The sequence below is a fragment of the Lemur catta genome, chromosome 18, assembly GCF_020740605.2.
Source record: "Lemur catta isolate mLemCat1 chromosome 18, mLemCat1.pri, whole genome shotgun sequence".
In the NCBI taxonomy this organism is placed as follows: Eukaryota; Metazoa; Chordata; class Mammalia; order Primates; family Lemuridae; genus Lemur; species Lemur catta.
The window spans coordinates 6,042,304-6,176,831 of NC_059145.1; the positions used below are offsets into that span (position 1 = coordinate 6,042,304).

Consider the following 134,528-nt stretch of genomic DNA (forward strand, 5'->3'; position numbering starts at 1 on the left):
GCTGCAGAGTTTGTAGGTGGCTGGTGGGGAGGCAGGAGTTTGAGGAAGGGTCCACTTAGGGCTTCTGTTTTGGGGATCTGAGATTGAGTGTGCAGGAGCCTGGCGGGGGAGTGGGAGCTGTGAGCTAGGACAAGTCAAAGGAAGCAGGAAGAGGCTGAGGCCAGAGATGCAGATGCCCAGCCATCTGCCCACCCCTCCCCAGAATCCTCGAGGCTACAGGATCTCCTCCCTCCCCAGAATCCTACTCTTCCTGCCCAATGGTGGGGGATGGCTGAAGCTCTGTCCTCCCCACGGCGCCTCACCCCTCCACTTCCCTACCCTGTGTCATCCACTCACTTAGGGATCCCCACTGCATCCCAACTGCACCTAATGGCCAGTTGGTCTAGGGCACAGAGCCTGAGTTGACCTTGCCTGGGCCTCACTCTAGTGGGGGCCATGGGCAGAGTGGGCACCAAGAGTTCTTGAGACGGAGCCTATGGGATGTTTTGAGTTTTAAATGGGTTCTCCACCACTGCTGGACATAGGCGCACACTGCCCTCCCTCTCCTGGGATGCCAACTCAGAACTAGGAGGCCCAAGCCAGGGCATGGTGGCTCAAGCCTGTAAATCCTAGCACTCTGGGAGGCTGAGGCAGGAGTTTGAGACCAGCCTGAGCAAAAGTGAGAACCCATCTCTACTAAAAATATAAAAACTAGCTGGGCGGGCATGGTGGTGGCGCCTGTAGTCCCAGCTGCTCAGGAGGCTGAGGCAGGAGGATCGCTTGAGCCCAGGAGTTGGAGGCTGCAGTGAGCTGTGATGATGTCACGGCACTCTAACTGGGGCAACAGTGCAAGACTCTGGAAAAAAAAAAAAAAAGAACTAGGAGGCCCAGCTGGAACCACCTTCTCCTCTACCCCAGATTGGATCAGGTGAAGTGTGCTCAGGTTCTGTCCCCTCCCCTGGGAAGATGGGGTTGGGAGGCTTTGTAGTGGTGCAAAAGGCTTCTGAGAGCTGTGGAGGGTTTCAGGGTCCCACCCCAGCAAGGAATGGAGAAGTTCCAGGAGGCCCTGGCGTCGTGTCCACTCCTCTGCCGCCCCAGGCCTTTCTGTGCTCAGAGTCTTAGGAAATAAAGGTGCCTGGAGGTTCTGCCCCGAGAGTCCTTCGAGGAACCCTGCCCTGGGCATCTGGGGTTCGATGCTGCTTCCGGGAGAGTGAGGCTTGGGAGAGAGGGCAAGGGATTTCCTAGGTGGTCGTCTGAGAGGGCACAGGCTGGGTGGGAAGAGAGGCTGGCAGTGGTGAAGGGGCTGGGACTGGCCTGAGATGACAAGGCCATGGAGCACGGATAGAGGAGTGTGGTTAGCAACTGGATCAGGCCAGGCCTAGGACAGGAGGAGGGTGCAGCCAGGGATGGGGTGGTGAATGGGGGAGAGCACGTGCTAAGCATGGAGTTGGGAGTGGGGCTGAAGCTGGGACGGGAAAGGAACTGGGATGGATTTGGGGTTGGGACTCAGATGGCAGTGGACAGTGATGGGCGGGACCAGGAACGGACTTCTCTTTCAGGGAGAGAGGTGGGCTGCAGACGGGCCAGGAGTGGGCTGGCACGTGAACTGGGTTGGGGTTAGGGGTCAGGATGGACCAGGGATGGTGGTGAAGTCGGGGTGGAGGTGAATGAAGCAATGGGTGAGGCTGGACCAGATTGGGGCTGCCTTTGGGGCTGGGAAGAGGGTGAGCCTAGGTTGCAGTCAGGGACGGGCCAGGGCAGGGGAGGGTTTGGGACTTGCGGGCCACGGGCCTGGGCAGCGAGGGGCAGCTCGGCCGGGCGCCGCGTGCAGGGCGCGTGGGCCAGGGGCCTGGGGGCACCCGGGGCAGGCCGGGAAGGGGGGGCGGGCCTCCCCCTGGGCCGGCCGGGGCGGCGCTAGGACCGAGCGGGGAGGGAGCGAGCCGGGCGGAGCCAGCGCCCCCCGCCCCCCGCCGGCCGGCTCCCCTCCCCCGGCCCTGGCTCGCGCGGCTCGCAGCGCTGCAGAGGCTCAGAGGCGGCGGCGGCGGCTCCCTCTTTCCCTCCCTCCCTCTCGGTCCGTCCGTCCGTCCGTGCGTCCGTCCGTTCAGCCTCGGTCCGGCCCGAAGCATGGCCGGCGTCAGCTTCAGCGGCCACCGCCTGGAGCTGCTGGCGGCGTACGAAGAGGTGATTCGGGAGGAGAGCGCGGCCGACTGGTGAGCCCCCCCGCCCCCGCCCCCGGCCCCTTTGTCCCCGCCGCCGCCGCCGCCGCCGCGCCTTTGTTTCCATCCGGCCCCGCCGCCGAGAGGGGGGAGGAGACCCCGAAATGGTGCAGCGGCCGGGAGCGCCGGGGAGGGGCTGCCTTTGTGCGCGCCGGGGGAGGGGCCGGCCGGCCGGGCGGGGCACTGCCGGGCCCCTGGCGCCCCGAGGTGCCCCGGGCGCGCGGTGGGAGCGGGCGGCCGGACGCGGGCCAGATAGACGCGGGGTCCAGATGTGTGGCCCGGGGCCGCGTGGCCCTGCGGGAGCCCATCCCCCACTCCCACCGCCTCCCTCCTCCCCCGGGCCCAGGGGACAGGTGTGCACGGGGCGGCCAAGGGCACCTTCTCCACCTTCCAGCGTGTGAGGACCCGGCGGGGACCGGGCGGGGACGGGGCGGGGACCGAGCTAGCGAAGCCGACGCAGCCTGCCTGGCTTGGCTGGGCCGGGCCGCAGCACAAAGGAAAGCTAGGGCGGGGGAGGAGCGGAGCGGGCTGGGGGCCGGGGCGCCCCGCCCACCGGGGACCTCTCGGAGTTGGCCTTCTTCCCCCCCAACCTGGACTGGACTGTGATGGAAGGCTGCTCACTGCCACATGGCGACTGCAAAGTGACTCCCATACCTCTCCCGGGTTGCTGAGGAGGCAGGGATGAGCCCTCCTCTCCCCGACCTGAAGGGAATGGCAGGGACAGGGCAGCTGGGCTGGGGGCTACCGAGGGGACCGAGCTGCTTGTCTAGGGGGCCAGCCAAAGTCCCTGGGAGAAAGCCTTATGGAGAACAAGAGGAGGGAGCCCCCAAAGAGGGATGAGTGGAATGAGTAGATCCCTCGGGTTCCCAGCAAGGGTTACTGGGTCCCTGATGGGGGCGGAGCTGGACTGCCCCTCTCCGCCCCCCCCAGCTGTCGTCTCCCCCTGAGCGGGGTAGGATGTGGACCACCTGCTCTGGGGCTGGAGGCCCTGGTGTGGCAGGAAAAGAAAACCAAGGGGTTCCACAGTGCCCCATCCTGGAATCATCATCCCCCCAAAATACTTTTCTTACGGAGCAGGTGTCCATTCTGTTCCAAGGCCTCTCCTCCCCCAGCAGACAGGAAATAGGCTCTTCTTCTGGAGGAAACCGAGGCACAGAGCAAGGGTAGGTCTGAGGGACCCCACTTGCACTGGCCTCACCCTCACACTGGGAGGGCAGCCAGGTAGGGACACTGACCTGGGGGCTGGAGAAGGGGACAAGATGGCCAGGCCTCCATGCCATGGTACTGCAGCACTGGCGGGCAGCCAGCCTGGAAGGATGGACGCGGGAGACGAGCTCTCCTGTCCTGCAGGTCAGTCACAGGAGAGGCCGGCACAGGCTAAGCAGGCAGGCCGCCCGCCCGTTGTCCCAGCCCTGTCCCTGGGGTGCTGAGATCATGGGAGGAGCTCTGGGCAAGTGGCCGGCTTGGCCCGATGGAAGAGCTGGCCCTGGGATAAGGCCCTGCCTGGGAAGAGGCACAACCCACCCCAGAACACCTCCCTCAACCTCTACTTTGAGGGGTATTGTCTGCCACCACCCCATTTTCTCCTAACCCCCCAAAGGAGAGCTCTAGCAGCCTAGTGCCAGGGCCACACAGCACTGCTGCCCCACATCCTGTTCAGCAGAGGCCTGGGCTCCCACTGCCCAGCATCATCCATGTGGCCAAAGCAAGTTATTCATCACTGGCATGCGTCACCCCCCCATCTGGGTTGTGTGTGGGACACACGCAGACGCATGCACGCACCCTGCATATGCACAGTTGCTCACTCCCAAAGGCCCAGATTGCATTTTGAAAGAAGGCCGTGAGGACCACATCCTGCAGAAGGGGCCTGAGTGCCCCCAGTGCCCAGCGTAGAACCAGGGGTGTGGTGAGGTCTTGAGGCTCAAGGGTAGACCTTGCACTTAGGGTCTGCCCAGAGGGAGGGGTATCTTGGGTACAATTGCTGGCTGCCCTCCCTTTCCTTGCCTTTAATAAGGGAGGGAGTGATTGGGGGGAGCTCACTCCTAGATGCCAGGGTCTCTGAAATGAACCATTGCCCTGGCACTGGGAACAGGGAACCCAGGAAGTCAGGTTGTGCAGTGAAAAAGGGCACTGTTGCCCTCATTGTGATATTATTCACTGTGTGACCACAAACAAGTCTCTGGTCCTCTTGGAAAGAAGAAGAGGAGATTGGGCTCAACCATATCTAGCACACCCACGGCCTTCCCAGCTCTAACATCCTGTGGGTGGGATTGTCCTGAGGGGTCTACCTGCCTTCAGCCCCCACCCCCAGCTGACCCCAGGATCTCCCTGGAACTGCCACAGGCCAGCTCCCACCTCACCCTAGTCCAGTTTCTCTGGCCTAGATGGTTTCTAAGAGTTTGTGTCAGTATCACAGACACCTACTGGCGCTGCTCTGTGCTGGGCCCTGGGACCCAGAGAACAGTGTGTGTTCATTGACTGAGTCAGTGCTTGCCTTCACAAAGCTTCCAGTCTGGGGCGGTATCTGTCCTCAGGGGATGGAGCTGGAGAGATGTGTAGATTCCTCCCTACCCCCCGGATGCCCAGCGGATGCCCAGTAGATTCACCGCCAGGCCCAGGGTGCCTCTGGTGTGTTTGCGAAGTACTGGTCTCACGGCCCTGCTGGGTGTGGTGGGTGCCCTGGGGAGGTGCAGCTTGGGGGAGACTGCCTGGGGAGCTGGCACTGGGCCCTGCAGGATGGAAGGATCCAGTTGGGGGCAGGCGTGGGGCAGAGAAGCAGACCTGGCCTTCCGGGTGAAAGAACCACAGGCAAAGGGTCCTGAGTGGGACCTCTCTAGCACCAGGCTTGGAATGGGGAGCCGTCCAGGGTGACCCAAGTGTGTTCTGATGGAAAGGCAGGCCGGGGTGGAGCTGAGGGAGGTGGGCTGCTGAAGGGTTTGAACCGAGGTGTGGTTTCTGTTGGGGACGGGCTGTGGCCAGAGCAGGAAGAGGTGGCAAGAGATGGGCCGGCAGGGACTGAGGATGGAAGGGGCTTGTAGAGCCTGGGCAAGGCAAAGACAAGTCATCCCAAATTGGGGTAATGTCTAGAGCAGTTCCTGGGAACCAGGATCCCTGGGCTCTGCCTCAGTTTCCCATCTGTGAAAGGAGAGGGGCAGACCCTGCTTCTCTGAGGGCCCTTTGTTCCCAGGGCTGGGTTAGGGCAGCCAGACAGGTGGTGGGACAGCTGTGCTGGGAGGCAGCTGTCAGGGCCGGGCTGGGGCAGGGGCAACAGTTGGATCAGGAGCTCCCAGCCCCACAGCGCACCTGTGTCCTTTTCTAGAGGTGGGGTGGGGGATTGGGACAGGGTGTGGCTGGGGGCCATTTGGCCCTGGCAGTAACCTCCTGGGGCTGGGGCCAGACTTCCTCCTCCTCCCGTCCCTCACCCCCTCCTTCATTTCCTCTTCCTCCCTTCTCTTCTCTCCTTTCTTTTGTCTTCCTCTCTGCCTCCTCTCCCTGCTTCTCTTCTCATTGCCCTTCTCTGCTGCCCCCGCTCCTCACAGCCTCCTGCCTTGGCACTGGGGAATAGTTTGGAGAAGGGTCTGAGCCCTTCTGAACCTCAGGGACAAGGCCCTTCCCAGGTGCCAGGGCCCTTCCTCCCTCCCAGCTGGTCCTCAGCCCTGCCTAGGTCCGGGTGGGAGGTGTCTCTGCACTCCCCTCACTGCGGGCCTGACGAAGCCAAGGAGGAGGAGGGAGGAAGGCTGCTAGGTCAGCTTTCTGGCCAAGCTAAGGCAGAAGGAAAGGGGCAGTCCCAGGAGACCTCTGCTGGGTGGAGGCAGCCTAGGGGCTGGAAGGCCAGGAGAGCACAGCTGCCCTGGGGCTAGAGTCTGGGCAGAGTGACTGCAGTGACCTCATCCCCATTTCAGAGAGGCGGAGATTGAGGCTGAGGGCGGGTCTCCAGGGTCCTTTGTGTTCCAGGAGAATGCAGCTGGGGTGGGCCAGTCGTGTGCCAGTTGCCAGGTTGCCATGGTTACTGGGGGATGCCCAGAGTTGTGGGTGCACCAGGTTCTGTCTCCTCCCCTTTCCTCCCGTGGTGGGGAGGGGCAGTGGGTACCAAGGCACGTGCCAGGTAGGTTCCTGGCACCGGCCAATGGGGGATGAGGATCGTGGTAGCCAGGGAACGGTAACCAAGGAACCGTCGCCTTGGAATCTCCATTGCACACCCGCTCCACTGGGTTGTAGGCTGCCAGGGCCAGGGCCAGGACGCACTGAGCTCGACCAGGCAGCAATTTCTCCTCTCATTGCCTGCTCCCCACCTGCCCCAGGCCCCCACAGGGCTACCAGTATGCACCCTGCTGGCGCTTACATGAAATGGTGCCTGGCCCTGTTGTCACGGCAATAGCAGGAGCCCTGCCCCTTCTGTTCTGTCCCCTCTGTGTCCCTCCTCCTCCCCAGGGCCATCCCCACCCAAAACTGGTGGCCTGGGCCCTGATAGTTTGATGAGACACCCCCACCCCCCCTTCCCAGGGCTCTGTACACATATGAGGATGGATCAGATGACCTCAAGCTTGCAGCCTCAGGAGGTAAGAATTCCAGCCTTTCCCTCACCTTCCTCTCTGTCCCTCCTCTGGTGGTTTTCTTCCCCACCCGCCTGACTGGGCCCCCAGCCACCTTCCCACCTGCAGCCAGCAGACCCACGCTGGTCTGGCGGGTGTCCTTCCTCCTTCCTTGCATCATCCCTGTGGTCCCAAGTGGGAAGGGAGGGAGCCTCATCTAACATTTGACTTCTGAGAAGACTGAGCTTCAGAGAGGGAAAGTGACTTGCCCAGAGTCACATGGCTGAGAGGGAAGGGGCCTGACAGGGCCGGCCTGGATTGACACCACCTTCTCCAGAGGAGGGAGGCTTTATTTTACCCCGCTGGGCACTAGCACCTGGTGAGATGTGATGATGTGCGACGAGGAGACATGAGGATGTGTGAGGAACAAGCACTTCCCCAGTCCTGCCCCAGATCAGGCCCTGGAGGGATCTGAGGCAAAGCTAGACACTGTCTGCCCCTTACCGCCACTCTATACCAGCACAGAGCTCTGCAACCTCCAGACCTCAGAGGCCAGAAGACCCCTCGGGGGCCTGCAGAGCCCATGAGGAGTCTTTGGGTTCCAGGCACCTTTTGGGGTAAGGGTGTAGGAGATGGAGAGTCCTGACCCTCTCTTGACTCTCCCAGAAGGGGGCTTGCAGGAGCTTTCGGGCCACTTCGAGAACCAGAAGGTGATGTACGGCTTCTGCAGCGTCAAGGACTCCCAGGCTGCGCTACCAAAATACGTGCTCATCAACTGGGTATGTAGCTTCGGGCTGGGGAAGGGAGCTGAAGGCCCAGAGCTGTCACCCTCCACCCGCCGCTGCCCTTTGACACCGGTGGAGAGAGAGAACCCCGCTAGCCCCGGGGAAGGAAGTCGGGGGCCTGGCACCTCATCATGCAGGGCCCTTTCCTAACCCCCTCTTTGCTGGGTACTTTGCAGGTGGGTGAAGACGTGCCTGATGCCCGTAAGTGCGCTTGTGCCAGCCATGTGGCAAAGGTGGCTGAGTTCTTCCAGGTGTGTATGGGGCCAGGGCTTGTAGGGTTGGGGACAGCCACCCAGGGCCTGGTGTGTGTGTGAAGGGCAGTAATGGTAAAGAGCTGGGATGCGGCCTGAACACTGCCTTCTTGTGGAAGGGTGTCGATGTGATCGTGAATGCCAGCAGCGTGGAAGACATCGACGCAGGCGCCATTGGGCAGCGGCTCTCCAATGGGCTGGCGCGGCTCTCCAGCCCTGTGCTGCACCGGCTGCGGCTGCGAGAGGATGAGAACGCCGAGCCCGTGGTCAGTGTGTGCCTGGGGCTGCCCGGCCCTGCCCGCACGTCCTGACGCCCGAGTCTGGCCTGCCAGGACCTTCCTAGTGCCTACCCTTTGCATGTGGGGGCTCCCAAGGCATTCAGCCTGCTCTCTCTGCTCATGCCCGCTCATTTGACTCTGCAGGGCACCACCTACCAGAAGACGGACGCGGCTGTAGAGATGAAGCGGATTAACCGTGAGCAGTTCTGGGAGCAGGCCAAGGTATGGGAGCCTTCGCCTGGCCTTCAGGCTGAGCTGCCCTTCCCGGGCCGCGTGGGGAAGCCCTGAGCCCCTCACTTGGGACAGCGTGAAAGAGCAAGCCTTCTTGGCCTTGTGCCCACCGCTCTCCCTGACCCCTCAAACAACTGGCTCCCCAGCCCTGGGCTAGGGAGGGCCCGAGGGCAGGCCAGGCCCCCAGGCTCAGGGGCTGCCATGCTCTGTGGCCTGCAGAAGGAGGAAGAGCTGAGGAAGGAGGAGGAGCGGAAGAAGGCCCTGGATGAGAGGCTGAGGTTTGAGCAGGAGCGGATGGAGCAGGAGCGGCAGGAGCAGGAGGAGCGGGAGCGGCGCTACCGGGAGCGGGAACAGCAGATCGAGGAGCACAGGTGAACCCGCCCACGTGGCTGCTGGGGTCCCCAGGCCGCCCTGCAGGGGTGCTGGCTGCTTATATTTATTGTTCCAGGAGGAAACAGCAGACTTTAGAAGCTGAAGAGGCCAAGAGGAGGTTGAAAGAGCAGTCTATCTTTGTAAGTTCTTTGCCAGGGCTCCTGTCTCCTGGTCCAGAAAGTGAGGATGGTCACTTTGTTCCTGGGTCTCGGGAGTGGCTTGGGGACAGCACCGGTGTTCTGAGGACCTGCATGGGCATGGGGGGCCATGGAACATCCAGGCTGGCGCCCCATCATGTCAGGCTCTGGCCTCTGGCTGTGGAGAAAGCTACCCTGGAGAAGCTCATACTCTAGATTCAAAGAGAAAATCCACCTTGACCCAGACCCCCACTGACCAGCCTCCCCGTCCCCTCCCCAGTGGGGCCTGGGGGGCCCAGGGTGGATTAGACACAGTTCCTACATGTAGGCTCGAGGCCTGGTCCCGCCATGCGAGTGCTGCGGAGCTGCGTGGACGCGCCCGGGCTGGTGCTCTGAGCAGCTGTGCTCAGCGTGCAGCGTCTCCTCTGGAGCAGCCGCTTCTTCCAGGGGTGCTGTCCAAATCTTCCAGGGGTGCAGCCGCTTCTTCCAGGGGTGCATTCCAAACTCTGGGAATGGCTCGTGGGTCCTGTGGATTGGTCCCTGAAAATCACAGTGCAGTCAGATATTCATGCTTTGAACTGAATTTAGTATTTCAGAAATAGCTAATAGTTGAGGACTAAATGTGGTTCAGTTCAGGAGCGGAGACAGGGTGAGACTCACCTGGATTGGGACTGCGAAGGGCAGGTCTTGGGCCATTGGGACTCAGACAAGCGTCATGGTCATACTCACAGGAGGCTGAGAAGGAGGAGGCAAGACAGTCTTGTAGGCATCAGCACTAAGTGGCCATCGTAGGTCACTCCGATCACATCAGCCCGAGGATGGGTGGAGATGATGCGAGGTTGGTACACGGCAGCCGCGGTCCTCCACTCAGCAAACACTGGCCCCCTGCACGTGCCAGGCATTAGAAATGAGGTGGAGAGCAAGATGGGCAAGATATTTTTTTTTAATGAGTTGATTCATTTCTCCGTTTTTAATTGTAAAACATGCATAACATAAAAGATGCCATTTCGACCATTTTGAAGTGTGCAGTTCGGTGGCATTAAGCACATTCACAGTGTTGTGCAGCCACCGCCACCTCCAGAACTTTTCCCTCTTGCAAAACTCTGTCCCCACTGAACGATAACTCCCCAGTCCCCTACCCCCTAGCCCCTGGCAGCCACCATTCTACTTTCTGTCTCTGAATTTGATTACTCTGGGTACCTCATATAGGGTCTCCCTTTGTGACTGGCTTATTTCACTTAGCATGTTTTCTCAAGGTCCGTCCATGTTGTAGCACGTGTCAGAATTTCCTTCTTTTTAAAGGCTGAACAATATTCCATTGTGTGTATATATCACACATTTTGTTTATCCATTTCAAGGTTTTTCTTTTTTTTAGACAGCGTCTCACTCTGTCACCCGGGCTAGAGTGCCGTGGCATCAGCCTAGCGCACAGCAACCTCAAACTCCTGGGCTCAAGCGATCCTCCTGCCTCAGCCTCCCGAGTAGCTGGGACTACAGGCATGCACCACCATGCCCAGCTAATTTTTTTGTTTCTATTTTTAGTTGGCTGGCTAATTTTTTCTATTTTTAGTAGAGATAGGGTCTCACTCTTGCTCAGGCTGGTCACTAACTCCTGACCTTAAGCTATCCTCCCACCTCGGCCTGCCAGAGTTCTAGGATTACAGGTGTGAGCCACCATGCCTGGCCCATTTTAAGGTTTTTTTGAAAAAGCTTATGCTAAAATTTCAAACACACACACACACATACACATACAGTTAGAATAGTATAGTGAACCACTGAGCTAATTGCTCATTTCCACCAATTATCAACATTTCAGGCAAAGTTTGAGGGGCTCATACCATTATGTTATATATAGTCCCAACTGGCCCATCAATGTGGGATCCCAGTTTCTCTTATGTGACAGTGACAGTGGACATTCCAGGTCAGTGTGGTGGCCTTGTAACTTCAAGTCCTTTAAGGAAGTTCCCATGTGAGAGACTTTGAGATTTAGCACCATAAAATGCTTTCTCGTGGTTTAAGGAGCTGTTCTGCTTTCTCTCCCGTTAATAAGAATTGTGTTCCTTGTCTGGGTCATCTTTTTGCCTGGGCTGCCAGGGAGCTCCCATGTATATGAAAATGCTTAGGCACAGCAGTGCTCTTGACCCTTATGGTTAGTGTATTGATCTCTCTTAGCCATAGCCCTTGTTTCAGTGTTGTTTGAATGGATGATAGTAAAGCCTTTGTGGTAAGCTGCCTCTGGTCCTTTTTTTGTTTTTTTTTTTGAGATGGTCTTAAACTCCTGCGGGTGATCCTCCTGCCTTGGTCTCTCAGAGTGCTGGGATTACAAGTGTGAGCCACTGGGTCCAGCCTGGTCCTTTTTTTGAACAAGGCAGAGGAGCCTAGTGAGGTTACACTAGGCGGGGGCAGAGTACCAAAGGCTGGTCAGATGCACGTGTGTTTATGGGAAGGCAAGGAGCCCGGCCAGACTGGAGCCCAGCGGGCTGAGGAGGGCATTTGGTAGGGAAGGGAGGGCAAGGTCAGAGGGGGAGTTGACACTTCATCCTGGAAGACACAAAGTTATTGTTGAAGTGACAGCCCTCTTGAGGGGGCCCTATTATATGAAGGGCCCTTCTGGTGCACTCTGATGACAAGTTTAAGTTCTAGGTTACGTGCTCAGAAACAAAGAAGCCCTGTTCCGTCACCTCCTCACCTGTGGCTTCTCCTTGCTCAGCAGTCCCACCTGCCTCATCTGCCACGTGAGCAGCAGGGGCTGCTGAGTAAGGGGTCTTTGGTGCAGTGAGTTAGTTGAACAAACATGTACCAACCTTGGGTGCTGGCCGCTCACACAGACCCAGGTCCTCATCCTGTGTCACTCACAGAGGGTGGGGGAAACAGGAAATTGTGATGTGATGGAATCTGTGCTGAATGCCAGGAACACCCAGGAGGCAGTGCCCAGGCTGAGGCTGGAACCAGAGGGCAGGACGTGGGGTGGGAGTTGGTTGAGCGGAGAGAGAGGTCTGCCATGCCAAGGCAGAGGTGGGCAAGGGCACGCCTGTTCCAGGAGCCGTGACTGCACGGAGCTGGAGCTGAGGACTTGACGTCTCCCTCAGAGCGGGCGAGTGGGGGCGGCTGGGGGCGTGTGGAGGGGTGAGGGCTAGGTCAGGTGGGGGAGGGCACGTGCGCCTGGCCGGGGCCTGCCTACCTGCACCGGCCTGCCTACCTCACAGCGAGAAGCAGCCAGGTGAAGCCCAGTGGGGCGTGGTGGGGGCTGCGGTGAGCAGCTACAGCGCCACCCTGGCCCACAGCTGCTTTTGGGGCATGCGGGTAGTGTTGCCAGGGCCTGTGGCATTTTAAGAGAAACTGGGATCCCAATTTCAGTATGAGAGTTCCTGATTTTTAAGTAGTGGCAACTAATTAACATAGTTTAAAAATAACCATAGCAGCAAAACAAAAGCCATCTGTGGGTCATACTCAGCCAGTGCTGGCTGTGGCTTTAAGCTCGGGAAAAGCATGGTCTGATCTGGATTTGGGGAAGGTCCTTTCAGGGTCTATAGAGGGGAGCTCAGTGGGGAGAGCAGGGAGGCTGGGACCAGTGAGGAGCCTGGGCCATGATCCCAGGGTCCAGGAGGCACCGACAGGAGTGTGGTGACCCTGGTACAGGGCTAGGAGGTCCAAGAGAAGTTAGCTGCAAAGCAAGGTGTACTCCTCGGTGGCACTGGGCACCTGCTTAGATGTAGGGGGAGCAAGCAGGTGCGTGAGCCGGGTGTCCAGGCACCTGGCCTGGGTGTCCAGGCACCCTGGCCAAGCACCTGGAGGGTGGGGAGAGGTGCTGTGTGTGTGGGTGGTGGTGGAGCAGGGGTGCTGCCTCTGAGACCCTTTCTGCAAGATCATGGAAGAAACATACAGGCTGTAAGAAGGCCAAGAGTCCCTGCGGGGGTGGGTGCCCAGGACACTGTCCCTTTGGTTTCCAGGGTGACCAGCGGGATGAGGAAGAAGAAACCCAGATGAAGAAGTCGGAATCAGAGGTAGAGGTGAGAGGTGGGGGCACAGTACGGGTGAGGTGGGCAGGGGCTGCCTCAGCTGGGCCCAGCCCAGCCCAGTGCCAACCCTTGTGCCCTCAGGAGGCAGCAGCCATTATTGCCCAGCGGCCTGACAACCCCCGGGAGTTCTTCAAGCAGCAGGAACGAGTGGCATCGGCCTCTACGGGCAGCTGTGATGTGCCCTTGCCCTTCAACCACCGGCCAGGTAGTCCCAGGCCTCACCCCCACCTGACTCCTACTCCTCAGGTCCTGGCCCTGAGCCTCTCTGGGACTCTTGGACTCTTTCTTGGAAGGGAGGCCTTGCCCAAGGACTCCTTGGAGAAGGCGAGACCCTTCATCCAACGTGCTTCCACCCACCGCTTCCCAGGTGGCAGGACCCTGAGAAGGGCCGGGGGCAGTGCTGATGTTGGGCCTTGGCTGAGCAATGGGCAGTGCCAGGGCCAACTGGGAAGCTCGGGCATGGGCTGAGGCACACCACCAGCTGCAGGGAGCAGCCCTGCTGGGGTGAACTAGGTCTGGCCTGAAGGGTTGGGGGTGCATGTGGGGTGGGTTCTCTCCCTGGCTGAGTTTGAGCAGCCTGGCTCCTGCACCTGGGCTCCGTGTTTGGCCCCTCTGTGTGCTCCGCGCCAGCACTCTGGCACTGTCACACCCCATCTGCCGGTCTAGTGTGCTTGGCCCTGAGTGTGCGGGCTGTCCTGGTTGCACTCTGCTTAGAGGCTGGCTGTGTGTAGCAGGCTCCTTGCTGTGTGTTTGCTGCTGGGCTTGGCTGAGTGTGCACCCTGGCTGGAGGTGGCTTGGACATCCAGGGCCGGCCTTGGGGGTGGGTGAGGCCTCGGGCAGGGGTGGGGGAGACTGACCCTCTCTTGTCCTCTGTCTCTCTCTCTGTCTGTCTCTCTCGGCAGGTCGTCCGTACTGCCCTTTCATAAAGGCATCGGACAGTGGGCCTTCCTCCTCCTCCTCTTCCTCCTCCTCCCCTCCACGGACTCCCTTTCCCTATATCACCTGTCACCGCACCCCAAACCTCTCTTCCTCCCTCCCATGTAGGTAGCAGCCCCAGGCCTCGGCGGGGGGTAAGGAGGGCCCCGCTTCCCAGCAGCCCCCCGCCCTCGCTCCCCTAGCCCGACCGCTGATCTCTGGTGTTTGTCCCCCAGAGCAGGTACTGCCTGCCTCTTGCCCCTGGCCCTATGGGGCACTGGCCCCCAGGGGCCTGCCTTATAGGGTCTGGAGCCGTAGTCTGGCCCCTGGGGGCCTGGGGAGCTCCCAGCCCCCACCCAGACTCCAGAGAGGAGGTGCTGGCCAGGTCCCCGGTGGACAGTCTTGGTCCTACCTGGCTCCTCCACCCCACTGACCAACCTGGGGGTTTTCCCGCAGGCAGCCACCTGGACAGCCACCGGAGGATGGCGCCTACCCCCATCCCCACCCGGAGCCCATCCGACTCGAGCACAGCCTCCACTCCTGTCACTGAGCAGGTCGAACGGGCCCTGGATGAGGTCACGTCCTCACAGCCTCCGCCACTGCCGCCGCCGCCCCTGCCAGCCCAAGGTGAGAGAGGGACCCAACCTGCACCAGGCCTCCCGTCATCCCCTGGGCTGGGAACCCCAAGTTGCCATGGTAACAGCTCCCCAGGGATCTGGGCCACCTATTACCATGCCTGTACTGCCCTGGGAGTGCCTGTGGCAGGGAGCAGCCCCGGTTTGCAGTCAGACCTGCACTCTCTAAACCTCAGTGCCTGCCTCCTGGGGCTGCTGAGCGGTTTAAAGACACTAGGTAAAGGGATACTGGGGTGCAAGCTGGTGCTGAGAGGAACCCTGCGTAGAAGTCCCTAACTCCCTCTCTCCTCAGTGGGTGGACAGGGTATTGTAGGTGGCCGCCCAGGGTCTCCATCCTTCCCCAAAGGAGCTGATTGGCATCTGTCTCCTCCATCTGTGCTGTGACAGAGACCCAGGAGCCTTGCCCCAGCCTGGACAGTGAAGAGACCAGAGCAGCAGCCCCTCAGGCCTGGGCTGGCCCCGTGGAGGAGGCCCCTCAGGCACAGGCGCCCCCCCGGGAGCAAGACAGGCCTGAGGAGGACTTGACATTCTTGGAGGAGTCTCCAGAGCAGGCTGTTGCGGCTGCCCCCGTGGAGCCTGCCGCAGCCGACACCACTGTGGCCGACACCTCGGTGGCTGATGCCAATGCAGCTGACACCATTGAATCTGCTGCTGCCACTGCTGACACCACTATTGCCAACAATGTCCCCCCCACCACTGCCAGCCTCATCAACCTATGGCCTGGTGACGGGGAAGGGGCCTCTGCACTCCAGGCTGAGCCCCTGGCCCCCACGCCATCCTCGGGTACTGAGGTCACCCTGGCAGAGGTGCCCCTGCTGGACGAGGTGGCTCAGGAGCCCCTGCTGCCAGTAGGCGGAGGTTGTACCAACCTTCTCAATTTTGATGAGCTGCCTGAGCCGCCAGCTACCTTCTGTGACCCAGAGGAGGAAGCAGAAGGGGAGCCCCTGGCTGCCCCCCAGGCCCAAGCTCTGCCCTCAGCTTTCGGGGAGCTGGAGCAGGAGCCAGAGCCGGAACCCCACCTGCTGACCAATGGCGAGACCACCCAGAAGGAGGGGACCCAGGTGGGGCAGGGGCAGCCTGGGGGAGGGCTGGTAGTCAGGGCTAAACAGGGGGCTGGCTCGGCATTCCTCAAGCCTGCAGCAGTACCCATCTCTGTGACCCACATTATTTGGGGGGATGCTCATTCCACTCCCCCTCCCTGGACCACCTCTGCTTTTGTTCCCAAGGCAGGCTTCTGTGTTTCCCTGGCAACCACTGATGGAATCATTGGTTGCTGAGGAAACGGGCTCAGGCCTGATAGGTCAGCCCTAGTCCTGCTGGGTGGGGCCCAGTGACCTGGTGCTTTCTTTCCCCTGCAGGCCAGTGAGGGGTACTTCAGTCAGTCACAGGAGGAGGAGTTTGCCCAATCGGAAGAGCTGTGTGCAAAGGCTCCGCCTCCTGTGTTCTACAACAAGCCTCCAGGTAGTACTGGGGTGGATGGGGGGGAATTCTGCTGGTGGTCTGGGTTTGAGTGTGGGCAGGCAGCCCCATATACACACACTACTGGCACAGCTCCCAGAGGTTAGGGACAAAATCATGGATGTGCTGGGCCATCTCCTTAAGTCCTCTCTTCTCCCAACACCACAGAAATCGACATCACCTGCTGGGATGCAGACCCAGTACCGGAAGAGGAGGAGGGCTTCGAGGGTGGCGATTAGCAGTGGTGCCAGTCCTAGGTGCCCTCGCCAAGGCCGCCCACCCGTGCCGCCTCTGGCCAGACGGCCCGCCACGCCTGCATTCGCAGCAGTTCCGCCTGGCACCTACTCCGGATTCCGGCCATGGCCCAGGACTTGGCCGCTTCCCTACCCACAGGGCCTGACTTTTACAGCTTTTCTCTCTTTTTTTTTTTTTAAAGTTGATAGGAGACTTGTACAGTTGACTGGTTTTCCTCCCGTTGGTAGTTGAGCCGCTGTTGCAAATTCCACCCTTCCTGCCGGGTCCAGACTGTAGCTCTTAGTCCTTCCTGCTCAGCTGGCCGGGGCAGAGGCCTCACCCTGCTTGGGGCCTGGTGTGGGGGGAGCTCTGGTGGGAAAATGTCCCCCCACCTCTTTTCCTAGTTTTATGTTTCTTGGAAAAATATCACTTTGTATTCTGTGTCCAGGGCTTCAGATATTTTGCACGAATTTTAAAACATGGCAATAAATGGCTCATGGGCTCTGGCTCCCTGGGACCCACTCCCTGCCTGGCCCAAAGGAAGTAGCAGGCCCAGCTGGGGCCCCTCGGCTACCCCGCCCTCTCCTGCCGGGCAGGTCCCAGGCTGGAGGCCCTAGGCGAGATTCAGGTCGGGTCTGTGGATGGGGCTCTTCCCCAACTCCTTCCTCTTTGCTTGGGTTCCTTTTTCACATTCAGTAACTGTTTTTTTTTTTTGGAAAGCACAAACTTCTGTAACGGGTCGTGCTCATGTCTGTTAATAAAGAAGTCCAGATCCCTTTGGGCCTGCTGCTCTGGGCCTCCAGGGACTGATCTGGTGTGGGCCACGCCCCGGCCCCAGTCCCAAGTCCTCTCACCTCCATGGCCGCAGAGGGAGCGGCACCTCTGCCACCAGGGGGCGCCCTAGCCGCGATCGCACAGGCAGGTCAGGCGGTGGTCCGGGCTCCCTGGACTACCGGCCCCGGGCCCGGAAGGCGACTGTCCCTTCAGGCTAGCTTGTAGTGGAAACGCACTCGGGTTCCTTCCCGCCAAGGCCCCAGCGTGTCTGGTCACCAGAACCCTGGGCGCAAGCAGTGGGTGCCCCCTCCGCTTGTACCAAACCAGATCACACACCTTTATTATCCTCAAAATGTAACAAACGGGATAAGAAATCCCTCCCTCCCCCCGCCCCTCCCCGCAGTCCAAGGGAAGCATTTAAAAAGCCCCGCAGTCAGGCCAGGAGTGCGCCGGTGGGGCCCAGACGCCGGGCGCCCCTCTATACGGCTGTAGTCCTCCCAAACAAGGGGATGGAGACCGGCAGGCGCCAAGCTCCGTGCTCCAGGGGCTCGCGGCTGCTGAGCTCTGAGTCAGTCCAGCTGGGGAAGACCCGGCGGCCGCGCTCGGCCTGCAGACACAGGGCGGGGCAGGGCGGCGCGGGCCGCGGGGCGCTGGGCAGGTGCAGCGCCGAGGTGTAGCCCCGGTCCAGGAAGAGCGGTTTGTAGCTGGGCGGCGGCTGTTCCTGTTTCTCCGCGCTGTCACGGCGGCTCAGAAACGGCGTGACGATCTTGCGGTAGAGGCCGCGCGTGTCCGTGAGCACCTCGCTGTAGGGCGGCGGCGGCTCGGCCATCAGCACCGCCTCCTCGTAACACGGTGGCTTGGACATGTCCGATTCCGCTGTGGAATGGGAAGCGGCCCGAGAGGTGAGGCCACCGGCCCCCGCCTCCCGCGAAGGCCCCGGCCTCCTCCTCGGCTTGCGGGAGGCGAGCAGCGAGCCCGCCCCCGCCGAGGCCCCACCGCCCCGGCAACCCGCCCGCCTCTAGCCAGGCCCGTACTCACTTTGGCGCGGGTAGCTCCAGGGCCGCGGCGGCACGGAGAGGTGCGGCGGCGGCGGCGGCGGGTGCGGGAGCGCGTGGTGGTGCGCGTGCGCGTGCGGCTGCGCGGGCCCGTGGTGCAGCAGCGGGTGCACGTGCACGTGCGGATGCGCGTGCGCCGGCGCCTCCAGGCGGCTGCGGTGCGGCGGCGGTGGCGGCGGCGGCGGCGCCAGGCCAGGGGGGCTCCCGGCCAGGCTGCCCTCCAGGTCGAGGGGCTCCAGCTCCAGGGCGCGCAGGTTCTGCTCGCGCAGGCGTTCCTCCTGACGCCGTTTGAGGCGGCGGCGCAGGAAGCTGCAGAAGCAGCAGAGCAGAACGATGAGACCCCAGATGAGCCAGAAGCCGGCGAAGCACGTGAGGAACGTGTAGGTGCCCTGGGACATCACCATGGCGGCGGCGCGGCGGCGGGTCCTCGGCTGCTTCACTGGACACTGGGCTCCTCTGCGTGGCCCCGGGCCCGCGCCACGCTCCCAGGTGCCGCCAGCGTCACTCGGGGACCTGCGGCCGGGGGCTGCCCGTGGCTGGGTTCACGTCGTGCGCGCGCCGGCGGGGGACAGCAGCGGCACCCGCTCCTTCCCATGGCGCCGGCGGGCGCGCGGGCGTGCCTCACCCGGGGCCGCGCGGGACCTGTGGGGCAGACAATGCGCAGTGAAGGCGCGCCGCGGCCCGAGACGACTTCCCGGCCGGCGCCAGAGCCCTGCGCAGGCCCGGGGAAGCCTCCTCTGTGGGAACCCCCGCACTCCCCGGGAGGCATGGTGACGTCACCGAGGAGGATGACGTCACGCCGCGAGGTTTCCCCGATAGGGTTTTCCCGGATCTGAGACCTGGCGGCCGCTGCTGAGTCCTGGTGCCGCGGGGACCCAAGGCAGGCCAGCAGAGGGCGCGCGAAGGCCGGGCTCGGGCTCTGAGTCCGCACGACAGATTCGCCACCTGCAACCCCCGGGCACGAGGTACCCCAGGTCCCAAAAGATTTCATGTAGGCACCAGGGCGCTGAAGAGGAGTCTCGGAGCGGTTGCTTGGTGGGGGAAAAGGGTGGTGCACCTCCTGGAGGCCCGCAAGCTGCCCACCCGGCGCCCCGTGCACACGCCTGGCAGTCCCTGCTGCCCAGAGCATGGAACATCCAGGCCGGCGCCGCACCGCGCTTTCCGTCGCTCTCCCAAGGGGCTCGGGCCGATGGCTCCGACTGCTGCTGCGTGCCACGCGGGCCACGGGCCCTGCCTTTGTCTGAGCTTGGCGCGCCGGGCATGGGCCTGCTGCAACTCCGCTTCCCTGCCTCCTACCCGCTTGGCTCTGCCGCTCTAGCTCCAGGCCCGGCTTCCTTTCCCTCTCTGCAGCGGGGAGGAAATCTAGATGAGACTCGGAAGCCTGGTCCTGCACTCACTCCAGATGGGCAGCTCTAGTTCCTCCTCCTCTCCACAGCTGGGCTGAGAGGGGAAGCTGGCGCCCTAAGAGGTATGTAGGAGGGTGCCCTGGCTCAGGAGTGAAGGGCAGCAGGCAACTGCTCACCACCCCCACAGAACAGAAATGAGCCCTTCCTGCATGCCTTATACCCAGGGACTTGAACACACAACCCTTTGGGGTAACTGTAATGATTCCTATTTTCCAGATGAGGAACGAGGGAGCAATTGGCTATGTAGATGGCAAGTGGCAGAGCCATAATTTGAACCCAGGCCTGGCCACAAAACCCTAGCCTGAGTGGGGTGGCGGCGTGCAGCTGCCTGGGCTACTTTGTGGGCCTGTTCCAGGAGCCACATGGACCCTCCTACCCAAGGTATACCCAAGGCACACACACTGCTTTGGGGGCCACAGTGAGCCTCTGCCCCAAGTTGGGGGGAAGCCAGGCCATGGGCCACCCCACACTTCTCCCCAGATGGCTCCTGTCTGACTCTACAGCTGCCTTCAGCCATGTGCCACTTGGTGCCTGTGCCAGTCCCTTTCTCCTGGGCCTGCCGTTCCAGAACAGACAATGGCAGGAACAATAGCTCTAACGCCCCCTCCACAACCCTGCCATGAGGCTGCCATGGTGACGCAGCCCAGATAAAAACACGATGCTGCCAGTCACTGAGAGTTAATTAAATCTGTTATTCTCCTTTTCCTGAGCCATCAGGAATGCTCTGAGGAAACTGGCACTAACTAGAGGTCCCCCTGGTCTGCAGAGTGGGAAGAGCTCTGGGTCAGAAATGGCACTTCTGGGGCCAAAGGTGATGGAGTTTACCTGAGTTAGAAATATCTGCCTTGTTGTAGTCCCTTTCTGTGCAGAATCCCATCATCAACACCATCTTGTCACTGATGGTTGTGCCCATTTGATAAATGAGACAGGCTCAGAGGAAATGACTTATCCCAAGTCATACAGCTAATCAAAACAGCTGTGTCAAAACACTTTCCCCCCATATGACAAATGAGATGTAACTGAAAAGCCTGGTGCTCGTGAGCATTCAGTACCTAAGGACTTGGCGGCCGTCAGAGGCACTGGGTAGAATGGCCGGCTAGTAGCTGACATGTGCGTTCCTGTTCCAGCCAGGCCCTGGCATGCCTGACCACCAGGCCTTGGTGAAACAGTTCAAGGGTGGGACAGGGCTATGGGATGAAGGGGAGATGGAATGGCAGCTCCAGGTGAGACAAAGGACAGGGATCTGTATACCCTGAGGGTACCCAGCTCAGGCTGGGCACTAGGCCAGACCAGGGCAGGCCACACCCAAGATCCACTGGGTGCCACTGTCACCCCTAAGCCAGGAGGCAGGAATCATTGCTGCATTCTACGGACCAGGCAACTTTGGGCCAGAGAGAGGAAGTCTCTTGCTTAAGGTCTCACAGCTGAGCTGGACCTCTGACCGCCCCCTTCCAATCTGGCTCCAGTGCTCAGCTGGAGTGGGTGGAGGTTGATGGGAAACACTGTCCTCTGTGGCACTACAGCAGGCCCAGGGCTGCAGTCGTGTCTGAATCCTCCCTCCTGGTTGCTCAGTACAGCCTCATCGAAAACACCGTAAGTGCTCAATACGTGAACATTGAGAGATTCACTCAGACTTTTCAAAATGCTCCACCTGACCAGGCCAAACTTCTCAAAGCAGCCCGACAGAGCTGGGCCGTCTTCCTGCTCCATGAGCTCCTGCCCTTGCTGGAGCCTTCAGACTCAGGCCCTGGCTGCGGCCACCAGCCTCAGCCACTGGCCTTGGCCACCCCTCTCCAGAGTCAACAGCAAACCCCTGCCTCTTGGCCGCTCTGCTTGTGTGCTACAGCTTGCCCTTCAAATGGGCTTAAATCTGCCATTTTATTACCCATTTTCTGTTTCCTCCATTTCTCTTACTTTCTTGCAGGTTATTTGAGCATTTTTTTAGGATTCCATCTTGATTTATTTGTAGCGTTTTTGAAGCGTATTGCTCTGTATGGTTTTCTTAGGCCACAAACTAACTGGGAACACAACAGAGGGACAAAAGCAAGTCCCTGAGTGAGTTCCTTAACCTCTGTGTTGCCTCAACTTCCTCAGCAGTAAGGATTGAGCTGATCCATGCCAAAGGCTTAGAGATGCCCAAGAAACACTAGCTCTGATGACGGTGGCTTCTGAGTGGGGGTGCGGAGATGTGTGTTCCCAAGCGCTCCCTGCCTGGAGGCTGGACACTACCGAGTTCTCACAGTCATCTTAGGAAGCAGGTTGGCATTCCTTTCATTTGACAGATGAGAACACTTGGCTCAAAGAGATTAAAGGACACCCAAGGGCACACAGATCTCTTATTCTAGGGCTTGGCTGCATTGCTGTGGACACCTACCGCATTGGCCTTCTGCACAAAGAACCCCAGCACCTCAAGCTTAGACCCCTAAGATCTGCTACTGGGTCCTATATCTCAGTCAAGGGCCTGCCATTCACCCCATCCACCAAATTCTGCTGTTCCTGCCCTCGGTGATGTCTCATCTGTCCACTTCCTTTAGTCCTCCTACCACTCCTCTTGGCCAGGCCACCATCACTATGCTTGCCACTGTAATGTGCCCGTACCCAGCTCAGCCACCCTCCACATCAGCCACTTCCCCCAGGCCTCCTGCCTGAGCCTTCCAGTACCATGCCACTGCCTCAGTCCAGCCCTGTAACACAGTTTAGACTAAGGCCCCCAAATTTGCCCTTGTTAGAACACAGAGTGCTGGGCTCCACTCCTAGCATTAGATTCAGTAGGTGTGGGGTGGGAGCCCAAGAGTTTGCTTTTGTCAAGTTCCTAGCAGATGCTGCTGGTGCTGGCCCAGGGAGCACACCATGGGGACCACCGAGCTCGAGCAGGGTGTCCAGGATGAGCTCCTTCCTGCCAAGGCCTCTTGGCCTCACCCAGCACTTCCCTGGACAGGCCAGCCCTGAGCCACCTCACCCCCAGGGGGGATGAGAAGCCCAAAGATACCAGAATGGTCTGGGGTGGCCTGTGTCTGGCACCAGAGGCTGCATCTCTCTTATCAGCTGGCACACAGTACCTCAAGAACCACTTGTTGGAGTGACTGGAGGTTTCCAGTTACCTGCTTGGTCTTTTAGCTGTAGGATAGGGAGTACCTCAAGAGCTGGGTCTGTGTCCAATTCATTCCTGAGGAATGCCAGCCATTCACGAGAGTGTCACTGAGAGAGAAGTCACCACCCAACCCTCTGTCCTGGCAGGGTGGCTTATAAGCAAGCTAACCCCCCATAGGTCTAGGTGGAAAGAAGACTGCACAGAGGCATGCACTGGGGCGCTGGGACGGGGAGAGGAAATCCCAACCAGCACAGCCCCTGGGTCCAGCAGCGAAGCCCTGGACGTGAGACTGTCCTCAGGTGAAGGGACAGAGACTCAGAACAGGAGGAGAGTGTGGTGTGGTGTGTGCTGAGCAGGGGTGGGGTGGAGGAGAAGGAGGGTGACTGTCAACCTGTCCTGCATACTTTCCATGTGCCAGGCCTGCCACTAGCCTCTACCTTTGTTATCTCAGCGACACCCGCAGGGCATGGCTGTTGCCATCCCATTCTACAGACAAGGATGTAGGCTTAACAAGGGGTAGGGCCAGCTCAGCTCCACGTAGCCAGGTGGCTGTGAAGCCCAGGCAACTGCAAAGCCTAATGTCCTGGCAGGAAGGGAGGGCATTTCAGGGAGGCACTGGTGATATTTCTACACCCCACCCACACCAAGACAGATGTCAGAGAGCAGACAGACAGGCGTAGAGCTGGCCAGAACCTCATCTCCACCTGGGCCAGGATACTGAGTGGTACCCTTGCTTTCAGGCAGCATCTGTGACCCAGCCCCGACACCAAGCCAGCAACCTAGGGCTGGGGAAACTGCAAACAGTTGAAGAGACTGGGGCCCCTGTGGGCTTGTGGGTAGACAGGCCTTACTTAGGCCAGCATCTACTACACTCACTCCGGCCCTCTTGAGGGGGGCTGTGGGACAGGATGTTCAGAGACCATGCTCCCCACTGAAACCTCAGCCTGCGGCTCTCTGCCTCTATCCCCGCATCCGGCGTGGGAATAACTCTCTGGCCCTGCAAGAGAGTTGGCCACATAGGGGGAGCTGATGACACCCTCTTGTGGGGGACAGCCCCAGTTCAGATTCACCTTCTGCCCTAACAGAGCCATGTGAGCCCATCCTGGGCATTCCCACACCTGACCGAAAGTTTCTTCACTTGTAGGACAGGGATGACAAGACCTGCCTGGCAGTGCCAAGAGGAGAGCAGAACTGATGAGGGATGTGAATGAGGGTCACATCTGCAAGTGACCAATCAAACACCAGTACCTGGCATCCTCAAGAGGCTCAAATGTGGAAACCAGCCCATGGTGCTGCCTTGTAAATCTGCTGTCACTTTACTATGAACCAGAGGTCTCAGATTCATGACCCTCAAGTTGGACACAGTTCATGGACATGCTTTGTTGGCTCACAATCCATTTTTTAAAATATTCTGATTAGTTGCCAACGTTTAAAATACAGATTTAAGGTCTGGATTTCTGGCTGATCTTGAAAATGACAATCTGGTCACAGCAAGTCCATATTTCACATGGTGACAAGAGATTGGAGCCAAGCATCTCTCTGGCCCAGCTCAGTCATTCTATTGGCCCCTGGCCCCTGGAAGCATTTGGGTTTCAGTCTCTGAGCTAGATTGAACGCCTACAGGGTCCAGCACTGCATGGGCCCGTTTTTGCTAAATTCTCTCTCCTGAGGCCAGGACAGCAAGCTGATCAGGCCACAGAGCCCATGAACCGAGGACTAGGGGGGCCTGGGGACTTCCCAGGGTCTGAGACAGCCCTCATCGCTTGATCTCACCCAGAGAGAGAAAATGGAGGGAGGGAGAGAGGAGAGGAGGGAGGAAGCCAGCCCAGTCTATAAAGCATCTGGGGAACAAGAAAGAATCTGGCTGACTTTGCAGGAAGGAAAAGTGTACCAAGGCCTGAAAGACACAGGGAATTTCCTCACTGGACAGATGTGAAGGAAGGTTAAGCATGCTCCTCTAGAAGGCTCTGTGGTTCTTTCCTGCTTGGGTTACAAGAGATGTCATATAGCAAGCAGGCAGAGAGGGGCTTTGCCAGCAGAGAAATCTGCACAGGAAACTCAGCTCTACCACTTACTGGCTGTGTGACCTTGGGCAAGTCACTTTACTTCCCTAAACCTAAGAGCCTTCATCTCTACAATGGGGATAATAAACTTACCTTGCACAACTGTTGCAAAAGTTAGGAGATAATGGATGCAGAGTGCTCAATACAGGTCTCACACGGAGCAGGAACAGAACAAAAGGAGCTTGCGAATAACTCCAGAGGCACCCCTGCCTGTGGGAGACTCAGGCCTGATTTCCAGGGCACCACCTATCTAAGAGCATTTCATGCCAAGGCCTCAAATGCCCCAAGTACTGGTCACCTCTGGTGCCCAAGATATCTCCTTGGATGAGAAAGGAAATCCAGGGGTGGTTGTGGTCTCTGGGATGCTGGGTCTGAAGCCTGCGAGAGGGGCTGGCATCTGCTGAGTCAGGGCTGGGAGAGCTGGCAAGAGGGCCATTTCTCTCTCCAGCACGCTGCCTGCCGAGGGGAGGCTGGGAGGAAGCCAGAGGTCATTTCCTCTGAGTCAGAGGCCGTTCTCCTCCCAGGGGAGCTCCCCTGAAGGACCGAGTACCTCCATGTGGTGCTGGCCTCCCTGCCGGCCAACCTGCATGTCACCCAGCACAGCTGAGGCATTGTGCTCAGACAAGAAAGGGGCACTTGTGATCCAAACGATGGGCTGGGTCGCTCCCATTTGGCCTGGGTTTCAGCTTCCCTGGGTCAGCAATGTCCTTTCCTCTGCTCCTGCCCACTCTGCTTCCACCCCTCCCTGGAGAATGGTGGCCAGGAACGCCGAGCAGAGACTCACCGCCGGCCCATGCCTGGCCACGAGGAGGGATGCGAGCTTCTTGCCTCTCCCTGGTAAGGAACATCGCCTCTGGGGAACCCAGCTTGGGTCATGCCATGTCCAGGGTGGGCGGGAGGAGGCCCTGGGTGGTGCTAGAGGTGGGATTGCCGGCAGAGACCCCAGACCAAATCTCCAAGCCTCCACCTCCCGCGGCGGGCCCAGGGGCTGGGCCGCCCCCACTTTTGCAGCCACCCCAGGAGCCCTGCTGCGACGGCTGCAGCCACGTGGGAGCCAGCCCGTGCCCACGGGCCGCTCGCCCCCGCCCCCACCTTCGACGTGCTGTGGAGGTAGGCACACCCAGACGGGCCAGAGAGGCGACGCTCCCCCGACCGCGCACCCCTCTCCCCCTGCGCCCCCGAGCTGCGGCCCCTTGTGGGGGGAGGGAGGGGGAGGGGGCGTCGCCGCCTCGCAGTCGTGTTGCCGGGGAGCGCAACCCCGTTGCTGTGGCAACCGTTTCCAAGCGAACTGGTGGCGGCTCGCGCCCGGCTCTGGCTCCCTCGCTCTCCCTCCCTCCGGTGTGGGCTGGGGGAGGGGCTGCCCGCGGCCCGGGCGGGGGTCCGGGTCGGCGACCCCGGGCCAAGGCACAGAGCCGCCCTCAGCAAAGGGTTCAGTCCTGGGACCATCTTCCGCCCGCGCTCTGTGCCCGCCCGGCCCGCAGCCGCCGAGGTACTCACGGGCCCAGGCATCCTCCTCGAGCTCGTCCTCCCGGCTCGGGCGAGCGGCACGAGCCCAGCGGACAGAGCCCCGGGCCTGGGGGAGGCGGCGGCGGCGGCCCCGGGGAGCAGTCAGCGGCAGCGAGAGCGGCTCCGAGCGCTGGGCTGGAGGCGCGGGGCGCGCGCACGGGCGCGTCCACGGCGCGGGGCGAGTCCGGCGTGCGCGCGCGCGGCTGCCAGCAGAGGGCCCCCCACCCCCAGCCACAAGCCGCCGAGGAGGCTGCCCCACGAGGGAAGGAGGGGAACGTGGGGCGCGCACCTGCCGCAGGGAGACCGGGCACTGAAGGGCGCCGGGCTCACACCCGAGGGCACCTGTACAGGGAATGCACGCCAGGCCACACAGCTTTCAGCGACAGGCCGCCTGGCCGGGCACACTTTAGCAGCCCTGGTGCACACATCAGCCAAACAGCTGAAGTCTAGAATCCCGACGTGCACACAGCTCAGCCTGGATAGCACACACACGTCCAGGCCCCAGCCACATCCCGACAGGCACTGCACGCACGCAGTGGGCAGGGGCTGGAGCAGGGAGCAGGCGAGCACCCCCATGTGGCTCCCTCCTGAATCACGGCCTCTCCCACTGTGTCCCCAGCAAACATACATCACATGTCTACTAGGAAGAAGCACAGGAAGGACCCCCGGCTCTGGCCTCCATGGGAATGCTCTCCCGAGGGAACAGAGGTGACCCCTAGAGAGGACCCTGCTCTCTACCCTTAGGTCCAGGCTTACAGGGGCCACTCTGAACCGGGCTGTCCATCAGCCTCTTAGCCAGGTTCTCTGTTTCTAGTCCAATTTGTGTACTGCACTTAAGGTGATTTTCCAAAAACACCCTTCACCACATCAGCTGGGACATTGGGGTTGCAAGTGTCAGAGCCCCAAAACAAATAGGTTTGAGCTCAAGGGGGATTGTTCATGTTAACTGGCAAGTCTGGGGTAGATTCTATCTTTGGTCACAGTTGGTTCCAGGTGTTCTAGCAACAGCATCAAGCATGTATTTGCTTCTCTCCACTTTGCTTGTGTGTGCGCAAGTTCTCCCCATGTGGTGCCATGGATGACCCCTACAGCTCTAGGTTCATATCCTGCTATCCATCCCCAGAGGAAAGAGAAGCCCAGTTCTTTCCCAATAGTTTGAGCAAAAAACCAACAAAACAAAAACCCTATAAATGACTCTTCTTGGACTCATTTTTGGCCTAGTGTCCATCGGTGAACCAATCCAAGTGGCCATGCTTAGGGGAGGAGATATATGTCCCATATGGCCAAAGGGAATGGCTACCCAGTTTCTAGTCTCTTTTGTTTGGGTATGAGCACCCAGATTTCATCTGGGAAATTACTGCCCTCATGGTGGACTGGTGAACCCAAGTGCCTTTCTCCCTCAGGCACAGGGAGCAGTCCCCAGCCTGGCCATTCCTGCTCCCTGGATTTGGAGTCACATTCAAAGATGCAAAAACACAAATGGCTGTAGCATCTTGCTTCTTGTGGTCACGACCCAATGAGAATAGGATCTGCATCTAAGACCTTAGAGCTGCCCCACATCCTTTTAATACTTTCTAAGTTAGCTGGAGGACAGTTCTGTCACTTGCAATATCCCCACCAGGCTCGCATGCTGTAGGTGTGGCCTGGGCAACATCGTTGAGACCCCATCTCAACTAAAAAAAGAAAGAAAGCTGGCTGTGTCTCACTGACCTCAGCTCCAGCCACTCCTTTCTTCTACTGGCCCCCCATGCTCAGCCACTTCAGACCACTAGAGGCCATCCAGATGTGGTCCTCTCCCTAGGAACATCTGGTCCTGTGTCCTGGAGGGCACCAACTCTTAACACCTTTGTGGTCAAAGGGCTTACCCTGCTTGGTGTTGCCCCCACCCCCAGAGTCACCTCTCCCACAGTGCCAATCACACTGGGCCCCCTGTTCCCACACCTGTCTCCCTGCCAGACTGAGCTCCAAGCTGGCAGGAGACTTGTCTCCATCTGGGCCCCCAGCTCCCACCACAGAGCTGGGCTGGGAGCAGGTGAGCTTAGGGAAGGCTTGTTGAACAATGAATTCTGGGAGTTTTCTCTGCCAAGGATCCACTGTGGTAAGAGCTGTAAGGTGAGTTTAACCCTAGCCAAGAAGTTCTCCGATGCCTCCCTAGCCAAGGACCAGCTTGGCCAGTAGGTTTGAATCCACTGTAGGCAGAGTGCCTGAGGGTCCTGCATGTCCACCTGGCACCCATTCACCTTTGCACACCTGCCCTGATAACTACTTAACAGGCGCCACCCTCAGCCCCCCAACACAGCCTGGGGTAAACATATCTCAGGCTCCAACCTCAAGACACATGGGCAGTATCCAGCTTTTCCATTTTCTCCTGGCTTCCTCCCCAGTTTGGCACTCCTCCCGCACTTGACAGTCCTATGGTGACTTGGGGGTTCCAGGGGGCCAAATGGCTGCTTCAGTGGATTCTCATAGCTGCCCTGGAAGGTGATGGACACCCATCTTTCCAGACAAGGGCCTATGCAAAACCAACTTGAAGTGTCCAGGCTGGGACTTGAACCCAGAACTGTCAACTCCAAAGCGCATGTAGCTTCTACAGCACCGGGTGCCCAGCCCAGAGGCAAGGAACAAAACCTTATGGCAGTTACAGGGCATTCTTGGAGGGGCTGGGGACACTGGGAGGCTACAGAGCAGTGATGGGTTTATGAAACCTGGGACAGATTTGTGGTCAGCAAGCTCTCACCCCCAAGTGTATGTGTAGGAGGGTCCCCTAGAAGGCTCTCCCCAGTCCCTTCCCCCCCAGGTGAAGGCCTCCTTCAAGGCCTGGCTCAACCACTAATCTTGAGATCCCTCCCTGATGCCCCCACAGCCTTCTTCCCAGTATCACCAGCATCTAGGTCTTTGCCCACCCACATTTCATGCTTCAAGGGCAAAACAAGGGATGGATCCGATGCTTGTGCCCCAGCCCAGGGCCAGGTGTATGGCTGGTGTCTAGGTGGGACAGACCTGGGGCAGATATCCCCAACCCAGCTTCCAACTCACTCCCCAGGCTGCTCCTAGTCCACACCTGGCAGCCTGGCCACCTTGGCTGGGCCTGCCTCTGCAACACAGAGACAGATGGGACCCGGTGGGCACCCGAGGCCTCTTTCCTCAGGCCCCATCCCATCTAGAAAGTTGAGAAACCCACTGGGTGAGCCCAAAGGCCAACAAGGCCTGGATGCCTGGAGAGGCTACCTCAAGGTCAGCCCTGGGGACTCCTGGGCTTCAGAAGGGTAGTACCCTGCCTCCCACTAGGTCAGGTTTGGATTTGGAGTCCTGTTCCCACTTCCAGCTGGGCCAGGGAAGCAGGAAGAACTCGGGAGCACCAGAAGCAAGAAAGAGGCAGGCAGGGCTGCTGGCCAGGCTTGTGCTCGGACTGTATTCACACAGACACGTGGCAGCTTACACTGGACAAAATGAGTAAGAAAAATTGGCTTTAAATATGGAAAAACCAGGGCCCTGTAATCCCACGCTACCCTAACTGGGACCAGGACGGACATCACAGTCTGGGAAGGGCCAGGCTGGGGCCTGGGGCGCAGGCACCACCTCACCCTACCCCCTTCACACACTCACAGACACACACACACACACACACACACACACACACTCTCACGCACACACCCCCCACACGCACAACAGGGAGGAGCAGATTATTGCTGGGCACGTGTGTCTGTTGTTATGAGGGGGGTCCGGAATGTGTAAGGGTTGGCCGGGGACACCCCCTACCCATGGCCTAGGCTAGGGCATTTCTGAAAGAGGCATCTTCAGGACAAGGCCCAGCATCAGGGACAACGTGCCTGGGAGCTGGAAGGCAGAAGCAGACCCACCTGGGACAGGGGCTGGTAGGCCTCAAGCCAGCCAATCTCTGTGCACACTTTGGCATAGCCCTAGGGGACACAGAAGCCTCAGATCCAGCTCTGGCAAGCGCTGAGAAGGGACAGCACTGGGTCCCAGAATGTGGCAGCCTGAGCCCATGGTGGCAGGGGCAGGTGTCTTACTCAGAGGCTGGTGGTGGCCAGCACAGTGCTGGGGATTGGGGGTCTAGTCCAGTCTTGGCCAGTCCAAGCTGGGCCTGAGGAGCCTTGAGTTTGGCAGTGGCTCCTCCGCCAGCTCCCGCTGTCCCAGCCAGGACCCACTGCCCTGGGAAGCTGGGGCAGAGGTGCCAGGTCTAGGGTGGGTTGCTATGTACATTCATACAAATACATAAATACAGAAAGCCCAGAGCTCTATGGAGAAGAGCTGAAGGGACGCACCTTTGTCCCAGCGAGGGCCCAGGCCATGCCAAACTCAGCCAGGCCAGAGGCTGAGGGGCAGAGGACACAGGGGACAGCTCCGGCTGTTCCCCAGGCCACGACTCGAATGGACAATGGGGAAGACCACTGTGCAAAACTGTAAACAGCGCCCGGAGTAGCTGCTACCGCCAACTGCCGGTGGGGGCCTCAGGCTCGGGGGGGCTAGAGGCGGGTGGGGAGCTCGAGGCGGGTAGGGAGCTCGTCCTCACTGTCGCTGCAGTTCCCACAGCAATCCTGGAGGGACGGGGAAGACACGGAAGGAGAGAGGCAGAGTGGGTGCCATTAGCCACCAGGGATGTCACACAGGGCCAGCCCTGCTAGGGCAGGCCAGGAGCTGCCCAAGGTCGTGCTCTGGGGAGGGGGGTCCCCAGGAGGGGCCTGGAGCAGCAGCTCAGGCCACGCAAGGGTGGGCGTCAGTGCAGAGGCTGCTGGCAACAGACTGAAGGAGGTCTGGGTGGATCCCAGGGTCTGCCATGGCCAGGCCTCCGCCCAGCCCTCTCCCTGGGGCTGGTGGAGGCAGAGCGTGGGGATCAGACTAAGCAAGGCTGGCAGCTCAAAGGGGCCAGGGTACAGGGAACCGAAGCAGTGTGCGGGGGAGGGGGCGGGCACCAGACTTCTTTCTCCCACATCTCGCCTCTGCCATGGAAGGGCTGCCTGTGGCTCCCCGAGGCCAGGCAGCAAAGCCAACCCACGGGGAGCCCACACTGCTCACCTCTGGAAAGAGAAAACAGGCCGTGAGCCCAGCCAGGGGTGGGGGACAGGTGGGAATGAGGCCAGAGACACTGGGCACCGCGGACGGGGCTGGAGGATGCGCATGCGGGCACCAGCTCTGCCTCCCACCCACCGTCCCCTGGAGCCAGCTGGGGGCCCAGGCAGCACAGCACTGGGGCTCACCTGGCGGCTGAAGAGTCTCTGCAGCAGCCCCTTCTTGGGGGGTGCAGGCGGCTGGCCCTTCCAGTCCAGGTCTGGGGGAACTGAGCCATCCAGCCCGAAGACATTGAGCTCCTGGAAGCACTCCGTCTCCACCATCTGCCAAGGAACAGGCAGCTGTGAAGGCTGCCCCAAGGGCTGCCCCTCAGAGCCCACCCCACCAGCAGGGTGGGCCCCCACCTCATTCTGCCAGGGAATGGGCACACTGCCTGTGGCAAACTTCTGGTAGAAGTCCTGGTCAGTGGGCTCCAGCTCCACGCCCTTGACTGTGGAGAACTGTTCGATGTCCAGAACATCCTTGCAGTAAATGGCCTGGGGCTGGGGGTTGAGCCGGAGAGGCAGTGGTCAGATAGGAAGCACGCACAGAGGAAGGCAAACCCGAGTCTCACTGTGGCCTTGGCCTGGTGCTGCCTTGACACCAGCAGCTCTCTGGTTTGGAGTCAGAAACCAGGAGCCACATACACTTCCTAAGCATGGCAGCCCTTCTCTCCAAAGCCCAGTCTCCCCGTCTGTAGACCAGGACTGTTACCGCCCCTCACTGCTCAGTGACTGGGTGAGACAGTGTGAAGGCCAGTGCCGGACGCCCCTCCTCATGCACCTGGCTCTCTGGGTGTGCAGCTGGAGCGGGGAGAACAGGCTGAGTCTCGCTCAGCTGGGCCTTGGCTAGGCACTGCCATGGAGGGGTGCCCTGGGATGTCTGGGGCTTGCTCTGTCCGCTCTCCCAGCCAACCAGACAACTGGCAGTCTCCCACTGCTCCAACCCCAGGCCCCTGCTGAGCACACCTCAGCTCCAGGAGGCCCCTTTCTTTTTCCTCTTGACATTGTTTCCCAAATCCCTCTATTAAAGATGTCAATTAAAATATCATCATCACGGGCTGGGCACAGTGGCTCACGCCTGGAATCCCAGCACTTTGGGAGGCCGAGGCAGGAGGATCACTTGAGGCCAGGAGTTCAAGATCAGCCTAGCAACATAGCAAGACCCCACCTCTACAAAAAATAGAAAAATTAGCCTGGTGTGGTGGTGTGCACCTATAGCCACAGCTATTTTGGAGGCTGAGGTGGGAGGATCGCCTGAGTCTGGGAGTTGGAGGTTGCAGTGAGCTATGATGATGCCACTGCACTCTAGCCTGGGTGACAAAGCAAGACCCTGTCTCTAAAAAAAATTTTTTTGAAAATATCATCATCATATAAAATGATACAGCCGTTTTAGAAAACAGTCTGGCAGTTCCCCAAAAGTTTAAACATAGTTACCATATGACCTAGTAATTCTACTCCTAATGTCTATCATGCTTATGAATAAATAAGCAAAATGTGGTATTATCTATATAACGGAATATTATTCAGCCTTAAAGAGGAATGAAGTACTGACACCTGCTACAACATGCATGAACCTTAAAAACATTATGCTAAGTAAAGTAAGTCGGACACAGAGGGACACAGAGGACTGCGTATGTGTGAAAAGTCCAGAACAAGCACACGTACAGGAACAGACAGCAGATGAATGACTAACAGGGGCCGGGAGGAGGGAAGAATGAGGAATGGCTGCTAAGAGTATGGGGCTTTTTTGGGGGGCGCTGGTGATGAAAATAGTCTAAGATTTATTGTGGTGATGGTGCATAACTTTGAGATCCTACAAAACCAATAAACTATACTTTCAATGGGTGAATTGATGGTATATGAATTAAATCTCAATAAAGCTGTTAAAAAATATATCATCAGCAAGCTTGCTTTTCATCTCCTGCTTCTGAAAAGTTAAACTCCAGGGCACCGATTTTATTCCTAACTCTGAACAGCAGATCCAGACGCAGCGTGGTTATTTCGAGGTTATACGAGACGATGTGCACGATGTGCACAAGCAGCAGGAACAAATGTGAGCAGTAGTACCAGCCTGACAGAGGCTAAGGAAAATCAGGCTCACTGGGTTCAAGTGCCCGTGACAACCACCCTTCGGGGTCCCAGTGAGGCCGGCGAGAGGCAGTCATTCAGAGGCACAGGCCCTGGCTGGCCTCCCCACTTCCACTCACACTCCCTATGGCCCACTCCCCACACCTCACATTCCCGCCCCAAATCCCTCAAAGGTCCCCTGTCTTGCTTAGACTATGCCCAGACCTCTGTGCCTGCACAGGCTGACTGGCACTGCACAGGCCTCCTGGTCCCCGCCGCGGAACTGCAATGCCTGGCTGTTCCCTCTGCCTGGGCCGCTCACAGCCCAAACCTGGGCACGGCTCTCTCCTTCACGTATTTCACGTTTCTGCTTAACCAGCAGCTCATCAGAGCTTTAGTTTTCTTTGTCACACTTAAGGTTACCTGAAATTCTTTCTCCTTTATTGGTTCATTTGGGTGTGTCTCCCCACTACAACATAAGAGCAGAACTGGGTCCTAAGGACCTCATTATTCCCAAGGTCTGGGACATATGGGCACTCAGCTATTTGTTGAATGAATAAACAAACATGCGTGGTGGACAGTCAGCAACCTGGGCCTGCACATCACCTCTGGATCTCCCCAGTGTTCCCAGTGAACTGTCAATCATGGGACCCAGTCCTCATAGATATGGGAGGGGCCGGCACGACCTGATCTTGGCCAATCGGCAATTTCTCTGCGGCTTTACGTACAGAGAAGCCTGAATTCAGTGGGAGGGGAACGGTCAACAGGCTGAAGCAGAGACAAGAGGTAGAGTGCCCTGGGAACACAGCATGAAACCCTGGCGTTGGCCCTACTCTCGGACTTTCTGGCCAAATGAACCAATAAACTCCATGTTGGGCTCAAGTGAGTCTGAGTTGGGTTTCTGCCACCTGGAATCTGATGACTAGAGGACATTCTTGCCTGCTGGCTGCCTGACCCACTGAGATGCTCAGTAAACGTGTGAGACTCTGAAGGACGAGTGTCCCGCACACAGAGGGGCAACCAGCTCAACAGCTGTCCCCCTACTGCAACAGCATCTGGCTTTTCTCTGGGGAACTGACCTCTCCCACTTGCAGTGGTTCAGGTGGGCACAGGATCCAGCTGTGGCCAGTGAGGGCCTCTGAGCTATCAGAGGCAATGAGCACCAGCCTTAAGACTTTTTCCACCTTTAGGATTTCTTTTGAAATGATTGGGCAAGAGATACTGTTTGTCTACTGGGGTGGCTGAGCTGGGGAATGGGGGCCTGAGCTGCTGGGGGCCCCCACTGCCACACCCTGGGGAGAGCTGCTCCGAAGTGCAGATTACACGTTAGACAGTACAGTGGGGAGCAGGGGAGGATGGGGGTAGAGACAAAGAGAGAGCCCCTAAAGCGCTGCCGAAGCCCCTGTCCAGATATGCCAAACGCTGGACCTAGCCTGGGGCTTTTAATTTTTGTGAGATAAGTTTTGAGCTATTTTTGTGAATTATCCTTTTCTGTTTTGGCTAAACCACTAGATTGGGTTTTCTGACACTTGCACTGAAAGTGTCCTGGCCAATATTCCAAGACCTGCCCCCAGCCCCAGTCCCAGTCCCGGCTTGGCCCTGCCCTCAGCAGGGGTGGCTGGCACTCACATCAGGCTTGAAGGGCGGCTCCAGCATGCCGGCTCCCAGCCGCTTGAAGTTCAGCTTCTTGAAGAGGGGGTGTTCCTTCACCTCACGGGCGCTGCCCCCACGACACCCCAGGCGCTCCGCGGGGTCCTTACAGAGGAGCTGTGGCAGGGCAGGGGTGGTGGGTGGGTGGATGGGAGGGAGGGAGGGGCGCGCCCACCCTGGCCCTGGCTGGGCAGCCGTCGTACCTGGGAGCAGAGCGAGCGGGCCTGCGGGGAGAAGCGCTCGGAATACTCCTCCGGCACCTCCTTCACCAGCCGCTCCACCTCCTCCCGCTTGATCTTCTTTTTCCTCTGCTGGAAGGGCGACTGGCCCGCGATCATCTCGTACAGGAGGCAGCCCAGCGCCCACCAGTCAGGGCTGAACGTGTACCGCTCGTTCTTCACCACCTCCGGAGCTGGGTGGGTGGCATGGGTTAGGGCTACGCAGGAGGCGGGAGCAGACCCTCAGGCCCCAGGAACGCCCAAAGCGCTCAGTTGGGGATCCACTCCAACACCCACTGGCCAGGCAGGCGGCGGTGGTGGCTTGGGGGGGGTCCCCACCAAGGACAGCACATGGGAGTCAGAGGAAGTGGATGTGGCCCTAAGGGAGGCCACACCCAGGATACCCAGTCAGATTTTTCAAGAGGAGCCATAAATCCACACTTTTTATGATACGCTGTGTGCTATCTGGCTTATTAAATGTTGGCAACCAATTCAAATTGTTCTAAAAACAATTTGATTTAAATACAAATGTAGGCCGAATTGGGCCCCACGTGGCTACCAGTTTGCAACTTCTGGATTTAACATCAGAGAGAAGAGAGAAGGAGGAAACTCCTATTTTCTGAATACCTCCTACCTGCCAGGGCAGCCACGTGGAGAAGTTTCCCTCCACTACATCTTTCATCTTCAAGGCAACCCGAGAGGCAGGTATGACGATAGCTTTCTAGTCCAACAAATTGAGGCTGGGAGAAGGGGAATGTCTATCTGGCTCAAGGCCACATAACAGGCAAGAGGTGGCACCTACAGAGCCAGGACTCTGTCTACTTTGTCACACCGTCCCCAAGGCCCCAAGGGGACTATGGAACCATGTCCTGGTGCCTCCACTGGCCCCCTCCACAGATGTGCATGCCAACTCTGAGCATGGAAAGTTCGGGGGTGGGTAGGGCTGGGGCCACGGAAGCAGGTTTGAGTCCCTCTCCTCCAATCGTGGGTGGCCAGCACCAGTGAATGGAGAGAGACTCAAGTGAACTAGGGGTTGATACGTATCTAGTGAGTGAATCATGAGATCCAAACTGTGTGGGACCCGGGCAGAGCCTTGGTCTCCTAATCTATAAAATGGGAAGGTCAGCATGGGCCCTTCCTACTGAGGCAGGGAGGCATGGGAGACTCCCAAACAGGAGTGGGTGGGCTTGGGCCCGTGACAGGGAGGGGACCCGGCAGGCCAGGGGCCAGTGCAGGAGGAGACTCACCCATGTAGCCCACGGTGCCCACACGGCCTTTGATGGTCTGGCCCTCGGGCACGTGCACAGCCAGGCCCAGGTCAGAGATGCGGATGTGGCCTGAATGTAGGAGGAACAGGTGGGCCCGTTAGCAGGCCAGGCCTCCCCGTCTCACCCCACCCGTCCCTGGGTCTTCCCACCCACCGTGGTCGTCCAAAAGGATGTTCTCTGGCTTCAGGTCCCTGTGGGGAGAGAAGGGCAGGGGCAGGCGCTGCTCAGCTTGCCAGGGAGCCAGATGGGGCCCCAGCTCACCCGCCATCCTGGGATCGGATGTGGAGCAAGAAGCACGACCCATTTTCTGCCAGGGTGACAGACAGACCGGACTCACGGGAGCAGGGACCTTCAGAGCCAGGACTCCCAGGACTCCAGGAGGCACCTCGCTCACCCCTGGTGTTGAGGAGCTCCCTACCCTTTGGTGGCTGACTCTACTGTTCCTCTCTTTCAAATGGGGGTATGCATCCGTCCCCTCATGGGGCTGCTGTGAGGCTCACGTGAAGTCACTGCCGATAACAATCACAGCCACAGCTCTCCACTGCCGAGCACTGTGTGCCAGGCTCTGTGCCAGAACCTTTTTTTAACCACCTTATCTCACTGGGCCCTTACAACAAACTGGGAGGTAGGAATTATAGTTTCTGTTTCCCAGAAAACAGTATTGGGAGCAGGGAGCTGACTAGCCCAAGGTCACACAGAGGCAGTGACCATGTAGGGATTCCCATGTGGCTCAGCTGGACCCCAAAGCCTAGGTCTGAGCTGTTCACGTCTGCCTGGTGTGTGCGTACGAAAGGCCCCCACCCCCCCACCCCACCGCCCCAGCAGTAGCCCTCTGCTGTCTGTCCTGCCCGGCTGCAGTCACGGGCAAGACAGGCCAAGGCCCCCACCTGTACACAATGCGCTCCCGGTGCAGGTCCTCCAGGCCGCAGCAGATCTCGGCGGCATAGAAGACGGCACGTGCTTCAGGGAAGCCAGCCTGGCCCATGTGGTAGATGTGGAACTTGAGGTCGCCTCCGTTCATCAGTGTCAGCACCAAGCACAGGGCGTCCTTGGTCTCATAGGCATAGGCCAAGCTCACCTGTGGCCGAGGGGACCCGAGCCCTCAGGCAGGAGCTGCCAGTTCACCTGGTGGTGGGCTAACACCAGCCACCCAAAAGATCCTTCTTGGTGCCACTCCTTGGGGCCCAGCCTGCTCCCCAGGCCTGGCGTCAGCACCCCAACCGCCCTTCCCAGCAGCACTTGCCGGAGCCGGCGGGGCGGGCAGTGGCCCGCGTGGCCGAGGGAGGGAGAGGTCTCCTTTCTGTACTTACTACAAACCTACTGTTCACTTTCTCCAGGATCTGCTTCTCGTTGAGCGCCATGGCCTCCCCCTTCCGCTTCTTGATCCGCTTCTTCTCCAGCTTCTTGCAGGCGTACATCTTGCCTGTTGCCCGCACCTGGCAGGCGCACACCTGTGGCCAGGGTAGAGAGGGCACAAGGGGACAAGGGGGCCAGCTACGCCCTTGCTGGGGGTGCAGGGGCTGGTCCAGGGCCCACCCTTCCCACCCTGTGCACTCGGCCAGGGGTGCCGCCTGCCCACTCACCTCCCCAAAGCCGCCTTTGCCCAGGACTCGGTACTGCCTGAAGGTATTTTTGGTCACCGGCTGCCTGTGGGCAAGGGGTAGGGGGGCAAACACCAGCTGAGCAGAAGCCCAAGGGCCACGAAGGGCCCCAGCAGCCTGGCCTGGCCTGTCCTGGCCCAGCCTTTAAGGAGCTCACCTTTCTAGCCACTTCCACTGTAGGAAACGGTTGAAGTAGATGCTGTCGAGGTAGTCGGCAAAAGGGGCCACGCTCAGGTACTCGTGGGTCAGCCTGTTGAGGGAAGGAAGGCCCAGATCGCTGGTCAGCCCTGACACCCCAGGCTCTCGGTCGCTGGGCCAGGCCTCCCATTATGTGCGTGCTCAACCCACAGGGCAGCACCCTCAGACAAGCCTCCCACTAACCTACCAAGCAGGGAGACACACATCCCAGCTGAAGCTGAGGATGCTACTGAGACGGGAGGCAACCTGCCAAGGTCACACAGCAGGGCCAAGTGCAGGGTGGGAAGCTGAGCTCCCTCGCCAGCCCCTGTTCACACCTTCCTGACCCGCAGAAGCCCGCTCCTCTGGGCACAGTCCAGGGCTGTGGGCAGGGGGGCTTACCGGGTGAGCTCCTGGAAGAGGTCTTTGCAAGGGCCCTGCTCCAGCCGCTGGGTGCAGTTAGTCACCAGCTGCCGAGGGACCTCAGGGATGAGGTCAGGACCCTGGGGACAGGCCACAGACAGGTCAGTGCAGGGAGCTCCCATGGACGGCTGCCCGCTCCCAGGGCAGAGACGTCATATCTGAGGCCGGTGGTGCACCCGCCGGCCAGGTTGCTGAACTCCCTTTCTGAGCCAGGGCGAAGCAGAGCCGCTGGCCGGCTGCCCTGCCCCAAGCCTGGCCCACCCCTGGGGCTGCATGCCTGCGATGCTGCCTGGAGTAGCTCCAGGGCACTCTCTGCCCAGGCTGTGGTCACTCTTCTCCCTGTCACTGAGCTCTGCCCATGGCTGTCATCTCTCCATCATTGCTCACTCACCGTGTGGCTCAGAAAATTCTGCATTAGCCGCCACCCACACGCCTTCCGCTTCTCATCAGGGGTCACTTCATACTCGGCCTGCAGGATGGGAGGCACAGAGGCGTGAGGTCTGGGTGAGCAATGGGTGTGGGGCGATGAGACAACACGGAGCCTGGGACCTCTGCCCACCCTTGGTGCTGGGATGGGCCACACTCACCACCCCATCCAGGAAGGCAACGCAGCGGGTCAGCTCGGGCCTCGTTGCACAGAACTCACGGAACAGCAGGCGCCCGATGGGCTGCCGCTCGCACAGGTTGTGGTAGTCGCGCTCTGCAGGCAGAGATGGAGCTGCTGGGTTCACAGCCCTGGAGCCCGCCGGCAGGGTGCTCCTGACCACACCACCAGAGCCTGGGCCCCAGCAACGGCTTCCATTATCTCCTTATGAGCCCTTCCAACAACTCTGAGGTGGGCCCCACCATTATTCCTGGCATAGCTCAGGGCTGTGAGGCCCAGAGAGGTTAACTGACTAGTTCAATGTCACACAGCCAGGAGTCTGGCTCCAGAGCCCAAGCCTCCATACCCTCCCCTTCGTTGTCCCCCGGTTCACAAGACTTGCATATGTCACAGTGCTGGGGTTGGGTGTGGTCTGTGAGGTTCCGGCCCAGCCTGGCTGGGACCAGACCCACACCTGCTGCTTGCCTGGCGAAAGTACGAGAGGAAGCTGTGGCTTCCGGCGTGCTCTCAGCAGGGCCTCCTCCCCAGGAGGTGGAAGCAGCCATGGCACATTCTTTGCCCATGTGCCATCAGAGGGGGCCTGAGCCACCCTGGGTGCCGCTCAGACCTGGGGCCTTGGCTAAGATAAGTCTGGGCTCTTCTGTTCCCTCCCAGAAGTAACCCCATCGCACTGCCCAAGCTGGGGGCTTCTGGTCAGGGCTCTGCTGGGCACCACCAGGGCTGGGCGCCCCAGGCAGTCGATCTGTGGCCCCTCAGCACCCTCTGCTCCCTGTCCTGTGGGCCTGCTCAGCCTGGCCGGCTCTCTCAGTGAGGCCTGGCTCTTCCTTCCTTGGCTTCTCTCAGGCCACTCCTACTCGCCCCTGCCCTCCTCTCCACACTTACCCCGGCCGCCCCCACCGTCTCTGTGTGCGCTCTGCCCTCCACCCGTCCTGAGCCCAGGAACTGAAACTGTGCTGGGTGGCGCAGCCTCCATCTTCCTGCTCACCGGACGCCCCCAACCCTGCCCCTTTGCCCCAGGGCATGGTCTCAGGGGAGGCTCCCCCAGCACCAGCAGGGCCCCTCACCCCAGCACCCCTAGTCTCCACCCAGGTCTCACCGAGGCTGAGCCGCAGCTCTTCGCACTGGCTGATGTGGGGGAACTGTAACATCTGCCGCCATTTCTTGCTTTTGCCTTTGCGATTCCCACCACCACCTGTGGGAGCAATCAGGCACTGGGTCTCAAGTCGCACCCCATTGCCTCCCCTGGACACTCAGCATGGTCCAGAGGCCTTCAGAGCCCAGCCAAGGCACAGCTCACACCAGGAGGCACCTCGGGCCTCCTCTTTCCACGCTCCGGCATGCCCTTGCTGTGTTCCAGCACACCTGGTCCACCTGGGCCTCCTGCCAGGGGCTTCTGGGCTGGGAGAGCCAGGAGGGCCAGTGAGGCCGCTGAGGGGAGGAGGGTGTTCCACACAGCTCCAGCAAGGAGTCCAGCCTCAGCTGCTCCCACCAGGCAGGGGTGCCCCGGGTGCAGAAAGTAGAGAAGGGCATCACAGTGGTGGGAACTGCGTAAGTGAAGGCAGGGAGGGAGAGATTCCAGAATGTGTGGGGCACACTGAGGCAGAGGGCAGCCTGGCACGGAGGAGGCTCACAGGCCCCTATCAGAGGGCCCCACATTAGAGCTATCAGAGGCTCAAGTGAGGTGGGGGCAGGTGGGCTGGCACTCAGGACCCCCTGCCCTACATACAAGGGCTTCCCTGGCCCTGATGCCTGCCTAGTTTTAACTAGCTGAGCCCCCATCTGTAGCTGCTGAGATCACAGGAGCAGCCCGGATGCCTACAGAGCCCAACAGGTACAGTAAATGTGGGCCAGATGTGGGACAACAGGGAGTGGTGGGGACTGTGGTGAACTGGATTGGTGAATGTCCCTGTAGGAGGGGCAGCTGCAACACCCCTCCAGTGATTGCCTGATTGTTGCTAGGTAGGCTTCGGGCTCCGTGTGGCCAGCTCGTCTGATTTTTCAATGGCAGCTGGAAATCCAGACCGATACAAGAAATGTTGGTTCCTATTTAATTTTAAAATTAAAAATTAATGAACTCATTGTAGCCAAATAAATGAAATGTGTCAGAGAGCTAGGAAGATATGGCCTGTGGCCATCAGGTTGAGAATGGTGGAAGGGTCCTGAGTCTTGGAGTTCCACAGACCTGGGTTTGAGTCTCCAATGCACACTTTAGGCCCATCACTTGCTGTTTGTGAACCTCAATTTCTCCAGGTCTCCACTACCTCGAGAGGTGCTGTGAGGGTGAACAGGAGAGTCTGCGTCCAGCACCCATTAGGGTTGTGGCAAGAGGCAGGCCTAGCTCCAACAACTCTGTGGCGACCCCAGGCAACCATTTTCCCTTGCCTGACCTCAGTTCCCCTCAGTTTTTCCAGCCCTGTTTCCATCTGGCCTGGGTGGAGGCAGGTGATGCAGGGGGAGGAGCTGCCTTCTAGGGAGTGGGCAGGGCTGGGTACCTCCAGGGCTCCCTGACCTAAGCTGCCTGGAGGAGGAAGTGTTGCAGGGGCCCATTGAGAAACCGGCTAGCGGCCTCCTGCAGCCTGCAGCCTGCACCCTGCATATCCCACTGTCATTGCCTCACTGTGAGTGAGCAACAGACCCTCATCCCCGACCCAGGCAAGGCCTCCCCAGAAGGGGAACTCCTCCCCCACCCACCCAGGTCCCTCACTCAACCCTCCATCCGCCTAGCTCCCTCCACCAGTTACTTCCTCCTCCCCTCCTCCCAGCCACATCAAGGCAGCAGTGAAGAGTCACATGCAAATATCCTGTCCTGGGCTGCAAGTTGGTGGGGCTCCTCCCCACCCTGCCCTGGCCCCCTCCCTGTGCCTCTGGGTGCCTGGGAAGGAAGGAGGACTGAGCAAGGGCTCACAGCCCCAGTGTCAACCCACTTTTTCCTCACAGTGACTGTGCCAGATCAGGCCCCATTTCATGAGAAAACTGAGGCCCTGAAATGAAGAATCAATTTGCCCAAGATCAGAAAGCCTGGAGGTGACAGTGGCAGGATTCATACACAGCTCCCTACAACCTAAGCTCCTTTCCCACCCCTAACATGCCTGGCATCCATTAGGTGCCAACTGAATACATATACCAAGGGTTCCCGAACCACTCAGGGCCTCTGATCACTTAGGAAGCTGGCACAGACCCTGGCCCCAAGCTGTTAGCCAGCTCATGAAATGATTCTGATGCAGCCAGTTCATGGGCCTAGTTCAGGACTCAGTGACAATCAGGACTTTCTTTAGTCTTCATGTCCCATTCCAACCATACCACAAAAAGGGATACTAAAGATCAGAGAGAAGACACTTGTCTAAAGTCACACAGGTGGGAAGGGCAAAGCCAGGTTGAAGTAAGGGTTCTCTAGTGGAGGCACCAGTCCCCAGTCTGGCCACACCACCTTGTGCCTTGCCCATGGCCTGACAGCTTGTCCGAAGGCGCCCACACTCTCTAGCCAAGCAAGGCAGTGCCCCCAGCAGGCCTGAAGCCTGAACTGGCTATAGCTCTAGGGAGGGAGGCCTGGCTGGGCTCTCCCCACCCCTCCTCCCTGGCTGGCTAGATGACGAGGCAGAACAGTATCTGCAGATGCCCCCAGAGGCTGGGAGGAAGGCCTAGCCCCTGGACTTGATAAGGGACAGGAGATAAGACAGGCTCCCTGGTCACTAAGGACCCAGCCTGCTGTACCCATTTCCAGGCAGCACCTCACCAGGGTTGGCAGGGGGTACCAGGTGTGGTGGCCAGCTGGGGCTCCTCTGGGCTTCCTACAGACTGGCTGGGCATCCCGTGTCCTAGGCCTGAGACAATCTTGCTGTGTGACCTGGCACTAGTCCCTGATCCAAGCCTCAGTTTCCCACCTGTAAAAGGGGGCAGAAAGGTGAAGCAGGTGCCTCTTTCAGCCTGGAAGCCCAGCAAAGAGTGGAAAAACTGCCTTGATCTCCTTGCCCTAGAGTTCCTAAAAGAAAAGTCTTATTCATTGCTGGTTCCCTAGCACCAGGACATGGTGGGGCACAGAGTGGGTGTCCACTGATTGTGTTACTTAGATGGGCTGTGGCAGGTGAGGGGCAGACTGACCACAGAGCAGTGAGGACCAGATCTGGACCTTCGGTGTCCCCAGGACTCTCAGAGAGCAGGTGCCTGACAACATCTGGGGTGGGAGCCATGAGGAGTTCCACACACACTCAGCCCACCAGACTGGCTCCCCCAGTCAGGCCTTTGCACTTACAGTCCTCACAGCCCAGCATGCTCAGCATTCGATTATGTCTGTGCCTGTTAGCCCCACTAGATCGTGGGCTTTCTGAGGGCAAAATTTGTGACCCATTCAGCTCTGTCCTCAGTGTCCTGAGGCATCAAGCAAGCGGCAGTGGTACTGGTAGCTTTTGTGACCAGGAGTTTCCCCAAGTCAGGCAGGCTGTGCTATGCAGAGGCTGTGTTCATTCATTCTCCAACCTTTACCTAACACCAACTTTGTGCCGGTCCAGGCTCGGCGCCGCAGCCTGGGCCCAGGGCACGTGGGGCATCTTCTCATCTATCACCTGAAAGAGGCCTCAGAGAGGCTCTCCTGCGGCTCAGGTCCCACCCTACCCTCTTCCTTCCTCTCTCCTTCCCTCATCCCTTTAACTCCCCCCGCCTTCCCCGGCGCAAGGGCGGCGGCCTGACCCCCGCCCCTTCCTGGGCCCGGGATCCTGGGGGCAGGTACCAAGGAGGAAGACTATGGGCCGGAAGGGCGCGTGTCTGCGCTGGGTGCGGGGCGCGGGGCCCGCGGCACGAGAGGATCAGGCAGCTGGGGCGCCCCGCCGAGCTAAGAGGCCGCGCGCCCGCGCTGCCCGCACCCGGGCCCAACCGCCCGCCCAGCCGCCTCACCTTCTCGGGCCTTGAGTAGCACCGTGTTCGCTACGATGTTCTCGAGCTCCATGGGCAGCGGCGCCGCCTGGCCCGCCGGGCTGCGCCGCTGGCCGGGATCGCGCGCGAGAGCCGGGCCCGGATGGCGATCAGCGCGGCTCGGCTCGGCTCGCAGTGACCGCGCCGCGGCCTCCCCGGCCTCCCCGGCCGCCGCCGCCCGCCGCGCACTCTCCGCCCCCTCCCGGGGCCACCGGGGCGCCCGTCCGCCCCGCCCCGCCCCGCCTTCTGTTTACTTTACTCCACCAATAACCGGGAGGACGCTCCCCGCGCCGTCTTCCTATTAGCCTGCCTTTTCATCATCCCCCGCCCCTTGAGCCAGGGATTCGCTCAAAGGAGCGCGGGGGCGGGACTAGTGACGTCACCTCTTCCTGGTTGGTCTCCGGGCGGGGTTCAGCCCCTAGGTTCGAATTTCTAGGCTTTGGTAGGATACTCAACTGCCAATTAGGGACGAGCCCTCCGCTGAGACGGCGGAGGTGGGTCCTCTGGGTCACGACCAAGAAACCGGATGTGTGATTGGATGAAGTGAGCGTCGGTCATTCCCAGAAGTGCATCCTGATTGGGCCATCAGCTGGGGGTGTGGTCCGGATGCCTTAGCCTAGCCGATGGCTTTTCTAGGGTTTTGTTGGGGACGCACTCGGGATCTTGGGCTTCAGCGGGCCGGCCAGGAGCTTGTTTAGTCCATTTGTCCAGCCGAATTCCCTCGGATCGGTCCATCCTGGAGAGTGCACATCGGAAGCGGGGAGAGGTCCAAAAGAGGTTGGCGGCCTCCCCAACCGGCTCCCCGACCTCCCGCCCCGCCCCCGCAGCCGGATGTTGTGATTTCTCTCCACCCACACGGCCTCACCCTCCCTCGGCCTCTGCTGCCTTATAAGGCAGCGCTACCACCCGTGGACGTTGGGATGAGCTCACACCCATTATACAGGTGGGGAGCCGAGGCGCCGGACGTCGAGTGGCTCCAGGCCTCCAGGCTGAAGACCAGGGGAAAACAAGGCCGAAATTTTACAGCTAATCAACACCTTCTAACTCAACCTCAACACCCCACTTCCTCCACCCCTTCTTCACACTGCAGGAAACAGGCTTGCCCAAACTCAGCGAGTAAGGCAGAGCCTTATTCAGCTAGCCTTTTCTGATTCTTGTGCGTTCATTCATCCAAAAAAAAACCTTACAAAGCACAGGCTTTGTGCCAGGCATTGAGCCAGGTTCTGGGAATACTGTGGTGGCAGCAAGATAGCCAAGCTCCCTGCTTACATGCTAGAAGTGGGGAAGATAAAGGTAATGATCCTGTAAATAAACAAATAAATAGATGGCTTCAGAGAGTGATAAGTGCTATTAGGACATTAAGACAAAATAAAGAGGCAGGGGAATGGTCTCAGGGTGTGGCATTTGAGCAGACCTAGCAGAAGCAGCAGCAAGTGCAGAGGCTCTGAGCGTAGAATAAGTTTATGTGTTCAAAATGGTAGGTGCAGCACCAGGGCCCAAGTGGTCTGAAATGAGACAGAAGGAGAAAGGTCATGGAGGGCTCTGTAGACCATGTCCAGGAGTTTGAGGGGTTTTTTCTAAGTGAAATGGGAAAACTTTGAAAGGATGACTTACACTTTAAAAAGATCACCCTGACTGGTGGACTCTTGGGGAGCCAAGAGTGGAAGCTGAGAGAGAGCAGTCAGGAGGCTATAGAGTTCCAGGAGAGAGACGGTGGTGGCTTAGAATAACAAGGTGGCCATGGAGATGGAGAAAAGTGGATGGATCTAGGATACATTTGAGAGTTAAGATAAGTACCTTGAAAAAGGTAAACCCAGTGGCCAGTGGGATATAGGGCAGGTACCTCACCTGGTGAAGGCTGTTGTGTCCAAGTGAAATCTGAGGGTTAAGTGAGAATATGCAGGTTTTGAGGACACTAGAGTGGGGAGAGAAAGAACCCTCTGGACAGAGGGCTATTACATGTTCAAAGACCTGTCGACGAAGGCAGGAAGGGCTCATGCATTCAGCACCTGAGGGCAGAGCATTGGGAGAGTTTAAAGATTCACGGAGTAGTGGGCATGAGGGGCAAGAAGTGAGGCTGAGGCCTTAAGAGGGGCCTGGATCAGGGAGGTACTTGGAAGTCAAGTAAGGAGTTTGGACTTCCTTTTGAGGTTAGTGGGGTGCTGTCAAGGAGGTTTTAAGCTGAGGAGTAATGTGATCTGATTTGCTTTCACAGAGAGCTCTGAGCTGCACTATGGAAGATAAACTATGGGTCAGGGCTTGGGGGCTGACTTGTTTTAGTGCCCAGAATCTGAACACCTTCCCCTTTGGAAGATATCCTATGAGATACAGAGGCAGGCTCTGCCTTCCACTAAGGAAATCAAAGAGGGGAGGCAGAATTTCCTCTCCCAGGTGTCTGGTAGCTGGAGCATGATTCCAGTGTTTCCAACCAGGCCTTTGAATCTGGAGCAAGTGATCAACACTAGACACTGGGGGATCATTTAGAATTCATGTGGAGGTGGGGGAGGGGAAATGGTCAAAGCCAGGCCCTTCTTGGGGAGGGGAATTCAGCGAGCACCCCAGAAACTGTCCAATCAGTTCCTTGTCTGCATAGTTACCCAGAATTGGCTTCGCTGTTTGCAGCCAAGTATCTTAAGACAAGTGGGAGACCTTTTAGGAGGAAACATTAGAGAGAGGAATGACAGTGCCCTATGGAACTGGAATGAATAGGACCTGGCAATTGACAAGGGGTGAAGAGAGGAAGGGATTACTCATTACTCTCAGGTTTTGCTTCTTCAAGACATTCTCCACCTATAGCCAAAGTGATTTTTTTTTCTTTTAAGAGACAGGGTCTTGCTATGTTGCCCAGGCTGGCCTCAACCCCCTGAGCTCAAGCAATCCTGCTGCCTCAGCCTCCCAAGTAGCTGGGACTACAGGCATGCACCACCATGCCCAACTAATTTTTTCAATATATATTTTTAGTTGTTTGGCTAATTTATTTCTATTTTTTAGGAGAGACAGGGTCTCGCTCTTGCTCAGGCTGGTCTCAAACTCCTGAATTCAAATGATCAACCCACCTCAGCCTCCCAGAGTGCTAGGATTATAGGCGTTAGCCATCACACCTGGCCCAAAGTGCTCTCTTTTTTTTTTTTTTTTTTTTTTGAGACAGAGTCTCACTCTCTTGCCTGGGCTAGAGTGCCGTGGCGTCAGCCTAGCTCACAGCAACCTCCCACTCCTGGGTTCAAGTGATCCTCCTGCCTCAGCCTCCCGGGTAGCTGGGACTACAGGCACACACCACCATGCCCGGCTAATTTTTTCTCTTTTTATTTGTTTGGCTAATTTATTTCTATTTTTAGTAGAGATGGGGTCTCACTCTTGCTCAGGCTGGTCTTGAACTCCTGAGCTTAAGCAATCCTCCCACCTCAGCCTCCCAGAGTGCTAGGATTACAGGCGTGAGCCACCATGCCCGGCCGAGTGATCTCTTTTAAACAGTAAATCTGCCACCAACCATCTGAGATATGCACTTCTAGGACTTTATCCTACAAATCATTGCATTCAAGCAAAATAAGAAATGCTCAAGTTGATTTATTGCAGCATTGTTTGAAAAGAAGGATTGCACTAATTGTCCTTAATATAGACAGGTTAAGTAACGTGGTCCTTTCATACACAGGAATACTATGTAGCTATTTAAAAAAGTGTGGGGGTATTCATTTACTGATATAAACAATCTTGAAGATATTGTTAAATGAAAAAAATCAAGGTGCAAACAGTGTGTAAGATTTGCTACCATTTGTGTAAGAAGGGTCTGGCTATGCTAGGTTATGCTGCAGTAACAAACAATCCCCAGGTTTCAGTGACTTACAACAAAAGTTTATTTCTCATGTACACCACATGTCCAACACAGGTTGTTGGCGGGTGGGCAGCTCTAAATAGACACAGTAGTCACTTGGCCCTGGGACCATAGCGGTTTCATCACACTTTGTGCTTCTACAGTGGCAGACAGTAAAAGGAAATGGGGCACTTCTCCCTTCCTTTAGCTCCTTTGCTGTGACAATGGGTCCAGTTGTCACCTGTGGCATATGTCTCACACTCTGTAAACCTATACCTTTCTCTTGTTCTATAATCCTATCTTTCTCTCCTCAATAAACCTCATTTTCATGCATGCCTTAAAAAAAAAAGGGAAATGGGAAATGTGGTAACCCATACAATAGCCCTTAAAGCTTGCACTCAAAAGTGACACAAGTCGTTTCTGCTTATATTTCACTGGTCAAAGCACATGGTCACAGCTGACTTTAGAGGGCTGGGGCAGTTCAACACTGCTATGGCAGATGGCATTTTCCAAAGACGAGCGTAACAATACACTTCCATCCCACAGGCACTTCTGCACTGTGACCTTGATACCCCACATCAAGAGAGAGAGTTTAATTTCCTCCGCTTGAATTTGGTCTGACCTTAGTGACTCTCTTGTCATCGGTAGAATATGGTAGAAATGGTGCAGAGTGAGGTCTGAGGCTAGGTTGGAAAAGGTCACGCAGCCTGGTTCTCTCAAAATGCTTGATCTCCAGAAGCTTTCTCTTGGGATATTCCCTCAGGGTCAGCTGCTGCTGTGAGTAGCCCAAGCCGAACAGAGAGGCCACACAGGGGAGAGGCCACAGTGGACTGTAGTTGACAATCCCAGCCGAGCCCAGCCTTCCAGTCCCTGAGCTCCAGACGTATGAGTGAAGAAACCTGCAGACAATTCCAGCCCCTGGCCATGCAGGTGTCTCGAGCTGAGGCCCCTGGCGTTGTGGAGCAGAGACCGGCCCTCCCTGTTGAGTCCTACCTGAGTTCCCAACCTGCACAATCTGTGAGCACAATAAAATAAGTGTGGCGGGTTTGCTGTGTAGAATAGATACTGCAGGCCTGGAAGGAGAGTAGAATTGGAACTATTTGGCAAACAACACTGACAACTGTCACAAACAAATTTGCTCATCTATGCACAGACTGCCTCTGGAAGGCCATGAGGCACCAGAAAGGCTGCTTGGCTCTCTGGCAAGGGGGAATTAAGTGGCTGGGTACAGGGGTACCTTTTGAACCTTTAGTCTTGTATCAGGTGACTGGATTGCCTATTTTTAAAACAATCAACCTGACTGTCTATCTCTTCTTGCTCAGAACTCTCCAGTGGCTTCCTGTGGTGGACGACCTCTAAGGTTGTCCCCGTGATCTCTGCTTCCTGGTATTAACACCCTTAAGTGTGGGCTGGACCTACTGACTCACTTCTGATGAGAGGAATGCGGCCAAAGTGAAGGAATCTCACTTCCAGGAGCAGGTGACTAAAAGGTTGTGGCTATGATTGTAGGTACCCTCTCTCACTCCCTTGCCAGCTCAACCTGAGGGAAGCCCGCTGCCGTGTGGTGACATGGGAGAGAGCTGTGAGGTAGGGAGCTGATGTCTCCGGCCAGCAGCCAAGAACGACCTGAGGCCTGACCACAACCTTGTGAGTGGCCTTAGAAGCGGGGCCTCTGCCAGTCGAGATGACTGCAGCCCCAGCCGGCCCTCCGATGCAGCCTTGGGAGAGGCTCCGATCCAGTGACATCCAGTGAAATAGTGCCCGTGTTCCTCACCCGCAGAAACTGTGACACATAAACGTTTTTTCTTTTCTTTTTTTTTTCTTAGAGACCAGGTCTTGCTCCATCGCCCAGCAGGCTGGAGAGCAGTGGTGCAATCACAGCTCACTGCAGCCTCGAACTCCTGGGCCCAAGTAAGCCTCCTGCTTTAGCCTCTGGAGTAGCTGGGACTACAGGCGTGTACCACACCACACGCAGCTAATTTTTATTTTATTTTTTTGTAGAGATGGGGTCTCTCTATATTGCCTAAGCTGTTCTCAAACTCCTGGCCTCAAGCGATCCTCCTGCTTTGGCCACCCAGAGTGCTAGGATTACAAGCATGAGCCACTGTGACTGGCCAATGTTTGTCCTCTTATGCTGCTAAATTTGAAGGACAATTTGTTATGCAGCAATAGATAACAAATACACTTCCTATTACACTTACAAAATAAACCCACACTGCTCCATATGACGCGAGAAGGCCCCTGCTTCTCTCTCCACATAGTCTCCTGCCCCTTCCCTCTCGCCCAGTGCACACCAGCAGCCACACGCTGACCTCTCCACGTCTGTCTGGAGCTGCGCTGTCCAACACAGCAGCCATTAGCCACATGTGGCTATTTAAATGATTAATTAAATAAAATAAAAAATCAGTTCCTCAGTCACACCGGCCACATTTCAAGTGCTCAATAGCCACGTGTGACTAGTGGCTACTATATTGCGCAACACAGAGAACACTTCCATCGTCAGAGAAAGTTCTGCTGGAAGGCGCTGGTCTAGAGGAAGGGATGGCTTCTACTTGTGTGAAGGCTCCATTATGACTGCCTGAGTGACTCGGGGGACAACAGTGCCAACAACCTAGGCGTGAAGGATGGTGGGCTGGGTACCTTCTGATCCCCTAAACTTCTCTTTGAACAGGCAGTTCTGCAACCTCTTGAAATCTCTGCCCAAGTCTCTACTAAAGAGGAGTGGGGTTGGTGTGTGTCTGCATACCCAGACACTGTGAGTAGAGAGTGATGGTTTCTCATCCCATGTGCCCACAGTCCAGCTGGAGAAAGACAGAAACCAGGGAGAGGAGACGGTGCCTTTCTGCTCTCATCTGAAGCAGTTGACAGAAGACACCCAGATGTGCAGGGAGAACTGGCGGCAGGTGTGCAGAAATTGCTGAGAAGAGTATGTCCACGAGGGAAAGTTTCTTTTCTTCATAAACTTCTATGGATTGAGCTTCACCCATACACCAGGCTCTGCCTTTTCACTGGCATTCCCATTCAAATACCCCCACAGGTCAGCCAGACAGCGTGAGTACCCATCCTTCACCAAAGAGGCGTGGCGATTCAGGGCCAGAGAGGCTGAGCTCCTTACCCATCATCACGCTGGGGGGCAGGGGCCAAGATGACATTGGCAGGTCTCCTGACTCAAGTCCAACGCTTCCCCATCCTGCCTCTAAGGTCATTATTTTTCTGTCCTTTAAGCTACTGACTTACACAGCTAATCGTGAGGGGTTTGTTTTGTTTTAGGAACTTCCTGGTAACAGTGTATGAACTCTTGCATCAGTTAGGACTTTGGGTTGTAACTAAAATTGGCTTAGGCAAACAAGGAAGTTTATTGGTGCAAGTAACTGCAAAGTATGGGTGGTGGTTCTGACATCGAGTGTCTCTGCATCCTGGATCTCCAAAGGTGTCATTCAAAAATCTGTCCTTCCTATACCCTGGCTTGCTTTCAGTCTGTGTTATCTTTGTGCTCAGGCAGGTTCTCCCTCTGAGATGTTAAAGATGAGTGCCGGGAGCTCGAGGCTCATTTACTAGGAATGTGGCAACCTTTATGGAAAGAGAAAGTCTTAGGCACAGTGGCTCACGCCTGTAATCCCAGCACTTTGGGAGGCCAAGGCAGGAGGATCACTTGAGGCCAGGAATTGAAGACCATCCTGAGCAAGAGCGAGACCCCATCTCTACAAAAAATACAGAGCTAGACCCCTGTCTCTAAGAATGAGGGAGAGGGAGAGGGAGGGGGAGGAGGAGGGGGAGAGGGAGAGGGGAGAAAGGAGAAGGGAGAGGGGAGAGGGGAGGGGGCCCTTTAGCTTGATGATGCCAGCAAAAATCCTGGGGCTGCCTCTCATTGGCTTGACTTGGGTCTGGTGTTCATTTTGAACCAATCACTGAGGACAGAGAGAGAGATGGTATTCTGATTGGCCAGGTCTGGGTTACGTGCCCACTCCACCCTCAGCCAAGGGATGGGGTAAGCTTTATTTTATGAATATTGATGTCGGGAAGGGGTAGGTGATTCTCCAAAGAAACATTAAGGGCCATTACTAGAAGAAGGGAGAATGAATGCTAAACAGGGGAAAGGATAGACTTCATCACAGGCTCTCAAATTATGTTCCACAGCTGTAGCCACCTTGAATTTTCTGGAAGTAAAAGAAAGAGGCAGTAGGAATTGAGAGAGGTGGAGAGATCTGAGAAATATTTAGGCGGTGGAATGAACAGAACTCGGTGGCTAATTAGGCTGGAAGCGTGAGGAAGAGAGAGTGTTCCTAGCTGCAAGCAACAGAAGATGACTCTAACTACTTAAACAAAAGGTACTTTCTGAGAAGGCCCTCAGGGTTGCACAGCCTCAGCGAGGAGTAGGCTTGGAGATGGGCAGGAACGAACGGCCACAGGAGGGTGAGGAAGCAGGAAGCAGTGATATCCCTTGAGCAGATGCTGAGGGTGTCCACCTTGTTTGCAGAGTCCCAGTTCTGTTCTGGTGGCCACTTTGCCTCACATGCTTCTGACCTAGCTCCAGGGTTAATCATCTAAGCCAGTTATGGTGATCTCCTTATCCTTGCCAGAGACAGAGGACTGTCATGTGACCCAGTTCTGGCCAATGAGCCATGAGGGGAAGTCTGCTTAGGATTTTTTGAGGAAGGTTTCTTCATTCCTAAGAAGGAGCTAGTGGAAGGGAAATTGCCTCTCCTTCACTTGAACACTAGTGAGTTTAGGTGTGATTTCTTGGAGCTGTGGCAGCCATCCTGTGACCATGAGGGGTCAGCCTGAAGGTTTGCACACTGAGGACAAACAAAAAGAGAAATAACTTGGGTTTTTGATGAAATTGTTAAACCAGTGAAAGCACTGTTCCTGGAGCCCCTCTGTTCCAGACCTCTTGTGACATGAAATGATGAATTTGAATTTCCCTATTGTGCAAGCTTGGTTTTTGGAAGGCATCGTAACTTATGCCATGTAGGAGGGACAATCTGGTCAGGGCACAGGTCGTGCAATGCCAAACCTTCAACTTTTCTTGCCACCCTTGTGTGGCTTGATCAGGATTCAGAGTACTGGGAAAGAACACCCATGGGGTGAGTTTAGAACCTTCTGGCTATGCCATGGTAGGGAGAGGTTGATCTGGTCCATTAGCCTTCCACGGTGGGAGATGGTCTCTAGAAAGTACCCTTTCACCACACAACTAGGGAGGGGTGACCCACAAAAAGAAACTGAGAGACTAGGAAGAGGAAGGGAGAATAAATGCTGAACATTCAAATTCCCGATGGACCTCATGCCTCATCTCACACTCCCTGCAAGGCACCCTGTGCTCACCACATTCTTCATTTGACAGGCTGCATTCAGGCTTCTGTGCAGTTAGTTGTGTTATTCAGGTTGCCTGCAAACCTGTGTGCATCGTGAAGTCTTGTTCAAAAGGTGTCATCCATTCAGAGGGAGAGCTGGCTTCTCCCCAGGAGGAAGGAGCCAATGTGGGACTGGCCCTAGGGACAAGGTCTATACTCAGGTGCAATTAAGAACTGACAAAGAGCTGGGTGCAGTGGTGCGCATGGTAGTCCTGGCTACTCAGGAGGCTGAGGCAGGAGAATCACTTGAGCCCAGGAGTTCAAAGCCAGCTGGACCAATAGAACAAGACCCTGTCTCTTAAAAAAAAAAAAAAAAAAGAACCAGCAAAGGTGCTTTCACTTTAATGAGCTCATTTGTACACCTCATAACTTCAGTTTCATCACCGACTTAAGAGCTGTCATATCAACATGCTACCTTTGATGCCATGGTTGAAAAGGTGCCCCTCCTCTTGCTGTGTTTCTGTTCCACGAAGGCTTCCATAGACGTCTTCTCTTCTAGCAGAATTAATAAATTGCTGCACTCTGTCTTCATTTCCCATAAATTACTTTGTATCACTTAGGACCCCTTTAATTGAAAGTGACGGGAGTCCACTCAAATTTGTTTTTTTGGCTCATGTAACTGAGAAGTCTTAAGGATACTTCTTATTTCTTTTCTTTTTTTTTTCTTTTTAAAATTTTTTGAGACAGAGTCTCACTCTGTTGCCCAGGCTACAGTGCCGTGGCGTCAGCCTTGCTCTCAGCAACCTCAGACTCCTGGGCTCAAGCGATCCTCGTGCCTCAGCCTCCCAAGTAGCTGGGACTACAGGCATGTGTCACCATGCCTGGCTAAATTTTTCTCTATACATTTTTAGTTGTCCCGCTAATTTCTTTCTATTTTTAGTAGAGACGGGGTCTCGCTCTTGCTCAGGCTGGTCTCGAACTCCTGAGTTCAAACGATCCACCCTCCTCGGCCTCCCAGAGTGCTAGGATTACAGGTATGAGCCACCATGCCCGGCCATTAAGGATACTTCTAGTTTTAGGATCCAGGCTCCCAGCATCATGAGAATCAATCCATCAATATTAGTTATCAAATGTGTAACAAATCACCCTAAAACTTATGGTTTACAACAACAACAATTAATAATGATTTCTCACAGTTTCTTTCTTTTTTTTTTTTTTTGAGACAGAGTCTCACTTTGTTGCCCAGGCTAGAGTGAGTGCTGTGGTGTCAGCCTAGCTCACAGCAACCTCAAACTCCTGGGCTTAAGCGATCCTACTGCCTCAGCCTCCCAAGTAGCTGGGACTACAGGCATGCCCAGCTAATTTTTTCTATATATATATTTTTTTAGTTGTCCAGATAATTTTTATTTCTATTTTTAGTAAAGACGGGGTCTTGCTCAGGCTGGTCTCGAACTCCTGACCTCGAACAATCCACCGGCCTCGGCCTCCCAGAGGGCTAGGATTACAGGCGTGAGCCACCGTGCCTGGCCTGATTTCTCACAGTTTCTGATGGTCAGGAATTCAGGAGCAGCTTAGCTGGATGGTTCTGGCTTGAGGTCTCTCATGAGGTTGCAAGCCAGATGTCAGGTGGGGCTGAAGTAATGACCTCTGAGGTGGCTCCTTCCCATGGCTGTCAACCTGGTGCTGCTTGTCGGCAGGAGGCTTTGCTTTCTCCCCACAAGGGCCTCTCTGCAGGGCTGTTTGTGCATCCTCACAGCATGGTGCTGGCTTCCCCCAGAGTGAGTGATCCAAGAAAGAGACTGAGGCAGAAACTGCAAAGCCTTTTATGACCTGTAGAAAGACAAACACCCTCACTTCTGCCGTATTCTACTGGACACACAGAACAGCCCTGACTCAATGTGGAAGAGACCACACAAAGGCATGAACGCTGGCAGTGGGGACCAGTGGGGACCATCCTGGAGGCTGCCACCCACAGCATCCCTCTGGCTCTCCCTCCCTGTTTGCTCTGCTTCTCCAGTGTGTTGGCCTCATTCTCAGACAAGCCCTCCCCAAACAGTGACCAAGATGCTCATCAACGTCTCCGGGCCCACATTCTATGTGCTTAGTGACCCCCGTGGGAAGAAAGGACTGTTTTCCCAGAAGTTCTGGCAAAACTCCTAAGGCAGATATCGATTGGCCTAACTTGTGTATATGCTTATCTCTGAGCCAATCACTGAGGTCTAGAGATGCCATGCTCTGACAGGCCACAGCTGGGTCACACCCCCAACCCTACAACTGAGGGTAGAGTTGGCTGTGCTAGCGGCCCATGGAGAAAGTGAGGGAGGGGTGGTTCCTAAAGCAAAAATCAAGGTATCGTTACTGAACCAGGACAAATGCTGGGCAGGAAAAACAGCTCATGTCCACCTCATCTTCCTCTCTTGTGCTCCAACTATACATTTTAGTGCCTCTTGGTTTATCACTTTTCTCATGAAATCATTTGCTTTCTTGGCTTGATAGAATTCTAAGATGGCCCCATGGTGCCTGCACGCCTTCTTACAGTTATTCAGTCAAATGCTAATCTAGATGTTTCTGTGACAGAATTTTGCAAATGTAATTAAGGTCCCCAATCAGTTGACCTGAAGTTAGGAGATTATTCTTGGTGGGCCTGACTTAATCAGGCAAGCCCTGAAAAGGGACAGGGCTTTTCCTGGCAAAGGAGATTCACAATGTGACAGAGTCGACACAGGGGCGATCCTCTGTTGCTGGCTTTGTAGATGGAGGGATCACAAGGCCAAAAACGCAGGCAGCCTCCAGGAGCTGAGGGTGGCTGCTGGCTGGCAGCTTGCAAATCCACAGCCATGAGGACGTGAATTCTGCAAACAACCTGAATAAGCTTGGAAGTGAATCTTCCCCCAGAGCCTCCAGAGAACACAGCCTTTTTCTTGGGTTTGGGATATCCTGAGCAGAAAACCCGGTCATGCAGTACCAGATTTTTGACCTACAGATTTGTGAACTGAGAAATAAGTATTGTTTTAAGCCACTAAGTTTATGGAAATTTGTTACATAGCAATAGAAAATTAATACAATACACTTCTTAATGGACTCTAAGATCCCTATGGTAGGGAGCTTCTCTTTGATCTCCTTAATGCCCTCATCCCCAGATGAGGACCTGGAACACAATAATGTCCCTTCTCCTCTTCCAGTCCCACTATCCAGGAAAGAGATGGGAACCCAGCTTTGCAACATTCTGTCCCCACCCACCAACTCCCAACTCCCTATCCCTCAGGGCCTACGAAGGAAGCTGCTCTGCGTGGCATTCCACAAACAGCCCGGGCCCCACCAGGCCCAGGAGGGCAGCTCCACTTCCCAGGCCTCAGAGACCTTTGACCGGCCCTATCGATCTGGGCTCTTGGGCAGGGAGTTGGGCTAACGGACGGACGCCATGAGGGCTCTGCTGCTCCTGGGGTCCCTGCTGGTGAACCTGAAGTCAACACTTTCGGTGAGGGCATTGGGGGTCTGTAGCACAGCTGTGGCCTCTGCCCGTGACCTGTGAGTCCAGGTGACGGGGAGGCCTGTGTGGGAAGGTGAGGCGGGCCCAGAAGGCCCAGGCGGAGGAGATAGACAACCAGTGCTGGTGGATAGTAGGGCAGAGCCTGCGTCTCTGGGGGATAGGGAGACTTGGGGAGACAAAGAGAGGAGGGAAGGGTCCAGGTGTCGGGAGGAAATCTCTGCATTTCTGGGCTGTGAGAGGAAGCTGGGGACTAGTATGGCATCTGGAGCAGTTGATGACTTTCTAGGCAAATTCCCTGCCTTCTTCTCTCCCATGTAGGCTCCACCTTTGAAAGCCTCCAAGGAGCACAAGGTCAAGGCGGATGAGCACACAGTGGGTAAGTAGCCTGGCTCCTCCTCCTGGGTACCTGAGTATGATGAGGACTGTGCAGTCTTGGGGCAGCCTCGGGCCCTTGGAGCGAGGGCAGGGATGCTGGGCACTCTTCACGCTCATCTGCAGAGCAGTTCTGGCTGGATTTCAGACCTGAGTGCCTACTATGTGCCGGGTCTTGTGCCCGTGGGTGCCGGTGACCCAGAGTGATAGTTAGCTGTGTGTTCCTTGAGGGCAGGGCTCAGGCTGTGCCTGAGTGCCCAAGAGCCTGACATGGAGCAGATGCCTGGGGTATGTGCTGCTGGCTCCTGCCGGTCTTCCTTGGTCTCCCCAGCTTCTCCCCTTCTTTTCCTTTCCTCAATACATCTCATGGGCATCAGCCATGCCACACAGAGGCCCAGGGCCCTTGGTGCACAGGGAAGGATCAAGAGCAGGTCTCTGGAGTGCAAATGCCTCTGAATCCTGGCTTCCTTGCTTAGGAGCTGGGTGACTCTGGGCGAGTGATTTGACTCCTCCAAGCTTCAATTTCCCCATCTGTAAAACCAGGCTGGTAATAGTAAACCTCTTAGGATTGTTGAGAATGAGAAATGAGCTGTTAATCCATGTGAGGCACTCAGCCCAGAGCCTGGCATGTGGTAAATGTTTTAAAATGCTTTAAACATATTAGCTTTTATTATCAAGCTGCTTTTTAGATGAGGGGTGCCTGCCATCTCCCCCTTTTTCAAGCCCTGCCATAGCTCCCCATTGACTTCATTCTTCCAGGCACTAAATATTTGCCTAGAGCATGCAATGTACCAGGGCCTGAGACCTAGATGGACCCTGCTGTGGTGGGCCCTTGGCATAACAATGAGGCCCAGCACAATCCAACCCTGGACTCCCTCAGCCTCCTCCCCTCACCCTACACCCAGCCTCGCACCTGACCCAACCCTGGTGCCCTAGCCTTGCCCAATCACTTACCTAGGGCCCCTCCTGTGCGTCCTGTTTGCATCTGAAAGGTCTGTCTCAGATCCCTCTATCTCCCTTTACTGTCCTAGCCCTGGTTTGGCCCTTGCCAAGTGCCACTATGCCTTTAACAACAAAATAGCTGCCAATTATTATTGAGTGCGTACTATGTGCCAGCCACTGTGCTGAAGTGTTTTATAGGCTTTACATGTCATTAAGCTTCACAACATTCCTCTGAAGTAGATACAGGCAATTCTCATTATTTGCAGTAGTTGTGTTCTATAAAGTCACCATGAACATTGAATTTGCAAATACTGTTAGGTTCCCATGAGCCTCTTGGTCACATTTGCATCAACCTTCAGTATATAACCTTATTTTGTATGATTCTGTCTAAAGACATCTTATTTAATATTTATGTTGTTGATTCACTAACATCAACCTCATGGCCAATAGCACTATAACTCATGCCCGAACAAAGTTTGTGTAACACATTTCTCCATAATGTACATCACGGCCTTCCTGCACTTAGGAACACTAGACAGCTCTTCAGCAATAGGCTCGGGGGCCATTTCCAACAGCAAAATCACTATCAAAAAACACAAAATGTGAAAAACGTTACACTAAATAGAGTAAGAAAAGCACACATGCTTACAATATGCAAGCCGAAACAAGAAGCAGCAGAATGTCACCTTGTTGGACCTTCACTGAGAATGTGCAAATTTTTCACTGTTCTGTGCATGCCCCCAATGACCCGGAAAGCATCGTATTGATTTGAGGTTACAAATAAATTTTGGCAAGTAGGCACATTCTCAAATATGGAATTGGTGAATGATGGAGATCGACTATACTATTATTATTGTCATTTTATAGATGAGGAAACCAAGGCTCAGAATGGTTAAGTGACTTCAATGTTCAACAAGTATTTATTAAGCACCTACTTTGTGGCAAGCACTCTTCCAGGTCTTGGGTTTGCAGAATTGCCCAGCTAGCAGATCACCCAGCTAGCAGGTGGTGGAGTTAGTAGCCTACTCCAGCTGTCTGACTCCAGAACCCAACTTCTTAAGCAGGACACTGTCTTGAACGCACAATGATCTCTTTGAGGGTCTCTCCTTTCTCTAATCAGACCCTGAGGGGCAGTGCCAGGGCAGTTGGGCATGGAGAAGTCCTCAGGGAATGTGTTATCCCTGCAGTTGTCACTGTCACTGGGGAGCCCTGCCACTTCCCCTTCCAGTACCACCGGCAGCTGTACCACAAATGCATCCACAAGGGCCAGCCAGGCCCCCAGCCCTGGTAAGACTACCCAGTAGGGATTGGGGCATGGGCCTGGGAGAGATGGACTGTGCCCATCCTTCTGTCCAAGGAACTCTTCTTGGAGAGAGGGGGCTCCAGTGGGCCAGGCCCCTGGGCAGAGCAGGGAAGCCTCATGTCTTTCTACAGGTGTGCTACCACCCCTAACTTCGATCGGGACCAGCGATGGGCATACTGCCTAGAGCCCAAGAAAATGAAAGGTGCTGCACACGGCCTCTGGGGTGGCCCAGGGCCCTCTCTTCCCCCCAGTTACTCTCCTGGTTATCATCAGTCCCCACACACCTGGGATTCTGGGCCCAGTCCCTTCCCTCCCCCCACCATACCCTTTAGAAGCCCAAAGGGAGAGTTCTGGGAGAGGGTAGCCCCATTTTGCATATGGGAAAACTAAGACTTGGAAACTTGGAGTACCAAGGTCACAAGACAAGTAGGATCAGGTAGGAACTTGGCCCTCATCTGTCTGACTCAGGCTCCCTACTCTTCCTCCCACTGTGTCCGTCTCAGACCACTGCAGCAAACACAGCCCCTGCCAGAAAGGAGGGACCTGTGTGAACACACTGAATGGCCCACACTGTCTCTGTCCAGAACACCTCACTGGGAGGCACTGCCAGAGAGGTAAGGAGATGCTAAGGGTTAGGGGAAGGGGCGCTCGGGACAGGGGCCACCCTGGACCTATGGAAGAGGTCCCTAGATCCCCAGAGACTTGGCACAGTCCAGGGCTCTCCCGAGACTACTGACCACCTTTGTCCCCAGAAAAGTGTTTTGAGCCTCAGCTTCTCCAGTTCTTCCATGAGAACGAGATATGGTATAGATCGGAGCCCGCCGGCGTGGCCAAATGCCAGTGCAAGGGTCCTGATGCCCACTGCAAGCCGCTGGCCAGCCGGGGTGAGCGTGTCGGCTGGGAACTGGCCAGGGAGGAGGGCTAAAGTTCAGGAGGAGAGGCTGGGGGGAGGCCAGGTAGTGCGTGGGTGGAAGGGGAGCTCCCCGCGGAGTCTTTGCGCTCCTTCCCACAGCCTGCCGCACCAACCCGTGCCTCAACCGGGGCCGCTGCCTAGAGGCGGAGGGCCACCGCCTGTGTCAGTGCCCCGCGGGCTACACGGGACCCTTCTGCGACGTGGGTGAGTGAGGCTCCCAGGGGAAGCAGAGGGCCAGCCCCCACGTGGGAAGGGCTTGCAGAGATGGGGAACGTGGCGGACCGAGCTGCCAGGGAGCCCTCCGTTGGCTGCAGGGAGCCTCCTCTCTCCCTAGACACTGAGGCGAGCTGCCATGATGGCCGCGGGCTCAGCTACCGTGGCATGGCCCGGACGACACTCTCGGGTGCGCGGTGTCAGCCGTGGGCCTCCGAGACCACCTACCGGAACGTGACTGCAGAGCAAGCGCTGAAGTGGGGGCTGGGCGGCCACGCCTTTTGCCGGTGCGCCGGGTGGGGCGGGCCGGGCCGGGCATGCCCTCTGCCCGGCCGCCCTCTGGGGCTCCCGGCGCTCTAACAGCGCCCCCTCTTGTGGTTACAGGAACCCGGACAATGACACCCGCCCATGGTGCTTCGTGTTGAGCGGCGACCGGTTGATCTGGGAGTACTGCGACCTGGCACGGTGCCAGCCCCCACTCCAGGCGGCGCCCCCGATCCGGGTTCCCCCGGGGCGTCAGGACCTGCCCTTGCCCACGCAACCCCTGCCCTTGCCCCCGCATCCGCCGTTGCAGAAGCCTCAGCCCACGACCCAGACCCAGCCTCAGTCCCAGACCCCAGGTCGTTAGGAAGGGGCGGGAAGTCAGAGCTGAGAGGGCGCGAGGCGAGCTAGATTCCAGCCACAGGGCGGTGGGTTTCCTTGTCCTCAGCCTCGGCTCCTCCTACAGCCTTGCTCCCGAAGCCGGAGCAGCAGAGCCCCCTGCCCAGGACCCAACTGCTCGGCTGCGGACAAAGGCTCCGAAAGCGGCTGTCCTCGGTGAGCCGCGTTGTTGGTGGACTGGTGGCGCTGCCCGGGGCGCATCCTTACATCGCCGCGCTGTACTGGGGCCACAGTTTCTGCGCCGGCAGCCTCATCGGCCCCTGCTGGGTGTTGACCGCGGCCCACTGCCTGCAGGACCGGCGAGTACCCACCCGCACAGCACCTCTCCCGGGACCCCAGCTCCCCTACCCTCTGAGCTCAGCTTCCGAGCCACACCCGAGCTCGTGCCCCAGCTCCCCCCCCCCCCTCCCGAGCTCCCCGGGAGCAGGAAGACTCCCCCAGAACGCTTGTTGCGGGCACCGAGCGCGCTGCCTCCCCCGCACCCCTCCCGCAGGCCAGCGGCCGAGGAGCTGACGGTGGTCCTCGGCCAGGACCGCCACAACCAGAGCTGTGAGCAGTGCCAGACGCTGGCCGTGCGCTCCTACCGCCTGCACGAGGCCTTCTCGCCTGTCAGCTACCAGCACGACCTGGGTGCGTGGGGGCGCCCCCGCGGGTAAGAGAGACAGGATGGGAAGGGCTCGGGGCCCCAGCGTCCCTACCTCACGCTCCTCTCTGCCGGGTTAGCTCTGCTACGCCTGCAGGAGAGCGCGGACGGCAGCTGTGCGCTCCTGTCGGAGTACGTTCAGCCAGTGTGCTTGCCCAGCGGCGCCGCCCCAGAGGCCGAACTCCAGGCCGCACTCTGCCAGGTGGCCGGCTGGGGCCACCAGTTCGAGGGTAGGCACAACAGCTTGGGGCCGGGGGAGACCTTTAGCGACCGGGGTAGGCCGTAGAAGCCCGCAACTTTGGTATCCTCCAGGGTGCCTACAGGAGAGGTGGCGCGGACATGATGGGTTGTGAGAACGTGTAGGGCCCTTGTCTCCGCAGTCTGCTCCCCCCAAGGCCTGGGACTCATTGTTGGGTCCCCAAATCTCTGGGGGTGCAGGGAGAATCCCAGTTTCCCTTGGCTCCCTCTGGGCTCTGGGCTGCAAGGGCTGACTAGGATACTGACCCCGCGCTCGAGCAGCCCGCGGGCTCTTTGGGAGCCAGGTTCTGAGACACCGGGCGGGAGGTGGGATTGGGGTTCCTGCTTCCGCTCTGCCCATTCGAACCCGGCTCTACTCTGGACCTCAGGCTACCAGCCTATGAAATGCAGTTAGCGCCAACTCCCTCTCTCTCGGGCTTGCTGCGGGAGAGTAAGGACACGCGTGGGTCTAGAAGCGCCTGGCGCACCCTAGTCGGTCCATTGTCCCGGCGGCGAGCGTCATGGTCGTCAGGAGGGTTGAGACGAAGGTGTTCCGGGTTCGCAGGAGCGGAGGAATATTCCAGCTTCCTGCAGGAGGCGCAGGTGCCCTTCATCTCCTTGGAGCGCTGCTCCACCCCGGACGTGCACGGAGCCGCCATCCTCCCTGGCATGCTCTGCGCCGGCTTCCTCGAGGGCGGCACCGATGCGTGCCAGGTGAGGCCTTAGCTCGGGTTGGCGTCCTCCTCTAAGCTTGTCAGGCACAGACCCCAGGCTGAGGACAAGGAGCTGCGTATTTCCTACCCAGGGTGACTCGGGAGGCCCGCTGGTGTGTGAGGACGAGGCCGCTGAGCACCGGCTCACTCTGCGAGGCATCGTCAGCTGGGGCTCGGGCTGTGGTGACCGCAACAAGCCAGGCGTCTACACCGATGTGGCAAACTACCTGGCTTGGATCCAGGAGCACACCACTTCCTGATTGTCCAGGGACTCTTTTTCCCCCCTCGGTAATTCCAGAATGGGACAGTGACCAGGGTGATCATGGATGGCAAAGATTGTGTCCCATTCCACCCCCAATACCACCCCTAACGCCATCAGCCTGGCACCAGGCATGGCCCAGGAATTCAATAAAGTGCTTTGATAATTGAGAGGCTGCCTGCTGCCCTCTAGCCTGGGCAACAAAGTGAGACTCTGTCTCAAAAACAAACTGCAAATGCTGAGAGAGCTCTTCATGGGTCCTGTTGGGAAATGCCAAGACAAAAGCTGGTACAACAGCTGAGAACAGCTGTTCTCAGCTCTCAGAGAACAAGATCTATGCGATCTGAACATGCAAGATGCAGATTCCTGTCCAGCTAACGTTTACGGAGGCTCACTGTGTAAGCGGCACTGTGCAAGGTGACTCCCCATATTATTTTTCATAAGAAACTCACATGTAAGTTTACAGAGCAACAGTTCTCAGTCTTGACCTTGGGATCATCTGGAGAGCTTTTGAGCCCATCTATATCCAAGATCCACCTGAGGCCAATTAAATCAGTTATCTCTAGGGATGGGACATGGGTAGTGGTATGTTTTTAAAACTCCCCAGATAATTCCATGTGCAGCCAAGGTTGAGAACCATAGTTAGAAATGCTTAACATGAAAACAGTGGTGTGGACCTTGAAGGCTGGTAATTTGGAACACCCTCATCCCCATCCCAACTCACACTAGGCCAGTGGGTCTCAAAGTCCCAGGGAGCTCGCTGGACATACAAATTCTTGGACTACATCTCATACTACTAAAGCAGCAAGTCTAGCAGCAATCTGTTTAACAGCCCAGATTTCAGTGGGTTCTAATGTGTCTAACTTTGGAGAACTACAGTCTGGGGGTTGAACGGTTCCCTTACAGGTGGAGAGGTCCAGCTGTCCAGACATGGCATCTTTTTGTTCTTAACCCATCTTTTAAATGGGCCATTTAAGTTGCTTTTCTTTTCTTTTCTTTTCTTTTTTCTTTCTTTCTTTCTTTCTTTCTTTTTTTTTTTTTGAGACAAAGTCTCATTCTGTTGTCCTGAGTAGAGTGCCGTGGCATCAGCCTAGCTCACAGCGACCTCAAACTCCTGGGCTCAAGCCATCCTCCTGCCTCAGCCTCCCCAGTAGCTGGGACTACAGACGTGCGCCACCACTCCAAGCTAATTTCTTTCTATTTTTAGTAGAGACAAGGTCTGGCTCTTGCTGAGGCTGAACTCCTGAGCGCAAGCAATCCTCCCACCTCAGCCTCCCAGAGTGCTAGGATTACAGGCGTGAGCCACCGCGCCGGGCCTTAAGTTGGTTTTCGAGGATCATTTCGACTCATACGCGATTCTTTCCTATGGGCTAACTTTAGAACTTCTCTAGGCATAAACTGCGAACGCCCCCACGTTCTCCAGCCTAGGCAGCTCTCTGTGTCGCTGTGTCACGTCACAGCTCCACCCCCGCACACGTCGTAGCGCGAAGGCACTGCCAGCGCCGGGCTGTGGGACGCCCCTTCACAGCGCCAGACCGAGGGGCGCAGGCAGAGCGGGATGGGTGACTGGAAAGGCTACATTAGTGCGGTGCTGCGGGATCGGCGAATCGACGACGTGGCCATCGTGGGCCACGCGGACAATCGCTGCGTGTGGGCATCGCGGCCCGGGGGCCTGCTGGCGGCCATCTCACCGCAGGAGGTGGGCGTGCTCACGGGGCCCGACAGGAGCACCTTCCTGCAGGCGGGTCTGAGCTTGGCGGGCCGCCGCTGCTGCGTCATCCGCGACTACCTGCTGGCCGAGGGTGACGGTGTGCTGGACGCGCGCACGAAGGGGCTGGATGGGCGCGCGGTCTGCGTGGGCCACTCGCCGCGCGCGCTCCTCGTGCTCATGGGCCGACGCGGCGTGCACGGCGGCATCCTTAACAAGACGGTGCACGAGCTGATCCGCGGGCTGCGCACGCAGGGCGCCTAACGGCGCAACCCGGCCGCCCTGGGCGGAGGCAGGCGGGAATAAACTGGCTTGGACGTGGCTGGCTCATCCTCCGGTTTCACGTGGGCAGTTGCAAATAAGGAAACTGGTTTATAGGAAGGTCTTTGCAGAAGGGTTACATGGTGGGGTGGGATTTTGAGGACAGAGGCTGCCCAGCCTCCTGTGCCCTACACCCAGCCCTGCTGTCCACAGACCCCTGGCATAGGCCTCTGGCGGGCTTGCTGCTCCTTGGTGCCTTCCCGCGGTTCTAGGGATTCTGCAGCCGAGGGAGAGCCCAAGGGTGGGGCCTGCTCAAACTCCACCTCAGGCCTTAGCATCCTTTCTCACAGAAATTACACGTTTGGGCAGGACAAACAGGAAAGAGAGCCCCCTCCCCATCTTGCCAACACCTCCCCATCCTGCCAGCACCTCTCCAGGCACACACCAGCCAGGGCCTGTGGGGTCAGGGAGTCAGGCTGGAGTCCGGTGTATTCCTTACCCCCCTCCACTTGGTGAGGCAGGCACTAGCAAGGGGTGTGAGTGGGTAACAGGATGGGGCTGGTGGCTTGGAGAACAGCTCTGGGGCTCCAGGCCCCTGCAACTCCCCGGACATACCTCAAAGGGGGGCCCACCGAGAGGGCACGTGTCCAAGATGGTCACAGCCGGTCTGGGGCCCTACTGCCTGCCTTTGCCTTCCTGCCTCTTTGGGGCCCAAAGGCCCCAGAGGAGCCCCTAGACTGAAGGGAGGAACTTTGGCATCCCTACCCTTGACCTTCACTCTGCAGGCCTCAGCTCCAGCGTGCCCTACGGAGGAGGAATTGAAAAGCTTGGGTGGGCTTCAGTAAGTTCTGGCTTACTGCCAAAGATAGAGGGCAAACGTGGGAGGGAGGGTGTCTTGTCTGCACCCCAGGACACCCTCCCTGTCCCCACCCCCAGTGGCCCTAACAAACCCCACCTGTCACTCATCCTGGATCCCTGATTTTATCCCAGCAAGGGGAGTGAGTGTGTGGCTGAGGTGGGTGAGGGCAGAGGGAGACCAGAGGAGGCCCAGTCTGGTGGGGGTCAGAGGGTAGGGGTGGCCACTTGCCTAGGAAGGGCTTCCAGAGAGTTTGAATTGTGACCGGGCTCACTAAGGCAGGGCCAGGTAGATTGTTGGGGTGAGGTTGCAGGGCTGGTTTCTCCAGAATGTGTCTGGCCAGCAGGGGTTGCTGGGTTGACGGGAAGTAGTGCTGCTGACCCCCAAGCCTTGGTCTTGCCTTTCCCCGTAGATGGAGAGCAAAAAGACTTCCAAATGCATGAGGAGAGTTTAATTCCTTTTTTTTTTTCATCAGGCAGTGTTGGGAAGGGGCCATCGTGGTGGTGCTGAAGGCCTGGGTGACCATGAGGAGGTGTTATGGAGAAAGGAAGGTGGCAGGGAGGGTGACTCAGGCACCGATGTCTGTGCACAAGCACACAGCTGCACAGCCACACGTTCTGACCCACCCCCACTCCTGCCCATCACAGTCATGTGTACACAAGGACACAGTGTGGGCCTCCACGCACACGTGCAAAGGACCCAGAATCCTACCCAGATACCCTGCACCCTGCACACAGCCTCCCATAGGTGTGTTTGTACATACATAGGCTGGCACATACATGTACACAAATACCAGCTTCTACACATGCACACGTAGACACAAAGATTTGCCCCTGAACGTGCCCACGAACAGGCCCATGCCCCTGAACAGGTCCACAGGTCCCAGACCTCTGTGGACCTGCGTAAGGTCAGACTGGCACCCAGGGTGGCATAGACACATGCACTCACACCCTCATCTGCCCTTTTATCCTAGGCTCCATGGGCAGGCCCTTCCCTGCTCCAAGCAGTCATCTGGACCTAGAGGTGGGTGGCATTGTGGTGAGCAGGCAGTGCAAGGCGGGGGGAGGGCGTGGCAGGGGGCAGCTCCTCCAGGAAGACCCTGGCGGGCAGGGAGGGTGAGCGGGGCTCGGGTCCGGCATAGCACAAGGTGGCACGGGTGATGAGGCGGTCCAGGGGCTGCAGGGAATGCATCCAGCGGGGCAGGAAGTCCCATGTCTGCAGCCACTTGGGCAGGCGCCCGGGACTCCGACTCTGCAGGACACTGACAAGCACCACGAAGGCCAGCAGGGCCCCAAAGGGTGTGCCCACACCTACCATGGCCTGCCAGCCGGCCATGGAGATGCCAAACACCAGTGAGGGCAGCAGCAGGAAGCACACAAGGAGGTAGAGGACAGCAAACCAGCGGTACTTGGCGGTGCGTTTTCCCAGCGCCTTGGCCATGCGGATGGGCAGGCGTGTGCAGGGCACTGGGTACCATAGAAGGATGCCCGAGATGTTGAAGAAGAAGTGGCAGAGGGCAATCTGCAGGGGGGGGCGCAGAGGGGCTGAGGTGGGCATGGACCTCGAGCCCCTGAGTCAGGCCAGCAGGGATGGGTACTGGGGGCCCAACCTGGTCTGGGCATCAGGAAAGTTGCCACTTAGGGCTGATTTGTCCCCAGATCAGCCTGGGGTGGCCTTGCTAGTTATTAAAATATTGAAATACTTCTGGACCAGTTGGTAAATAACTACTGCCCTGAGCTCTCCACGTTTCCCCATGGAGCCTCTCTCAGGAGTGGCCCCAGCTGAAGACTGCTATCAGCTTCCGGCTCAGCAGCTCTGGACTCAGTGCCCTGACAGCTCAGTGCCCTGGCCTGTCACTTCCTCCTTAGCTCCTAGAACAACTCCCCTTTGCTGTCTGCCCCCACCCCACTCCACTCATCCTTGGTCCTTGGACTGGGCCAGGCCCCTCTTAAGCACCCCTTCCTCATGGTGCGCATTCGACTCGCTGTGTCTACAGGCGTGTGAGCTACTGTCTCCCTACTGGACACTAAGGCCTTGGGGCTGGTATCAGGTCTACTCTGCCCACAATGGTTTCCATAGAGCATGGTGGGTTGCCCTCAGTAGACAGTCAAAAAATACCTGTTACATGTTGTCACACCCTTGGTCAGGCCCCACGTGCCAGTCCCAGCCCCTTCCTGCATCAGGCAGGGCTGCTGTCCCAGACGCACCTGGAACGAGCTGGACAGCTTCTCCCTGGGGCTGGCCAGTGCAGCCAGGATGGCGGTGGTGGTGGTGCCGATGTTGGAGCCCAGTGTGAGGGGGTAGGCCCGCTCGATGCTGATCACGCCCAGGCCTGGGGGACAGAGGGACAGGATGTGGGCCTCTCTGGCTACTTCCTTCAGCCCTTTCCCTGCCAGCTTTGCCGCAACCCGACCCCACCTGCTTCTGCTCAGCATCGGCACTCACCGATGAGTGGGGTGATGGCCGAGGTGAACACAGAACTGCTCTGGACAACGAAGGTCATGCCGGCACCCACCACCATGGCAAAGTAGCCCGTGACCCAAGTGAAGGGGGCAGGGAAGTCTGCAAGGAAACCCCGTCCCAGCAGGCCTGGGTCAGGGGCGTGTTGGGAGAGCAGGCCTCCTTGGGGAGGGGACACTTCGATGCAGTTTCCCAGAAGGACCTCACCAGTCCCCTGCTCAGCTGCAGTGGCTGCAGTGGCTTCTGCTGCCCTCTTTGACCTTGGACGAAAGGCCTGTTGCTGGTCCCATCAGGCTACTGTGCCTTTGCTCTGGCCCTGCCCTCTGCCTGGAGTATCCTACTCAGCATCTACATATTCATTCCCAGGCTCAGTGTGGCTGTCACTGGAAAGCCCTCCCTGGCCCCCAGCCCTCGGGAAGACTTTGTCTTTCCCTTGTCTGAGCTTCCCTAGTCCCGCGGATGCCCCTTATGCCAGCGTTTTTCATGAGGCCTGTCCCGGTGCCTGGCAGTGTCCCAGAAGCTCAAAATGGAGTCTGAGATGAAAAGCAAGTGGTGTCACTGCCCTGCGCCGAGCCCCCTGAGCTTCTCCTCTATCCTCAATAAACTCAGGCTCTGAGCAGAGCCTGGAGGCCCTGTGCCCTGGCCGCCTCCCTGTCCCCTTGCTGCTCCCGCCAGCTGCTGGCCACCTTTCTGCACCACAGACCTGCCTGTGAGCCTTTGCACTTGCTGCTCCCGCCACCCTGAATGCTCTTCGTCCACATCTCAACTCCTCCCCCTCAGGTCTCTATTCAAACGCCACCTCCTCAGAGAGGCCTCTGCCGCCCGTCGAAAGCCACCTCTTCCATACTCTACCGCGTTGCCAGTTTTTGCTGTCCCCTTGGCGATTGCCTCTCTTCCTCTCGGAATTATTCCCCGCCTTCATTTGTTTTTGTTGCTCCCCCTGCTGGGCTGTGAGGCCCCTGAGAGCAGGGCCCACCTCTATCTGCATGGCCTCTGTGTGCATCCCTGGCACTGGGCACACAGCAGGGACTTAATGGCGACTTGCTGAGTAAACCAAACAATGGCCTCTGAGCACCTCCACCTGCTACAGTGCAGCTGCAGGTCTCCAGCTGTCAGCACCTCAGGGGCCTCAGAAATCACCTTCTTTGTTCACAAGGGGGAACTGAGGCCACATCAAGGCAGTGGCAGGACATAGCAGGATCTGGAAGGGCCCATCCTGGAGCCTTGCCCAGTCCTGTGCCTGCCCAGCCACTGTGTACAGCTCACCGGTGTTGATAACTTTCTGGATGACCTTGGCCACCGGACCCTTGAGCAGGGAGTTGAGCATCTTGACAAGGAGGATGAGGCAGGTACACAGGAGCACCAGGGAGCCAGCCAGCAGGATGAGCCCTACAGCCAGGTCAGGCAGCCCCGTGTCCACGAAGATGTGGTTGCCTGCAGGGGGTGGTGTCAGCTGCCGAGGGCTGCCCTGCACCTGGCTCCCAGGCCCCGCCTCGGGCTCCTCCAGCCTCAACACCAGGGCCTGACCCAAGCCCAGGAGCTGGACTGCTTGACAGCCATCCTTCCTGGGGCTGGAGGTAGCAGTGGCTGGGAGGGGGAATGGCCCTGCCGCTACCAGGCTCTGCCTCTGCCATGTGGGACACCTCCCACGTTGCAGCACTTACATTTCTCCATGGTGGCATTACCAAGGGTCTGGCTGGTGTTGGCTTCTGCCCTGGACATGGAGATGGGAACCTAGATTAAGAGGAAGGTGACTCAGTTAATTTAGGAAAATGGAGCCCTGGGTTGGGGCTGAAATGGGTTAAGGGAGGGATGGCAGAGATGGAGATGGGCCTCCGGGCTCTGTGGCTGTGGACAGGCCATGGTAGGCCCTCTGCGTATCCCGCCCCATCACTCCCTTGACCTGGCTCTCCCCAGGGCCACATCCAATTGCTTCTTATCTTCATTTTCCTCCCCCTCAGTGGAATTGGATGCTGCTGACCTAGGTCGTCTTTGAAAACTCTCTTCCCCATCTTTTATGACTGGTCCCTTCCTTGGTGCCGCTTCCCCAGTGTCCTAGCCCAATCTTCTTGCCTACAGAGCTATTAGCCCAAGCTCCATCCTCCTCTTGCTCCATTCCTCACCCAGATGGGATCAGGTGGGAGTCCCTCACCCCCTTTCCCTCCCTACTGTCAGTGAAGTCAGGGGGCTCCCCAAGGAGATCCTACAATTCAGAGGGCCTCAGGCCTTGGCAAGTATCCTAAGGAGGAGGTGGGGAGAGTGTGTGTTGGGCCCATGGGGCAGTGGCTACTCAGCTCCTGGCCACTGTCACTGTCCAGGCACACAGTCCAGCATGGCCAAATTGCCCAATTCTATGAGAGAAACCACGACTCTGAAGTTTTCAATAAAATGTCCCACTCTGTAAATGTTGGCAACCACTCTGAGACCTACTTTGCAATTCAGTGAAGGCCAGCAGAACTGTCCTGTCTGTCTGGCCTGTAGACCATGAAATTGTAGCCTTGTTGGGTTAAGGGGTAGTTATTTTAAAAAAAAATGTAATCCAAGGCCCTTTACTGTTCTCCCAGGACCTGAGCAACCACCCAGCAGTGACAGGAGAAAGTGGACCGGGCTTGGGTGGGGAGAAGCCCACCGCACGGAGGAGGGATCGAGCCTCAGAGAGGAACAGGGACTCCCAGGACCCACACTCACTCAGCAAGAGCTGCCAGACCCTGCCAGACCCTGCCAGACCCTGCCAGACCCCCAGCAAAATGCAGGAGCTACAGCTACGCCCAGTTCACCACATTCTGCCTCTCCTGGGAGATCTGGGCCCTGGTCCCACTCCCACGTCCCCCGAGAGCTCCACATCCCGGACCCCTCTGACCTCTTCCAGTGCTGAGGGTGGGGCTCAGGTAGGGTGTTGGCACTTTGGTGTTTGTAGCTCCTTTAGGTTTTGTTCTAAATCATGCATCATTTTAAAAATGCATGATAGAGGTAAGAACTGTTTGTGGCATCTGGTTTTAACATCAGGGTTTATTTTAGCAGAATGTGGCCTCTTGAGTGGGCAATGTGCCCGTCTGTGTTCCCAGTTCACCCTCAGCACCTTGGGGGCCCATCGAGCCTGGGCCTGAACTGCAGGCCAACAAGCCAGGAAAAGATAGTGTCTGATGGGCCTGGATCAAAAAACCAAGCGGGGAAAGCAATCATAACTCCCATGCCGATAAGAGAGAGCCAGGTGTTTGCTATCAGGCAGATCTGAGTTCAAATCCTGCTTCTTACACCAACTCCCCTGGGTGAGCCATGCTGCCTTGAAGCAGGATAGTAAAAGAGCTGCTGTAACGGTTGCCAGAGAAAATGTGTGTGAAGTGCTTGCTGCAGGGCTTGCCCGTGACAAGCCTCAGTAAACTGTGTCTGCGAATAAAGAACAGACCCTCCGCCTCCCTGGGCCGGTTCAGGGTCACATGGTGGGACGGCTGTGTGTGCTTCCTAGGTCAGGCCCAATGGCTCCTCAGATGGCTTGCTGGGGAGGAGCTTGGTGGACCTTCCTGGGGGACCCTGGCCTGGAGCCCTGGGAAGCAGATAACCCCTGAGATGAGTGGGGGCCTGGCAAACCTGTGCCCACTGAGCTACCCTGGGCTGGGCCCAGGGGTCTCCTTGGGGAGGCACCTGTGGGACCCCGGGGAGGCTGGAGGAGAATGAGGAACTTTGCTGGGGTCCCAACTTAGGGCAGGCAGAGTCAGGGGCAGGGCACGACTGAGGGCTAAGACCTCAGGGGTTTTGGAACCTTGACCTTCCTGTCTGGGTTGTGTGGCCCAGGGTGAGTGCACAGGGGCATTCAGAGACCCTTTAGGGGTCTCAGGTGCACAGGAGAGGAGTGCAGAGGCAGCAGGAGGGGCAAAGCCAGGCAGAGGGAGGGAACTGAGAGGAGAGAGCAGGCCCTGGGGCTCTCTTGTAGGGCAGAGGGAGAAGGTAGACATGGTAGCCTGGATAGAAGAGTTGGAGACCCGGGCTCTAGGGGCATATTCCCAGGACATGCCCATCTCTGCCTGAGCCTGGGCTGGGGTGGAGGAGTGGGAGGGGGTGTGGCAGGGGGTGGTGTCTGTGGGAAGAACAGAATGAATGGCCCTTGGACAGCCCTGAGCACACTCCAGCTGAGCCATTTCCAGCTGGGCAACACTGGACCAACACAACCTCTCTGGGCCTCATGAAGCATGAAGTCTATAATGCTGTCCGCCTTTTCCCAGGGTCGGCTGGAAGCATGTTGGAGGAGAGAGTTGGGATGTAAGTGCCTGCAGGGACACCCCAGATTGAGGAGGCACTTCTGGGAGCTGAAGGAGGTGAGGTGACTAAGCTCAGAATGTGGGCCTGCCGGGTAGTTCCCCCTCCAGAGGAAGGTGAGCTAGGGCCTTTGTTCTGAAAGCAAGGGAGAGGACTGTGCCAGCAGTGCCATCTGTTGGTGAAGAGGAGAACTCCTCCTTAGGGCAATACTGCCCACCACCCATGGAGGGGCTGCAGGTGGCTGTGGTCACCTGATGGCATTCAGGCTTGATGGACAGAATGGGAAATGGACATAGATGGTGGGATGCCAGACTGGTGTCTGCGAGAGGCAGCAAGACGGAGAGTCAGGATTCCACTGGGATTTGCGGCCTACCTCGATTACATGGACCCAGGGAACCCGCTGCCCCTCTCTGAGGCTCAGTTTCCTCGTCTGTGAAGCGGGGATGAGATCATCCCAACTTCTCAGGTTGCAAGTCCTCAAAATATTCTTGCTTAAACCAGGCAGGTGTGGTTCAAAATCCACAGTGTGACCACATAAGAAGGTAATTCCCAGGCCAGTATCAGGCCCTGGGAGTGTTAAGAAGAGTTTGAACAGCAAAACTGCCTCTGGTTTTCCTTTCCCCATCTGGAGAGCCTCAGACTCTCAGGCTCTCCTTGGTGTCACAGGTTCCCTGGAGACTGGTCTGGAGAGTCGGGTCCAGCATGGAGAAAGCTGGAGACTAGAACAGGTTGGAAGAGAACACAGGGAGCCTCCATGGCTGAAGGACAGACTCGAGCCTTGGGCGGAGAAGGAGCCACCAGCCACTTGCAAGAGCAAGCACAGCCACTGTTGCGTGAACCACACTCCCACGGGGGACAGTAGGGGAAGGGTGGGAGCAGGGAGCTTGGATCCCAGCCCGCAGCTACTCTCCAATCCAAGGAAACCCAACTCCGCCACTGCTGTCAAGGAAGAGGTTTCCTGGCAGAGGGGAGGAGGAACCAGTGCTTAGGCACGTGGCAGCTGCAGCTGTGGAGACAGGCGAGCTTGGGTAGGTTTCTCTACCTAACCGAGCTCTGGTGTCCTCTTGTGTAAAATGGGACCCTCGTGTCCGCCTTGCCAGCACTGGGAGAGGATTATGTTAGGTGAGGAGGTGTGTGCTGCAAGCTGGGACCTGCCTGAGGCTGCAGCAGGTGGACAGCGGGACCTCAGAGGAAGGGAGGAATGGAGCTTTTATCCCATGGCTTGTTTTTTGTGAAGATCAGAGTGTGTGATTTCTCTCTCTTCCAGATTTTGCTGTGAAGTAGAGAGGCTTGTGGGGATTCAGAGAGCTCAGAGAGTGCCCAGAGAGCTCAGGAGAAGGCAGCTGATGTATTAGAGAGGTCACAAAGCCAGCATAAAAGCTGCCTGCAGGGGCTTTTTGATGTCGGGCTGCCTCCAGTACTGAGAGGGCTGAGCTGGAGCCACTTCAGATGCAAAGGAGCATCACAGGGAGAACTGGATGAGTGTTTTCTGTTCACACTAGGATAAAATCCAGTAACATCGAGGAACAAGGGGGCCAGGGAGGGCTTGTGTTCATGCTGTGGGCTTTGGATTCCCTTATGTCCTGCTCTGAATGGAGTTACATCTCATATGTGATCATAAGTGGAAGCAAATATGGCCGATTACGGTTTTGATGAAGCATTTTCCTGTTTATGGCTGAGTAAGAAAGTGTGCTAATTGCCTTCTTCCTCACCAGCCTGGCATAAAGGCTGTTCCACGAGTGTCCAACCGATCCAGACAGATCTCCAGGCATCAGACGTAGCAGAAACAGTGCAGAAGGACAAGGGACTCCCACTGGAGGCAGTCTCCAGGAAAATGAGCCCCAATGCCAGCATGAATGGCTGTTGTGTCCCCAAGGAGTTCTCCAAGTAGCCCACCTGTTCCCTCCTATTCATTCTGCCTTCCTGGGTATCCTCATAGCACTCTCTTTCTGCCCCCTCCCCACATTACCTGGGCCCCAAACCTTGGCAGAGCTGAGTCACTAACCCCCCTGGGGCACTCAAGCCCTGACACAGAAGACAAGCTCTGGCAAGTTTTTTAGCCCCTCTGAGCTTGTGTCCCTACCTGTGAACCCAGAGGGCTGAGTTAGATCAGTGATTCTCAAACCTGACCATGGGACACACCTGGAGGCTTGTTGAAGTCTAATAGGTTCCCAGGAGGCACTGATGCTGCTGGTCCCAGACTGCATTTTGAGAACCACTGGGTAGATCAACTACAGGCCAACTCTAATTGACTGGTGATGTCTGCCTAAAGCACTGTGTGAGGTTGGGAGGGCTAAGCACTGCATTGCGGTAAAAGAGCCATGTATCTGCCCTCTCCTGGCTAAATGACCTTCAAGGTCTATCTGGAGCATTTTGAACAGACCATGAAACCCACAGTCTGAAGAGGGAGTCCTCTCACCTGGGGCCAGGCCTGAGACTCACCTCCGTGGTGTCTGGGTGGCACCAGATCCGAATGAGACTGTGGTTCCTCAGGGACTCATCCCCAGTGGCAATGCTGGTGATCACAGACTTGTCCAGCTGTGGACAGGATGTGGGTGGGGGAATGAGGGAGGGTGGGGCCCCTACTACCCACCCAGCCCCACCAGGCCCTGCCGCCACCTGGATGATGAGCTTTGTGAAGGGCTCCGTGATGATTTTGAGCAAGTCAGGAGCGTCACGCCCGCCACGGATGTTGAAGGAGGACACGACGAGTCCAGTAACATGGTGCAGGTAGCCGGTAGTAGCCTCCAGGGGCAGCAGCACCAGAACTGACAGCCAGTTAAAGCAGTCGTGCACCGTGGCCCCCGCAAAGGCCCTGGGCAGGGAAGCCACGTGGCAGGGCAGGCCGGAGCCAGGCTGCAGTCACGCTGGGCTGCTGGCGTCTGGGCTGCCCTCCCCCAAGCACAAGCCCTCACCCCTGAGCCCCCTCACCGCCGGAAGTCAGTCCTGTCCCCTGCCTGCATCAGGGCCACAATGGTGTTGGTGACAGAGGTGCCGATGTTGGAGCCCATGATGATGGGGATGGCAGAGCTCACCTCCAGCACTGGTGGAAGAGGGGGACTCCTAACTAACTTGCATGGAGGCCACCCAGCTCCTGCCCCACAACAGCACCTGCCAGGCCCACTGCCCTCATCGGCCCCAGTGGCCATGCCTGCTGGGCTGCTGGTGCTGCCCAGCCTGGTGTCTCAGGTCCCCGTGGGCATGTGCTGGGCACTGCGTGCGCATGCACACATGTGACTAGATGTGCTCTCGCTGCCCATGCTGTGCGCCTGTGAACGTGTGCGTGTGCATGTGTGGGTGTGCATTGTGAGGGCTCCTGTCCTATTATGTGCTTGTGTGCACACATGCGCTCAGGTGTGAGGGTTAGTTTTAGGTGTCAACCTGGCTAGGCTATGGTGACCCACATCCACAATCAGTGGACTTCAAGTAAAGGAGATCATCCTCAGTAACCTGAGTGGCCTCGTCCAATAGGATGAACGCCTCCCGAGCAGAACTGAAGCTTCCCTCTGTTCTAGTCAAAGGTAGGTTAGAAAAGAAAAGAACTGGCCCAGTGTGGTGGCTCATGCCTGTAATCCTAGCACTCTGGGAGGCTGAGGCAGGAGGATCGCTCGAGGTCAGGAGTTTGAGGTTGCTGTGAGCTAGGCTGACGCCACCACACTCCAGCCTGGGCAACAGAGCGAGACTCTGTCTCAAAAAAAAAGAAAAAAAGAAAAAAGAAAAGAAAAGAACAGAGACCTCCCTGAGGAAGAAGAAATTCCACCTGTGGACAGCAGTGTTGACTCCAGCCTGCCTTTCCAGATGGCCTGGCCTCCGGGTTCCAGCCCTGCCCAGCCAGCCCCACAGTCAGGTATGCCAGTTCCTTGCAATAAATCGTTATGTGTATCCTACAGGCATGGCTTCTCTGGCTCATTTCCCAGACTGACACAGGTATGACTGAGTGGCCACACACGGGCAAGCCTTCCTGGGGCTGTGCTCCCCACTTACCGCCCTTCCAGCTCCTGGGGAGCCCCTCCTGCTCAGATTCTTGGCCACACTTCAGGGCACAGAGTGGGAAGATGGAGGCCTGCCCTTTGCCCTCAGTCCCCGTCTCCACTCCTACCTCTGATGCTGCCAGTCCTACCCAGCACCACCCACCATGGCTCTTTCCCCAGCCCTGGTGGGTCCACTCACAGCCAGAGGAGACCATGCTGACAACGATGGACGTAGAGGTGCTGGAGCTCTGCACCAGCACTGTCACCAGGATCCCCACCACCAGCCCTGCCACTGGGTTGGACAGGATGGCATTGTCCTTGAAGATGTCACCAGCCACCTTCCCTGGGGAGCACGAGCCGGTGTTGTCCAAGGCCCCTCAGGAATCCCCCTCCCCGGTCCCCTCCACCTGGCCCTACCTCCAGCCAGCTGGAAGGCTGAGCTGAGCACATCCAGGGAGCAGATGAAGAGGTAGAGGAAGGCAAGCATCAGTGGTACCTTGAGCAGTGTGGCACCAGTCCTGTGCAGCGTCGGGATCAGCCCAGGCTCTGGAGGTGGGCCAGCTGTGAGCACAGTGGGCAGGAGCCGGGGGCAGGGATTGCCAGAGCCCCTGCTGCCCGCTGCCCAGGCCCACCTGGCTTCTGCTCCTCCTCCAGGGCCAGCTTGGCAGGCAGCGGGTCGTGGCACTCCGGGGCCTCCCCATAGGAGCAGCTGTGCTCAGAGAGGGCCATGGGGCCCAGGCTGGGGAAGGCATAGGCAGAGGTTCCTGGGATCCTGTGCAGGACTGGGGAGGGAGGCTGGTCAGGAGGCCCAGAGGCTCCAGGGTCTGGGGAAGGGGCCTCACTCTGCCTTCTATAACATAGCAGTGGCACCCAGGATGTAGGCAATCGTGGGCAAGCAGGTCCAGTGCGTAGGAGCGGCACTCACCTGGCGGGCTGGGCACATAGGCAAAGGCGGCCCCTCGCATCATGTGCCCCCTGTGGACTGGGAGTGGGGAGACAGCTGGGCTCCCCAGCCTCTCTCTGTAGGACATCATCTTGCACACCCGCTGTGAGGCCTGCAGGTGAGGGGGTCGCAGCCACGCTGAATCGCAACTGCTGTGTCCTGCACGCTCACACTCGCTCACACCCACACATGCTCATGTGCACAAACTCCCATGTTGTGTGATCCCACATACACCCGGCAAAGCACACCCTCCAACCTCACCACCACCCCCAACAGCCTCCCCCCCCGAGATGCACACGCAGGTGCCCAGTACAGATCTGAGCATTCATCCACTCGCTCATTTGCTCAGCAAGCATTACTGAGCGGCCGCTCTAGCCCAGGCTCTGGGCCACAGGCTGGGATACAGTGAGGATTAAAGGCAGACACAGGTCTTGCCCTCAGGAAGCTCGAAGTCTGGTGGGGAGGCAGATGGAAATGAAATAACCCCTGAAATAGTTGGAAGATGGCAACGGGGTTCAGCTCACAATGTCAGATAGAGTGCCTGATGGCAGAGCATGGGCTCACAGGTCACGGGAGACAGACTCAGGCTGAGATGCACAGAGAGGAGGAGTTAACTTGGCAGAGGCAGGAGCACGGCTCCCGGGAGCTAAGGAGCCCACTCTCGGCCGGAGGGGCCAGGGAACATGTGACTAAGAGGCTGCGGGCGTGGGCCAGGGCTGGCCGTGCAGGAGGAGATTTGTCTGCCCTGAGGACAGAGAGGGGCCATGAACACCTGCCTGCTCAGGGGACCAACTGGGCACACACTGGTGGTGGGGGGTGTTCTCTGGCCTGGATCCCAAATCCCGAGGTTCCCTCACAACAAACTCTCCCTTCCGTGAAGGAGGCTCACACCAGGGCTGGCCTTGCTTTAGACCCTTGCACTGCCCCGGGAGTCCCTGGCTTCCCTGCTCAGCCTTAGCACCCTCCCCACACATCATCCCAAGGGTCCTCGGGGTGGAGAAGTGTGCAGAGCTGAATTCCAAGCTCTGGAAGAGCATGAGTCTTTTCACTCTGGGGACTGAGCCAGGCGGGGCAGGAAGCGGGGCAGGAGGAGGGGCAGGAGCAGGTTGGACAGAGACTGAAGGGCTGGGGTGATAGGCTATTTCCCACTCAGAGCTGGGGTGGGGTTGGGATACGGGGACGCCGGGCTCACCTTGGGGTTCTGTGTTTCAGCTTCTGCTCGGTGACTAAGGGAAGACTTCAGGGCCCTGAGGAGGAGCCTGGGACCCACCTCTTTATACCCCTGGCTCAAGGGCAAAGTCCCTAGAACCCTAGCTGCCCTCCCTCTGTTCCCCGATTAACCTCACCCCCCGAGATTCCTCCCAGTTAATTGCTAATCGTGAGCTCTGCAGGGGGAGTCCTGTGGTCAGGCTCCCATGTAGACACTCAGCCTCAATTATGACCCAGCAAGGGCACAGAGACATTCCCTGCCCCCAGGTAGAGACCCTGATGCTACCCAGGCATCTTGTTCCCAGGGTCCCAAAAGAGAGTCTGTGGCTCTGTCCCCTTCCCCTCATTCCTGGCTTGACAGGACTCCCTGGGGAGTGACCTAAACATCCTATGTCCTTGCCATGAGTCTAGGGCTCTGGGGGTCTGTCTGGGGATTGGAGCTCAGGGGCGAGGGAGTGTGTGATGGAAGAAACACCAGGGGAACACTCAGAGGGCTGCAGAGTGCTGAACGGTGGCGGGTCTCCAGTGCCGGAGCACGGGTCCAGGATGTGAGTCTGAGAGAATGTGAAGCCACTGGGCAGACCGGGAAGGGCCTGATCTGCATTTTAGAACGGCCCCTCTGGGGTGAGGTCAGGATGCGTCAAAGGGAGCGAGTCTGGAAGCAGAGAGGCCAGTTACGAGGCAGATGAAATGGTCCAGGTGAGAGATGAAGAGGTCTGAGCGAAGACAGGAACAGAGGGGTGGAGAGGAGCAGAGACATCCCAGGGATACTCCAGGCTAGAACTGGTGATGGGGAGGGAGGGAGAAAGGGAGGGAGAGGAAATATGTGAGATGTGTTGCATCTCCTCTGCATTGGGAGGTTGGTGACGGTATGAGGTCTGTGCAGAATTCCTAAAACCCAGAGAGGAGTCTTAGAGAGACTTTGAGAAGCTTGTTTCCCTTTCATGGGACTATGGAGCCTGGGCTAGGGCCCAGATTCATAGAGAGATGAGAAGGGAGCTTTGGGAAGGGGTTGAAGATTTGATCAGATCCAGCAATGGTAGGTTGCATTCAAAATCTAGCTTGAGCAGCTGAGTAATCTGCCTAACACTACCAATCCATCCATCTGTCTGGTTCATCCACCCACCCACACATCTGTCCAACCAGCCAGCAGCCCGTATCTGTCCACGCATTCCTAAGTACATTGGTGGAGTTCCTACTTTGTGCTGGGCCAAGACTGGCAAGGCCAGCCTGGGATTCTAAGGCATGTCACTTTGTCACCTGGGCTTTAGTGTCTTCACTTACAAAATGGCAATTAATTAGCAATGCCATTTCAGTGAGTTGCAGAATTCAGTGAGACAGATGACCTGTCTCAGTGCCTGGAACGGAGTCCCTGAGCGTGTTGTTCTGGCCATGCTCTCATGTCCTCGCCACTGGGTCTCCAGGATGGCTGCAGTGCCCTGGCCAGGGAACGGCCCCAGCCCCTGTCACTGGCCTCATCTCGGGTTGGCAGCTCCTGCTGGCTCGCCAGCTGTCGTTTGATTGCTCGGGTCCTCTGAGCTGCAGCCCCACCAACATCTGACACATTTCAGGTGACACAGCCTTGGTTCATCAAGGAAAATGAATATATCTGCACAGTTCCCCCTCTAATCTGACACAGGCTAACTTCAATACTTAATTCGTAGCCTGGGCCCAGCAGTGGTCCACTGACTTTCTGCCAAAGTGGCTATGAGCAGAGAACATGCCTAGCCGGGTTTGGATCCCAGCTCCACCACAACTGGCCATGTCAGTTTAGGCCCAGACCCCACCGTGAGGACAGGAAGGAGAGGCAGAGGTGCTGCTGGCATTGGTTTTGGGGACAGTGACCATAAGTCCTGGTTTGCAGGGCCAAGTCCTGGCCTATGATTGTTGGCCCAGAGTCCCATTTCACTCTGTAAGGTATCCTAGTTCAGACAATAAACCATATACAGCTGACTTTTGAGCAATCCAGGTGTGAACTGCACAAGTCCACTTATACTAGGATTTTCTTCTGCCTCTGCCACCCTTGAGACAGCAAGACTGACCCCGCCTCTTCCTCCTCCTCCTCAGCCCACTCACTATGAAGACAAGGAGGATGAGGACTTTATGGTGATCTACTTCTGTGTAACAGATAGTAAACATATTTTCTCTTCCTTATTTTCCTTTCTTTTTTTCTTTTCTTTTCTTCTTTTCTTTTAGATACAGGGTCTTGCTCTGTCACCCAGGCTGGAGTGCAGTGGCGTCATCATAGCTCAATGCAGCCTCTGATTTCTGGGCTCAAATGATCCTCCTGCCTTGGCCTCCCAAAGTACTCTAGCTTACTTTACTGTAAGAATACAATATATTACATATGTAACATACAAAATATGTGTTAATTGACTGTTTATGTTACTGGTGAGGCTTCCAGTCAACAGCAGCTATTAGGAAAGAAGTTTGGGGGGAGTCAAAAGTTATACTCAGATTTTTGACTGCACCGGGGGTCAGCGCCCCTAACCTCTGGGTCAATTACTTCCAGCCTGTCTAAAGGTGATTCTGGGGAATGGAAGCAGAGAATCAGCCACCTTGGAGTGCTTACTAGGAAGGTCTCGCATTTACAGAATAGCAAAAAGGAAAATGAAAAAAATCTTGCTTCTCAGAAACACAGCCGTAAGGTTGCGGAGCATGGCTTTTCATCCTCTGTCCTCATGTATTTTTAACCGGTTAGGATCTTGTCGTCTGTAAAGACTGCCTCTTGCTCTTTCTTCCCCTCCGTTGTACCATAAGCCTTGCCTGTGTCTTTACACTTGGCACAGATGTTGTTTTTAATAGTTGCATCACATTCTGTCGTGAACCCTAATTTATTTAGTGAGGCTTCAGGTCCTAGAACCTCTTCAGCCTGGAGGGAGGGGTTTGGGTAAGGCTGGGCTTCACACAGGTGGGAGGGGCTTGCGGAATCAGGGAAATGCAGTCACTACTGGGTTCTTGTCATCTCTCCATTCTTGGCTCAGAGGCCCTGTTGAAGTCACATCAAGGCAGGGCTTGCAGGCTGTCTGCACTGGAGCACCCTCACCTACAAGCACCCCGACCTCCCCCCCACCCCCAGCAGGTCCAGAGACCCTGGTCCATGTGACCTGTTCCTCTCCCCTGCTTGGGTCAGACCCTGGGCAGAAGCAGCTGTATCCAGGGTGCTCCTGATGAACTGGGGATGCTTCTTCTTTTTAATAAGGTTATGCTTTTTTTTTTTTTTTTTTTTTGAGACAGTCTCGCTCTGTTGCCCGGGCTAGAGTGAGTGCCATGGCGTCAGCCTAGCTCACAGCAACCTCAAACTCCTGGGCTTCAGCGATCCTCCTGCCTCAGCCTCCCAAGTAGCTGGGACTACAGGCATGCACCACCATGCCCGGCTAATTTTTTCTATATATATTTTTAGTTGTCCATATAATTTCTTTCTATTTTTAGTAGAGACGGGGTCTCACTCTTGCTGAGGCTGGTCTCGAACTCCTGACCTCGAGCGATCTACCCACCTCGCCCTCCCAGAGTGCTAGGATTACAGGCGTGAGCCACCGTGCCCGGCCTAAGGTTATGCTTTCTGACATTTTTTTTTAAGAGACCGGATCTTGCTCTGTCACCCAGGCTGGAGTGCAGTGACATGATCATAGCTCACTGCAGCCTCAAACTCCTGGGCTCAAGTGATCCTCCTGCTTCAGCCTCCCACATAGCTGGGACTACAGGCACATGCCACCACACTCAGCTAATTTTTAAATTTTTTGTAGAGATGGAGTCTCACTATGTTCACCGGACTCTCCTGGCCTCAAGCGATCCTCCCACCTCGGCCTCCCAAAGTGCTGGGATTATAGGCGTGAGCTAGGGCGCCCAGCTACTTTCCGACACTTTTGAAGTCTGCCTTCCCTGCTCTCATGGAGCACCAGGTTTAGTGAAGGAAGCAGTTAGTTTTTGATCAAATGTATCATAAGAGATATAATTCCAAAATGCTGTGGATTTATACACCCACCACTTTCAAAAATATATTTTGGGTGGGGCTGCTACAGCCCTAGTGAAAGCAAGGACCACTTGGAGCTGCCCAGAGCTGCTCTCAGGACCCTTGTGAGTGGCAGAGAAGGCAGCTCCCTTCTAGCCCCAAAGCGTCTGTCTCAGCCTCTTTGCTCATTTCCACCCCTCCCTGCTCACTGCCTGCCTCCTCCCTGGTCAGTGACAGAGTCTGTGTCTCCTTGGATGGTGACTCCTGCCTTGTCTGTGACCTGGGCTGTGGCCCTGGCCCTCCCCAGACCTCTTGGCCTGGAGCTTGGCTGGTTGGGGTTGTCTCACGTCGAGCAAAGGTACCCAGGAGGAAGAGCTGTTTTGAAGGGGCGATGCCAAGATCTGTCTGCACAGGCTGTGTCTGAGGGCCCCTGGCAGGAGCAGTAGGCTCTGCGAGTCTGAAGCACACAGTGTGCTCCTCACCCCAGACCTGGGCCTCCTCCAGCTTCCCGATCTTGGGGAGCAACACACAGTCTGCTGATCGGAGCCAGACACTGAGCAGGCACCTTTTCTGCTTCCTTCTCCTCCACCTCCTTGTCTCCTACCCATTCTCCAATTCTCCCAGTTTTGCTTCTCCAGAAGCTCCCTGGTCCTTTCCCTGTCTGACATCTCCACAGCCACCTCCCGGGACCAGGCTGCTGTCATCTCCCTGGCTCATTGCTGTGGCCTCGTGAATGCTCTGTGCACCTCTGCCCTCGCTGCCCCCAGTCTATGCTCCGAAAAAGCTGCCAACGATCTTTTCAAAATGCACAGCTAATCATGTCACCCCCTCTCCCTTTTAAAACCTGCCCCTGCTAACCACTTAGCATAAAGACCAGCATCCTGCCTTGGCCTGGAAGGACCAGTGGAAGTTGGCTTCCTGCCTGCCTTGGTGGCCTCAGTCTGTGCCTGGGAAGTTGCACTCCAGGGACAGTATGTACAGGGAGGAGAGAAGGGGCCCAGGGCTGAGCCCAGAGGAGCACCCATATTTAAGAGAGGGCAGAGGACGAAGGAACAGGGGCCAGCCCAGGGGACCAAGAGGAGCAGCCAGGGACCAGGAGGAAGAGCAGAAAAGCGGAGGCCTCAGGAGCTGGGGTCTACCAGGTTTGGGAAACTGGGTCAAATGCTACTGAGACAGTAAATAATCTGGGAACAGAGTGGGTTTAGCCACAAGCGGCCGCCAGTGACCTGGGAGGGCCACGTTGGGGAAGGAGTTGGCTTGCCATGGGCTGGGAAGGAGCAGAAGGTGAGGAGTGGAGAGAGCAGGGCCAGTGTAGACACGAGAGGCTGACATATATTGAATATCAACACACCAATGAACACGATTTCCCCAGGAGCAGCACCACTGCTGATCTGGGAGGGAATGACCCCAAGAACAGGTATGTGTGGCCAGGACCTGAGCCAGCTGTGGGTGTGGGCACAAGCAACTGTTTCTGCAATTCTCGTCGAGATCCCTCTGCTCCTTAAATGCAGTTTGCGGCACTGGGTGTTCTGCAGGACAATCAAGGGACGAAAAGCTAGCATTCAAGACTGTCCATGAACTGGATTGCTTAGCGGGATTGTTCTGCAGGACAATCAAGGGACAAAAAGCTAGCATTCAAGACTGTCCATGAACTGGGCAGTGACCAGTGTAATCCCACAACAGGGTTTCTCATCAGCACAGCTTGAGAACCCCTGCCTCTTCTCACAGGCATGTTATTTATCCAGTAAGCATTGACAGGCACGGTGGCTCACGCCTGTAATCCCACGGGGTGGGAGGATGGCTTGAGGCCAGGAGCTTGAGACCAGCCTGGGCAACATAGTGAGACCCCTGTCTCTACAAAAAATAAAAAACTTAGTCATGTGTGGTGTTGTGCATCTGTAGTCTCAGCTACTGGGGAGGCTGAAGGAGGAGGATCACTTGAGCCCAGGAGTTCAAGGCTGCAGTGAGCTATGATGACGCCATGGCACTCCAGCCAGGGTGACAGAGTGAGACCGTCTCAAAAAATAAACACAGAAGCTCTACTATAAGTCAGCATGGTGCTGTACCTTGGGAACATGGCAGGGAACCCTTCATCCCAGCATTCAGACCAGCATGACTGTGCAAGTACACAGTCGTGAGCATTGCACACACCACAGACACAACCCTGTGGTCAAGGAAACAGTTCTCACTGGTAGGGTTGGTGACGTAGTAATGGGGGCCACCTGCCACCTCCCTTTAGGGAACAGAGCAATCCTTCTCATGATCCTCTTGACTTTGTCCTCTGCTGGAGAGCCTGGACTTTGATCTGAGCTGCCCAGATCCAGCACGGAGCAGGCAGGGCCTTGACACATCGTCTCATCCAAGTTCCATTTTCCATAAGGGAAGCCCAAGGCTAAAATATAGCCTGCGGCTCAGGACAGGGCTGGCTGACCTGAGAATGCCTCGTCCCTGTTTGGGGGATAAGTGCCCTGTATAATCATTAATCCTGGTGGCCCAGGCACTGGGCATTCATTTACTGACAAGGCCAAAGTCTATGGCCAAAAGAGCTGAGGCTGCTTTGGGCTTTTCTCAGAAATCACCTCTTTCCCCTGCAGCTCCCTTCCTCATGTGGCTCCAGCCCATGTGGCCCCTTCCATCACGCTGGCCTCAAGGCTGTGGACAGCATGCTACCAGACTCAGTCCCAGGCTCTGGTATCAGCTTCCAGACCTGAAGCTCTGAGGTTGGTCTTAGGCATCGGGTCCTGGGCTGCAGGTCCTGGGGCTTATCTTCAGGTTCGAGGACCCACACTCTGCTTTTGCAGCAGCTCTAGGCCCTGTGTTCTAAACTCTCCGGTCTAAGCTCTGGCTTCTAGTCTCCTGGCTCTTGTTTTAGGCTTTGGATGTCAAGCTTGGGGCTCTGGTCCTAGGTTCTGGGCCCCAGTCTCCAATTCCAGAGTCCAAACTCCAGGTTCTGAGCCTCAGGCTCTTGGCTCCAGGTTCTGGCTCCTGGGCTTTGGGCTCCAGTTCCAGGCTTCTGGCTCCAGGCTCCAAGCTCCACTTCCGCACTCCAGGATCCAGGTCACAGTCTGGGTTCCAGGTTCCTTCAGCACCTTGGCAATGGGACAGAAACATGGTGGCCTCCCTGGTTAGTGGGGTCTTCCCCACTCACCTATCTGAGCTGGCCAGAACATCCTTCTAACAGCCAGCACCCTAGGGTGGCCTGAAGGTCAATGCTGCTTCCATGGCAATACTCCCTTTGCTTTCTGCCCCTGATCTAACCCCAAGCCAGATCTTTGGAGACAGGTGCTAAGATGGTCACAGAGCACCTCTCACCCTGCAGTTTTCACAAGCCACATAGACACAGTCATGTTCCCAGCTCTTCCCGGGCCCCACCAGAACCATTGAGGATGTGAATGGCGCCCACTGGAGTTGTGCAGCCCATGGTCCTGTGCCCAGTCTGAGCCTTGTCAGGCTTGATGTAACCAACTATGTGTGTTCCTCAATACCTGGGCCTTTGTTTCCCTGTGGAAGCTGAAGTCCAGCTTCTATACCCCCTCAGAAGCCTAGGTCACCTGACTACCAGGCCAGACCCCCCACAGAGTGCGCCTTGTGCTCATCTTGGGGATAGGGGTGGCTTCCCCAGGATGCACCGGCCCACTGGCCCACTGCTGCATCAGCACTTCTAGCAGGGGCTCTAGGTGAGCAGCCAGCACCACCACCTGCCCCCACCCTGGCCCAGAATAAAGGTCACTGTGTGCCCTGTGCTCACCCAGCACCCAACTTGTACCATAACCCCCCCAATCCCAAGACAATTGGCAAAGGTGGGGAGAACAAGTGACAGGTAGCAAGATTGCCTCTCGGAGGCGTGGGCCCATGGGTGTCCTTGAGGACATTGCACCTGCTCTCTTAGCCTATGTCCTCTGTAAAATGGGGTGCGTTGGGAGGACGCAGAGGGGTCCTGTGTGTGTTCTCTCCCTTCCTTCGTGCTGTGCGCTGGGTGGACAGGGCCAGCTCCTGCCCTGGAGTCCCATCTTGTGGGGTGAGAGGGAGCAGCTCTGCCACCTTCCTGGCCACCCAGGAGTCAGCTCCGGGCAGTGGCTACAAAACACGGCCCCGTGGGCTGACCAGCTGGTGTCCCTCACCCCTGCCTCAGGTCTCGGGGGGCGGGGGAGGCTGTGGGCCTGGGTCCCTGTCCCTGCAGATGGGGCCTGGCCAGGCTGGGACGGTGAGGGCCCAGAGCCTTGAAGGATCCTGGGAACACTGAAACTGGGAGGAGGGAGCCCGGGACTGCTTCAGAGGATGTGCTGGGGAGGGAGTCACAGAGGGGGTTATGGCAGAGCGGCACACCCGGCCAACCAAAATGGGCTGAGGCGGGTGGTGGGCTCAGGCCCCCAAAGGAAGGACTGGGCTCTACCAAGGGACAGTGGGCCAGCAGGGGCAAAGAATGGCTCTTGGGGACTTCTTTGTATTATTATAATTATTTTATTTTATTATTTTTGTTTCAAAATATTTCAAAGGGGGTACAAATGTTTTTGTTACATGGATACCTTGTATAATGCGTAAGTTGAGGCTTTAGTGTGTGCCCATCACCAGAATGGTGTTCGTCGATCATACTCCATAGGTAAGTTTTTCCCCCTCATTCCCCTCCTAACCCTTCCCCTTCTTGGTTTCCAATGTCCTTTACTTCTCTTTGTGCCCGTCGTTTAGCTCCCAATTATTAGTGAGTATGTGTATTTGTATTATTACAATTATTTTAAATCACATCCTTTTTAAAAAAAAAATCAAAGCTAAGGTGAAAGTCTCCTTTGACCACTACCCCTAATCCTGGTCCCCTCCTTGTCTCTCTGTCGGTTTGGCCTGTATCCTTCTGGAACATTCTCTCTCCTTTCTGTACACTTGCAAGTACCTGTGTGTTCGTGGTTTATATAAAGGTATCATGCCATATGTATCGCTCTGCTTTATTTCACAGAATGATAACACATCTTGGAGAATTTTCCACATTAGGACATGCTGTACTCAGTTCTTTATCTGCGGTGTGCTATGACAGAGCATGGACACGCCACGGCATGTGTTATGATCCCCATCTCCAGCCGCATTTGGTTGTTTGTATTTTGGGGTCCTGGATAACCCTGCAGGGATGGGCCCACTCATGCCTGGAAGGGGGTGATTCTCTAGTGGCATTGCTGGTGTCACAAGCTGTTTTTAATTTTTAGCAGAAACTCCTAAATTGCTCCTCAGGGTAGCCATATCAAAGTGCTCTCCCAGAGAGGCCCCAGCTCCCCATCAGGGGTTTCTATGGCACACAGGCCCTCCGGGTACGTCCCCACGGCAGACAGCCCGGGTGATGCGAATGCTCCAGCAGAAACCCCTTGCAGGGTCCTGGGCCAGTCACATCCTCTCCTGCAGCTTGATTTTATCTCTACCAAGTTGTTTTGTTGTGAAGACAAAAATCAAATAAAGGATGGAGCATGTCTAACTTGGGGACTCCAGTAAACGTGAATGGGCTGACCTCCATGGGTGCTCTTCCACCTGGCCCGTGACCGCTCTCTCATGGGGCAATCCTGCTGGTCCCTAAGAGTAATTCGTATCATTGTTGGGTCTGCAGAGGTGCAGAGTTGGGTGAAGAATAGGCTTGGCCTGCAGGATCTGCCAACTTTGGGGAGATAGCCCATCTCTCACCCGGTGCCCCTACCTCTCTATCCTGGGGAGCAGGGAAGGGTGTCTCCTCCCACAAGGGAGAAGTCCCAGGTCCCAGAAAGTTCGAAGGAAGTTCTGTGGCTGGTCAGGGAAGGAACATGGGTCTGTCTCCCGACCCTACTCCTGGCCCCACACTGTCAGGTTGGTGTTATGCAGTCCCCGGCCAAGACGCCCAATGCCCCACTGTCCCTGCATCCCTCGCTGAGACTGAGATGGCAGCATGATTTGTCAGCTCACTAGGCTAAGGAGCTAAAGCGGTGAGTAAGAGGGAAAAGGTTTCTACTATCAGGGCATGAGTATAAAGTGAACAAGGTAATTTCAGAGTGTGGGAAGTGCTGGGAAGGAAGAACTGGCTAGAACGGCAGAGAACAAAGTCAGGGAGCCCTTCCATGGTCATGTAGGGCAACCAGGGAAGGATCCTCTGAGGTGCTTAAGTCCAGCTCTTCAAAGGAGCAGCATTTTTGGTTGCAGGTCTTGGAAACCCAACTCACAGTGCACCTGGGAAGAGTTTACTGGCCTGCATAAGGAGAAGCAGCAGCGGTGGACTTCAGGTATGGCTGAATTTTGTCAGGAATCTCCTTCCATCTCTGTCTTTTTTTAAAAAAATTTTTTAGAACTTATCTATTATCTGTTTTATTTATTTTGTTTTGTTTTATTAATTATATATTGTCCTTGATTACATTTACATTTCACAGAACATCTGTCTTGCTCCCATGTGTTGGCTACATTCACGTGCAGGTTCTCTCCCTGCAAGTCCTTTCTACAAACCCACGGGAAATGGCACAAAATGACCGGGATTGGAATTCTGATTGGCACTGGGGTCAGACGACCATCCCTGAACCAAACTCTGATTGGCCAGGGGAATGTAATACTCTGATTAGCCAGTAGAATGGAGTGCTCTAATTGGCCAGGGGAATGGAGTGCTCTGATTGGCCAGGTCTGCCAGGAGTCCCGTTAAGCCAGCCAGGGCAGAGCAGGCTGAGGGCTGAAGCCCCCATGTGATGCCATGGTGGGCTTGGAAACCCCACTGATTTCTCCCACAGATTTCAAGAATGAGGAGAAGCCAGTTAAAGAAGAAGAGGGCAGGTAGAGGGAGTTCCTGGCAGAGGGGACAGCAAGCGAAAGACCCGAATGGGGAAGAGAACTTGACCTGTTTGAGGCAGTCAGGAGAACCCCTCACCCCCTCAGGTGGCTTCTTTCGTCCCTTTGCTTCCTCTGTCAGAGCACTTACCCTTCTGGGCTGGGCCTGAGTCTGGCTTCTCTCCCCATAGGCTGAGGCCCTCCCTCTGGGAGGTCCTCCCTGCCTCCCCCTGTGTGGAGTCTGGGCTTCCCTGGCTGCCTGGGGACAGGGAAGACGACCCAGCCAAAGCAGCCAAGGGCAAGAACCTGCCCCCACCACAACCATTGTCCGCCCCACATAGGCCTTTGATGTGCTGAGAGGAGCCCCCGGTTATGTGGACAGAGACACAGTCCCCGATACAAGCAGAGAACAGCAACCAGACTGATGTGCTCCCATCCAGAGAAAGGGGAGCAGCCCAGTGACAGCAGAGGCACAACTCGCCAGGGTTCTTCTCACACACACACACCCCTCTCCCTCCTCCCTCCCTCTCTGTCTCTCATGCACCCCCCCCATATTCCGTGCAGTCAGGAAGAGAGGTTCTGAAAACAGGAAGTCAGGAGGCCCATCCTGAGGGCCCTAAGAACTTCCTGGCACTGACCCTGGTGTCAGATGCAGTGGTTTAGGACCGGGGTGTGGGGAGACAACAGGGCAAACTGGCACACAAGGAACACACCTCATGACAGAATAATAACAATTATTATAATAACAGTATCATACATCCAGGACAAACCCAGCTGCCCCAAGCCAACTGCAAAATCCATATGTACAGTAGAGTCTACGTGGGTGGAGGACGGGGCCGCCTGCCTGCACCCCTAGGCCTTACTCAGACCAGCTCCCTGAGGAGGGGCCGGCCCCTCCTCCTGCCTCCTGCTGAAGCTTGGCACAGGCTGGGGAGGCTGGCACTGCCAACGCCACCCCTCTGTTGGGCAAGACTGCACCAAGGGGTAGGCTCACATCCCCCGGGGGGCCTGGCTGCAAGGGATGGGTGGGTGAGTCTGCGAGGGAACAGATGGTGGCAGCTGTGGGGTATGGCTCCCGAGTCCCCTTTTCACCTCTTCTGGCTCTTCCCGCGGGCCTGCCCACGGCGGGAAAGGGCCAAGGACACTCATGGCACAGACAGGGCATGCAGAGCGGACCCACGGCATGCTTGGCCCGCCAGGTGCCATGCAGCCAGCCTGGACTGTAGGGCAGCTGTCAGAGGGCCGGGTGGGCAGTGGAATTCGAGGCTCCCCCGGTGGGCTGGGCCGCTGATTCAGTCTGTGATGGGGCCTCCTGAGAGCTAGGCCCTTGGGTAGGCAGCTGCAGAAATTCTGGAAGCACCAGGTCCTCTTTTCGCAGAAGGCCCCTTTGGTCGTGGGCCCCGCTGCTCTGGACCCGGTTCAGCAGCTCCACCAGGCCTGGGGACAGCCACAGATTCAGAGGGCCCATCCTAGCAGACCTGCCCATGCTAGCTCACCACAGTACTGCTGTCTTATTGTGGCCACAGCCCCCCTCACCCCAGCACCAACCGCCCTGGCCCACCCCCTCTGGTCCCCCACCCCCCCCAAGGGCACTCAGACCTCTGCCTCAGCTCAAGCTTCTCTGATGCCACCCTCAAAGGTCCTCAAGTCCACTGTCTTAGTCCCTCTGATCCCCATTCCCCAATATACCTTCGATGTCACAGGTCTGCCGCTTCCCAGTGGCACTACTGGACACCTTCGCCAGCGAACTGGGGGGCACTGGAGGGGGATGGGTGGCCTTGTCTTGGGTTCTAGGCAGGCAGCCCTGCGAGAATGTGGGGTCAGAGCCACAACCAGGAGGGGAGAAGCAGCCGGTGGAAGAGGGCGCCCCGGCTCTCACTCACCTGGCTGCGGCAGGGGGATATGTTACCGGCTTCGGAAATCATCGCACCTGCGGCAGAGAGCCCGCCGTTAGTGTTTGCCTCCCGCCTGGACTCCCTTCCTCCAGGGCCAGAGCCGTTCCCAGAGATCAAGCACGGGGCCAACGTTCCCTACCTGGAAGAGTGTTCAAAACTAGTCTCTGGGCCGCCACCGAGCTCACTAGCTTCTCCAGATCCAGTGGCTGCTTCTCGCCTGGCTGCGGGGAGAGGTCAGCAGCCCGCGGGACAGGCAGCCGGCTCCCTGCCGCCCTGCCCCGGCCCCGCCCGGCCTGGTCCCGGCCCCGCGGCCTGGCAGCTCACCCGGTGCAGTGCCACCTGTTGCGGGGTCAGGCCGTGCTTCTCCAGGATGGGCTGCAGAGCCTCCTGCAGCCGCTTGGTGGGCTTGGCCGAGATGCGCACCACGCGCTCCAGCGCCGCCAGTTCCAGCCTGCACAGGACCCCCGGGATGCGGAGGGGCGGAGGACCGGCCCCCTCCCCCAACCCATCAAGGCGCAAGCTCGAGAAAGGGCGGGGCCTTAGCCCGGGGCGGGGCTATCAGGAGGGACGTGGCCTGGGCTCCAGGTAGCCAGAACAGGGCCGCCTTGGGGGCGGGACACTTACTCGAAGGTGATCCTGTTCTCCAGCCGCACTTCCTGATCCGCCAGCACCGTGCAGTCCTGATCCAGGACCAGGGCCTTCTGCGGATGCCAGGCAGGGTCTGAGTCCCTCCTCCCACCCTGAGCCATCCCTGGGGGTCTAAGAGAACACCTTCACTTCCCCTGTGGCTGCCACTGGGCCTCCCTAGAGGGAGGGAAGGTGGTAGGAGAGCCATAGGGGAGCAGATGAGGCGGGGCAGGGGATAAGGCTCCAGGCTGGAGTCGGAGCCTGGTAAGGCCAAGGCCAGGGAGAAAAGCGGCAAGAATGCTGGCAATTCCTGGAAAAGGATTGGCGTTATGGGAAACAGCTGTGGCATGAAATGGTAATGGTGGCCTATGCTTCCCAGGACAGGACAGGACCTGCCCACTGGACGGCTGCCCCCTTGTCCCTCAGGCATGTGAAACCCCATCAGACCAGCTGGATGCATTTCCTCCCTCACCACCCACCTTTAGTCAGCCACCCAAGCCTTGTCCCATCTTTGACATTTGTCCAGTTCTTTCCATTCCTTCCTACTAAGGACACTTCTTGTCTACTCACTGCAAAAATGTCCCCTCATGAAGCCAGAGGATGTGAAGCATCTGGCACAGTGCCTGGCACACAGTAGGCACATAAACAGTAACTGTCGTGATTATGGTCCCCAGAGGCCCCACTGCCTGCTCCAGCCCAGGAGTTGGGGGTGGGGGCAGCCTCTCCCAGGCAGTAGGCCTATGGTGTGCTGCAGGGACAGGTGGAGAGTGGGCGGTGAAGTTATATTTAGCAGGCATGAAAGCCCATCTGGGCTGCTGGCAGCTGCTCTGGCAGCCTAAGAGAGTGGGCAGAGCACCCCCCACTACTGCCCTTGCACCCCCAAGCTCCAGGCCCCTGGCCCCTGAATGTGCCCTGCAAGTACCCCCTCCAGGCCTTCAATTAAGATGTTCCCTCTGCCTGGAACATCCTCCCCCATAGCTCTGCCAGGCAAACTCCTTCCCATCCACATCAACTGCTGCTTCTTCCACCAAGTCTTCCAGACACCAGCCAGAAGTGCCTACCTTCCCCCAAGAGACATGCTCTGGAGGTTTCACTCCTCCTCCTGATCATATCCTGCCTGGCTTACCTCCAGCCTGTGGGCCTGGAGGACAGCCCCAGGCCGGGGTCCCTGTACCCACCCACCTGGCAGGGCCTTAAGACTTGTCTGCTAGGTGAATGAAATCCTGCCGATCCCCTGGAATGCAGCATTCTTCCTTTAGATCCGCCTCACTGGGTGGTTAAGTTTAAAGCCAGTTTTCCCCTAGACTCTTCTTTAAAGTTTAAGGCTAGTGTGCAACTAAAGGAAAGCAGTTCATTGATTAGATGCAGTTGGCTGCCCCTAGTGGCTGAGGAGGCAAGGGCTTCCCACAGGTGGGCCGTGTGGGGATGGCAGTCTGAACTAAGAGCTACGGGGAAATGGCCCAGCTCCAGCAGTGGTTCCCCCTGCATCACCTCTGAGCCCATCACAGTGGGATACGGATGAAGCTGGAAATGGATGGGTATGGGGGCGGGTGTCTGAGTTTGAGTGAGGAGTTGGTGCTAGGGGTGGTTTGGAGCTGGGTGTGGGGATGGGGATGCTGTGGTGAGGGCTGGAGTTAGGAAGGTGGGGTTTGAATTAGAGTTAGTCTGAGAGATTAGAAATGGAGTTGGGTTTGGAGTCATGACTGAGCAGAGACAGGAATAGAGTTGGGGTCAGGATCAGGAAGAAGGTTGTAGTTGGGGCCAGGTCAGGTTCGCACCTGCTCATTGCCCACGAGGTAGACCTTGATGTCAGGTATCGAGAGTCCTCGTTTCTCACAGATCCCTGCCAGCATGTCACGGATGGTGAGGCCGGGCCGGGCCAGGGCCAAGGAGGCTGTGCCATCGGGCAAGTACACACAGCAGTACTTCCCTGGCCGGCTTTCACTGTCTCCTTCTGTGCTCCCAAGGCTTTTCCGGTGGCTCTAATTTGGGGCAGGAGTGGCGGAGGTTATGTGTACACATGCAAGGGCATGCACACAGATACACAGAGATAGGCAAGCTCACTGGGGCTCAAACATGCACCTACATGCCCAAGGGCATACCTACAGGCAGGCAAAGGTATGTTCTCCTGCAGGAACACATGCATGTACACCTAGGCATATGGGTACCTAGAGACAGGTCCACCCACAGATCCACACACATGTTGTGTACATCTGGGCACCCACAAATGCCCACACACCTGCTGACTGAGGATGTGCACCCATTACATACATGGGGACCAAGTAGTGAGAATGGGAAGAAAGTGAGGAGGCCGAAGGGTTGGCTGTGCAGTGCTAGCTGGGAGATGGCAGTGGGGCCCAAGACTGGGAATGATGGCAACTACATAGAGGGACCTGGGTAGTGGCCATAGCCCATAAGGCACCTGGTCTCCCTGGGAAGTCGGCTCACCTCGGATTTGCTGCTGACGAAGGCTAGGAAGCCAAGGTCCAGACTGGCGGAGGAGTTGAGGGAGCCCTGCGACTCTCTGCGCAAGGCCGAGTTTGCACCCCCGCCGGCCAGCTCTAGGGAAGAGGAAGCAATGAACCTGAACAGCCCCTCTGCCCCTCACCCATCCCTCTGCCCCTCACCCATCCCTCTGCTAAAACCTCTCCCCTCCCTGGTGGACCTTGTTTAGAGCCATCCGGCAGGGGCCCAGTGTGGTTTCTAAACTTCTGGGGCCTAGCCACCTAGGGGAATGCGGTCACAGGAACTTGCATTTTGATTTTCACAGATTTACATACTCGACTGGCTGTGGGCCGTGTAGGAGTAAGGGGGAGCTCCCAAAATTTGCCCAAATTCTTGGACCCCATCTCTGTGGCCCGTTCTTGCCCTCACCCCTGCGAAAGGACTTGCGGAGCGGGCGGCCCCCAGGACCCTCGCCAGACGGCAGCTGCCCCAAGTCCTCCACGCCCAGCGGCAGCGACTTCCCGGGCTTCAGCTTCGGCTTCTGCGGGTACAGGGAAGGCGCTGGCACCGGGCTGGGCCTTAGCCCGCATGCAGACCGTGGGCACCCACCCGCAGATCTGCACCGGGGGCGGCTCCTCTTGCGTACAGTCTGCAGGGTCCCTTGCCTCCGACCGCCCACCCCAACCCCGTCCGCACCTTCCTCGTGGAGTCAGGGCTGCCGAGGCGTGAGGAGCCGGGGTCCCGCAGGGGGCGCCCCTCGGCCTCGGCTAGCAGGCACTCGCGGTAGAGCGGGGACTTGACGAAGCGCGCGTAGCTGTCGAACTTCATCAAGTTGAAGATCTGCGGGGACCGCGCGGGGAGCGTGAGCCGGGGCCGGCCCCGCCCTAACCTGGAGTGGGGAAACGCCTAGTCCCGCCCCCTCCTCAGCGCCCACCTCCGGGGTCCAGGCCCTGCCCCCACTCGTGGCCCCGCCCCTGTGCACAGGTAAGCCCCGCCCCTAGCCCCTCCTTCTCCGCAGCCTCTCGTACCGCCCTTTGACCACGGCCCTGCCCCTGCGTTTGCCCCCGTCCCCGCCTCCACATTCGCCTCCCCCTCGCCGCTGAGGCTCGGCCCCAGGATCTGACCCCGTCCCGGCCCCATTTCTCTCCCCTCCAAGGTCACGGCCCCGGGACCGCTCGCCTGAAGCTGCTGTGCCCGAAACATGTCCGGCCGGGGCTCGGCCAACACCTCCTCGCCGAGCCAGGCTTGCCGGTCGATGTTCACTGGGCTCAGCGCCTGGCTGGACAGGAACTCCTGGTAGATGTTCCGGGCCTCCTGAGCTAGCTGAGGGAGGAGGGACAGGAGAAGGTCGGGGGCGTGGCCCAGGCCCCGGTACCCCCTACATCCCCTGCCCAGCTCCCCCTGCCCCCGACCTGCTGGGTGTCGCTGGCCGGGATCTGCTGGAAGCGCTCGCAGGCCTTCCAGAAAGTCACGTTCTCCGCGCTGAACTCCTTCTTCAGGAACTCCTGGGAGGGGGAGGAGGGGGAGGCAGTCAGAGACACAGAGACGGAATCTGGGGACGTGCTCAAAGAGATTGGGAGCACAGACAATCTCCAGAGACGGGGCCAAGCGACCAAGCCAGACAGATAGGGCCAGACAGACAGATGGAGCCAGTTCTGGAGGCACAGAGAAAATGAGAGGCAGAGACAAGGACAGAGAAGGAAGAAGAGCTCCCAGCTGGGAGAAGAAGAGGAGGGTGCCAAAGGAAGGCTAGACAGAGGGAGTGACAGAGGAGCTGGCTCTGGCCAGCCTGAAGCTCCATCCATGCCCTCCCGTGCCCCGCTCCCATCCCCTCACCCCAGCGCTTACAGTGAAGTAAGCCAGGCCCAGTGGGTCCTGCAGCAGCCGCTCGAAGGACAGGGCCCAGCTGGCCACGGTCTGCTCCTCGCTGGGGAAGGGACTGCTGGGGCCACTGGGGAGGCTGTGGATGCTGAGGGAGCTGCCTCGGCCCTCACCCTGGCCCTGTGGCCCTGACACGCTGCTCAGCTCTGCAGGAGGATGGACAACCAGGGGTGAGCCTGTTGCCTTCCCCAGCCCCTGGCCCAAGCCCACCCCTAGGTGGGCATCTGCTCCACAGGTACCTTCCCTGGAAAGACGGCAAGGGGCAGGGGTGTCCGCATCCGTTTCCACCTCCCTCCTCCCTCCCCCTCAGCCAGGCGTCCTCCACACATTCTGTTACTCACCTCCATCTGAGACAGCCAGAACCTACAAGAGACCCGAAGTAGAAAGTCAGAGCCGGGTGCAGTGAGGATTCCCAAGGGACAGTTCTGGGCCCAGCGCCCAGGAGCTAGAACTGTGTCTTCCTCCACATGGAGAGCCGTGCTGGCCATCCCCAGCCAGGCTCTGCGTGGCCAGCGTTTTCTCCCTCTCTGTCCTGTGCCAACCACTGTGTTCTGGGACTTATGCCAGGTACCTTCCAGTCGCCCTGCTAGATGAGCCCAGTGTGCATAGCGTGGTAGGTAGGAGCAGACTTTAGCCTATCTCTGGCACCTACTAGCTGTGTGACTTTGGGCAAGTTAGTCAACTTGTTTGCCTCCATCTGTAAATAGGGGATGACACTAATAATAGCATCTTCCTTTCCAGGGCTGTTGTGAGGATCAAATCAGTTTAATCTAATTACAGTATCTAGAGCAGTGACCAGCATGTGGTAAGGCTATATCAACATCTGCTGTTGTCTTTGAGGAAGGAGAGGTGTCCTTGTAGCCAAAGATTGCCTTATTGCAACTGTTTCCTCTTGGGGCCCAGGGTCTCTGACAGGTCCCACCCCACCTTGGGCAGGGCACCGGATGCTGTTTTGAAGCATAGAGCAGTGGCTCTCAAACTTGAGCGTAGAGTGACTGGGAGGACCCCACCCCTGGAGATTCGGGGTCAGTAGGTCTGGGATGGGGCCTGAGGCTCTCTGTTTCTAGCAAGCTCCAGGGCGGTGCTGGCACTGCTGGCCCAGGGGCCGCAGTGTGAGCAGCATGCTGCAGAGGCCCACTCCACTTCTCTGGGAATCCCAACCATTAGTGAAACAGAAAAACTCTCCTCTCAAAATGACTCTAGCCGTGGTTTCCCCTGGCTCTCTTTCTACCTTCCTAGCATCTCCTCCAGCTTCTTCATGACCGCCTGCCCACGCGGTGTGGCCTCTGCCCCTCCCTGGCTCTGTCCCGGGCCCTTTGTCCCATCCACAGATCCCCAGCTCCAAAAGCAGCCAAATTCCTGCTAACATTTCCCCCCAAATGTCCATAAGCCCCCCAAACTCAGCCAGTCCCAGATGGAGGCACCCTCTGCCCCCACCAAAACAGAGTACCCACCCAGCTTCACTGTATCCCAGCTTTCTTCCAGCACCTGGGCTCCCCACACCGGGGCTTGAGTCATCCTCAGCGCCCCCCTTTTCATTATGCCCTTTCTCTTTTTTCCATCCCCACCAGAAACAGGCCTGCAAACATCTGCTCCCCAACAAAGCACACCCTGCCCTCCTGGCTGGAATCTCCTCTGCTCCGCACTCCCACCCTGGGAGCACCCAGGTCACAGAACAGCCATTCAAGGGCCAGATCGGCCTGCAGACATGTAGGACATTATTATTATTATCGTGGCCCTCAGTTTTTTTAAGTTTCAAGAGGTTTCCCGTATTTAAAAATCGAGAAATTTTTACATAAAACCCCAGCTTTCTGTCTGTTCTTTAAGATTCTTTTTTTTTTTTTTTTTTTTTTTTTTTTTGAGACAGAGTCTCACTTTGTTACCCGGGCTAGAGTGAGTGCAGTGGCGTCAGCCTAGCTCACAGCAACCTCAGACTCCTGGGCTTAAGCGATCCTACTGCCTCAGCCTCCCGAGTAGCTGGGACTACAGATATGTGCCACCATGCCCGGCTAAGTTTTTTGTATATATATTTTTAGTTGGCCAGATAATTTCTTTCTATTTTTAGTAGAGACGAGGTCTCACTCTTGCTCAGGCTGGTCTCGAACTCCTGACCTCGAGCGATCCACTCGCCTCGGCCTCCCAGAGCTAGGATTACAGGCGTGAGCCACCGCGCCCGGCCTGTTCTTTAAGATTCTGATACTCCAGGTTCTTCCCAGTATGACAACCTTGGCTGGCACTGAGCAGCCACCACCTTCCCTAGAAGAGGCTCACATTCTCCTCAAGGGCCCCTGGGGCCAGTTTGATGCATGAATGTTACTTGAGACAGGCTCAAATTTGGGAGGTCAAATTTGTGCTGTGTAACCTTGGACCAGGCACTTAACCTCTCTGTGCCTCAGTTTCCTGCCCTAAAAATGGGGCAAATAATGGTCCTGACTTCAAAGGAATGCTGCGATTAAATGTGTTAAATACATATAAAGAACTCAGAACACCATCTGGCATGTAGTCAATGTTCAAGGAACCTTACGATTGTTGGGGTTGTTGTATTAGTGCTGGTGCCTGACCCTGCTGGGCACCTGCCACCCCTGCCATAGAGGAAAGAGCACAAGTGTTGGGGTCTGTCAGACCTGGATTCAAATCCCAGCCCTGCTTTTTTCTAGCTTTACAATTTTGGGCTCCTTCCTGAGCTCGCCTCCCCTCTGGCACTCTGGGACATGAAGTTGCTGGGTACAGAAACTATGTGCAGAGTGTGGCTGGGTGGGGAGCCGCTCCAGTACACTGTCCTGCTGCCTCCCACCTGGCCTCTGCCCTCCCTCGGGTGACCCACCCCAGCCTCTGCCCGGGGTGACCCGAATCATGACAGTCATTTCCCCCAAAGAGAGGTGGTGCTTCCCACAGCTACAGGAGAAAGTCCTATCTGGGGCAGCCACGGTGCGAAGAGGGCTCCTTTCCAGCCTACGCTTGCTCTTCCCCCGCAGCTTCCCCATCCTGCACCTGCCCGCGCCCTCAGGCTGCTCTGCACTCCCAGAACCATCCTCTGCTGTGGCTGCCTGGTCCTGCCCTCCTTGGGCATCCTCTGAGCCTCTGTCCTGCCCTCCAACCACATCAGCCTCCTCTGTGCTCAGAGCCCTCTGTGGCTGCAGGAGCCCCAGAGGTGGCCACGGGTGCTGGGGCTGCTGCCAGCCCACACTCCAATTTTGTTTGGCCCTCAGAGGTTTTATTTTCTACATTCTGTTTAATTGAATGTCTGTGCCATCAGGGGGCTGGCTCCCAGGTCCTCCTCTTCAGGCCCCACCCCTCTCTATCATCCCACCCGGGCCCATTCCCTGCCCACAGAGGCACGTGGCAGTTGCCAGGTTACAGATAAACCTTACCTGGGCCTGACTAATGAACCCCTTCAGCCTCACCCATTTCCCTCCCCCTCACCTCCGCCCTACACTTGATCAAACTTTTCTATTTTCCCCACACTCCTGCACACTCCTGCTTCCGGCCTTGCCATCGCCTCTGCCTGGGTGTCTGCTCCCACGCCCCCTGTGGCACGGCTCCCCGATCTCTGCGCACTGACATTCGTGCACCCTAACCCAGCCCTGAGTCCGCTTCCTGCCACACGCATGCCCACCCATGTCCAGACCTCTCCCCAGCAGCCACGAGGACCCTGCCCTGGCACCCCATGCCCCAGGGACGCTAGCCTCTGGACGCCCCACATCTGCTGCCGCACTGCTCCATCCCAGCCCCCTGCCCCTAGTTGTTGACACACATAGGTGGGGCTGAGATGGTGTAGGGTGAAATCTGACATGGGAGGGAGTCCGATTTCAGCTGCCATCTGGAGGAAAGTAACTTCTCTGAGCCTCAGTTTCCCGCTGTGTAGTGTGGGGCTCAGCACGCCCGGTCTCCTGAGGTTGCTGTGAAGGTCGAATGCAGCCCGGCGAGGGAAGGCGCCAGGCGTGCTGCGGTCAGAGCAGCACCGCCCACGGGCCTAGTGCCCTGGCCTGACTGGCCGTCAGGCTGAGGAGTTGTGCTGAGCAGGGCTGGCCTCGCCCCACCTTAGCCTGCTGGAGGAGAAGTGGTGGGTGGATGGGGAAAGGGGAAGAAAGGGTGAGGAAGGGCGTGGTGGCCAGTGACACCCCTGACCCATGGTCGGACCTCAACCGCCCATAGTTCTTTCTTAGGAAGCAGGCCCTGGAGGAGCTGCTGGTACCTGAGAACACTGAGGTCAGGGAGGGCCCCAAGCTCCCTGAGCTCTGACTGTGTGGCAGGCACCCTCTGGTAGCACACATCGTGTTCTCCCTCCGTCTTTACATCTTTATCTTGTGTGGCAGGTATTATTGCCCCCATTTCACAGATGAGGAAACCAAGGCCCAAAGAATCACACAGCTGGGAAGTGGCAGAGCTGAGATTAAAACTCAAGTTTGCCTGACTCTGGAGCCTGAGGTCTCCCCGTCCTCCACCCAGGGTGCCTCTCTGTGTGGGCCAGGGGAGCTTTGGAGGCCCAGGGCTCCAGCCCGCAGGGCACAGGTGGGCAAGACCAATTGGGTATGAAGGGCCCAGGGGCTCCTCTCGAACTGTGCCCTGGAGGGGCCAGGCCTTGAAGGGAGGGCCGATTTACTGAGCATCTTCTCTGTGGGCCCCTCTACCATTTCATTGTAGCTTGAGGAAACTGAAGCTGCAAGACTTTCTCTCGGGATGTCCACACAGAACATGGGTGTCTGGTCCTGTCAACTTGAGCCACCCTGTGGAGCTGACCCCTAGCCTTGACCCCTCTGTAAGGCCACCCTGAACTTGAGTGCCTGGCCCCAAGCTGGATGCCAGAAACACAGAGGGAGATATGTGGACTTTGCCTTGCGAGTCTCCTTGCCAGGAGGGGACGACTGACCAGGCCCCCGACAGTGGCGGAATGCACAGCTGCCCTCTCCAGGTTTGACTCCCAACCTCCCCTCGGGCCATGTCCCTGTGCACATGCCCTGTTTTCCCACATCCAGGTCTCTGCCATGCCCTTCCCTCCCCGAGCCTGTGCGTCCTTCAGGGACTGCCCCCTCTCCCATGGCATACGGAGCCAGTCAAGAAGTTAGTTCTCCCTTGCCGAGTCCCGGTCAAGATTTCTCCACTCCTGACCTGTGTGGCTGTCACCCGACCCTGAATTTTATTCTGGTCTTTTGCCTGTGTCTTTTGTGCCTTGCTAGACTGGGGGTTGTGTGAGGGCTGGGGTAGGGCTGATGGGCTGGGTCTGCCGTGCCTCGGGTAGAGGCCGCACTGAGTGGGCCCTGAGGAGTGAATGAATGAAATGGCGTTTGGGGCTGTGTGAGGACAGCCCTGGGAGGGGCTGGGAGCCATCTCTAAGTGACAGGTTTCACCTCAACTGGACTAGCTGAGTGGCAGAGGCGAGGCTGATGGCTGAAGCTGCTGGAGCCAGGAATGACGGGCGAAGGGTGCAGAGCCAGGCGGGCTGGGAGGTCCGGAGGCTGACCCCTCTGCTCACCGCTGCCCTCGGCACATCATTCACTCTTCTGAGCCTCCCTTGGGAGGTGACTCGCAGAGGGACCAGACACCTGACCCCAGGTGCTCTCCTTCTGTACCCCTGCCATGATGCTAGTGCCTGTCCACCCCTTCTGCCCTGGCCAAGAGTGGCCTCAGAGAACTGCCTAGTGACCAGCCAGCAGGCAATCTGTGGCCCTTGGGATTCTAAGGGTCACAGAGGTGGCACAGAGAGTTCACAATGGGCCGAGGAAGGGCAAAGATAAACTGTGTGGTAGTTCTGAGAGGAGCGGGCTGTCCATGGGCTGGATGGAACTGGGGTTGAGCCTGGGGGCGCCCTCCCTACTCTGAATGACTCTTGGCTGGAGAAGTCACGGACTGACACAGGAGGGGCAGAGGCAGGTTTGTCTCCAGGCCCTTCAGCTGCCCTGCAGTTCTGGACACAGTTCCAGAAGCATCAGTCCAGCTGCCCTCCCAGGTGGGCCTGGGGCTGCTCCTCCTTGGCTTCCTGGCGGGGGCAGCCCGGCAAGGGCAAGCCAAGCATCATGCCTCTGGGGTGGGAGCACAAGGCAGAGGGGCTCTTCTTGAACTTTCACAGCTGGGCTGGAGGTAGAGACAGCGAGGTGGGGTCTGAGCGGGCTTTGGAGGACTTGCCGCTGTCCCACCCAGCTGGCCTGGCCTGGGCCGTGAGGAGGTGCTGGAGGAAGGAGAGACAGAAGCAGGTCTTGGGAATTAGGAGGCAGGAGTAGGGATGGGTGGCTCAGCTGAAGAGGGGCTGAAAATGTAGGGATATCAGGCTGACATTTACACAGTCCCCACAGTGGCCAAGGGCCTCAGTATTCACTATTCCACTTAACTTATCTCAACAAGCCTTTGAGATCCATTCCAATCTCCCTGGTTTACAGATGAGGAAACTGAGAGTCAGAGAGGACTCCCCCAGCAAGGGACAACAGAGCCAGGACTGGAACCCAGATCTCTCTGGATCCATTGGCTTTGTCCCATGGTACTAGGCTGGGGCCTAGTAGGGGAGGCTAGGACAGTCTGGCCCTCCTAAGGTTGTTAGGAGGGACTCTGCCAAGCAGCAGGGGCCCTAGAGAGAGAAGGGAGGCTCAGCACAGCTCACCCCACCTCCAAGGGCAGCTCCAATTAGGGGCTAAGCAGCCAGGGAGAGGGCAGAGCGGGTGGGGCAGCTGCAGCCAGGGCATCCTAGTGCTCAGCTCCCCCGGAAGCTCAGGAACTTCCAGGAGCTACACCAACCTGCCCTACCCTACTGACCCATCCAGGCTGCCCAAAGAACGCTAGTTCTGGCAGGGAGCCTCCAGAGCAGGTCTGGCTAGAGGGCAGTGACCCAGCGAGGGCTGCCACTAACCTGACCTTGGACACCTGGGGTATGGGGTGAAGAGGGGAGGATTGAGGCTGAGCAAGGTGTGGGGGCTTGGGCCACTGTAGGGGGGTGGGGACAAGGGGCACACCAGGTCTCCCTGCTACTGTGGGACGCAGCCCCAGGTCAGGCTCACACCAATAGCGGGCGAGGGAGCAGTGGGAGCTAGACCAGAAGCCTGGGTCTGCTCTGCTCTCGTCTCAGCCCCAGCGTTGCACCAGGCACCCAGCAGGGCCATCTGGAAGGGTCCTGGGTGAGGGCACCGGGTCCCACCACTTGCTGCTGTCTGTACCCAACTTCTCCCGCCTGCTAGTACCCCGTGAGCTCTTGCCCAGCCCGGCTGGGTGTGCCTCCTGGGCTCCACCCTGAGTGTGCCCACCCCCTCCTCGTGGCCCTGGCCCAGAGCCCACACTCACCATGCGCCCGTTGGGGACGCCCAGGTGCTTGGGCTTCCCTGGCATGCCGCCTCCGATCACGGGTCCCCGCCACAGGGGCTGCCCACCATGGGGATTGTTGGCAGTGCTGGCCAGAGCTTGCACAGTGGTGGGCAGGCAGTGGAGAGAGCCCGCTCGGCTCCCGCGGGCCCTCACATCCTGAAACACCAGCTCACTACCTCTTTTCTCTGCCACAGGAAGTGTCTCTATAGAAACCAAACCACAGAAAGAAGCAAGGTCTAAGAGAGCGAACGCCTCTTCCTACACACACACACACAGACACATTCGCGCATGCACACACATGCTGCCAGCACACACTTGGCAGCATCCCACACAAGCACCAACACACAGCAGCGGCCTCCGTGTGCCCAGCGAGGAGCCAGCTTGTCTGGCCCAGCCCAGGGAGACCTAAGGTCATGTGTGGATGCACAGGAGGGCATGTAAACATACCCAGGCACCTTTGCACACTGTGGGAGAATTCCTGGGAACATTCATACTCGTGCACTGGGACCTGTGTCTCCACATGTGTAGTTTACTCAGCATACCGTTATACCTACTGTGTGCCAAGTGCACACTCAGCACCCTTCCCCCCAGCAGTTGTGCCTGTGCAGAGTTACTACCCTATCCCCACACACCTACAGGCTGTCTTCCCATGTGTGTGCCCAGGCGTGCAGACAGATGGACAGCTTGCATGCATGGCCATGTACACACAGACCATTCACTTGTGCGTGTCATAAACACATGGGTTTTCCAGGTATGGTGCCAAGCGCCTGTAGTCCCAGCTACTTGGGAGGCTGAGGCAGGAGGGTCGCTTAAGTCCAGAAGTTCAAGGCTGCAGTGAGCTATGATTGCGTCGCTGCACTCCAGCCTGGGCAACAAAGTGAGGCCCTGTTTCTAAAATAAATAAATAAAAACACATGTGCTCTCTCTCATTAGGATTACCTGGGTGTGTAGTTATATGCACGCACAGTCTCCTGGACGGGTACATGTGACAGGCACAACTGCAATCAGACACATCTGTACTCAGACACCCCAGTGACATGTGCAACCATGCACTTGCTTATCCACCTGGGTAGGGGAACAGATCAGGTACATCTATGCCCAAAGACATATGTGCATTCACACTCACTCAGGTAAAAAATCCCACCTTGGGATTACTGTCTTAGTCAACTCAGTCTGCTATAACAAAAATACCAAAGACCAGGTGGCTTAAACAAAAACATTTATTTCTCACAGTTCTGGAGGCTGGAATGTCCAAGTTCAAGGTGCCAGGTGATCCGGTGTCTGGTGAGGTCCCTCTTTGTGTCCTCACATGGTAGAGAGCAGACAGAAAGGAAACCAGCTCTCCGCTTTCTCCTCTTATAAGGGCACTAATCCCATCATAAAGGATTCCCCTGCATGACCAACGGCCCCGTCTCCAAATGCCATCACATTGAGGATTAGTATTTTAACATATTAATTTTTTTTTTTTTTTTGGAGATAGGGTCTCACTCTGTTGCCCACGCTGGAGTGCAGTGGCATGATCGTAGCTCACTGCAGCCTTTAACTTTTGGGTTCAAGTGATCCTCCTGCCTCATCCTTCTGAGTGGCTGGGACTACAAATGCATGCCACCACACCTGGCTAATTTTTTTTTTTTTAATGTTTTGTAGAGTCATAGTCTCACTATGTTGCACAGGCTGGTCTTGAACTCCTGGCCTCAAGTGATCCTCCTGCTGGAGCCTCCCAACATGTTGGGATACAGGATTACAGGTGTGAGCCACTGTACGTAGTCTCAACATATAAATTTGGGGGGGGGCACAAGCTTAAGTTCATAGCAAGCAATGTCAGCTGAAGGGTGGTGCCCTGTCCTCTCAGCCCTGACTCAGCCCTAGATGAACTCAGGTCCTTTAACCAGAGACCTCAGTCTGCCTCTATCTTACACGTGTACACCCCCACTGTAAGGACTTATATTTTACTCTAAGTATGGGCTTACTTAGAGCCTCCCAGGCACCCATCACTCTAGCTTGGGCTACTCTTTCTATAGGGACAAGGCGACTCCCCCACCCCCTGTCTCCATATGCCTCCCTCTGTCCCACTGGCCCCTCTCCTCTGGGCTATGACCTGAGCCCTTCAGTGTCAGAAACTGGGTAGCTCTTCTCCACACATTCATGTCCTTTTCCTCCTGGCCACTTGGCTAAACTTAATTTCTCAAGCTGCCTTGCACTCAAGTGTGGCCATGTGACCAGTTTCCACTGATTGAATGTGAATGGAGTGACATGTGTCATTTATAGGCCAAGGTTTTAAAGAAGTAGGTGTGTGCCCTCCACCCTCTCTCTTTCTCCTTCAGCTGGGTAGATACAGAAGATAAGACCAGGGGATCATGGAGGCACAAGAAGGAAGGAGCAAAGGTCTGTGCGGCAGTGAGTGAAGGCAAGCCACCCGTCACCCTGGAACGCCAGCATCGGACAGTTACGTGAGCAAGAAATGAAATTCTTTGAGCTGTTATGCACATTACGGCCTACTTGTTATGGCAGCTAGCAACTGCTCTAGTCAACACCTCTTCCCAGACACCTTGCTTCGGGTCGCCCAGATGGAGGGATTCAGTCAGACACGGTGTGCGTAAGGGGTAGGGGTGGGAGTTGCTTTTGGGCCCGGCCCATTGCTGATTTTGGTCTTAATAAGGTGTGTGACTGTCAATGTGCCTCTGGGGGATGGCAGAGTGTGTGCCGTGGGTGGAGACTGCCTGTCTGCTGTGCCACAGATCTAGGTCTAGGCTTCACAGGGGGCTTTACAGTTTGCAGGGTCTTCTCCCAACATGACTTAATTTGACCTTTGCAACCACTTTATGAGGTGCTCATTATTCCCATTTTATAGAATCAGGAAGCTGAGGCTCAGAGAGAAGTGAGTTGCCCAAGGTTACATATGCTGTTAGGAGATCTGCTAAGCTGTGAATGTGCCTGTGCCACCACCAGCCCAGGTACCAACAGCTCATCCACCTGCCAAAGGCCCAGTCACAGGCTCTGCCTGGAATCCCCATCTAAGTTCGTCCTCCCCTGCTGCTCCAGAGGGTCCTCTCCCCACCTGTGCACCATGGATGCCAAATCCAGCTCTGACCACATCTTCACCCTGGGACTGCCCATCTCTTGGTCCTTATCTAGTTTTCTCTACTCCATGAGAGTGGGGCAGTGCCTCCACGTCACAGAAGACTGTTCTCAGCTTCTCTTCCCCTGGCTTCCCACAGAGATCAGTTAGCAGACGTCTGGTCTCCAGCTGGGACTTCTGACTCTCATTCCCTGTGGAGCTGTCCTTGGCTTAGGCCTTGGCCCCTCTCCTCTGGTCATAATAAAATCAGTCTCCCTACCTGACAGCCACCTCCAGCCTCTTCTTCTCACCGTATCCAGAGAAATCCACATTGGTCATGCCCATGATTAAACTGTCCCATGCAGTCCTGGGAAAAGGCCATGTTCCTTAGCTGGGGATTGAAGGTCCTTCAAGCTTTGGCCTCAGCCACCTGTCACCCCCTCCCCTTGGACTTCTCAGCCATTCCAAACTGCTTACTTTCCTTGTGCTTTCAGACATCCCTCCCTGGCCTTGCATCTCCTGTTCTCCTGTTCTTCTTTCCCCTTTTCTAGTAAACTCCTCCTATTCATTCTTCATGACCTGATTCCAGGTCCTAGAATAATCATTCTTTGACCAATTACTTATCTGTTATGTGCCAAGCACTATTCTGGATGGTGGAGATTCAGTAGTGACCATGGCTGACACAAATCCCAGCCCTCATGGAGATCTGGTGGAATGTGTATGTCCTTGTTTGTACAGGTATAGGTAAATCTCTGGAAGGGTACATTGCTTGGGAGGGGACTGACAGGAGATTTTTGTTGGGTTTTGTGTCAGTTGTGTGTCAGCTATCTCTCTCACTACACACACACACACACACACACACACACACACAAAGAATGTATGACTTTAATAATAAAAAAGCTAATTAAAAATATATGACCCAGAAAAGACGTCTCAGCACTCGATCCTGAATAAGTTAATTCACTTCAGAAGGCAGCTTCTCAAAATAAAATAAAGGAGCAACCAACCAACATCTCACCCTATGATCTGTAACAGGAGTCATTAATGCTAATGTCTAGAGGGGCCAGGCAAGTGTTGTAGATTAGTGGCCAGGTGGGGACTAGCTTAGAGGAAGGCGTCTGTAGAGGGGCAGTCCCATTCAGCTCCAGCCCATCGTTCTCTCGTGGAAATGTGGGCCTAGATCTTCCATTTTTTTCATAAAAGAAACGGAAATCAGGATTTCTAATGTGAATTTAAGTGTCCTGATTTATTTAAATAGTATTAACACGTAAAACAGGGCTCTATTTGGCTGCAAGCCACCAGTTTTCGACCTCTGATTCAGCCAGCTTTCTTGGACCTGTCATGGACGCTTCTTGCGGCATCTGGCCTTGCGCTCGTTTGGATCCCGATGGGTTCCAACCATCACTGGGGTCCCAGGCCAGGATCTGGGTCTGTTCCTCTTGCTTCACCGGAGGCCTGAGGAGTCGGGGGTAGTGGAGGTTCTCAAATAACTGGGTTTGAGTCTCCAAAGGCGTGGAGCTGGGGTGGATGAAGCCAGAGACAGCTTAAATTCTCGACCAGGGCCACCCTGTGAGGTGAAGGCGGCGTGGGGGTTGGAATCTGGACTTCCGCTTTCAATTTAGAGCTCCTTTTTCCCTGAACTGGGAATGGTTATTGCAGAGACGAAACTTGTGGCCAGAGGCCGACAGCATTGCAGCTTCCAACGTCCAGGCCTCTCGAGAGGCCCACAAAAACTACAAGTTCCAGCATGCCCCGCTTTGCAGACGACCCTCTTTCTGCCAGCCGGATCAAACCATATCCCTGCTCCTCATTGGCTCACCAGCCTAACGTGCTTTTCCGTGATTGGTTGTAGCTCCTGTCGCTCGTAAGAACCCATTGCTCAGGCTGGCCGACAGGTGCCTTGGAGCCATCGAGGAGATGGAACGGCGCTCGACCAGGATGAGGGGCTGCCTAGCCAATAAAGCCGCCACCCCCTTAGCTGCGGGGCTTTGCTTTTTAACCCCTCGGCGAGGCCAGGGTTGGAGGGCTTCCGGCCGGAGGCCATTAGATGGGACACCCGGAAGGCGGAAGTCCTAGGGCGGAAGTGGCCGAGAGGAGAGGAGAATGGCGGCGGAAAGCTGGTTTTGGCGCTGGGGCTGGGGCCGGCGGTGCCTGGGGAGGCCTGGGCTTCCTGGCCCCGGCCCTGGCCCCACTACACCTCTACTCCTTCTTCTGTTGCTGGGTTCTGTAGCTGCGGATATAACTGACGGCAACAGTGAACACCTCAAACGGGAGCATTCGCTCATCAAGCCCTACCAAGGTGAGGCGGCCCTTGGGGCGGGAATGAGTGAAAGGTGAGGGCGAGGCAGGTCAGGGTTGGGGGAAGGCGTGCCCTTTCTCTTGAGCAGAGCAGCTCTGTGGGTTTCCTGCCTCTGTCGGGGCCAGTCCTGACATGGCCTCTTACGCGCTTGTCTGTGCCTTTCTGTCCACAGGGGTCGGTTCCAGCTCCATGCCCCTCTGGGACTTCCAGGGCAGCACTATGCTCACGAGCCAGTATGTACGTCTGACCCCTGACGAACGCAGCAAAGAGGGCTCTATCTGGAACCACCAGGTGAGTGTTTCTCAAGAGGCTAGGTATACTGCCCAGTAAGCCACTGCTCCCGGCCTCCCCAGCAGCCGAGCCCTGAGCTTGGTTTGTAGGCTTGCCCCTCCCTCCCTGTGCCTGACACTTTATACCCTCCTCACTTAATTCCTTCAAGAGCCATGCGATATAAGTGATGTAATCATCTCCATTTTACTAACTAAGCAGCTAAGGTTCTGAGTTGAAAGTGCCTTACTCAAAGTCACACAGCCAGCAAGTAGTGGAGCTGTGAGCCTGTCTCAGTTGAGTCCATCAATAGTGGGAAGAATGGAACGAACTAGATCTTTTTGGGTATTTTTCTGTGTGTTGGGCACTGACCTTGCCATGCCTTATTGTATTTAATTCTCAGACAGGCTGTTTGAAATAGACGGCTTTCAGGACTTTATACAGGATAACAGACCTCTGATCTGTCTGATCTCCACGCCTACAGTTCACGTGATGAACTTGACTCCGTTCCTTTGGACAATGGAGGAACTCCTTAGAACTCTGTCTTCAGTGCATGGTTGAGGGTGTTGTCATCAGTGGTATGGAGGGACTGAACTTGTGGGCAGTTTTAGTTTCTGTGACCTTTGCCCCAGAGGTCAGGGAGCCTAAGGTGTAATGGGCATGTAGTACTGAACAGAGGCCAACATCAGCTGCTACCTAGATTGCACACTGAGAAAGTCTAGGTCAGGAAAGGAGTGAAAGGGGAATAATTTGGGCTGGGTCACAGCTTGGAGTGGAACCTGTTCCTGCACTAGTCTGCCTAATCCCCACCCTTCCCACACTTAAGCTGTCAGCCAGTGTCCTAGTTTCCTCCCTTCTGGTTGACTTTCTCTCTTAGTTCTGGGAGCCCACACTGTCCTTGTGTTGCCTCATCTGCCTGTCCTCCCAGCTCCTCCTCTCCTTCCTGCCCTGTGCCCCCACACAGCTGTTAGTGGCATCTGGGGTTACTTTCTTCAGCTTTCACTTTGATCATGAGAGCCTGGGGTCTCCTGTGAAGAGACAGGCGTGCATTATGTCTGCACAATCTGGCCCCTGGTTCCTGGCATCTCCCGTCTTTCTTTCTGTTCTCTGGCTGCCTTCTTGCCTCAGGACCTTTGTGCTTGTTGTTCCCTCTGTCTGGGACACTGCCTCCTGGCTCCTCATGCCTGCCTGGCTCCTCATCTGTCAAGTCTCAGTTAAGTGCCACCCACTCAGAGGACTTCATTAACTACCTTGTCTCCCTGAGTCACATTCTGTCACGTTATTCTGTCTTAGGACTTTCAGATTTTTTTTTTAAAGCCTTATATTTTTTGTGGAAGTGAGCTCAGTGTAGTTTTTTTGTTTGTGTTTTTAAAGCAAGGTACAGATAGTGCTGGGATTGTTAGAAATAGGACTTAGCCACAAGTAACAGACACATCTAGGATAGTGGCTTAAATTGGGGTTGTAGGTAGCTGGTGGTTGACATTGTCAGTGGCTAGAGATGTCACAGAACTGAGAGGATTCTGTGCTTGTCTTCATCGAATTTTCACAGTCTGAAATATAATTGTTTTGTCTGCGTTCTCCGCCTTGCCATTCAGCTCCAGGGACCTTTCCTTTTTGGTCCTGCTGATACTCCGTAAAGGTCTGGAGTGCTTCCTGTAATTCCTGAAATAAATTGCTCAGAACTCTTAGAATTTTCTCCCCAGCATTTCCCAAGAACCGCCTCTTCCTTCTCTGAGCTGGTGAGATGCTTTCAGAACTTTTGTCCTTTTTGTCTCTTTCCCTCACTTCATCTGGAGAGGTTCATGCTCAGACAGCACCTGCTGTCTGAGGAGCAGGAGCCATAAGACAGCTCCTGCTTTGGTATCGGGGTGGGGTGGTCCAGGTGAAGGAGTGGCTGAAAGGTGACTAGAAGTCCAAGTGCCTGATGGCTGAAGCACAGGACACAGGGAGGCTGAAGAGGCTGCTCAGCCCCATCTTTTTGGGCATCTCATGTGGGGGTTGCAGCAGTGGTCTTTTAAGGTTTTTTTTTTTTTTTGCTGATGGAACAATGTGAAATTATGTATCCCCTTTAAAAGTTGGTATCAAAAATTGTCATAAGTTTAAATATTTTTTGCAAAGAATGTAGTTTATAGCATATTTTAAATATTGATATTTTAAAATAAAACTGCTCAGTACTCTTAAACATTCAGTGGAATCTAAATATCATTGCAATTTGATATCCCATTTCTTTTAAGCAACACGAATAAACCCAAATTGTATAATACATTAGTCTTTTTTTTTTTTTTTTTTTAAGACAGAGTCTCGCTCTGTTGCCCGGGCTAGAGTGAGTGCCATGGCGTCAGCCTAGCTCACAGCAACCTCCAACTCCTGGGCTCAAGCGATCCTACTGCCTCAGCCTCCCGAGTACCTGGGACTACAGGCATGCGCCACCATGCCTGGCTAATTTTTTCTATATATATTTTTAGTTGTCCAGATAATTTCTTTCTATTTTTAGTAGAGACGGCCGTCTCGCTCTTGCTTAGGCTGGTTTGGAACTCCTGACCTCGAGCAATCCCACCTCGGCCTCCCAGAGTGCTAGGATTACAGGAGTGAGCCACAGTGCCCGGCCTTACATCAGTCTTTTTTAATTGAACTTGTATTTTCATTTAATTTCCCACACAGAATTTTATCCTAATGCAATATATTTAATGCTTGGAAATCTATTCATTAGCCTATGATATTTCCTCTGAAACTAAGTATAATAATGTAAACTTTTTAGCTTTTGAGACCTTAAAACTAAGTTTTATGATTTTCTTTTGGATTATATTAGTAATTATTTGTACATTGATCAAAATGAATGCGTTACACAGTTTTTGAATAATTATACAAAAGTAAAGAAAAATTTTAAATGCATCTCAATGAAATGTCACCCCCACCCCCATCTGGATGGCTACTTCTGTCAGAGTAAGACAGGCTTCAGTACCACTTCTACTTTTTGTTTTTATATATGTGATTTCTGAAAAACTGTTCACTTAAATAGGAACACAGTTTTGGTATGGCAGGGTCACTCAATATTGAACTTCTTTTGGTTTATAAACCCAAAGTCACCTAGTGATCTTTTATCAGAATTGTTAATGATGTATCAGCTGACTGTTGGCTAACATCTGTCTTCCATTTTGTTGCAAGCACAGACGTGGAACCACCAAATGGTAAAAATGGCCTGTAACCGCCAGGTGATTCTGATTTCATTGGCCTGGCGCGGGGCCAAGGTGTTAAGCTTTCTGAGTGCATCAGGTGCCTGCTGTGCAGCCAGGGTTAAGAACTGTGGTCACGTCATGTTCTGCCCCCAAAAGCAGCTCCTCAATCATTTCCAACCTGTACCTCACCTGCTTACAGTCCTTCAGAGGCTTTATGTTGCCGATATCATAATGTTTCTATCTGATAATCTGCAGTTTTAATCTGGGCACAGGATGGCTTTCCAGGCCTGGATCTACTTGGAGGAGTCAGTTTCCAGGTCCTCCACTGTTGTATGTGGACCTCCCTGTAACTGGCTCCCTGTGCGCATGCCAAGGTGGGGTGTAGGTTTTCCTTTCCCATTTCCTTTTTCAGGTGCCCTTCTGCTCACAGGCACACCTCTCACCAGCCTGGCTCTTACCTCAGGGCATTGTCCCCAGGTACAAAAAAATTCTGGGCACCAAAGAGACCATTTGTTCAAGACCAGCCTGAGCAAGAGCGAGACGCCATCTCTACTCAAAATAGAAAAAATTAGCCCGGCATGGTGGTGCATGCCTGTAGTCCCAGCAACTTGGGAGGCTGAGGCAGGAGGATCACTGGAGCCCAGAAGTTTGAGGTTGCTGTGAGCTATGATGATATCACTGCACTCTAGCCAGGGTGACAGAGTGAGTCTCTGTCTCAACAACAACAAAAAAACACAGACCATTTGAAATCTGGTTTCTGGGCTGACTTTTGTATATGTGAGATATATATTTAAAGTTTGCAAATGTATGAGGGCTATTCTAGTTATATTTTTAATTTTTTATTATTGATATTTAATTGCATCATGGTCAGGGAACATACTCTGTGATTTCAGTCCTTGAAGCTCTTTGAAGACTTGGGAATGGTCCCTCAAATGGTTAGGTTTTTTGGGAAATGTTCTGTGTGTGCTTGCAAAGTGTATGGATTCTTTACTTGTTTATAGAGGGCCCTTTAGGTCAAATTTGCGGATTGAGTTCAAAGCTGTATCCTTTCTCATGTTTTTGCTCATTTTTAATACCTACTAAGGAAGGTGCATGAAAATTTCTGTGTGTGGATTTGTCTGTGTCTTTGTAGTTCTGTCACTTTCTGTTTTATATGTTTTTGAGGCCAAATTAGATCCATATAAAAACTTAGATTTGTTATACTTCTGGGTAAATGGAATCTTTTGTCATTAAGAAGAGTCCTCTTTTAAACTTGGTTGTTGGTGTATAGCTTCGCTTGCTTTTGCTTAGTATTTGCATGATATATATTTTCCTATCCTTTTACTTTCTTTTTCACATTTCTGTATGTTTTAGAGTTGTCTCTTGTAAACAGCATATTAGGCTTTTGGGGGATTGTTTTATTTATTTATGTTTATTGTTGTAAAATGCATATAACAAAATTTACCGTTTTAATCTTCTTTTTACCTTTAAATCAATTAATTTATGACACTGTTCTCTTCAGTAGGATACACATTGGCATTGAAACAATGGCATTTAAAAAATATGATGGCTGTCCACAAAAAATTAGTTTTGGCTATTGTATTTATGTATCTGCACAGACAAAAGAAAATCAAATTCCTCAAACTTTATTGTGGTAAAATGTATATAACATAAAGTTTACTATTTTGACCATTTTTTTCCCAAACCTAGCTAATGACTGACTGACCACCTTTAAGTGTGCAGTTCGGTGGCATTAAGTACACTCACATTGCTGTGTGGCTGCCACCACCGTCCACCTCCAGAGCTTTATCGTCTCTGCTGAAACCCTGCACCCATTAAATAGTAACTCCCCATCCCTGCAGTCCCTGGTACCACCATTCTACTTTCTGTCTTTATAAATTTGACTGTTCTAAGTATCTCATATAAATGGAGTCATACAGTATTTGTCCTCTTGTGTCTGGCTTGTTTTACTTAGCGTAGTATTTTCAAGGTTCCTCCATGTTGTAGCATGTGTCAGTACTGCGTTCCTTTTTATGGCTGGATAATGTTCCCGTGTGTGTGTGCGTGTGTGTGTGTGTGTGTGTGTGTGTGTGTGTGTGTGTGTGTGTGTGTAGGCCACATTTTGTTTATACATTGGTTCGTAATAGACACATTTGGATTGTTTCCCACCTTTTGGCTACTGTGAATAATGCTGCTATGGAACATTGGTGTACGACTATCTGTTTGAGTCCCTGCTTTCAGTTCTTTTGGGTAAATGCCTAGAATGTAGAATTGCTAGGTCATATATCTCTGTTTTTAATTTCTTGAGGACCACCAAACTACTTTCCACAACTGCACCATTTTACATTCCCACCAGCAATGCACGAGTGTTCCAGTTTCTCCGCATTCTTGCCAGCACTTGTTATTTTTTGGTGTTGTTTTTTTTTTAAATAGCCATCCTCATGGTTGTGAATTGGTATCTCATTGTTGTTTTGATTTGCATTTTACTAATGGTTAATGATGTTGAGCATCTTCTCATGTACCTGTTGACTGTTTATCTTCTTTGGAGAAATGTCTGTTCAAATCCTTTACCTGTTTTTGAATTGAAATTTTTGTTGTTAAGCTTCAGAAGTTCTTTATATATTCTGGATATTAATCCCTTATCAAATATGTGATTTGCAAATGTTTTCTCCCATTCTGTGTGTTGTCTTTTCACTCTCTTGACAATGTTGTTGTTTGTTTGTTTGTTTGTTTTGAGACAGAGTCTTGCTCTGTTGCCCAGGTTGGAGTGCCGTGGTGTCAGCCTGGCTCACAGCAACCTCAAACTCCTGAACTCAAGCAATCCTCCTGCTTCAGCCTCCCGAGTAGCTGGGAATACAGGCATGTCATGCCTGGCTAATTTTTTCTATATATTTTTAGTTGTCCAGCTAATTTCTTTCTATGTTTAGTACAGACGGGGATCTTGCTCTTGCTCAGGCTGGTCTCGAACTCCTGAGTTCAGACGATTCACCCACCTCGGCCTCCCAGAGTGCTAGGATTACAGGCGTGAGCCACCGCGCTCGGCCAGACAATGTTTTTTGATGCACCAAAGTTTTTAATTTTGGTGAAGTCCAGTTTATCTTTTTTTTTTTTTTGTCTTTGCTTTTGGTGTCATATCTAAGAAATCATTGCTAAATCCAATGTCATGAAGATTTTTCTCTATTTTCTTCAAGGAGTTTTATAGTTTTAGCTCTTAAGTCTTTGATTCTTTATTTACTTTTTGAATTAAACTTTTTATTTTGAGATAATTGTATATTCACATACAGTTATAAGAAATAGCACAAAGAGATCCTAGGTTAGGTTTTGGTTTTATTATTAGCATTTAGTTCATTTACATTTAATAAAATTATTAATACATCTGGGTTTAACCTACTTTCTTACTATTTTACTTTCTATATATATCACCTGTTCTCTGTTCATTTTTCTCTCTAGTCTTGACTTCTTTTGGGTTCGTTTTATTCTTATTATCCTAGTTTTTCTTCTTCTGTTGGCTTGAAAGTTATACGCTCTCTTCTCAATTTTTTTTTTGTTCTTTTTCTTTGTTTTTCTTCTCCCCTGGAGTTTCAGAAAAATCAATTTTTAAATTAAGTGGTTGCCCTAGAGTTTAAAATATGCATCTGTGTTTCACCAAAGTCTAATGTTGATGTCCACCTTCTTTCTCGACAACGTAAGGATGTTAGAACATGTAAACTTCATTTGCCCATTTTTGTCATTTATCATCATTCTTTCTGCTTTAAATTACACATGATTGTTTTATGCAGTCAAAGATTTAGGTTTTTACCCTCATATTTACTGCACTCATACTTCATTCCTTCCTGAATCTCTGACTTCACATTCTCAAACTCCTGACCTCAAGCCAAGCGATCCTCCTGCCTTGGCCTCTAAAGCGTTAGGATTATAGGCGTGAGCCACTGCGCCCAGCCTATTTGTTTTTCTTTGTTCTCTCCATCCCTGCTTTATTTTTTTATGCCTTAGTGTGGTTTTCTTTTTATTCGTCTCCTTTGGTTTGTGGGACTTTTAAAGTTTGTGGGACTTTTAAAGTTTGTGGCATAATGTCTTTGAATCAGTTTTAGTAAGTGCTTAGACATCTCATTAAAGACTCCTTTGCCCATTCTTTCGCATCTCATCCTGGAATTCCAAACATATGTGTCTTATACTCTTCTGTCTCTTACATGCAATTCCATACCTGTCATTTTATTGTTCTCTCTGCTTCATTGCTTCATTCTGGATATTTTTTATCTGACTGGCCTTGAGTTCATTAATTCTCTTTTCAGCTGTTTTTTTTTCTTTTCTTCTTTTTGGTTGTTTTTTTTTTTTTTTTTTGGAGATAGAGTCTTGTCTGTCACCCCGGCTAGAGTGCAGTGGTGTCATCATAGCTCCCTGCAACCTCAAACTCCTGGGCTCAAGCGATCCTCTTGGGACTACAGGCATGCACTACCATGCCCAGCTAATTTTTCTGTTTTTTTATAGAGACAGGGTCTCAGTTTTACTCAGGCTGGTCTCAAACTCCTGAGCTCAAGTGATCCTCCCACCTCTGCCTTCCAGAGTGCTAGGATTACAGGTGTGAGCCACCACACCTGCCCGGCCAAGAAGAGGCAAAAGCCTACAGCACCCGGTATTCCCAGGCAGTCCCCCCATCCAAGTACTAACCAGGCCTGACCCTGCTTAGCCTCTGAGATCAGGTGACATCTGGCATGTTCAAGGTGGTATGGCCATAGACTCTTCAGCTGTTTTTAAGCTGTTGTTAAACCTATCCATTATGTTGTTAATTATACTTTTTGTATTTTTTAGTTCTGGAATTTTTTAGTACAATTTTTAAAAATTTCAGTTATCTGCCAAAATTCTCAATTTGGTCTTTTACCTCCTTGAACGTAGTAAATGAGGCATTTGAAAGTCTCATATCTGTAGTTCCTGTTGGCTTGTTTTTGTTTTTCTCTCTTGTCTTTCTTTCTCTCTTTCTCATTTTTATTCATATTTTTCTTTGTGTAGCTGGTTATTTATGATTGTGTGCCAGGTATAGCATTTATACAATTGTTTGTAAAAAATTTGAGGCCTCGGCGAGTCCCCTCAGTCTAATTTCAGGGGTGGAGAGGACCTAAAGCTGCACTGCAGTCCCTGGAAGGGCCTGTCTAGTTCACTCGTACTTTGGGCGTGCAGTCTTTGTGCGAACCCCACCCTAAGCTCAGCCTTCCATCACCCTCGGCAGGCCTCAGACTCAGATGCCTTTTCCTTCTATGCTTGAGATTTAGTTCTTATCTCCTCTCAGTCGCCCCCTCCAGAATCTGCAAATGCTCCCCAAACCCATGAACTGTCAGCCGTGGGAAGGCTCTGAGGCCTTAGCACGCACACTGCTGCGTAGCCCTAGCTCTGGTCGTCTAGGTTCCTGGTGCCCAGAGCTGAAGCAGCGAGTCTGGTGAGTGAGCAAATGCAGGAGCCAGGGTGCCCACGTTGGGGCATAGTGTTTTTTATTTCTGACTGAGTCTTTTCTGATTATAGAAGTACTGCGTCTATCATACGGGGTTCACACACGGACGGTAAACAGTCCCCGGAGTTTCGCCTCCCGGGGTTACCCATCATCAATGCTGGTTTATGTTCCTTCACTTCTTTCTTTCCTCTACACATATACTGCTTTTTTCTTATTCCAGAAATGGCAAGATAGCACCAATACTGTTTGTTTTTTTAATTTCAAATGCTCATTTATTAGCCTACCACTCAATCTTAAAAAAAAAAAAGAAAAGAAAAAGCAGCTCCAAATATAGTGTCATATCATTATTTAAAGAAGGAAACTGTTCCTTTTAACTTTATACCCACCCCACACCCCAGTGTCAGAACACATCATTGGATTGTCTGGTCGTGGGCATTTCCAGGATGAGATTTTAGGTTTTGCTCCCGTAGCCTCTGGTTGTCGGAGCGCCTGTGCTTTCCTTTATTGAAAGAGTCCGGTCCAGCTGGTGCTGGAGTGTCCCTTCCAGCATTCTCCCGCATCTCTGCTTCTGGAGGCGTTTCCTCCGGTTCACTGTCTTCCTCTTCATTAAACGCCGCTGCTACTGAAGGAGTTCTGGGTGCGAGAGTTGGAACGGTTTCTTTAGGCTTACTTGATCCAAGGTAGGTGGGTATGGTGATGCTTTCTTTGTTGCCTGACTGCCTGTGGCAAGTCCAGACTGTGTGGGAGATCTTTGTGGGGTTTGCTGGGAGGTCTGCGCCTGCTTCTTCAGCTGATGGCTCTCAGCGTGCGGCTGGAGCTTTCCCTCCATCACTGGAAGAAACAGTCTTAGTTTTCTAGGGTTTTTCTGCTGCTTCCTCATGGCCCCCCGGCGGCTCCAGCGCGCTGCGGCTTGTCAGCCTTTTCCTCTCCTGCCTTCCCGGCTGCCACCAGTACTGTTTTGAAACTGACTTTGGTTCTCTTAGTATCTTTGATATCTTTAAGTGTAAGTACTTGAGGGATCTGCCATGTTCTGTTAAAAAGCTGCAACAAACAAATAGCCCCCAAGAAAACGTGAGCATTTACTGTCCTGCCCGTCGTTTGAGAGGTTTGTTTCTCTCCATCCTCATCGGTGTTGGATGTTAATGATCTTTCTAATAGTTGCTGTTCTGATAGTTCAACAGCATCTTGTTTTGCTTTGCCTTTCTGATGGGTGTTTGTTTAGTCACTTGTTCATGTACCCCTTCATAGACTTCTCCAAAGTGGATTCTCGTCAGAGTCTGTGCTGACGCTGTGGTCTCCCCAGTGGCCCTGCCCGCAGCTCCGCCCCGGTATTCATGGCTGCGGAGCACCTGCTTCTCTCTGTCTGGGGGCCCAGAGGCCCCAGAGCACGACCGGGCCAGCCCCCATTGCTGGAGCTGGTACTGCACTTAGGCCAGGCCGGGGAGGTGTGCTGACCAAGAGTTGGGTTTGAGTCCTGGCTGGCGCTGACTCTGCCTGATTTTCCTCACTTGGGAAGGTTGGTGAGAGGCAAGGGCAGTGGGGGTGGAGGCCAGAAGGGAGTTGGTGCGATTTATGTGAAAGGCCTGGAGGCCACAGGAAGTACAGGCAACAGAGCAGAAGCCTCAGAGTCAGAAAGAGCTGGGTGCAAATCAAGACAGTCCACTTAACTGCTGTGGACAAGAGCTCTTGCCTCTGAATGGCATATGGCTCCAATAGGGGTAATGACCCCTGCGTGAGACCCCCAGGGCAGGAGCGGTGGGGGTGGTGCTGGCACAGAGTGGGGTGAGTCAGAGTGAGAGCTGCCGGCTCAGCAGCAGCCTGGGGCCTGGCACACTGTATGGCCTGCCTGCCTCACCTGGGGTCTGCAGTCAGTGACTCTTGTGGCCCTGCCCCCAGCCCTGTGCCAGGAAGTGCCCGGTGTTAGGCCTGTGGGGTGGGGCTGTGCCAGTGTCACCTCCAGTTTCCTCGAAAGCCCCAGGAGCTCTGAGCTGCCCCCCTGCTCCCCCTCCAGCCTTGCTTTCTCAAGGACTGGGAGATGCACGTCCACTTCAGAGTCCACGGCTCGGGGAAGAAGAACCTCCACGGAGATGGCATTGCCCTGTGGTACACCCGGGACCGCCTCGCACCAGGTGGGCAGTGCCGCTCAGGGCCCTGGGGTGGGGGCGGTGAGCTGGGGACGGGTGTGGCTGCTGGCCTACCAGGGAGGAGGGGTGGGCAGGGCAAGGGGGTGGCCCTTGGCTGTGCGGCCAGGGACCTTCCACTCTGCTCTCCTGCTAAGAAACTGCTGCTTGTCATAGACAAAGTTCTGCACCCCTGGGGGAGCTTGGCCCTGGGAGGACGGCCTCTGAGGAGAGAGGAGCAGCTGGGTCCCGTAGCTCAGCATTCTGCCCCTTTGTGGCCTGGTTTTGACCATGCTCCCATTTTTAAGGGTTATATTTTTTAAAAAGCAAGAACAGGAAGACTGTGCAACGGAGACCACATGTGGCCCCCAGAGCCTAAGATGTTTCCTCTTGGCCCTTTACAGAAAGTTTGCAGCCCCTGGTGTGGAGGGTAGAGCCTGCCCCGCAGCTCACCCGTTCTTCACAGACTGGGTACCCCTTTGGCACCTGCCACTCACCTCAACACGTGGCCAGGCAGCTGCCCCTCCTGGTTCAGCCCTCAGACTTGAGGCCTCTGTGCTGTGCCCTAGACCCTCTTCCACTGCAGCTTTTCCCTTCGGAGGTCCCTTCCCTCCTGGGGCGTGGCTCGCTGGCCCCTACCCAAATAGGCATTATTTGCCTTTCAGGTACCTGTGGGACAACTCCCATATCTCCCATTGTGAGAGCATCTCCTTATAATTCCAGGGCCTGTGTTTGGAAGCAAAGACAACTTCCATGGCTTAGCCATCTTCCTGGACACGTATCCCAATGACGAGACCACTGAGGTAGGCCCCTGCTCTGTCCTGCCAAGCAGGAAAGGAAGAGCTGGGCAGTCGGCTAGAGGATAGGGACCGAGACTTCCCCCTGGTGTCTGCACAAAAGGAGCCTCCAGGGATTGGGGTGGCGGGTGCCCTGCTCTCCCCACAGGCGGGCTGGTCTTGCAGTAACCGGTGTCTTGGTCCCAGCGCGTGTTCCCGTACATCTCGGTGATGGTGAACAATGGCTCCCTGTCCTACGACCACAGCAAGGATGGGCGCTGGACTGAGCTGGCGGGCTGCACGGCCGACTTCCGCAACCGGGATCACGACACCTTCCTGGCTGTGCGCTACTCCCGGGGCCGTCTGACGGTGAGCAGGCAAGAGGGGCTGCTGGCGGCCCGCGCTGGGTCCACAGGGGGTTGGGCAATGGGCGCCGGGCCTGCGGGGTGCTTGACGCTCTGGCACCCACAGGTGATGACTGACCTGGAGGACAAGAACGAGTGGAAGAATTGCATTGACATCACGGGAGTGCGCTTGCCCACCGGCTACTACTTTGGAGCCTCAGCTGGCACTGGTGACCTGTCTGGTGAGTTCAGGCTGAGTGAGGAGTCCGTGCTCAGCCCGTGTCGTCCCTGGCGTGTGGCGAGCTGCCTCCTGGTAACGGCTCACCTCCCTCCATTTGCTTCCCACGCTCGCCTGGCCTTCTTGCTCTTCCCGTCGTCTGTAGATGTTGGCCCATCCGGGCCTCAGTCCTCCAGTAGTCTGTTGGCGACCTTCCCTGTCCACAGGAGGCTTTGCATTTAGATGATGTCGACTCTCAGGTTTCTGTCTCCAGACCATGTTAGCCACAGCCTGGAGTGTGCGCCGTCTCCACTCGGCCGTTCACCTCAGCCCCGCTGTGTCTGCTGCTGAGGACCAGGGTGTCAATGGCACCTCTATTTGCTCAGGCCAAAAAGTCTTGGTGTCATTCTGGACTCTTCTTTTTCATCCCATGCCACCTTTAATCCATCAGCAGGTCCTGCTGGCTTTCTCTTCACAGCGCATCCAACCACATCTCACCCTTCCTCTAACACCTGCTAGGTTCAAGCCACCATCCTCTACCACTTGGAGGACCACGGAGCCTTCCAAGTGGTCCCCTCCTTCCATGCCAGCCCCTGACGGCCTCTTCCCAGCACAGCAACCTAATCCTGCTCAGCTCGCGTGTGGCCTCCCCCATTCTGCCATCTCACTGCGTCAGGGCCGCCATCCCAGCAGTGGTTGTCTGCTACCCAGCCCATCACCTCTGACTCCTTGCTCACTGCTCCCCCTGCTTGCTGTGGCCTCCAGCTGTCCCTCAGATGCAGGACACTCCTGCACCCTCCTGCTTTAAGCCTTTGGGTTAGGTGTCTCACCCTGGTCTCCTAGAGTCTTGCCCAAACGTCACCTCAGTGGGGCCTGCCTTGATTCCATCTAAAATCGTACCTACTCCAATCCCCACACACTCCCATCACCTTTCCTGGCTTTGTTTTTCTTCATAACATTTACCATCTTTGAATCTATCTATAATTAATTTTATTATCTCTACCACCCCCCCCACCGCCAACTAAACCGTAAGCTCCATGAAGTCAGGGATCTGTCTTGCTTGGCCCATGGTGGGTGCTCAGTAAGCACTGGGGTGCCTCTCACCCCCGTAGGCCTTGCTGGGTCACCAGGCCTGGTGGCACTTGATGGTGGCCCTTGGCTGTGGTTCTCAGTCCTCTCCTTGGGGCCCTCAGGAGGCACCAGGCCCAGGGCCAGCTCCTGCTGACCAGAACTGGCGCACGACATGGAGAACCTGGCAAAGGGCAGTTTATCCTCAGAGCAAACCTTTCCAGGGCCTGTAATCTGCCCGCTGGCCAGGACCCTCTCCTCTCCCCAAGGAAGTGCTTAGGTCCACTTAGACCCCAGAACATTTATTGTTTTGGGATTTTGTTCTAAAGTTTTTAATATGGAAATTTCAGTTGTACGTCTAAAAGAGGAGAGAATGGTCTAACAAGCCTCTCTGTTCCTGTAAATACCCAGCTCTTGCCTGGCCAGTCTTGCCTCGTCCGTGGCTCCACCGTAACCCTTTCCCCTGACGCTCCCCGCGTTACCTTGGATTCCGTCTGCCAGCATTTCAGCACGTGTCTTCAGAAGGTTCCCGATAGGAGCAGAACCAGCTCTGGGGCAGGGGAAGCTCGCAGAGGCTGTTGGGGAGGGTGGGGATGGCCGCCAGGGTGGCTCTGACCACGCGTTGGGGCTGTCGGTGCCACGTGTCTTAGGGGGGCCGTCACATCATGTATTCTGCTTAGGCAGGTAGTGGCCTCTTTCCCTTTTCACACAGCCGAGACCATGGGGAACTTGAGAGTTGAAGGGATTTTCCCTAAGATGACAAACAGGAAGCAGCAGAGCCCAGGTGGCAACTGGAGTCGCTCCAGAGGTGGTCCTTGTCCCACCAGGCCACTCCACCTCCAGGGCTGTGCACGCTCGGCTGTCAGACGCTGCTCGGCCCTGCCCAGCTGGCTGCTGGCTCCCTGCTGCTAAGTTTTCCCTTTTCTCGGCTCCAGAAATTTCCCTTCTGCAAACAGATTCCAGTCCGTTAGCAGAACTCACAGCTGAGTCAGGCTGGCCGGGACCCACATGTGGGCTCTTAGCCTCAGCCTCCTCATCTCTAAAATGGGCGGTCAGTTATTACAAGCAGAGACTTTTCCTGCCCCTGCTGGACACAGCCTTTCCCAGCTCCCCTCAGGCTCAGTCACTGTGCGTTAGGGTTGGGCCTATAGCTGGTCACAGAGTTGTTACCTGCGTCCTGTACGTGGGTCTTCACAAGTGCGTCTTGTGGCTGCCAGCCCGTGGGAGGATCAGGCTTGTCAACTGTGCTGGTCCTCATCTGGTTTCTGTTTTTAAGTATGTGTCAGGCAGGAGATCTTGTGTGTTAGCCCATGTTCTCATTTACTCACCATGACAACCATACAAGGCGGAGATTATCAGTCCCATTTTACAAATGAGGAACCGGCCCCAAAGAGGGCTTTAGACCTGGATGATTTGCTTACGAAGTCCCTGCTCTTCTCTCCGCTCTGCCGCCTCCCAGGTTTCTTACTGCTCAGTTCCGGAAGATTCCGGCCCCTGGATACCACCTGCCGGGGGCTGGGCAGGAGCAGCACTCTCCCTGGGGTCTGGCCAGTGTGTGTGGTTGGGGCAGCAGCTTCTCTTTGGGGGGAGGCCTTGGGCCTCGTGCCCTGAGGCTGGCTCTAGGCTGTGACAGGTTAATTCTCGGTCCGACAGACAATCATGACATCATCTCCATGAAGCTGTTCCAGCTGATGGTTGAGCACACGCCTGATGAGGACAACATCGACTGGACCAAGATTGAGCCCAGCGTCAATTTCCTCAAGTCACCCAAAGGTGCGTGTGTGCCCAGCCCCTCCCTGCCCGGGCCTGGGTGGCCTGGCATGTGGCCTGGTGAGGCTAGCTTTGGGTGGTCCTCGTCTGGTCCAGTTGTGGTTGTGGTCTGGGCTCTTGGGTCAGCCCTGTCCCAGGCGAGTGGCACTGGTTGGCCCTGCCTGAGCTCCTAGAGGCCAGGAGCTTGGGTCCAGTCAGCTCCAGTGTGTTTTGGGCAAGTGAATGAGGCAGAAAACAGTCTTCAGAGAGTCTGTCCATGAGGACACCCTAGCTGCGCGGTTTCTGCTGAAGCAAGGACAGCTAATCAGCAAACGTATGACCACCGGGGCCTGCCTCCTCCTGTGCTGGGTGCGGGGATAGTGGCCAGTAAAGCCGGGGTGCAGGCACCTTCCTCTGCCCTCCGTGAGCCACCTGCGGGTTGGTGCTGCTGCTGGCCCGGGAGCACATCCCTCAACTTTCCTCGCTGGAAAGGGGGAGAGCCAGGATGTTAACTTGCGCTTCTGCAAAACCCAAGGCCTGAGTCCGTCCAGGGCACTAATTGGCCACCACTCTGACCTCCCAGAGTGGATGTTCTGTGGGAGGAATGAGGCGTGGGAGTGGGGGCGCGGGCTCTGTGGGTGGGGGCCCTGAGGCCCGGCCAGGTCCCTGTGCTGAGTGTGGGCCCGGGCCTTTCTACCTTTAGGAGAGGCCAGAGCCTCGTGTTCTATGTGACATACTGCTTTTATAAGACTCAGATTGCTTTCAGATGTTTTGGGGGTCAAACAAACCCCGCTATAAACCACCATTTTGCAGCCTTTGGCCAGAGGATTCCTGGCTGCTGCATGCTTCCACAGACGTCGTCGCCTCCCCCTCCCCCGGCGTTCCTTTTCAGGCCCGTTGACCCACTTGTTCCTTCAGCAGATGCTGCCAAAGTTCACCCCGTGCCCAGCCATGGCTGGGTGCGGGAGACCCAGGGATCAGGCAGGGTGTGGGTGAGGGAGTCACCCTGGTGTCGGGACTGTTGGGCCCGCGTTCCAGGAGCCCAGCCCCAGCCTGCCCCTCCTGCTGTGCCCTTCAGCTCCCGCTTTCTCCTCCCGCAGACAACGTGGATGACCCCACGGGGAACTTCCGCAGCGGGCCCCTGACGGGCTGGAGGGTGTTCCTGCTGCTGCTGTGCGCGCTCCTGGGCATCGTCGTGTGTGCGGTGGTGGGGGCCGTGGTCTTCCAGAAGCGGCAGGAGCGGAACAAGCGCTTCTACTGAGCAGGCGCGCCTGGCCGGGAAGGGCCTGACCTTGGGCCCAGGAACCAATGTGAACTTTTTTTTACTGGGATTGTAAAAGAACAACAGACAACCTTATTTCTTAGCTGTTTCAAAGAAATGATTAAAGTATTTTCGTACATTTTGCTTCTTGCCCAGCAGGGACACATAGGCAGCAGGGCCAGGGATGAGGGTCTGGCGTCCCCGCGGCTGGAGCGGAGGCTGTCCCAGGGCCGCCTTCTCAGGATGGGGGCTGTGCCTGGAGCTGGGCCGAGGCCCCTGCAGGCAGCTGTTGAACACTGGAGGGGCCCCTGGCCACGTTGGGGTGGGCTCCCGAGGACACGGGCAGTGATCTGTGGTGTGGGGTGTGACAGTGGATGGCCCAACCTGGGCGACCTGAGGGTCCTGCTCGGCCTGAGCTGCCTCCCGGGCAGACACTCAGGCAACGCTGGAGGGGTGACTTGGTGGGGCCCAGAGTGTGACCATTTGCTAAATAAAGTGACTTAACCAACCTCAGTCGTGTGACTGTCCTGAGGGACTCGCTCTTCTTTTTCTCCTCAGGACTCACAGCCAGTGCTTCACAGCTGCCAGCCCTGGGGAGGAGGCACCAGGCTTGCCCCGTTTCCCAAGTGGGGCAACATGGCTCTCAGAGGTCCCAGTGTCACTCAGCAAGTGATGTTTTGGGGACAGGGCCCCCTGCCATCTCCCATAGGCTGTGGTCTGCTGCCACTGCCCAGGCCTCTCACCATGAAGCAGCACGAATCTGCCCAGCCCAGAGCCCCTGGCTCTGGTCCCGGCCCTGGCCCTCCTTGGGCACCTTGCCGAGTCAAGCTCTCTGCATCGTCCCCATCCCGCTCAGTTTGCTAACACCCGAGACTCCCTCTTAAAAGCAGAAGCAAACCTTACCTTCCTGCTGCAGCCATTAACATTTCAAACATTTTCATTGCAAAAAATACCGACAATAAAAAAGGCCACGAAGTGAGAATAAGAATTCATTTTCCCTCAGTCCCTCAGCCTCACTCTCCAAAACGCTGCATCGATCCACCAGGGTCCACCTCCTCGGCCTTCTCACGTTTCCCACGCATGTGCAGAAACTCCTTGCCACGGGTTACATGCCAAGAGATGTCACAGCCACTGAGAGCTTCCAGGTGTGTTTCCTTGGCAGGTGTGGGAGCCTGTTCACAAGCCTTAAGAGTAATCGTGATCCTCGTTACTGAAATATTGTATTGAACACTTTCCCAAAACAGTTTCTTCACTCGAAAAAGTAGCAAACATTGAGTGCTTACTCTATGCCATTCTTCTGAGTGATCACCTCGTATTAATTCGTTTCATTCCGCAACACCCACACGGATGCCAGAAATCCATGAGGTTAGGTGGGGGTGTGTCCAGGCAGACATGTACATTGACCTGCATAGCTGAGGCCCAGAGTCTAGAACTCTCCATGACTGCTACAACCACGTCATCAGCTCACCATACTTTTTTTTTTAATTTATATAAATTTATAGCGAACAAGTACAATTTTGTTACATGCGTAGATTGCATGATGGTCAACACACCATAGTTGACCTTTAATTTTTGGCTCTAACTTGGCCTCCTCAAATTCCTGAATTACTAGATAAACTGGTATCCTGTACTGTGTGGCTGTCAACGGCGGCTGCGCGTTAGTTACCTGGAGAACCAAGAAGCACCTGCCTCCTTCTCCACTTCAGGGTTAGCAGGTCAGGTGGAGCCGGGTAAGGGCGGCTTTAAAAGCTTCCTGGGTGGTTCTAATGTGTGTCCAGGCTACGAGCAGCTGAAGGGGTGGAGACCGGTGATTTGCTGCAGGCATTCAGTCGTGTGGTCTGCGCTTGGCTGTCCGGGGGCTGCCCTTCCATCGCAGGGAGCCTTGTTTGCATCCAGAACAGTCAACACCTAGAGGCACCTTTCTGGAGGGAAGGTGTGTGTTCTTACATCTGAATCTCACACATGGGGCATAATGCCATAATCTGTGTTTTTGCCATATGTGTTTGAAAATTGAGGTATTTCATCACACAAAAGTTAAATATAAATGTGTGCCCACGTCTCTGCTGTGCAACATGAGAAAATACGTACTGCTGATGGGCTTGGATACCTCTTTGATCACTGCTGAATCTGACTCTTTATGTGTTTCTTAAAAATTTTGCCAGTGGAGGTTTTGTTTTGTTTTTCTTGAGACGGGGACTCCGTCTGTCACCCAGGCTGGAGTTTAGTGGCAGGATCATAGCTCATCGTAGCCTGGAACTCCTGGCCTCAAGTGATCCTCCCACCTTGGCCTTCCAAATTGCTGGGATTACAGGTGTGAGCCATCGTACTCGGCCAAGCATCTTAAATACATTGTATTGTTTTACATTTTAAAAAACCATAAGTGGTATATAGGTATGTTCTTCAACTTTTAAAATCCAACACTGTGTGGCTCAAGGTGGGTGCTTCTAGTTGTCATGTGCATTGTGAAGGACTCAATTTCTCCATTCTGCTGCTGATGGACATTTAGGTGGTTCCCTGGTTTTGCTCTTTTTTTTTTTTTTTGAGACAGAGTCGCATTCTGTTGCCCAGGCTAGAGTGCTGTGGTGTCAGCCTAGCTCACAGCAACCTCAAACTCCTGGGCTCAAGCGATCCTCCTTCCTCAGCCTCCCGAGTAGCTGGGACTACAGGCGTGCACCACCATGCCCGGCTAATTTTTTCTATATACTTTTAGTTGTCCAGTTAATTACTTTCTATTTTTAGTACAGGCGGGGTCTTGCTCTTGCTCAGGCTGGTCTTGAACTCCTGACCTCAAGCAATCCTCCCGCCTCTGCCTCCCAGAGTGCTAGGATTACAGGCGTGAGCCACCGTGCCAGGCCTGGTTTTTGCTCTTAAACACGATGGACACTGCTCTAAACGATCTCAGACACCTCATCTTGCACAAGTGTGTGGAAAGTGCTGGGTTGTAACTTAGGTCATTGCAGCTGGTGCCCTGCTGCTCCCTAGACCAGGCTGCGGCCACTCTGCCCCCAGGTGTGTGCTTGCAGGGATCTCCCCCACCCCCACCCCCCGCCTCCTAGCACCTGCCTGGCTGGAGTTTTCGATGTCTGACAATCTCATGGGTGCAAAGGCCTCAGTTTGTGTTTCTCCACTAGTCAGGTTGAGGGCTTTGTGCATTCACTTGCGTTTCCTGTGTGGCAGTCTGCTTTGGCCTCCTCTTTGCTTGCTCACGCGGGCTGTCCTTGTTCGTGCTACTCTGACTGCATGCTTTGCAGACACCTTCCACTGTGCTTGGCTTTTTGCTTTTCTTTCTTTTTTTTTTTTTTTTGAGACAGAGTCTCCCTCTGTTGCCCGGGCTAGAGTGTGTGCCGTGGCGTCAGCCTAGCTCACAGCAACCTCAAACTCCTGGGCTCAAGCGATCCTACTGCCTCAGCCTCCCGAGTAGCTGGGACTACAGGCGTGCACCACCATGCCCGGCTAATTTTTTCTATATATATTTTTGGTTGGCCAGATAATTTCTTTCCTTGTTTTTAGTAGAGATGGGGTCTCGCTCAGGCTGGTCTCGAACTCCTGACCTCGAGCGATCCACCCGCCTCAGCCTCCCAGAGGGCTAGGATTACAGGCGTGAGCCACCGCGCCCGGCAAAAAAAAAAAAACAAAAAAACCCATACTTTATAAATTTAAAGAGGAGACTTTACTTCTTGTGAAGGGTTACAGCCTGCAGGTTGGCCATCCTGACATCTGGGAAGTGTAGCTTCCAGCCTTCAAAGGAGGGAGGGGAAGGCAGGAATTTCAGCTGAAAGGGTTAGCCAAGCATACGTATTCCACACGTTGCAGGAGGAGTGTGACTATTCATGAAGGCTGTCTGAATGCATGCACACTGAGTAAACATGCATGTTACATGCCACCCACGCTCACTTCAGGGTGGAGACTTACTGTTTAAATGCATCACAGTTTGGCCCTACGTGTTGAAAGGGAAGGCAGGGACAGGAAGGCACTCGGGGCGCAGCATGGTAAACTGGCAGAGCCAGCCCGCGGTCGGTGGTCTATCGGGAGGAAGTCACTGAAATCGGGGTCTTACGCAGTCAGAGCTGGGCCGTGGCCTGGAAACAGGCCAGGCGGCTCTGGCAGGCAGTGAGCTGCAGCTGTTTCAGGGTTGCTTATCTTGAGGCCAGTGGTGGGTTAGCTGCTAGGAAATAAGAAAACCTTGTGCAGTTAGAACATAGTTTATTCTCTGAGTGCAGGGTGCGTGACTTAACCCTTGCCTGGCATGGTCTTAGGTCTGTTTATCATTTGGTATCTTATTGCCACAAAGGATCCATTCTGTCAGTCTTACGATCTCTATTTTAACATTAACAGTGGTTTAGGTGTGTCTAAGCCAAAAAAGGGAGAGGGTATAATAAGGTGTGTCTGACCTACTGTCCCATTATGGCCAGGAACTCGGTTTTTAAAGTTTATCTGGGGTCCCCTTGGCCAAGAGGGGGTCCATTCAGTTGGTTGGGAGCCTTAGGATTTTATTTTCAGTTTACAGGTAAAACAAGAAATCAACAATAGTTATTTGGGATTTTGGTTCCAAGTTGCTGTTAATTTTTAAAACTACACAGATTACATGCTTTCCTGTTCTCTTTGCTCTCTAATTCTTGTATCTTGTGTCTTCCTTTTGCATTTTTTGGTTTTGTGCTATATCTAGTTTAGAAACTCTCCTAGGAATGGTTTGGAGGTTGCTGTGGTTTGAATGTCGCCTCTAAAACTCGTGTTGAAACTTAATCCCCCAAGTGGCAGTCTTCAGTCTTGAGTGTCTCTGCCCTCGGGAGGTTAATTCATTCATGGATACATGGATTGATGGGCTAATGGATCAAGGGGTTGTCATGGGAGTGGGACTGGTGGCTTTAGAAGAAGAGGAAGAGAGACCTGAGCAGCACACTCAGCCCCCACGTGATGTCCTGCTCCATCTCGGGGCCCTGCAGAGTCCCCACTGGCAAGAAGACCCTCTCTAGATGCCACCCCTCAATCTGAACTTCCCAGCCTCAAGAACTATAAGAAATAAATTCCTTTTCTTTATAAATGACCCAGTTTCAGGTATTCTGTTATAAGCAACAGAAAACAGACTAAGTCAGGGATAGTCATCATTCTGAACTCTCCTGTGTCTGAAAATATCTTTATTTTGCTCTTGAACAACACAGGTTTGAACTGTGCAGGTAGATTTATACATGGATTTTTAAAATAAATATGTATAAAGATATATATATATATTTTTGGAGATTTGTGACAATTTGAAAAACCTCACGGATGAACCATGTAATATTGAAAACAAGAAAAAGTTATGTTACAAATGCCTAAATATATGTAGATACTAGTCTACGTGTTAATCCACTGTTTATGTTATTGGTAAGGCTTCCAGTCAACAGCAGGCTATTAGTAGTTAAGCTTTTGGGGAGTCAGAAGTTAGAGGCAGATTTTCAACTGCACGGGGGGTCAGCCCTGACCCCCATTTGTTATAGGGTCAGGTGTAGTTGTGTTTAGTGTTGCCAACTAGAAGTCTGATGTCATCTGATTGTTGTTCCTTTGCATGTAAATTTTTTTTCTTTCTAGAAGTTTTTAGGAATAGGTATCTTTGGTGATTTGACACATCATCAAGATGTATCCAGATGTGAATCATTTTTTTTCCTCCTCTCTGGCACTTTTTTTTTGGGGGGGGGTGTCCTCTTTCAATTTGAAACTCATGTCTTTCTTCTGCTCTGGGAAATTTTCTTCTATTGTTATTATCTATTGTTTACCTTTTGATGACTTACTGTGACTGTTTTACAACGCTGCCACAAATTCTTTTTTTTATACTCCCTATAAATGAACAAAAGCCCCAAATTCTTTGGCACTTTTCCACTGGGAGGCTGTGTGGATGTTCTCATCCCTCTTCTGGAGTCTGGGCAGCTCTGTGATTGCTTCGGTCAGTGGACCGTGGCAGAAGGGACGTTGTGCATCTTTCCAGGCTGGCTCAGAAAGGCCAGGCTGCTTCCTCAGAGCTGCCATGTGAGGTGTCCCCACACCCAAGGCTCCCGTGGTGCAGAGCCCTCCTGTAGGGCTCCGGCTGAGGCCCAGCTGACCCCTCAGATGTGCAAGTGAAGTAACCACCTGGTCCCCTGTGTCAGCCATTCAGGTCAGCCCGGCAAAAGCCCGAGGAGTAGAGAAGAGCCCACCCAAGCTCCTGAGTTCTTTTCAGACATCCTGGCCCACAGAATCCATGAGCATTAAAAAAAAAAAAAAAATGACTGTTGTTTTCCACCACTAAGCTTTGGGGTGGCTTTTTGCACAGCAGTGAATACTTGGGCCATTCACCCCCAACCTCTCGGTTCTCCCCTGAACTCCTGTTGAAGGGCTAGTAGACAAAAGGACGTTGAAATGGCCTTGGCCTTGGTCATCTGGTGGTTGGAAAAGAAACATTTCACACTGCACATGTGAGTCTTTTGCCAGCACCTTATGTTGACCCTGCAGTCAAGATTCCTGATATTTGGGACTGGGGATGTGTCTGTCCCCTTCTAGACCTTGCGGACGATTCCAAGTCCCTTGTAGTCCTCACACCCAATCGCCGGTTTCCACTGCTTCCCACCCCAGCAGGCAGCGGAAGGGCAGCACCTACACAGACCAGGCCACAAGCTTGGTGGAGTCAGGTAAGCGGCCACTCACCTATTTCACCCACTTGGATAAATAATAAACTTGATGTGCGTTAATCCCCAGAGGAACGCTTCAGAGTGTCCCGTGCGGAATGCTGGGTTTTTGGAAAACAGTGTCCCCTCTCTGGTCTCAGGCAGGCTGTACGCAGACACCCACGTGATCGGCTGTCGGAGCGGGGTCTGCCGGCCCCAGGCCTGGCGCCCCGCGTTCCCAGCAAGGCCGGCCCCGGCGGCGCCTCGGGTCCCGTGAGCGTTCTGCGGGGCTTTCCACGAACCCACCACAAAGCGTATTTTTAAACCTATGACGGTAATAAAACAATCCAGTAAAATATGTTTTATCCGTTCTAGAAAGAAACGGGAAATTTCAGTATTCGTCATCTTGGACACAAAATCCGTTTGGTGAAGCTATGCCATACTCCCCCGGGAAGGTAGACAAAGCCCAGAGCGCCCAGTGCTCACCTTCCCAGCCTGTCTCCTCCGGGGTGGGTGCGGGGAGCCGGCCGCCTCAGCCCCAGACCGCGCCTCAGGCCCGTCCCGCGCGCTGTCAGCCGCGGCTGCCTTAGTTACCCGGAGAGCCTGTCAGCCGCGGCTGCCTTAGTTACCGGATAACCTGTCAGCCGGGGCTGCCTTAGTTACCCGGAGAGCCTGTCAGCCGCGACTGCCTTAGTTACCGGATAACCTGTCAGCCGGGGCTGCCTTAGTTACCCGGAGAGCCTGTCAGCCGCGACTGCCTTAGTTACCCGGAGAGCCTGTCAGCCGCGACTGCCTTAGTTACCCGGAGAGCCTGTCAGCCGCGGCTGCCTTAGTTACCCGGAGAGCCTGTCAGCCGCGACTGCCTTAGTTACCCGGAGAGCCTGTCAGCCGCGGCTGCCTTAGTTACCGGATAACCTGTCAGCCGGGGCTGCCTTAGTTACCCGGAGAGCCTGTCAGCCGCGGTTGCCTTAGTTACCCGGAGAGCCTGTCAGCCGCGGCTGCCTTAGTTACCCGGAGAGCCTGTCAGCCGGGGCTGCCTTAGTTACCTGCAGAGTCTGTCAGCCGCGGCTGCCTTAGTTACCCTGAGAGCCTGTCAGCCGCGGCTGCCTTAGTTACCCAGAGAGCCTGTCAGCCGGGGCTGCCTTAGTTACCCGGAGAGCCTGTCAGCCGCGGCTGCCTTAGTTACCCGGAGAGCCTGTCAGCCGCGGCTGCCTTAGTTACCTGCAGAGTCTGTCAGCCGCGGCTGCCTTAGTTACCCTGAGAGCCTGTCAGCTGCGGCTGCCTTAGTTACCCAGAGAGCCTGTCAGCCGGGGCTGCCTTAGTTACCCGGAGAGCCTGTCAGCCGCGGCTGCCTTAGTTACCCGGAGAGCCTGTCAGCCGGGGCTGCCTTAGTTACCTGCAGAGTCTGTCAGCCGGGGCTGCCTTAGTTACCCAGAGAGCCTGTCAGCCGCGGCTGCCTTAGTTACCCTGAGAGCCTGTCAGCCGCGGCTGCCTTAGTTACCCAGAGAGCCTGTCAGCCGCGGCTGCCTTAGTTACCCGGAGAGCCTGTCAGCCGCGGCTGCCTTAGTTACCCGGAGAGCCTGTCAGCCGGGGCTGCCTTAGTTACCTGCAGAGTCTGTCAGCCGCGGCTGCCTTAGTTACCCTGAGAGCCTGTCAGCCGCGGCTGCCTTAGTTACCCAGAGAGCCTGTCAGCCGCGGCTGCCTTAGTTACCCGGAGAGCCTGTCAGCCGCGGCTGCCTTAGTTACCGGATAACCTGTCAGCCGGGGCTGCCTTAGTTACCCGGAGAGCCTGTCAGCCGCGGTTGCCTTAGTTACCCGGAGAGCCTGTCAGCCGGGGCTGCCTTAGTTACCTGCAGAGTCTGTCAGCCGCGGCTGCCTTAGTTACCCTGAGAGCCTGTCAGCCGCGGCTGCCTTAGTTACCCAGAGAGCCTGTCAGCCGCGGCTGCCTTAGTTACCCGGAGAGCCTGTCAGCCGCGACTGCCTTAGTTACCCGGAGAGCCTGTCAGCCGCGGCTGCCTTAGTTACCGGATAACCTGTCAGCCGGGGCTGCCTTAGTTACCCGGAGAGCCTGTCAGCCGCGGTTGCCTTAGTTACCCGGAGAGCCTGTCAGCCGCGGCTGCCTTAGTTACCCGGAGAGCCTGTCAGCCGGGGCTGCCTTAGTTACCTGCAGAGTCTGTCAGCCGCGGCTGCCTTAGTTACCCTGAGAGCCTGTCAGCCGCGGCTGCCTTAGTTACCCAGAGAGCCTGTCAGCCGCGGCTGCCTTAGTTACCCGGAGAGCCTGTCAGCCGCGGCTGCCTTAGTTACCGGATAACCTGTCAGCCGGGGCTGCCTTAGTTACCCGGAGAGCCTGTCAGCCGCGGTTGCCTTAGTTACCCGGAGAGCCTGTCAGCCGCGGCTGCCTTAGTTACCCGGAGAGCCTGTCAGCCGGGGCTGCCTTAGTTACCTGCAGAGTCTGTCAGCCGCGGCTGCCTTAGTTACCCTGAGAGCCTGTCAGCCGCGGCTGCCTTAGTTACCCAGAGAGCCTGTCAGCCGCGGCTGCCTTAGTTACCCGGAGAGCCTGTCAGCCGCGGCTGCCTTAGTTACCCGGAGAGCCTGTCAGCCGGGGCTGCCTTAGTTACCTGCAGAGTCTGTCAGCCGCGGCTGCCTTAGTTACCCTGAGAGCCTGTCAGCCGCGGCTGCCTTAGTTACCCGGAGAGCCTGTCAGCCGGGGCTGCCTTAGTTACCGGATAACCTGTCAGCCGGGGCTGCCTTAGTTACCTGCAGAGTCTGTCAGCCGCGGCTGCCTTAGTTACCCAGAGAGCCTGTCAGCCGCGGCTGCCTTAGTTACCCGGAGAGCCTGTCAGCCGGGGCTGCCTTAGTTACCTGCAGAGTCTGTCAGCCGCG

At 55.7% G+C, this 134,528-nt stretch overlaps 8 protein-coding genes, 1 long non-coding RNA gene and 1 pseudogene across 22 annotated transcripts; 5 read left to right on the plus strand and 5 right to left on the minus strand.

Moving 5' to 3' along the window:
• Nucleotides 1-1,887: 1,887 nt before the first annotated feature.
• DBN1 (drebrin 1) lies at nt 1,888-16,819 on the plus strand. 3 transcript variants are annotated; one of them, XM_045530566.1, is made up of 15 exons: nt 1,977-2,189; nt 6,699-6,754; nt 7,394-7,506; nt 7,689-7,763; nt 7,883-8,029; nt 8,186-8,263; nt 8,492-8,643; nt 8,721-8,784; nt 12,732-12,791; nt 12,882-13,005; nt 13,703-13,840; nt 14,172-14,342; nt 14,738-15,411; nt 15,709-15,811; nt 15,977-16,819. In XM_045530566.1, exons 1-15 carry the CDS (start codon nt 2,104-2,106, stop codon nt 16,045-16,047), a joined length of 2,112 nt encoding a protein of 703 aa, XP_045386522.1. In that variant the 5' UTR covers nt 1,977-2,103; the 3' UTR covers nt 16,048-16,819. The 3 variants fall into 3 exon arrangements, with proteins under 3 accessions (XP_045386520.1, XP_045386522.1, XP_045386521.1); XM_045530564.1 differs by lacking the exon at nt 13,703-13,840 and having other exon boundaries at nt 1,888-2,189; XM_045530565.1 differs by lacking the exon at nt 13,703-13,840 and having other exon boundaries at nt 12,732-12,785.
• A 310-nt stretch (nt 16,820-17,129) lies between these two features.
• On the minus strand, nt 17,130-18,565 carry PRR7 (proline rich 7, synaptic). The gene is made up of 2 exons (XM_045530572.1): nt 17,855-18,565; nt 17,130-17,692 (listed from the first exon to the last, which is right to left on the minus strand). The coding sequence occupies exons 1-2, from the start codon at nt 18,273-18,275 to the stop codon at nt 17,295-17,297; spliced, it is 819 nt and encodes a 272-aa protein (XP_045386528.1). The 5' UTR covers nt 18,276-18,565; the 3' UTR covers nt 17,130-17,294.
• Nucleotides 18,566-29,330: 10,765 nt separating this feature from the next.
• On the minus strand, nt 29,331-44,116 carry GRK6 (G protein-coupled receptor kinase 6). 5 transcript variants are annotated; one of them, XR_006729859.1, is made up of 17 exons: nt 43,905-44,062; nt 40,114-40,209; nt 39,001-39,113; nt 38,805-38,882; nt 38,393-38,493; nt 37,971-38,063; nt 37,796-37,859; nt 37,523-37,663; nt 37,100-37,290; nt 36,366-36,403; nt 36,192-36,281; nt 34,930-35,162; nt 34,706-34,843; nt 31,373-31,510; nt 31,157-31,291; nt 30,224-30,498; nt 29,331-29,377 (listed from the first exon to the last, which is right to left on the minus strand). XR_006729859.1 is itself a non-coding variant. In XM_045530571.1 (16 exons), exons 1-16 carry the CDS (start codon nt 43,954-43,956, stop codon nt 30,971-30,973), a joined length of 1,683 nt encoding a protein of 560 aa, XP_045386527.1. In that variant the 5' UTR covers nt 43,957-44,116; the 3' UTR covers nt 29,331-30,970. The 5 variants fall into 5 exon arrangements, 4 of the variants coding, with proteins under 4 accessions (XP_045386527.1, XP_045386523.1, XP_045386525.1 ...); XM_045530571.1 differs by having other exon boundaries at nt 29,331-30,976; nt 34,930-35,138; nt 43,905-44,116; XM_045530567.1 differs by having other exon boundaries at nt 29,331-30,498; nt 43,905-44,108.
• Nucleotides 44,117-48,502: 4,386 nt separating this feature from the next.
• Nucleotides 48,503-50,809, plus strand: LOC123623453. Of its 2 annotated transcripts, none has more exons than XR_006729860.1 (3): nt 48,503-48,747; nt 49,053-49,209; nt 50,527-50,809. It is a non-coding gene; the product is annotated as an uncharacterized LOC123623453 (long non-coding RNA). The 2 variants fall into 2 exon arrangements; XR_006729861.1 differs by lacking the exon at nt 50,527-50,809 and adding an exon at nt 49,557-49,588.
• Nucleotides 50,810-56,325: 5,516 nt separating this feature from the next.
• On the plus strand, nt 56,326-62,936 carry F12 (coagulation factor XII). 4 transcript variants are annotated; one of them, XM_045530575.1, is made up of 14 exons: nt 56,326-56,499; nt 56,830-56,887; nt 59,013-59,112; nt 59,260-59,330; nt 59,632-59,742; nt 59,881-60,012; nt 60,141-60,245; nt 60,376-60,541; nt 60,639-60,874; nt 60,982-61,213; nt 61,408-61,566; nt 61,638-61,787; nt 62,360-62,508; nt 62,600-62,690. In XM_045530575.1, exons 1-14 carry the CDS (start codon nt 56,443-56,445, stop codon nt 62,602-62,604), a joined length of 1,731 nt encoding a protein of 576 aa, XP_045386531.1. In that variant the 5' UTR covers nt 56,326-56,442; the 3' UTR covers nt 62,605-62,690. The 4 variants fall into 4 exon arrangements, with proteins under 4 accessions (XP_045386531.1, XP_045386532.1, XP_045386529.1 ...); XM_045530573.1 differs by having other exon boundaries at nt 56,329-56,499; nt 61,408-61,544; nt 62,600-62,936; XM_045530576.1 differs by lacking the exon at nt 61,638-61,787 and having other exon boundaries at nt 56,327-56,499; nt 61,408-61,544; nt 62,600-62,936.
• Nucleotides 62,937-64,306: 1,370 nt separating this feature from the next.
• On the plus strand, nt 64,307-64,863 carry PFN3 (profilin 3). The gene has a single exon (XM_045530577.1). It carries the CDS (start codon nt 64,325-64,327, stop codon nt 64,736-64,738), a length of 414 nt encoding a protein of 137 aa, XP_045386533.1. The 5' UTR covers nt 64,307-64,324; the 3' UTR covers nt 64,739-64,863.
• Nucleotides 64,864-66,027: 1,164 nt separating this feature from the next.
• Nucleotides 66,028-78,456, minus strand: SLC34A1 (solute carrier family 34 member 1). Of its 4 annotated transcripts, XM_045530578.1 has the most exons (13): nt 78,412-78,456; nt 77,202-77,331; nt 76,909-77,058; nt 76,694-76,822; nt 76,476-76,619; nt 75,237-75,348; nt 74,925-75,120; nt 74,748-74,843; nt 69,716-69,785; nt 69,318-69,485; nt 68,037-68,153; nt 67,799-67,923; nt 66,028-67,112 (listed from the first exon to the last, which is right to left on the minus strand). In XM_045530578.1, exons 2-13 carry the CDS (start codon nt 77,308-77,310, stop codon nt 66,609-66,611), a joined length of 1,920 nt encoding a protein of 639 aa, XP_045386534.1. In that variant the 5' UTR covers nt 77,311-77,331; nt 78,412-78,456; the 3' UTR covers nt 66,028-66,608. The 4 variants fall into 4 exon arrangements, with proteins under 4 accessions (XP_045386534.1, XP_045386537.1, XP_045386535.1 ...); XM_045530581.1 differs by lacking the exon at nt 76,476-76,619; XM_045530579.1 differs by lacking the exon at nt 68,037-68,153.
• An 11,399-nt stretch (nt 78,457-89,855) lies between these two features.
• Nucleotides 89,856-103,478, minus strand: RGS14 (regulator of G protein signaling 14). The gene is made up of 15 exons (XM_045530583.1): nt 103,251-103,478; nt 96,326-96,347; nt 95,952-96,130; nt 95,516-95,608; nt 95,283-95,426; nt 94,800-94,943; nt 94,533-94,644; nt 94,107-94,219; nt 93,437-93,640; nt 91,656-91,732; nt 91,356-91,482; nt 91,171-91,252; nt 91,020-91,066; nt 90,826-90,940; nt 89,856-90,573 (listed from the first exon to the last, which is right to left on the minus strand). Exons 1-15 carry the CDS (start codon nt 103,293-103,295, stop codon nt 90,371-90,373), a joined length of 1,707 nt encoding a protein of 568 aa, XP_045386539.1. The 5' UTR covers nt 103,296-103,478; the 3' UTR covers nt 89,856-90,370.
• Nucleotides 103,479-108,201: 4,723 nt separating this feature from the next.
• LMAN2 (lectin, mannose binding 2) lies at nt 108,202-125,541 on the plus strand. The gene is made up of 8 exons (XM_045530584.1): nt 108,202-108,628; nt 108,801-108,919; nt 119,505-119,622; nt 120,337-120,416; nt 120,597-120,758; nt 120,861-120,975; nt 123,672-123,791; nt 124,868-125,541. The coding sequence occupies exons 1-8, from the start codon at nt 108,433-108,435 to the stop codon at nt 125,026-125,028; spliced, it is 1,071 nt and encodes a 356-aa protein (XP_045386540.1). The 5' UTR covers nt 108,202-108,432; the 3' UTR covers nt 125,029-125,541.
• Nucleotides 116,669-116,788, minus strand: LOC123623715 (annotated as a pseudogene).
• Nucleotides 125,542-134,528: the final 8,987 nt, after the last annotated feature.

Bases quoted from the DNA above. Each gene is read 5' to 3' on its own strand.
- LMAN2 (XM_045530584.1), top strand. From the start codon at position 108,433: ATGGCGGCGGAAAGCTGGTTTTGGCGCTGGGGCTGGGGCCGGCGGTGC. The intron at 108,920-119,504 runs GTGAGTGTTTCT...CTCCCCCTCCAG, and splicing joins GCTCTATCTGGAACCACCAG to CCTTGCTTTCTCAAGGACTG. The intron at 119,623-120,336 runs GTGGGCAGTGCC...TTATAATTCCAG, and splicing joins CCGGGACCGCCTCGCACCAG to GGCCTGTGTTTGGAAGCAAA.
- PFN3 (XM_045530577.1), top strand. From the start codon at position 64,325: ATGGGTGACTGGAAAGGCTACATTAGTGCGGTGCTGCGGGATCGGCGA.
- PRR7 (XM_045530572.1), bottom strand. From the start codon at position 18,275: ATGGTGATGTCCCAGGGCACCTACACGTTCCTCACGTGCTTCGCCGGC. The intron at 17,693-17,854 runs GTGAGTACGGGC...CCCATTCCACAG, and splicing joins CTGGAGCTACCCGCGCCAAA to CGGAATCGGACATGTCCAAG.
- SLC34A1 (XM_045530578.1), bottom strand. From the start codon at position 77,310: ATGATGTCCTACAGAGAGAGGCTGGGGAGCCCAGCTGTCTCCCCACTC. The intron at 69,786-74,747 runs GTGAGTCTCAGG...CTCTTAATCTAG, and splicing joins GCCACCCAGACACCACGGAG to GTTCCCATCTCCATGTCCAG. The intron at 68,154-69,317 runs GTGAGCTGTACA...GTTTCCTTGCAG, and splicing joins CCAGAAAGTTATCAACACCG to ACTTCCCTGCCCCCTTCACT.
- DBN1 (XM_045530566.1), top strand. From the start codon at position 2,104: ATGGCCGGCGTCAGCTTCAGCGGCCACCGCCTGGAGCTGCTGGCGGCG. The intron at 8,030-8,185 runs GTCAGTGTGTGC...TTGACTCTGCAG, and splicing joins ATGAGAACGCCGAGCCCGTG to GGCACCACCTACCAGAAGAC. The intron at 13,841-14,171 runs GTAGGTAGCAGC...GTTTTCCCGCAG, and splicing joins CCTCTCTTCCTCCCTCCCAT to GCAGCCACCTGGACAGCCAC.
- F12 (XM_045530573.1), top strand. From the start codon at position 56,443: ATGAGGGCTCTGCTGCTCCTGGGGTCCCTGCTGGTGAACCTGAAGTCA. The intron at 56,888-59,012 runs GTAAGTAGCCTG...TTATCCCTGCAG, and splicing joins GGCGGATGAGCACACAGTGG to TTGTCACTGTCACTGGGGAG. The intron at 61,545-61,637 runs GTGCGTGGGGGC...CTGCCGGGTTAG, and splicing joins CAGCTACCAGCACGACCTGG to CTCTGCTACGCCTGCAGGAG.
- GRK6 (XM_045530567.1), bottom strand. From the start codon at position 43,956: ATGGAGCTCGAGAACATCGTAGCGAACACGGTGCTACTCAAGGCCCGA. The intron at 36,404-37,099 runs GTGGGGGCCTTG...CTCTCCCCACAG, and splicing joins CGGGAGCGCATTGTGTACAG to GGACCTGAAGCCAGAGAACA. The intron at 34,844-34,929 runs GTACGACGGCTG...GCCCTGCCACAG, and splicing joins CCCGCTCGCTCTGCTCCCAG to CTCCTCTGTAAGGACCCCGC.
- RGS14 (XM_045530583.1), bottom strand. From the start codon at position 103,295: ATGCCAGGGAAGCCCAAGCACCTGGGCGTCCCCAACGGGCGCATG. The intron at 91,253-91,355 runs GTGAGCTGCCAG...CTCTCCCCGCAG, and splicing joins AACAGGTGGCACTGCACCGG to CCAGGCGAGAAGCAGCCACT. The intron at 90,574-90,825 runs GTATATTGGGGA...GGCTGTCCCCAG, and splicing joins GCAGACCTGTGACATCGAAG to GCCTGGTGGAGCTGCTGAAC.